The sequence below is a fragment of the Colius striatus genome, chromosome 6 (genome assembly GCF_028858725.1).
Source record: "Colius striatus isolate bColStr4 chromosome 6, bColStr4.1.hap1, whole genome shotgun sequence".
NCBI lineage: Eukaryota > Metazoa > Chordata > Aves > Coliiformes > Coliidae > Colius > Colius striatus.
This window is the reverse complement of record NC_084764.1, coordinates 24352573-24490965: the sequence shown is the minus strand read 5'-3', so window position 1 is coordinate 24490965 and position 138393 is coordinate 24352573. Positions and strand designations below refer to the sequence as shown.

At 49.0% G+C, this 138393-nt stretch overlaps 7 protein-coding genes across 16 annotated transcripts; 4 read left to right on the top strand and 3 right to left on the bottom strand.

Annotated features, from left to right (window-relative positions):
- Positions 1-25400: 25400 nt before the first annotated feature.
- On the bottom strand, positions 25401-28186 carry FOS (Fos proto-oncogene, AP-1 transcription factor subunit). The gene is made up of 4 exons (XM_061997927.1): positions 27899-28186; positions 27180-27425; positions 26920-27027; positions 25401-26795 (listed from the first exon to the last, which is right to left on the bottom strand). Exons 1-4 carry the CDS (start codon positions 28037-28039, stop codon positions 26187-26189), a joined length of 1104 nt encoding a protein of 367 aa, XP_061853911.1. The 5' UTR covers positions 28040-28186; the 3' UTR covers positions 25401-26186.
- Positions 28187-50253: 22067 nt separating this feature from the next.
- On the top strand, positions 50254-66515 carry TMED10 (transmembrane p24 trafficking protein 10). Its single transcript, XM_061997728.1, has 5 exons — positions 50254-50545; positions 54563-54683; positions 59618-59691; positions 63640-63766; positions 64237-66515. The coding sequence occupies exons 1-5, from the start codon at positions 50297-50299 to the stop codon at positions 64356-64358; spliced, it is 693 nt and encodes a 230-aa protein (XP_061853712.1). The 5' UTR covers positions 50254-50296; the 3' UTR covers positions 64359-66515.
- Positions 66516-71864: 5349 nt separating this feature from the next.
- NEK9 (NIMA related kinase 9) lies at positions 71865-95367 on the top strand. Of its 5 annotated transcripts, none has more exons than XM_061998016.1 (22): positions 71865-72154; positions 73341-73518; positions 77006-77061; positions 77928-77998; positions 79877-79982; positions 82876-83007; positions 83977-84087; positions 84682-84746; positions 85671-85721; positions 86777-86969; positions 88198-88342; positions 89269-89469; positions 89883-89929; positions 90757-90912; positions 91252-91360; positions 91889-92050; positions 92427-92597; positions 92813-92872; positions 93417-93607; positions 93828-93992; positions 94553-94765; positions 95152-95367. In XM_061998016.1, exons 1-22 carry the CDS (start codon positions 71966-71968, stop codon positions 95272-95274), a joined length of 2895 nt encoding a protein of 964 aa, XP_061854000.1. In that variant the 5' UTR covers positions 71865-71965; the 3' UTR covers positions 95275-95367. The 5 variants fall into 5 exon arrangements, with proteins under 5 accessions (XP_061854000.1, XP_061854001.1, XP_061854003.1 ...); XM_061998020.1 differs by lacking the exon at positions 71865-72154 and adding an exon at positions 72590-72605; XM_061998017.1 differs by lacking the exon at positions 91889-92050.
- Positions 95368-98820: 3453 nt separating this feature from the next.
- Positions 98821-101604, bottom strand: ZC2HC1C (zinc finger C2HC-type containing 1C). Of its 2 annotated transcripts, none has more exons than XM_061998260.1 (3): positions 101352-101604; positions 99849-101061; positions 98821-99237 (listed from the first exon to the last, which is right to left on the bottom strand). In XM_061998260.1, exons 2-3 carry the CDS (start codon positions 101052-101054, stop codon positions 98971-98973), a joined length of 1473 nt encoding a protein of 490 aa, XP_061854244.1. In that variant the 5' UTR covers positions 101055-101061; positions 101352-101604; the 3' UTR covers positions 98821-98970. The 2 variants fall into 2 exon arrangements, with proteins under 2 accessions (XP_061854244.1, XP_061854245.1); XM_061998261.1 differs by having other exon boundaries at positions 101519-101593.
- A 202-nt stretch (positions 101605-101806) lies between these two features.
- ACYP1 (acylphosphatase 1) lies at positions 101807-102972 on the top strand. The gene is made up of 2 exons (XM_061998293.1): positions 101807-101929; positions 102347-102972. The coding sequence occupies exons 1-2, from the start codon at positions 101846-101848 to the stop codon at positions 102560-102562; spliced, it is 300 nt and encodes a 99-aa protein (XP_061854277.1). The 5' UTR covers positions 101807-101845; the 3' UTR covers positions 102563-102972.
- A 458-nt stretch (positions 102973-103430) lies between these two features.
- Positions 103431-123132, top strand: MLH3 (mutL homolog 3). 5 transcript variants are annotated; one of them, XM_061997615.1, is made up of 12 exons: positions 103431-103678; positions 104043-107410; positions 111476-111546; positions 112542-112646; positions 114658-114730; positions 115342-115425; positions 116414-116522; positions 119944-120103; positions 120312-120335; positions 120533-120614; positions 121891-122042; positions 122676-123132. In XM_061997615.1, exons 2-12 carry the CDS (start codon positions 104116-104118, stop codon positions 122745-122747), a joined length of 4227 nt encoding a protein of 1408 aa, XP_061853599.1. In that variant the 5' UTR covers positions 103431-103678; positions 104043-104115; the 3' UTR covers positions 122748-123132. The 5 variants fall into 5 exon arrangements, 3 of the variants coding, with proteins under 3 accessions (XP_061853599.1, XP_061853600.1, XP_061853601.1); XM_061997616.1 differs by having other exon boundaries at positions 121965-122042; positions 122676-122761; XR_009818875.1 differs by lacking the exons at positions 120533-120614; positions 122676-123132 and having other exon boundaries at positions 119944-120214; positions 121891-121936.
- Positions 123133-123628: 496 nt separating this feature from the next.
- EIF2B2 (eukaryotic translation initiation factor 2B subunit beta) lies at positions 123629-129532 on the bottom strand. The gene is made up of 8 exons (XM_061997618.1): positions 129318-129532; positions 128688-128808; positions 128009-128157; positions 127597-127760; positions 127255-127350; positions 126310-126447; positions 125461-125527; positions 123629-124559 (listed from the first exon to the last, which is right to left on the bottom strand). Exons 1-8 carry the CDS (start codon positions 129514-129516, stop codon positions 124402-124404), a joined length of 1092 nt encoding a protein of 363 aa, XP_061853602.1. The 5' UTR covers positions 129517-129532; the 3' UTR covers positions 123629-124401.
- Between the last annotated feature and the right edge of the window lie 8861 nt (positions 129533-138393).

Here is a 138393-nt window from a genome sequence, read left to right as displayed (position 1 = left end):
GCTTGCTACCAAGCTGATGCTTACAAGCATAAACAAATTGTCACAGTCCTTTTTCAGCCAGTCTGCAGACAAGTCTCCTCACTGGAACAGATGAATCCAGGACATGAGGTTTTGTGAAAGCCGAAGGGAAAGGTTGATATCTGCTCTGCCCCGTCCTCCAATTGCCCACAACATCAGCTCTTTTGCAAGCAGGAGGGCGGGAGCTCCGCACAGAGCTCATCCATCACAGATGGCAGAAGGCAGACCAGCCCGTGCTCCCGAGCACTAGGGAAGGGGGAAAGCAAACTTCTGCACTTTTGCCAGGAGTAACTGGCTAAAACAGAAAGCTCCCCCTGTCAAAGGAGCTTAACAGGCCCTACTGTCAGTAGGCCAGTACGACACACCAGCCTTGTCAGTCTTCAGGTCTTGTTGCATGAAGCTCTAGGGGGAAATATTTCACACATGCTCTCCACATTTTGGTCTGAGAAAAAGCACAAAGATAATTGCCTAATTCAAGCAGTCGCTTGCTGACATCATTCTTCTCACTCCTTGTGCTGTGCGGGGTATTGCTCACTAAATGCACATATTAACTGGCTCCAGTTTTGGGCTTCTCCTTCCCACCCTCCTCAGGATCCTGTGACAGTGGGTGGAACATGTTAAAAAAGCAGAGCTGAGAGAAACTAAGCTATCTCTGCATGGTATTGCTCCCCACTTCCAGAAAAAAAGATGCTTTCTTAAGCAGGAGGAGATGTACTGTGCTGGCCACAGCCACAATGACCAGGGAAGGCCTTGCAGTCAAGCAGGCCTTCAGCGCAGGGCTCGGCTCCCACAGGGGCCGGTGGTCATGCAGGGCAGCTGCAGGGTACAGAGAGCTGCAGAGAGAGAGCAGCCACAAAGCAGAAGTGCCATGGGAGAGCTCCTGCAGAACTTAAACTCTTTTTTGCGTACTCTGTGACAGCACTGAAAGCACCATTGCTTGTTTATCTCTTCTGGAAGTGGATTAAGCAAAGCTACAGGATGGTATGCAGAGTTCAGCGCCCTCACAGGGAACTCATGCAGAAGAGCCACTGCTCTCACACTCCCTGCCCTCAGCACTCTCCGCTACACGTTGCAGAAAAAATGGCAGCAGCAAGAGGAAGAAAAAAAGAGAAAGAACCATCCCTTTTGATGCCTGGTGGTGACTGAAAGCCATTTCCAAGCAGAGCAATGGGGATGGGAAGAGGGAGAATTAATTCCTCTCCTTTACAGATTTGGAAAGGACTTGTGAACGTTTCCTCTCCTGCGTTCTGCCGTTAGCAGTTCTGCAGGGTGATATCATCGGGGCCTTTTCCAAACTTAGACTGTCTCAGACATTACAACACTAGGTTTTGGCTGCCTGTACATATCACCAGCTACACCCACTCCAGCCCCCTCCCTGCAACACCCCCAGAGGGACCAGTGAAACTCCCACTGATGGACTCACCAGAGCTCTGCTCAGCATCTCAGCAATCATAATCCCCCAAGATGTCATCCCTGGACACTGTATCTGCTCTCAAAAGCAGCTCAGCTAAAAATAGACTCTGAGTCTGAGCCCCACAGTGAGCCCCATTGTTTTTGAGGCCAAGAGAGCAAGTGGCTCATGATGTCAGGCAGCAGGATGCTGATGGGTGGGTTTGAAAGTAGAAGAAAGGAGGAGAGCAGGTGCCTCTGAAGAATTTCTCCAAACATGCCACGGTCAATGCAAAGGTCTGTCTCCCTAGTGCTGTAGAGCAAGAACTGGGGAAATGAACAGCCCCTAGCTGAGAACCTGCTTTTGTTAAAGCCACTTTGTGAGCCAAAGCAAGGAGAGCTGTTCTCTCTAGTCCCCAGAAGTTATGTGCTCACGTTCTGCACTCCAGCAAGTTCACCTCTGTTGCACCTCTGCTAGCTGCAGCAGGGAAGAGTTGCAGCTCCCCTTTACATGTGGTGGGGGCTCACGTCCAAAGTAGCTCTGGGCCAGAGTAAAGAGGAAATGTCTACACTGACATTAATTAAACTACTCCAGAGTGTCAAGTTAGGCCAAGTGAGAGCACAATTAGAGTACGTTGATATGTTGGAGATTTGCAACCACAGAGCAGCCTACCAGCACAACAGACAAAAACAGAGTGTCAGAGAAGAGGTTTTAGTTTCAATTTGTCCAAGAATCGTAAAAAATGTAACAGTTATTTAAAAAATGCCTGAATTGGGTTCCTCAAAATAGTGGGAGTTTCGTTTAGTGCTTACCCTGAGCAGTGTGTTAGCAACGCACGCAGGACGCCTTCTGTAAAGAGTAAAAGTGCCAAAGGCAGAAGAAAAATAAACAAACCAAATGCCTGGGCTGTTCCACTGGCCAGCCCAGATGTCAGATTTGCTGTTAATAGTGCCAATGATCTGACCTGCTTCCCCGCCTGCAATCATGTCCAGAAAGGTATGAGGAGCCCCAGAGATGCAGACAGCATGTGCATGGAGTGTGAGATGGTCCCCCCATGGGCTTGCATGACAGCCTGGCAGCACTCCTCTACAGATGTGCTCTGTCAATATAAAACCTCTCAGCGCTGTCAGCCTGCTGCCAGCAGCCTCATCCACTCCCCCTTATGCTTAGGGATCACAGAACTGCAAGGCTCTCTTCTGTTTACTGTAAGGAGATGTTGCCTGGATCCTTTTTGGATGGAAACTCTCCGCTACTTTGCTCTCTAGCAACCTTGGTCAAGGTTCCCCAGAGCTTTTCCAGCCCACCGGACAGTTTAGTTCCTCCAAAACAGGTCTGGTTTGGTTCAAATCCAGTATTTGATCCAATGGCTCAGCTGCATTCCTGCTAGGATATTGCCCTCAGTATCAGCACTCTGCCTGTTTAGCAAGCAGTCCACGGATGAGAAAGGCAAGTACATGCCAGTGGTTACTGGGTTCACCAAAGCAAACTAACCACAAAGGTCCAGAGCTGGCAGCCTGTAGTCAGGAAGAGATCTACTCTGAAGGCTTTGCTCTGCCATTGCTCTGCCAGATTTCTGCTGCTATTGTTTCCCCTCTCTCTCTTCAGAGATTTATTTTGGTACTGACAGGGACTCTGCAAGGACCTTTCTATCCTTTCTCCATTCTAAAGCACTTTCTTTTCTTTTTCTCCCACCCTCTGTGTAGACAAGAGAGCCCATTTCCCTGCAGTGATTAATTGCTTTTGGCCCTTGCAACTCAGGAAAGATTTGCTGTTACTGCTGGTTTTGTTCCTCTCTGATTCAACATGCACCTTGCATCACATAAAATGGCTCCAAGCACTTCCCTTTGGAAACATGGGTTAAAATCCAGTCTGAGTCCCCACAGTAGGCACTCAGAGAAGGACACGGTGTGTGTAAAGGAAGGTACGTGACACCAGTGTACACATTACTTCCCTGATTTAAAAGGGATGGAGGAGGAAGAGAGACTCCAAGGTCTGAGCGCTGTCCCACAGACAGCTCAGCCTCTTTAGCCTCTCAAACAGAAAAAAAAGGGCCTTTATCTCATTGTACTTCCAGGGAGTAAACACAGGGCACTCAAAAAATCCTGAAGAAGGGACGAATGAGAGCCACAGCTGGACACCATAAACAGGCAATTTCTGATTAGAAATAAACCACTGTTTTGTAGAGTGTCTCTGATCAACCCATGGCCATGATAGATTCCATGTCTCCATTTGATTCTGCACTGAGGCTGGTAAACTTCGCAAAAGCACTGCTGGCAAGCACGTATTATTGGACGTGGGACAGGGGCAACTACATGAAATGAAGGGGCCAGTCTTATACAAGAGGTGAGGCTGGATGATTGCCTGTCAAACCTGAGAAGCCTGTGAATTACCAGAGTTCTTGTTTTGCCCGTGGCATTTCTGTAAACCTGCCACTGGTGCTGGTTCAGTTCTGGCACGTGTCCTGGAAGCACACCTTCTCCAAGCTGTTCCTTGTTCCAAGTCTGCTGGAGACTGAATTTGCTCCCCCGCCTCTAGCAAGAAAGTTTCAGCTTTCCTTGTATAACCTTGCAGAAGCAGGGGGCATGGCGACAGTGGGGGGGCTGGCTGTACCTGCCAGCCACAGTCAAGAGGCCACCTGCTCCTGGTTCAAAGGGCTAGTGAAGGTGACCCAATAGTCACAGAGCACACGGCCCACCCAGCAAATCAATCCAGATGAGAAGCGCTGCATTATGGCACCAGTGAAGGAGGAACCCCCAGGGTGTACAATTAATCACGAGGATTGACTGTAGCAAAACAGAGCTACAGCCCTTCCTGAGTAATGTGGAAAGACACTCCATCAGGCAAAAACTATGGTTCCTGCTTGGGATGAGGTTGTTTATGCCAAAAAAAATCCCCAGTAAGACTGCGGGCCTGGGAACTTTCTGCATAGGCAGTACCCAAGGAAAACTTCACCTGCCATGTAGCACCCTCATAGCTTTTGTTGTCCCATCCATGTGAGGCAAGGTGACAAGCATATACAGACCAGGCAGCAAGGACTTCCCAAGAAAAGAAGCAATGCCACTTTGGAAATTTGCCAACAGCTGGTAGGTTGCACCTAAATTCCCGCAAAGTCCCTCAGGATGGAGTTGCTACTTTCAAGCTTCAGACCTGGTTAAAGAGGAGCTTAGGATGCAGCCGATCAAGTGAGTTTCACACTCTGCATGAAAACTACAGAAGTGTATTTAAATCTTCACTCATAAGCATAAAATGGCCAGATTTCTCTCCAGAAGATGCACAAGCTGGTCTGGATAAAGATCTTAAACCAGAAGAAAACAGCGGGTGAGCCAGTTTCCACACTGGTGTCCTTTACCTTTGAGTGGCTCTCTGGCACTGTACTAATCCTGGCTTTCTCTTCACATCTCTTCCCATCCCCTGCTCTGGCTAGTCCTGCTGTATGTGTGTGCTGGCTGCCATACCAAGACGTGCAGCCTGCGCATACAGGTCCGGCTGCACTGCCCATGCCTCTCCCATGGCACGGCACTGAATTGGGCTCAATTCTCCCAACCACCCCTAGAGTATCACAACACCTGGAGAAATGGAACAATCTTGGAAATTTCTGCTCTTCTCTCAAATTTGATTGAAACTATCCAGGCTGCTCAAAAGTTCCCAGAAGGGCTCCATGGTAAACAGCAGGATTACATAGACTTTGTCACCTTAGGAAACTGGCCAGAAACAGCTGAGAGGCCCATCACTACATCCACAGCCCTACAGGCATCTTGCTGTAACAGGGCATGGTGAGGAGGTGCCCAATCTGCAAGGAACACAGGCAGCTGCTTACCAGAGGTACTTTGCTGCCTCTGCTGCTTGCCTGCACATTGTAACTTCCACAAGAAATAAACTGCTTGTTAAGTACCGACCACAGCTTTGTCTGGTGGTGTTGATGGTGGCTGTCCATCCTCACTAAGATAACTCATGACTTGACACTATTTTCTGTGCGTCCCTTCTGTCTCCAGCCAGAGTGCCCGATATCCTTGGCTCCCAGCCAGGGTGCAGGCCAAGTATCTCTCACTTGTTTATAGCAGGGCTGGGGGATGTTTATACGAGGGTGGTGATGGGAATCTTGGGAATTTCACAGCAGACATAACTACAGCTATAATCCTCCCTGCAGCCAACAAGCTCCACTCAGGGCAGAGTATAGAAAATTCTTTATCTAAAGACAAATCCATTGACCAGTTACTTCTGGAAATGAAGGCGCTCTCAGGGATCAGAAGAGTTGCAAAGCAAATGTAAAAACCATAATCAGTCATGGCCTGATCTCTTAAAAGGCAACAGGAAAAACTGTGCGTGCAGCTGCATGCTTAGTTGACACATGCAGCTACCATGATTGCCTGCACAAAGGAACACTTTGATAGGAGAGAGAGAGAGAAAGAGCCTGGCCCAGCCTCTGTGGCAAAAGCCCTTTGGAAAAGCAGGTCCGTGCCAAACCATGCAGACTTGGCAGGGATGGTGTCAGAGTACAACTCCTGCTTTAAAATAAAAAATCCTCCAGTCATTCATTTAGTGAGGAAGCACTACAGATTATTACTAAAGCCAAAAGAATTTATTTAGATCCATGCTGTGTTTCACTGCAAATGTTTATTTTCTTTCACCACTTCATTCAGCTTGGACAATGACACACAGCTAATTAGTTTCATATTTATCCATACTTTTAAGCATTTCTTTGCAGGATTACATGGCTGCAGTACCTTATGAACAAAGGTACATTTGGGGCCTTTTGGAGATCTTTATTGATTTGAGATCTTTATTTGATCTTTATTTTTGATCATCAAGTGATTCCAATAAGTTTGCTACTAGCTAAAGCTGACACTGGAGGCTCAAAGCTGATTCTCTTTCCTTCCTTCCAAAAGAAATACTAATGATGCCTAGCTTAGAAGACTGAAAAGCTTGAAAGCAGAAAAGTTCCTGCAATCAGAGGAAAAGGAATCAACTCTGACATGTTACAAATTTTTTTTGTAATGCCTTTTTTTGTAATGCCAGTGGTATACTTGATACTTGGAAGGACACCAAATGCCAAGACCCAGCAACACCACTCCTATCTAAGTTTCCAGTTCAAAATAACAAAACACATTCAGGCCTCTGAAGGACTGCCTGTTAATGATCCTTTTCAAAACAGCATTTGGACTCCTTACAGGACACTCTCAAATACAGGAGTTTGGGGAAAATCTGAACAAACAATGCACTGGAGTGCCTGAAGCTCATTTGGCATGGGCAATTCTGTCTGAAAGTGCAGCTAAGCACTGATTCAGTACCACGCTGCTCATTTTCTAGGGATGCAGCATCAAGGGTGGAAGGCCTGGATCCATCACTGGCCATGGGTGCCTCACATAGCATCAGTTAAGAAAAGATATAACCTGAAAGGCAGAAGGAACTGGGCAGTAGCATGCTCTAATTCTGCTGTGTGTGTTCCCTATGCTGGCATAGCCCCACTACTAGTGGGAGCAGTGGCACAGCAGTATGGGTGCTGAACTCCGGGCCACTGCCCAGGATCTTGGGCTCACCTTGCCAGGGACCTATCATTGCTGGGGAATGTCTGGAACAGAGCTGGGCTCCAGCTACCACGCAGCACCCAAAAAAGTGACAACATAGATCAGGCTTAGCCCAAGTAAATCCACAGGACAATAATGTTCTCAGCTACCTGCTCCTTCCTAGACCCTCACCAAAGGGGTGTGCTCCCAATAAAGGCCAATGTCACACTTTTCCTACCCTCCTTCAATTATCCTGTACCAATTTTATTTTCTCTTCTCTGCTTTTTTCACACATTCTGCGTCAGATTCCATGTCTCATCTTCAATAATTTCTACTGATGAGACAGTCCTGTTACCCATCAATGCCAACATTTTGAAGACTAAAAACCCCACATAAGTGTATCACAAACAACCAGAGATCCTACATTGCATACATGCAAAAGCTAGGGATGCAGAAATTGCTGCTGTCATTACACACATCACAAGAGCTGATCCATGCACAGCCACCTGCCTGCGTATCAGCATGCTGGGCACTACCACTGCTATTGCTTCACTGCAATGCCTCCTGCCACAGTTCTGGCCAAATCACTCGGCTCAACAGGTCACTCGCAACAGCAGTACGGTGTCACAGTGATAGGCTGCATGAGGCGGCATGGGTCTGGGTAAATTTGTAACAGCTGAGACTGGGGCTAAGTTGGAAACAAGCCCTAACTTGAATGTCACAGTGGTGACAACTCTGCTGAAGCTCTAGAAAAAAAGGGTCCTGATGATTTGTCTGAAACCCCCTAATCTTCCTCCTCTGCTGAAGGCTAAAATAAAGAAGAATAGGAAAGTAGGTTCCCTATAGCAGAGAGCAAGAGGCAAAATTCCCCCTAGAAAAAAGTGCAGTATTTTCCACACTGGTGGCTGTCTCATCATGGAAAGACATCTGAGACACTTCATTAGTCACCGCCTGCAGCTTGCCTCCTCAGAGATGTCCCCAAAGTAGTATAGACCAAAAACACAATGAGAAAAGAGGAATCTCTGTCTCTCCTCATAAATGTGGCAGTTTAGATGCCAGCCAAACAATTTTCTTTGTCTATTTTACAGGTCAAGCTCTGATTCTCCAGTGCTATTTTAATTTGTAAATAGCTCCTCCAGAACAGGGGCCAGGTCCAGAACTGCACTACCAAAAAAACCCTAGAAGTCATTTTTTTTCAAACAAGTGTCTTCACTAGTAAGGCTAAATCCTGCAAATAATTGGAAGCTGCCAGTTCTCACTGGAGCTTCTCTCACAAGTTTGGAGATGTGCTGGTAAAGAAGCCCACATGCTGAAAGCTTTACTGGATGTGAATACTGAAAGCCCTGCTAAATGTCCCCTTTAGGGGGGCTGCAAGGCTTACTGCAGGGTCATCGGAGACCACTGGGAGGAGACAGCAGAATGGAGAAAGCAGAAGGGATGGAAGAAGCTACTGTGGTGACTAAAGGAGTTTTATTAAATTAACAACCAGTAAGATACGGGACAGACACCCGCCTCTCTAATCTGCCTAGTGTGCAAACACAGCATCAGCCCATCCATGAGTAAACAAAAACGCCAAGTGAAGTATGGAAAATGGCTCAGTATTTTTTTTTCTGCTCTGAAAAAAAGGTAAAATCAGGATGCCAGAATCTCCCAAGCTCCCTGGCATGCTGTGGTTCTTATCTGCCATGCACTCACCACTTCAAAATAAAGCAATACAATTAGACTTGTTTTTCCAGCTCTGCAAAGACTGCATGCGCTGCTGCTGTCCTGGGAAGGGGTCTCCGGAGCACGCCAGGCCTGCCAGAGCAGCCAGATGACGTGGCAAGGGGGAAGAGAGACCCTGGTTTCTACGGCAGCTTAACTTATCTGTCCTGGCCACGGAGCCAGGATCGGCCCTTGCCTGGGCGTCCCTCCCTGCGACTGGGTTTTTCCCCGGGCGAGGCGGGCGCCACGGCGCGGGCGGACGGCCGCGTACCGCTAACGCCGAGGCGCTGTGGAGGCGCGGGGCAGCGCGGCCGGAGCGCAGCGCAGCGGGCCGTGACTCGCCGTGCGCCGCGGCCGCCGGGAGCAGCGCAGGCCCGTCCGGCTGCTCCCCCTACCGGCCGCGCCGCCGCCGGACACCGCGGCCCCGCCGCCCGCCCCGCCGCGGCCCGGAACCCCGGCACGGCGCTGCCAACGCGCAGCAGGGGTAAAGCGGCATGAAGGGTGCCGCACGTCGGACACCGCGAGTGGAGCCGCGTCCCGGGCACAGCACGCCAAAGCTGACAACTCCTCCGGTCCGGTCTCCCCACCGCCATCTCGTTTCCCTCGGGGCCAGGAGCCCTCCCGTAGGCAGGCGATTTTGCCTGCATTCCCCATCTAGAAGAGCAGCAGTCCCAGCTGTATGGGAGCAATGACACCGCTTTTGTTCCCACAGCCGCTGCAGGCTCTTAGCTTTTGTCACCAAATATTCATTGCAGAGTACTCATCAAGCACAAAACCAGTGGGACTTGCTAAACCACAAGGCCTGGGGCTCACTTAAGGAGCAAACATCCTACCATCACACCAAGTGGATTCATTTTGGTACCACAGCCTTCACCAGTACAAAGGGTACACCTCTGCTTAGGCACCTACAATGCCCTCAGTGCTCTGTAGCCTCAGAACAGGATCCAAGGAGCTTCCAGAAAGGAAATCACAACAAATATTTCAAAGAGGGAAAAGTAAACAGCAAGGGCAAGGAAATAGTGAGGAATCTTTTTCCTGGTGAGCTAACACCTGTTATTTGATCAGCTCCAACTTTCTGGGGTGATGGAGCACCATACAGGTGCACAGCACTCCCCACAGTTGGCAAGCCACAGCCACTGCGGGGCAACATGCAGCGATACACACATTACCAATCCCAGCACAAAAAGATTTGCCTTTTTTCTCATACCCCATTTCCCACAGGGCTGCTCGCAATTCCCAGATGCAGCTGACAGCAGAGTCAGTTATCTGGAAATGACTGGTTGCAGTTTCAGGCTATGATAGATGGCACTCACTGGTAATCCTTCCCTCCCTGTCTCCATTAATACTCCTCCTTCCTCCAGTTACCAGAAAATGCATCAGTGCTCCCTTCTGCCCGCCCCTCTCTCCTCCCTCCAGGCTACTCCTTTGGAGAGTTGGCTCCACAGCTGGATTGTAAAATAATCCAGCTGTTCCTATGACAACGTGCTGGCAGTGGGCAGAGGTGACGCCAGCACACAGAGTTGGCCCATTGACTACCAACACCCAACTCTGTTTGTTTTGGTTTGGGATGCATTTGTTTTTCTATGTGGGCAGCTCTGCCAGAGTACATTTCTGCAGGCCGGAGGGGCAGGAGGAGCCACAATCCCAGAGACGCCAAGAAAGTTGCTGGCTCTGTGATTTACCTTTTTTTTTTCTTTTTCTTTTGCCCCAGCTCCATCTGATGTGAGGATAAAAACCCCTCCAGCAGTCTTGTAGCTGCACCCAGTCTTTGCAAGACTTGCTCCCGAGCCTGAGTTGAAAGGCACGGTGCAAGACCTTGCGTGTAAGGATGCCACAGGAAAGAAAAAAAAAAAAAAGAAAAAGCCCTGGGTAGAACCAATAAGGGCCTGAGGGCCATGCGTGCAGCTTTTATTTTAACATCTTGCCTGGCAGCAGAAGGATAATTGCAGTGCAGAGGGAAGCAAAGGAAAAACTTGCTCCTTGTGAAGCACTAGCCAAACACCTGGTTGGACTCAGCCAGCCTTTTCAGCTTTGCTGGGAGCTACCAGCTCATGTCCCGAGAGGTCAGCAGGAATAGAAGGACCTTACTGTCAGGCTCAGCAAAAGGAGGAGGCTCCTTGGGTATTGCAGCTATTAGATTTCCTCAGCAAAGCCCACTCCTGCGTAGTTGAGATCATTCTGCAGACAATATCTACAACTCTGCGATTCCAATGGCAGGGCTCCCAAAGGGAAAGGTGGGAATATGCTTGACAGTCCTCAGGAGAGGAAGACAATTTCACTGGGACTAACACCCTTTGCTCTCAAGGAAACTCACTGCAGCAAAATGCCCCTGCCCCCAACGTCAACAAGATGAGAGACAGTGTTTGTTGCTGCCTGTACATTTCACTGTGTCTTCATTTTCATTCTGAAGGCCTTGAGAACAGAGTAGAACTTGTAAGACAGGCAAGACTCTGCAGTTGTAGAACTGCAAATGGTTTCCTTTCAAACCCAGGAAATAAACCATCATTACAAACACAACAGTGGCCATTTCTATTGCATGGCTGACCACAATGACCAGGGCTCCTACTGTTCTGCCTTCAACATGCTGAATGTCAGCAGATAAGGGTGAAAAAAGAAGGTCCTCAGTGAGAAATAAAAATAATGAAATTAGTTATGTTGTTTTTGAAGAGAGGCCTCCATGGGCCACTCAGGAGACAGGACACAAATGGCCAACTAACCCAAGCAAGTGCCATGAAGGGAATGTATCTCAGCCTACACAGGACTGGTTCTCTGATCTGACATAAGGAGAGCTGGATATAGCATAGAAATCCAGACACCAGATTAGCTTAAACCTATAGATGCTTATTCAATGAGAGCAATGAAAGAAAAACAACTGGAAGCATCCATGACTTGTTTCTGGAAATGCCTTAGAATCTGCAGATCCAACAAAGCACTGTAGCACCTACCATACACAGTGGTCAACTGGGTTTGGGCAGACCTTTCCAGGCTCAGGAAGCTGCCCTTGTAACACTGCATGTGGCGTGTCTGTAATGCTGCTGCTTTAGGGGCCTCCCCTCCTCAGTTCTCCACAACCACTTCTGAGTTTCCCTCAGCATCTGTCCTCAATTCAACCACGTGAAAGTCCTGGTCATCAGAGATAGCAGCAGCTGCAACAGGTCAGCCTTGGGTTAAGAAGCTTTCTAACTTGCCTTTCCTTTTCCACTGTGCAAGGACTGAAGACAAGCTAACTTCTGAGAACTGTATGCTTTGCCTAAACTCTTATCCAAGTCTTATTCCCAACTTCCCTTCTCACCCCACAGGGATAAATGTCCTGAGCCACATGTAGATGGGACTTTTTTCTTGTTATCCATTTTGCAAGGACACAAGTAACTTGATAGCAGTGCAGGGAGTTTTGAGGCACTTTCCACCTGCACTGTATTTTACTACTTTTTTTACTTACTTTAGAAGCCACCCCCAACTTACACATACAGCACAATATTTGAATCCAACAAGTTCTACAGCCACCTCTATATCCAAAGAGCCCTTCAGCCTGTGGGAGTCCAAGCTCCTTGCATGCCCTGCTTCAGTCTTACGCACTTTTCACATGTGCCAGATCCCAGCCCCACAGCCTCTGCCAGATTCCAGCCCACAGCCTCTCTCCAACGTTTTACTATTTCCTAGGGCAAAATCTGATAAGAGGTTGCCAGGCCCCTGGTCTGCATGGTGTTTACAGGAACAGACCACTCTATCCAAAGCTTCATTAGGTAAACTAGACTCAATATCAGCACATGTACATATTTGAGAGGATTAAGAATGAGATTTCATCAAAAGGTATTTCAGTTATCAGACTGCACAGCAGATGCACAGCAAGGGAAAGGACTCAGAGCAAGTCTAGCCATGTATCACCGTGGAAAGTCTACCTGCCTACCTGGTCCTGCCCCAGGAAGCATCCTCCTGAGGCTCTGCAGTCATCAGAAAGCAGATGGGCAACAGCAAGGAGGGTAGCCTGAGTGCAGTGCCAGTGCAGATGGGAGATGGGATCAGGTGAGTAACTGGTGCAGAGGGTTTGTGGAGAAGACTAGAGGGTCTATCTGGGGCTACTGGCAAAGGAGGCTGCTGCATGGGGGGAGTGGAGCTTCAGCTGTTTGCTTGTGAGCCAGGAATTTACTTTAGTGAGCCTCCAAATGCCACATCTCCTAGTAACCTTAAAGACAAAGTAGTGAGATAGTCACTGGATACATGAATAATGAGATGGGTTGAAAACTGGCTGGACCACCAAGTACAAAGCTGATCAGCAGCACAAAGTCTAAGTGTTAACTGAGAGAGTTAATCGGCATCTCTCAGGGATCAATACTCTGCGATGCCTTTATTTATGCCCAGAATGCTGTGACAAAGCATACGGTCAGCAAATTCATACACAGTACCAACTCAGGGGTAGTGGCTGCCACTTAGAGGAATCCCATTAGGCTGGATAAATGGCTGATAGGAACCTCATGAAATTTAAAAAGTCCCCCACCTGGGAAGGAGTAACTCCACGCCAGAGTACAAGGTGTCACCTGGCTGAGGAGCTGCTCTGCTGAAAAGGTGTCTGGAATTTGTAAAAAAAGTTTTGGAAGGCAATGGGGAAATACTAACTCTTCAGAGCGTGCCCCCAAGACCTTGCTTGTTTACTGTGGTAAAACGCTGACCAGGCTGCCCAGAAAAATGCAGAACCTTCACTCCTAGGGACATTCAAAATCCAACAGGACACCGGAGTGAGCAACACACTCTTGTTGGACTTGTTTTGCACCAGAGGCTTGAGTAACGACTCGGGTCAATACTCTTCAAGTAGAACTAGTGTCTTCTGCTGCTCTCTCCTAGCGCTCAGCTTCCTGCAGACCAGCAAGGAGCGGCGAAAGGCACGGAATGAAGGGCTCACCCACCGCACCTGCACATTCCTGCAGTGCCGTGAGAACACGCCGGGACCGCCCGGGGCTGCCGTTAGGAGGGGGGCGGCCCGACAGCCACCGGCCAACAGAGGGCACTGCTGGGCGCGCCGACCGCGCCGGGGCCGCGGGGAGCTGACGCGGGCAGACGGAGACACGAACCGCGCCGGCAGCGGCGGGAACACAGGGAGCTGGCGGCCGCCGGAGAGTGTGAGCTGCAGGAGCGGACGTGTGCGGGGCACCTGGCTGAGGCACAGAGGAGGCTACCAGCCCACGGGTGCCAGATCCGCAGCGACTCCCGAGATCAGCAGTAACTCTCGAGATCAGCTCGGTATTGCTGCTGTAAGCATTGAGCGTTGCTTGTTGCTTCAAGCATCTTAGGGCTACAGAGTTCATATTGCCCAACTGCTCCTTGATCTCTAAATGTAAACACATGCTTAACAAAACCCAGAATTTAAATTCTTACATAACCACATGACTCCAGGCACTGGGATGACAAAATCCCAAGTAGTACCAAGACTCTTCCACTGACACGGTACCTGGAAGGGACTGCCAGAAGCCAGGAGACACAGAGCTCTGTGCCCCTGTACCGGATGGCTTTGCTGCAGCTCAGAAATGCACTCATATCCATCATGCTGCTGAAGACCAATGCCACAGACACACCAGCACGCTTCTGCCAGTTACAGTGAAAACTAGAGCACATAGGTTTAAGATGCAGCATTTTATCCACAGACAAGTATAGACAATCAGACATGGGTGAAAGAAACCCCAGTGAGTAGGTGTCTCGGGACCCCAAAGACCTGGGATTAAAGGTGGCTGAGCCTAAAAACACTGCCTCAGGGGTGTGATGATACAACTGTCTGAGGTGGTTTCAGGCATTGACCATGCTGGTCTCTCCACCCTGCTCTCCTGGCTGGGTTAACACCCCCGTCACAAGTTCTGTGAGAGACAGAAAGGAATGGGAACATCAGCTTGTGTCACTGGGCACGAGGGAAGCTCTACACAATCCCCTTTCCTTAGTTGCTTGGTTACCTAACAGCACTGGGGATGGGGAGGGGGGCGGATGGTACACACATACTCTGTCACCTGCGAGAGCTATCAACCCACTATAGACAGCAAAGATGGTATTTTAAAATGCTAGTTAGATCTGTCAGAGCACGTCATCCAGATCTTAGAGATTCTCATGCATATACATAGAGACAATATGTACATCTGGAGTAATTTCTTGCCACAAACTGTGCGTGTTACTACTCGGCTGCTTTCATACACACCACCAGCGTCTTACTCCTCTACTCCCTCACCCAACTGATCACACTGATCATAGACCCGATGTGTCATGTAGGTTGGAAGGGGTCTCTGGAGGCCACCTAGCCCAACCCTGCCCAAAGCAAGGCTAGTTACAACAGGCTGTTCAGCTCCTTGGCCAGCCAAGTTTTGACCACAACCTCTCTGGGCAACCTGCTCCAGTGTTTCACCACCTTCATGGTAAAACATTAGGATTTTAGCGTGGGCTCTGAAGAGTCCAAACTGAATTTAAGCAAGTCACCTTTTCAATATGCTGTTCCACAGGAGTTTTTACAGCCCTGGCAACTACAGGGTCTGTGTCTTCCATTGCTCTGGTATCAGCATTTGACCAGTCCTGCAGTAACTTGGCCAGGGACTCAGCTGGAACTTAACCCACTCACTTAAACACATTTTCTGTGCCAGTGTAACTTGCTGAACCATTTCATTGCAAGGTCAGACAAGTAACTGTGTAGAAGCTAGAAAAGAAACAGAAACACATGGATGGGAGTAGAGAAGATGGCAGAATCACCTATGTAAATTGACTGAAGTTATCCTGCAACTGTAGCTTCAGCACCTCAGTTTACCTGGCTATTAAAATAGGATCACACTCTTCACCCACTTCATATGGTTCTGGGGACAGCTAATTGAGTCACCTTCAAAACACTCAGTGGCCTGGTAGCAGCATATCAGAAAAAAAAAAAGTCTCCTGAAACATGAAGACAGACTGTAGGTAACAACTCTGACCCTCTGGCACAAGAATATTCTGCAATAATGTAATGGTTGCCTGTGCAAGAGACCCCATTTTCCAAGGACCTGTCCAAATTTGGAGAATGAGCTCCCTAGTGGCTAAGGACCCTTCAGCATCTGCCCATCTAGGCTGGAAGCTATTCTGCTTTTCCCTGTAATGCAAACATACTGCAACACAACATCTGATGGGAAGAGGGGAGGGAACAAACCACACATTGCTTATTAGTCACATTTGAGGTTAATGGGAAAGTTCTCAAATGATGCTCTGAGCAGCTCATGGTAAGCTGCAGAAAAGACCAGGACACTGCAATCATTAGTGCCCCTAAGGAGCTCTGAGATCCTCAGGTGGAAATCATTATCTAATAAATACTTTGTCCCCATAAACACAGATGATTATTTCAGTGCATAATGTATCTTAAAAGGAAATACAAACCTTTGGTTAAGAGTCAGAGCTGGTCTTTACCACACTCTGTGCCTGATCACCTGCAGGGCACAATCTGTAATGCAATATCCAGTAATTAAGCTATATTTATGACAAGATTGGAAGCTGTGAGGTCATTCCCTGTGCAACTACACGTGCCTTAAATTAACTATGATAATTATTCTCACATGCATGCAACAGTTCAGGCTTTTGGCAGCAGCCAATGTCTGATGTTATAACAGCAAGTGACAATGTGGTATAGACAGGAAAAATATTGCAGACTTTGGTCACAGAGTAGTTTGGAAAAAGGAGATTTTGCTGGAGTTTGACTACCTGGAGTTATGCCCAATTCCACATAACCATCAAGTGGAATTGCTTGTCATTTTGGTTACAAACACATCCTTATTAATATCTAATCAGCAAATAAGCTGCATTTATTTTTGGCATGAAAATACTTGCATAGTGAAATCTTTCTCAAATTGTGGGTTCCAAAAATTATGAAACAAAATTTAAACATTTCAGTTCTGAAGTGCTAAAGCCCTCTTGGCAAAGATGACTTCTGTTTACATTTTATGACAGGTTTATCAAGAAGCCACACTAACTCTGCTCTGGCATAACCAGCAAGTGTTTGGCACTCCTGCAGTACCTTTCTGCAGCAAGGACTAAAGCTACAGCAGAAGTTTCATCAGGAAAGCAATTACGAGTTCAGGTGGCAACTAATCTGCTGGGACTAAGAGCCAGAAGCTATACCCAGGGAAGCATTTGCCCTCAGTAGGGTACCTAGGAATGTAGAGTACGCATAAAACTTCTCAAATAAACGTTCCTCACCAGAAATGCCCCCTCTAGGGGAAGTAGCTTGTATGAGTATCCTTTGCAGTTTGAAAAGCTGTGGAAACGGTCCCATCAGCTTACCATGCCCCTCAGCTCAGCTCAGCTCACAGACTGAAAGTGAGATCTCAAAGATGAACAACCAGGTAGAGTAACATGTTTCCGTGTTATTTTGCTGTATTTGTCTCAAATTACAGCTACGCATAGTTTACCTAACACTGCAGTCACCAGAATTCTTTTTGGAGCAGTGAATACTCTACACAATGCCTGCAGTGAGGTAAATCCTCTAAGATGCCAGAGCTCATTTATAGAGTGGTGACAGAGGCAGCGTCTACACCACCAAATGAAGCAGGGCCAGGAACTGTTGTGTGGCAGAAGGGCCAGGCGGTACATTTACTACATCCACACTGCACAGCACTGGTCCCACAGTCACCTCCGAACTACATCTGGCGTCCCTGTAACCCTCAGGCATAAGTACTATTTGAGGGGTTGTCATGATTTAAGCCCAGCTGGCAACAAAGCACCATGCAGCCACTTTCTCAGTCCCCACACACACACTCCCACCACCCAAAGGATGGTGGAGGCCCCAGCGAGACGGGAGGAGAAAAGATAACCAAGGGCCTTGTGGGTCAGGACAAGGGCTGGGAGGGCTCACTACCAGTTGTGGTTCTGGGCAAAACAGACTCAACTTGGGGAAGAAAAGAACAGTTTCCTTTACTACTAGAGGAACTAGAAACAGAAAAGACAGAAAGCAAAAAATAGAGCAGGATTATGAGAAAAATACAACCAGCACCTTAAGATCTTTCCCACTCCTCTCTTCTTCCCAGGTTCAGCTCCCTGCTCCCCATATCTCTACCTCCTCCCCCTCCGCAGCATCAAGGGGCAGGGGATGGGGGATGTGGTCAGTCCCTCATAGATGATATTTGCTACTTCTTTCCTCTCAGAGGACAACTCCTTCCATTCCCCTGCTCCAACGTGGGATCCCTCCCACAGGATACAGTCCCTAACAAACCTCTCTTTAACAAATCCCTAAGTCCTTCCCAAGGCCTGTAGCTTCTCACAAACTCCTCCAGTGTGGGACTCCTCTATGGCTGGCAGATTTCCAGGTACATTCTGCTGCAACACCACCCCCCACAAAGTCAGAGCCCCCTCAGGCACAGTCACTACCATTGGTGTGGGGTCCTCCACAACCTGCCAACAAACCTCAGCTTCACCACTGCCCCGCCAGAGGGACAGCTGCCATCTCTCCTCCACCACACCTCCTCCTCTCTTCCCTTGCTAACCTTGGGATCTGCATGGTTGCTTCTTTCTCATCCCACTCCTTCCACCACTGACTAGAAAACAACTCTCCTCTTCTGGCTCCTTCTTCTTAAAAAGTGATCAGAGAGGGCCCAACTGGCTCAGCCCTAGTGGTGGGTCTGACATAGAGACAAGGAAAATTTCAAGCAACTTCTCACAGGAGCCACCATTGCGGCCCCTTCCGTTACCAGAAATGTCTCCGCACAAACCTGTGACAGAGATGTGACTTCAAACATACAGAATTGAAGAAAAGAGGGCTACGCTGTAGCCCAGTGGGGCAATCTGCAGCACAAAGCTAAAGGACTTGTCATATGCCAAAGCTGAGAGACGTTTGACAGTATGAACTCTGCTACGGTATTACTGAGTGACCCAGTAGAGGGTTTCATGCAGTCTTGCACACTGTTGATCAAACACCCACTACTCTCCAAACTTCACCCAAACACTGTCTAGTTGACACAGGCCAAGACTGTTCCAGGGACCAATTACTACTGTGTAGTAGAGCATGGTGGAAAATAAGCAGTCCGGTGCTCAAACTTGCTGACTACCTTCTTTGATTTATCAACACGGGCATAGACAAGGATCCCAGGCTTGTGGCACCTGGAACTTACTGACAAACAGTGGGGTAAAAAAAAGAGATGGGAAAATCTGAAACTCCCGTGGATAGTCAAAGTTGTGAAGAGCTGAATTCTTTGAAAGTTTGAGTGAAATGCTTATCTGTGATGAAACTCCATTCTTAGCTTTGCACTCAACTCTTATGTAATGACAGCAAATTACCTTGGTTTATCTTCCTTGGTGTCCTGGAGGTTAGTGACACATCACCATTAGGTTACGTTACTATTTTAGCTCAATTGCCATACCAGACAATTCATGCTGTAACAGAGCTTGTCCTTCCAGCTACCATGCACTACCGGCAACTGCCATTTCTCCTACAATCACAGTTCAAATGCTTTGCACCAGGAATTGCATCACTCTCTTGCTGAAGCACTCACTCTACTTCACAGAAGCATATTTTAAAGTCCCAATAACCTGGTAGGGGCTGAACCCTGTGTGTTTCAGATTACATGCTTTAAGACTGGCACTGCTCCTCTACTTTATGACCTTCGCAATACATATGCAAACCAAATATTTAGCTTTGCAAACCAACCCAGACACTGTATTATGAGTTGGTTGCACTTCCCTTATTCTCTAGCATGAGGAGATTGAAGATGGGCTATTTAAAAAGAGCTAAATCCTTACCAAATGGAAGATGCAATGCAATCAGAATGAAAATGACTCTTTTAACATTGCAGCTGGTTGCCTTTAGCCAACAGGATCAAGTTAGAAAACATTTGTACAAAAACAGAGCTCAAAGATAATCAGTGAACAGGAGATGAAAATCTGTTGTTCTGCAGACTAAAGATGTGGGGGAGCCAATAGAACAAGAGCTCCATAATTGGAAATAACAAAGATATTTTGTCCATGTGCTAGTTATGACTTTCTTTTGTTTTCCCATGATATCCTGTTGATATAATATCCAGGTCCCTGAGGGACATCCGCTGTTTCCAAAGGAGAATGAGTGTTGTTGGTTTCGCTTCAGCAGCTCCCAGGTCAGCAGCCTACCTGCCACGCCTGGGAAGCCCGCCGGAAGCAGTGGCAAACAACAGCCTTATCAGCAGAGCATCTGAGCGGATGAGGAGAACAGACAAATGAGATCACATGTTCTGGTAGCTTAAACAAATTCCAAGCACCATTACAATAAGGAGGCACGGAATAAGAGCAAAAGTTCAGCTAAATACCTACAAACCCACATAGGGATAGTCACAGTCAATCAGATCGACTGTTCACTTCTCTCTGCTGTCAGCTACAGTCTTCTGACAGCAAACACCCAAAGGAGGTTGTAAGGACAAAGTAAAGGTACAGTGCTGTGTCCCCACAGTACCCCCCAAAGCCCCAGAAACTGACAGGACTTCCACAATTAAAGAGGATGTTTTTCTATTTAATAGTCCTCATTAGCTTTTTCTTCTGTTTGTTTTCTGGACTTTTCAGTTCAAAAAACCAAACCAAACCAAAAAACTCTTGTAGTATCCACAAAATCATGCAACAAAGGTTTCCACAAGTAATCACAATAGAGAATGAGCAGCCTTGTCAAGTTCAGTTTTATCCCCCATTTTTCCCCAGGTTTCACTTGATGCACATCATTGTGTTGAAAATTCCCCTCACCCATGTCTAAGTCTGAAGAGTCCTTGTTAATTTATTTTGTTTCTCACCCAGAAGTTGTTCCACACCTCAGAACACCAATTTATTTCTCTGCACCTCTTAAGAGTGCTCTATGTCCTTCTGAAGATGAGAACTGTGCAGAGCACATTCAGCACTGGCACACCAGGGATTTAATCTGGGCCTTAACGATGCTGTTTTGTTCTCTAGCTCTTCTCTACCTCCTAACATTTGATTTGCTCATTTCCCAAGCCTTGAGCTGAGATTTTCACAGAACTGTTATTACACCAAGATCTTGTTTGTGACAAATCAGCTTCTTGGCTGTTCCTGTATATTTGAAACTGAGGTTGTTTATCTCCCATTTAAAACATTTTACCTTTATGTCCATCAAATCACATTACCAGCTCACTCTGTATGGTGACATTTTACTAAAGTTCCTCTCAGACCACATGGTCCAATTCAGATCCTTGTGAACTTCACATATTGACTCCTTCCACTGAGAAAGTATTTTCACTCTGTCTTACACCAACTTGTCTTTAACCCAGTGTCATCTACTCATGTGAAAATTTCTCTTATTCCATAGTTTCTTCATCAACTTCTGTTGTAGATTTCATTTAATGTTTTTCAGTAACCCAAGAAGATATCAAATAAATCTCTTGTCCATGTGCTTTGCTGACTCCTCACAGGTGTCCAAACGTGTCAGGCCAGGGCTTCTCTTTAGAAAAACTCTGCCAGCTCTCCTGGTACACCATTTTCTCCCTGGGCCTACTAGTTTACCTTTTCAAACATTTTTCATTAATTTGCCTGGTACAGATAACAGGCTCATTGCTCAGGAGCTCTCCAGAACTTTTCTAGCCACATATTTTTTTTAATTGGCATATTAACTAGCTTCCCATTCTCTGTTATTGAAGTGCTTCTAAATGTGATGTTACACAAAACCATTAGTGAGCGGCTCAGCTATTTAAATCTTGACTTCTCTTAGAGCTCTTGGATTAATATCATGCAGTCCAACTGTTCAGTGCTTTTTAATTTAGTAATTTGTCTCATAACCTTTTCTACAGACACTTCATCTTGAAACATATCCTCCAATGAGTCTTTCACAAACGAGTATAAGCACGGGAAACTTCTTAAGTTCCTTTACAGTAAGCAGAGAATAAAATACTAGGGTTTTTTTCTAGAACTTTATCTCCTCTGAACAATCCATTTTTTTTTGCCTGTCCACTGGCTCTGACAACTTTTTTGGCAGGCTTCCTGTTCTATTTTGATCAAAAGCATAAGAGTCAGATTTATTGGCAAAGTAACAACAAAATGAGGCAAACAAGTGTTCAAGGATAGCAGAGCCAGGTCACCTGCCACACTGAGATCAGGTTCCAGAGGGTAACCCTTGTACTGAAAAGGCAGTAAAAAAAACCAAACCAAAAGTAGTTATTTTATTTTGCCTAATTCTATATTGAGATAAAGGCTAGTTCTTATCATGTGGGGTTTTCTGTTAAGCTGAATTATATCACCTTTGATATTCCACCATCATAGGTCAATTCTTCCAGCTAAAAGCTGATCATGGATACGAGCAAAGCAGTGCTAGGGAAGCCTGGGTAAGGGCAGTGAGAGCTACAAGCTATTATGTGTGAAGACAGACGGGACTCAGTAGTCAGCACTCCAGGGAAGCTCCCATTCCTCCTCCTGGCACCTCACACCCTCCGAGCGGGCCCAGAGTGCTGGTGGAGGGTAACACGGCCCACGCAGCTCTACCGGCCCATCCCAGGCGCCCACTCACGCGGGACCTCACACGGTGCCCTTCAGCGCCTTCTTCAGCCCTGGCCAAGACGCCGAGCAGCAGCCCCGGCTGTGGGGGGGCTGCCGACGCCGTACCAGTGCCGTGCCCGGGCCCGCTGAGAAAGATGGCTGCGGCTCGCGCCGGCTGTGAGGGCCACGGCCCGGCCCTCGCGCCTCCCGCTGGAGCCCTCCCGCCCCGCGGCCACGCGCGCCAGCCCGCGCGCACCGCGGGAAACAGGGCGCCGCCGCTTGGCCATATATGGGCACGGCCGGAAGCGCTGGCGTCACGGCGTTGGCTCGCAGCGTCCCCGCGGGGAGCGGCACGTCACGTCCCTGACGCGCCCGCCGCGCGCCGCCCCGGCAACCAAACAGTAAACAACTGCGGCGGCCGCGCGGGCGCGGCGGCGGCCGAGCGGCGCCCCAAAGCGCCCCGCAGCCCCAGTGCGCCCCGCAGCCCCCAAAGCGCCCCAAAGCGCCCCAAAGCGCCCCAAAGCGCCCCGCACCCCCAAAGCGCCCCTCAGCGCCCCAAAGCGCCCCGCAGCGCCCCGCAGCCCCAATGCGCCCCTCAGCACCCCGCAGCCCCCAAAGCGCCCTGCAGCCCCAATGCGCCCCTCAGCGCCCCAAAGTGCTCCGCAGCCCCAATGCGCCTCTCAGCGCCCCAAAGCGCCCCGCAGCCCCCAAAGCGCCCCTCAGCGCCCCAAAGCGCCCCGCAGCCCCCAAAGCGCCCCTCAGCGCCCCAAAGCGCCCCGCAGCGCCCCGCAGCCCCAATGCGCCCCTCAGCACCCCGCAGCCCCCAAAGCGCCCTGCAGCCCCAATGCGCCTCTCAGCGCCCCAAAGCGCCCCGCAGCCCCCAAAGCGCCCCGCAGCCCCCAAAGCACCCCTCAGCATCCCGCAGCCCACAAAGCGCGCCTCAGCGCCCCAGAGCGCTCTGCAGTCTCCAACGCGCCGCAAAGCGCCCCAGAGCTCCCCAAAGCGCCCCGCAGCGCACCCCCGACCACGCTGGGAAGGACGGCAAGGCCCAGGCCATACACCGCATGTCTGATGGGAGGCTGTGCCCGGCCTCCCAGAGCCCCAGCGTAGGGTCCCGGTGAGGGTCCGCCTCGGTCCCGCTCCGGGCCTTGCCGCTGCTCACCCGGCTCCCCGAGGGAGTCCTGCAGGGCCGCGCTGAGGCTGCCTCACGCCGGGAATCTCCGCGGGAATTGCAGATATCGGCAGTGGTGCCAGCTCGGGCCCCTACACTCGGTACTCGGGTCCGTGAGGGAGCCGGAGCACTGAGGGAGAGTGTCGGGGCTGCGGCTGCTGTCTGCATTGAAGGCCGAGATCCACAGCACCCGCCTGTATCTGGGGTTGCTTTGCTGTTCGGCCCTTCTTGATCTTGCTACCAACTTGCTTAAGGCTCTTCACGTTGTTTTACAGCTCTTCTTTTTGTAATTCACAGTAACAATTCCACCGTTGCTTATTTTGTGCTGTGCTTTGTACTCTCATTTCCAAGAATTAATTACACTGCTGCCTTCAGTGGGATCAGGAGCACGGGAGGCGTCAGAAAGAGTGGGAGTATTACCTGCTTGCCTTATCTCCTTCCATTGTTTTGGTTCGAAAAGCTGTGTGCTGGTATCTATGTGATGGATCAGATACAGCTTATAATTGAAGCACATGCATGTAATCCATTCCTAGAACAGATTGCTGCATTATTCCCTCTCATAGCTCCCTCAAAGTTAGTGGCAAGATTCCTACTGGTTTAAATGAGATTTCACTACAGAGTTTTCAAATGCTAGGAAGCAGAAAAATCATACTCATGGCACGCTATGAATTTTATATAGCACATCCTCAATTCTGGGTCTTCTCTGGCTGAAGGCAAGGAGTAGGGCTGGAGCCTGGGGTTGAACATAATGTGTCTCATGTAGTGGCAGCCCTGAGTTTAACATTGTGTAACAAAGGCAGAAGCTGACAGGCTTGGCACTTGCTGTCACTGCTATTAGAAAAGCCTCATTTAGGCTGCAATATTGCTGTCTCTCAGAATTCAGCACTAGATTTTGCCTTAATCTGTCTAGTGATCATGAGAGATGATGGCCAGGTTCACTCCACCTGCTTTGAGAGGACTGTGATGTTTTGGGACTCTACAGATACCTGTGCCTTCCTGCTTCTCTGCTGAACGTCTGGTGATTTCAACAGCATGCGTGGGCTTTCTTAGATCTCTGAATTCTCCAGCTCTGAACCCAATGGTCTTTCAGCAGAAGGATTTACTGACTTCAGTAAACTTGTCACGTCTCACTCTCCTGCAGCTACACCTACGCGACTGCTTCAGGGGTCAGCGCCACTGTGCATTTGCCACGCCTGGGTGTTGCCCTTGTAAACTCGAGTGGTGATGTGAAAGTAGCTCCTTCTCAGTGGGTGGCATCTCAGTAGCAACTGGGGTCATTCTTTGTCAGTTGTCAGCGCTGCCTCCAGCTCAATGTTGAAAGACGGGAAGCCGAACGTGTAATATTTGCTTTTGCAGAGGGCAGGCCTTGTTGAGCAAGCTGTGAAGCTGCAATACACACTGTGAGATACATCCTGTGCGTGTTCTGATTAGGGAAGGGGTCACAAAAGGAGAGCCTGCTGCAGCGACCAGGAAACATGGAGTTACACAAACTTTGCCCCAAATGCCAGTTTGCAGAGATTTCCAGAGAGGTCACGGTGGCCTTCAGCCAGACTCATGCACCCGTGCAGGTGGTGTATTTGCCTCCACCTTGAGAAGGGAGTTCTCAAGAGCTGCAGTGACAGAGGCCACTGGGGAGCCTCAGGGCTCTTGTGGGACTTGTGTGTGTGTGTGAGCAGAGGGAGGGAGGAGCAGAATAATGGTCTGCATACAGGAGTAACCTGCCTCAGCTGCTGTCCTGGCAGCAGGGCACATCTTTCACTGCACAAGCAGCAGGATTGACAGAGTAGCAGTCTCTCTAAACTGACTCTGGCAGGAAAGGCAATATTACACAGACCCCAGGGAGGGAGCACATTCTCAGAAAGCGCAGGCTCTTTGCCATAACTCATTCTTTCAAGGACAGGGCTTGCTTTAAAAGAAACTGAGGGACAGGGAAGGCCTCCAGCTTGTCATTGAAAGGCCACAGCACATTACAGGAGCGAGCCAGACGCAGGCAGAGGTGGGATGGGGAAGGCCTAAAGGACTGGGTAGGAAGGGCCTAGCCAGCCAGCCCCCACAAACACCAGGGTAAGGACAGGTCTGTCATTGATGGTATTCCCACCCCACAAACCCCATACCTCAGACAGCTAGCAGCAGCCTAAATTAAAGGCTCAGGAACCCCTTCAGGGTCACAGAGAGAAATGCACAAGGACAGCACTAGCAGTCAACTTAAATGCTTTTATTGACAATGTCTCTGAACAATAATAAGCAAACAATGCTTAAGTTTCATCCAAATTCACTTTCCACATGTCAAAAAAGACCTCAAGGTAGAAAAAAATAAAATAAAAATATAAATATCTGAGAATCCATCTTAATAAATAAATTAAAAACACAATAAAAACGTTTTCATGGAAAACTTATGTCAGAACATTCAGACCACCTCAACAATGCATGATCAGTAAAGTTACAATGAACATCAATGTAGAACTACAGTACATGGATATAGCTATTGATCTAACTACTAGAAAATAAAATAGAGTCTCTTTTCCCCCACATAAGATGGGTCACTGATAAGTCATCAGAACACAATATTGCCAGAAACACAGTAGTTATTGTTAATCAGCTGCACTAGATACGAGTTGGAGATACCCAGCACCAGGTTAAATTCCAATTAGTTAAAACCAAGAGCTTAATTAGTTAATGCTAGTGATACTAAGGAAGGGAGGGAGTCACCTACCCAGCCATGTGGGACATGCTACAGACTACCAGCTCTCATGGATGGGCCATTGGGGACGAGACAAACTCCATGCGATTTGCTACATCTCTGGAAGAGGTACGAGGCCTCGGTACAGGGCACTCTGCCAGGCCCCAGGCCAGACAGGGGGGTGGCAGCGGTGGCAGGGCTCTCCCCAGGCCCGGGGAGCCCCATGGGGCGCAGCAGTGAGTCCGTGGGGGTGGACGGGCAGGAGAGGGGGCCCGGCAGGTCAGTCAATGCTGGAGCCCCTCACAAGGCCAGGAGAGTGGGGGAGCTGAGGGAGTCAGATGAGGGCTCATTGCTGCTGCTGCCCTTCCGGTGCGCGGCAGCGCAGCTGGGGAAGGCATCCGCCTCAGGGTAGGTGAAGACGAAGGTGGAGGTGTAGGTGCTGGGGCAGGGGGTGCAGGTCACCACGGGGGTGCAGAGGGGCTCCAGCTCACCGCTGGTCCCGGCGCCCAGCGACTCCCAGTCCGAGGCATAGAAGGAGGTAGCCCCAGGCAGGTCCATGTCGGGCACGGAGCGGGAGGCCTCTCGTGGCCCCGTGGAGAAGAGCAGCTCGTCAAAGGGCTCAGCCTTGAGCTCCAGCCCACCGCCGCCGCTTTCCTTGGGCGGCACAGCCGGCGGCGCCTCAGGCATCAGCGGCAGGGTGAAGGCAGCCTCCTCGGTCATGACGGGGCTGGGGGTGCCCAGGTCCAGCGCCGTGGCAGCTGCCAGCTCCTCTGAGAAGCGCAACTCCTCGGGCATCTTGCAGGCAGGACGGTGAGCTGCCAGGATGAACTCCAGCTTCTCCTTTTCCTTCAGCAGGTTAGCGATCTCTGCTTGCAGTGCAGACTTCTCCTCTTCCAGCTGGTCAGTCTCCTATGGAAAAAGCAAGGCAGGGCTGTCAGCCAGGGCCGGTATCACCCCCAGATAAGAGTGTGTCCCTCCCCTTCTTGCCACCTCCACGCCCCCGGGCAACCCCCTTCCCCTAGGCAGCACTTACCGCCTGGAGAGTGTCGGTGAGCTCCCGCCGCCGGTTGCGGCACTTGGCCGCTGCCATCTTGTTCCTTTCCCGGCGGATCCTTCTCTTTTCCTCCTCCTCCGGGGACAGCTGCAAGCAGAGAGAGGCCGTTCAGTCCCACCGCCAGCCCAGTGCCCCTACCCTGGCCGCAGAAGGTCCTGGGCCGAGCCTGCCGCCTGCCCCACATTTCCCACCCCGCCATTCCCCCCGTACCCCTCAAATAACCCCAGTCCCCCGCTCACCTGCTCGACTTTGCCCCTACGTCCGATGCTCTGCCCGCGGCCGCCCGGCGTCTTCAGCACTGCGGGGCGGGAGTAGGCGGCGGGGGCGGGCGCCGACACGCCGTAGGGGTGCCCACGGCTCTGGGAGGGGGCAACCGAAGAGATGAGGGTGGGCTGCACCAGCCACTGCAGGTTGGGGCTGGTGGAGATGGCTGTCACAGTGGGCACGAAGCTGGCGCTGGAGACGGCCAGATCGGTGCAGAAGTCCTGCGGGACAGAGAAAGGGGGGGGGGGGGGGGCTGCCGTCAGTGGGGCGGCCGGATCGCTGCCCGCCGCCCCCGGGGCCGCGCCGGCCACGGCGCCGCGCTGCCAGCGCCGGCTCCACACGAGAGCGGCCTGTTATAAATATCTCTGACGTCCGCGCTGACGCAGACGCTGCTCCGGAGTCTCCTCAATGAACTCGCGTTTTATCAATGAAGCCGCTTTACACACCCGCCGCAGAGCGCGGCCCCGGCCACGGCTCCCCCCCGCCCGCCTCACCGCGGCACAGGGGCCGCTCCCCGTGCCCAGCCCCAGTTGGGGGACAGCCCGCCGCGGCTAGCCCTCCTCTGCGGGCACTGCCGGGCTCCGCGCCGCCGGCGCTCCCGTCCCGCAGTCCCGTCCCGTCCCGCAGTCCCGTCCCGTCCCTGGAGTGCTCCCGCCTCGTGGCGAGGGCGCAGCCGGTGGTCCCGGCGCCTCACCTGCGGGTTGACGGGCGAGCCCATGCTGGAGAAGGAGTCTGCCGGGGAGGGGTAGTAGGTGAGGCTGTCCCCGGCCGGGGAAGCGCTGCTGCAGCGAGAGGAAGGTGCCTCGTACTCTCCGGTGAAACCCTGGTACATCATGTCGGCTCGGTGCGCAAAAGCCAGCGGTGCGGAGTGATCGGGGCGATGCGGTGGCGACGAAGCGCCCTTGGGGAAGAGGCGAGGAGGGGGCAGGCTGCGTGCGTCCCTCTGTCCGGTACGCGCCGCGCGTCTCTCGCCGCCGGGACTGCCTCTGCTGCTGGAGTACCGCGCCGCCCCTCGTTTTTATACCCTCCCGCCGAGCCCGCGGGGACGTCACTGGGGACGCGCCATCCGAGCCCGCGGGGGTGCCGTCTGCTTCGCGCCCGCCCCGCGCCGCCCCCGGGGCAGCCCCGCGCCCCCCCCCCGCCGCTGCCTCCCGCGGAAGAGAGCGGCGGCGAGGGGCAGGAGGCGGCCCCCGCGGCGGGAGGAGCCCCACGGGCGGCGCGGGAGGGGACGGTGGCGGGGTTCCCCCCCCCGTGCAGAGTGGTACGGCCGAGCTCGGGAACCCACTGACGCAGATATCCTTATATGGGATACATCCTGTCCGAGGGGGCGTGACTGACGGGAAGCGCTCCAGGCTGCAGCCAAGTGCGGCGGGCGGCGCGCGGGACAGGGCGGGACGGGACGCGGCGCGGCAGCCCCCAGCCCCCTCCCCCACACTCGTGGCGAGACCCCGGCGAAGGACCCGCACCAGCGTTGCCCCCGCGGGTTCCGTCCTGCCGCAGGGGACCCCCTCCAGGGAAGGGGGGCGGGGGCGGCTCGGCGGGGCCCGGGGTGCTCAGAGGGAGGCGGCACGACAGGGCCGGGGGCCGAGGGCCGCAGCGAGGCGGCCGGGTGGGCAGGAGTGCGCTTGGCACTGCGAGTAAAACCCCCAGAGCGAGATCTGCCCGGAGCCGGGCGCGGGACACGACGGCTCTACGTGCGGAAAGCCGGACCTGCCCTCTCCCTGCAGTTAGGAACGTGTTTAGTTCATGTGGCACTGTTATTCGTTATTAATATATGCATATTTGTTATTAATATATGCAGAGTAATAGTTGTGAGCGAGGGTAACGGCACAGGGCACTAGGGAGCCGTGCCAGGGAAGGCTAGGGGTCCACAGCCCCTCGGGAAGGTCGGAAGAACTCGGGAACAGCAGTCAGCACTGCTGGGACATCAGCCAAAGGCATAGCCAAAGGCAAGGGCAGGGGACCACCAGGAAACTGCCGATGAGGGGTGAGGCACGTCCTTTCCTCTAGTTAGGGTTTTGTTTTGATCCTTGTTGCAGTGATGCCCAGAGACACCCACCCACGACGGGGATGTCAGGCAGCCCTGGCTCAGGTCAGGCTAAGCTGGGAGCCAGACCGCAGACTTGCCTTGCACGGGAGCCAAGAGATCTCGGCTATAGATAGTAACAGGGAAGCTGCAGCAGTGAGCGTGTTTACAGCAACAAACAGAGCCTGCAGCGCAGTCTCCAAGCGGGAGCGTCACCCAGCCAGGCTGGGATCCTGCTGGCAGCCTCTCCTGCTGTTTGAGCTCATGGGCTAAATGCAGCTCCTGATGTTGCTGCTGTGCTGTTGCTGTTGCTGTGCGAGCAACCTCCGTTCTTAGAGATCTGGGCCACGGGGGCGGGAGAACTGGGCCAGCTGCTATTTCTGAGCTGCCCGTCAGAGCAGAGGGGATAGCCAAGGACTGCCAAAGCTCAGGGCCTGCACTGCTCCCAGGGAAAGTGCCTCTCAAGGCAAGTATCAGCCACCCTATGCTGATGGAGGAGGGGGAGGGTGAATCTCTTCGCCCTGGCTGACATTTGCTCCATGCCAGCAGTGGGCTAAGTGTGGTCTCTTCAGCAGCCCCAGGAAAGGAGGTCTCCCCTCAGCAAAGTTAAGAGGAGAGACATGCCAGCAAACCTATGACCCTGCTGTCCCTGTCAGTGACCGAGCGGTGGGCCAGACCTCTGTGGCCATGTCCCCAGCAAAGTCTGGGCTGACGCACTGGTGCTTAGCACAGGCAAGAGTCTCCAACACAGGGTCAAGTCCCAGATATTTGCCAGGCACATTTCAGAAAATCCCTGCTTAGCCCTACCACTGTCCACAAACTGTCCCAGGGTTCCTTTAGCCAAACTGCACGCCAGAAAGAAATGTGTGCAAATCAGGGAGGGGGATGTGCTTCCCTAAAGGACAAAATATTTTTGTGGTGCCCATGCAAACCGTCTATTGCCATCTCCACTGGCGACCAAGCGTGCTGTGTTTGTACCAGATGGAAAGTGGACAGACACCGCACATTTCTAACACGTGGAAGCAAGGAAACAGAGAAAGCGAAAACACATGACGTGGGTTTGTTGTTTGCTCCAAACACAGGGTGCACACGGTTTTACCGCAGCGTGTGTGAGAAAAAAAAGAGGAAGCAAGTGGTACCGCAGGGACAAAACAGAGTCAAAGCATGAACTCTCCTGCTTGGGTGATAGGGTTGCCCTTGCCAGTGTGCTGACAGGGCCTGACAAAGGCTCTTTGCCCCCCGTGCCAGCTGGGAACAGGCAGAGGGTCCTTCCAAAATAGTGCAATCTGAGGAACAGATCATGAATCCACTGAGAACTACAACTTTACTACACCTGTTCAACCAGGGCCTGTGGGGTTTTGCCGGGTTCCAGTGGTGCTCGGCTGGGGTGCAGCTGTATGGATGCACCACTGTAGGGACTGGGATTCTCCCCAGCCCAGGGGTAGGGAGCAGGGAACTCACTGGCCACAGAGCGCAGCATTGGAACTTGGCTCTGCTTCCACACACTCATCCTTCAGCTCAGCTTGTGACTGAGCCTGGGCTTGGAAAACCACAGCAGAGAAGTGCCCAAGGTGTGGGCCAGTACAACTGGCACAGTCAAAACCCATTTCAGGGGCAGGAGATGGCTGTGCCTAGATTTGGCTGCTCACCGGAGGAAAGTTTATGCCAGGAGCAGGGCCCTTTGGCAGCCTCATGACAGCCCCAACCCACTCTGTCAGCTACACTGACCACAGTGTGGTTCCACATTCCCTTTCCAGGCATACACTGTGACGGACATCTGCCCCCAGCTGACCAGGGTCTGCTGGAATGGGTGGGAAGGACATCAGAGCAGGGCTGGCATGCAGGGAACACTGCTGTGAGCACCAAAAAATCACTCCTTGTCGTAAAATACCCCTCTGCACTGAGAAACCATTGCTGCCTGTCCAGGAGCCCTGCCCATACTGTCAGAGGATCCACACAGTAGCCTGGACATGCATTGTGGTACAGCCTTTGTGGGAAGGCTAATGGGACATTAGTGCAATTCCCCCTGCACAACCCCTATTTCTACTGTTCCCCACCATGTGCACTTCTGGCACAGTATAAGGGATCCGCTCCATCTGTTTGGCCCTGGGGTGGCTCACAGACCATAGCAGGGGCTGCAGGGCTCTAGAGCAAACAGGATGAAAATGCAGAAAAGGGGATGCTAAATGAGTGGTGGCAGCCTGCCCTCTCTCTTGATGTGGCTGGGTAGCAGGAGGCGAGGAAAGGACCTCAGCATGTTATATCCAGGGAGGCCTGAGCTCCCCACAAGACACACTTCAGCTATTGCCCTCCCACCTAGCCTGGGAGCCTCCAGGAGGGCAGAATTCCCACCTCTGCTGGTCTTGAAAATGCAGTGCATACCCAAAGCAAAGTATAAATAGTAATTAATAATCACAGCAGCTGGGTGTGTGACAGGGACATCCTAAAGAATAAACACTGCGAGTGGAGACATCCCGGCATCTCGTGGTTGTGCAGCCGCATGCCACATGCCACCAATTACCACAGATGACACTGTCAAGCCCTCCCACCAGTCCTCATCACCACTCTGCCTGCTGCTTTCGCCTGCACCATGGTTATTTCCAGCTGGCCAGGCATGGCTGGACCTCACTCCACACACTGACAAAACCGTGTGCCACTCACAGCTGACAAGCCCAAAAGGCAGCTTTGACCATTGCCCCAGGGCAAGGCTGGCAGCCATCGCTCCCACAAGAGAGGGTTCATAACCCAGAGCAATTTGAGCACAAAGTTCTCCAGCCACAGCTCCTGCTGCTGCCGTCGCGACGGAGCCGGAGCACCGCAGCCAAGCTGGCCTCTTATCTCCCTGCTGGCTCCAGCACCCCAGGCCCATCCCAGGGCGTTGTGGGTGCTCATGGTTATAGTCCTAGGGCACCAAGCTGCAAGAAAGATAAAACCACCCAAAACAAAATGACCTGCACATTTCTGGAACCGCCTGGGATTTAGAAGTGAAATCCCAGGAATGAAAGGCAATAAGTTCACACTCAGGGAGAAGCAGCCTGTTCAAACTCAGGGTCAGACAGGCAGGTATTTTCTGATCACCAAACAAGATCCAAATGAGGCAAACACAGCTGCATTTTCCTCACTGGAACCCCACAAAGAGCCTGCAACAAACCCCCACACAGCTGAGAGAAAGCTTGTCTTCTCTTTGCATCCAAGAGTATTATGGAGGCGGCAGCCAGCCTGTCCTGTTGCACAGGCTGCCTTTTCCCTGTGGAACTGGACAGCCACAGCAATGCCTATGCCTAAGCCATGGGCTGGGGGCCGATTAAAGGGTAAAAGGGTCCTGCTCCTCCAAGTGCAGTGGCTCTTGAAGAAAATGGGCCAAAGGTAGCAAAGGAGGAAGTGCTGTGATGAAGGAGGAAAAGGCCACAGTGCTTAGCTACAGAATTTTTGTTGTGAGTAGAGAACAAAGCAGCCGAAGTGAAGAGAAGGGACGGGATGTTGAAGACTATTTAGCTCAGGACAGAAGGAAACCTTTTAATTGTCTGTGACTGGAGGGGACTCAGGACAAACAAAGGATCAAGAAGCTGAAGACAGTCTGGGAAGGAGTTGGACAGCTTTGCCACTGCCTGGAGAAACAGTCCTGCTTGCCTGGAGGCAGTCTCCAGATCACCTTCCTCCTGTGCCATTCCCTGTCAGAGACCAGCACACCAGGCAGGCTGCCTCGGAGGACAGCCATTAACACAAGCAAGGTCTCTTTTTTTTTTTTGAGTCCTGGACTGTCAAAGCAATGGGGCTGTTGCCCACAGAGACTGACCCCACCCTGGCCCAGGGGCAGTCACAGTTAGTTGCTGCTGCAGAAAGAAAATGGTGAGATTTGAAAGTGAGGAGTTTGCTCCCTGCTCTGTCCAAGCTGAACCTCGGGCTGGACAGTCAGGGCTGCATGCAAGACAGAGCCACGGAAGCCAGCAGCTTTGTGGAAAGACGCTGCCACTACAGGAATATGCACCCCAGTAACATAGCAAGAGAACAAACGACGAGGCATGGCTATGTGGAAAGTTGGCCTTCTCTGCCCTAGGAACAAATTTTGGGAATACCCCAGTAAACTGAGGTTCCGTAGATGGTATTTAAGAAGTGTAATAAACATGAAATTCAGTACCATTAAATGGTCTGGGGTTAACAGTGCTGTGAATATACATACATGTAACTAGCGTGAAGTGCTGCCAGCCCAGCCCTGAGGCTTTGATCCTCCCCAAAGATCCAGATCTGACAAGCAGTTTGGTTTGGCTGAGGGGTATCTGCTGGGAAGGGGAAACATCTTTTGTGTTAACTCATCCCTAAGTGCGCAATTGTAACAAGAGCTGAGCATATGCTTTAGCAGAGAGACCTGGGAATAGCATGAGATTTGCAGATTGCCTGGCATGCTCAGCTCCTCAGTGGACAGGGCCTGGACAGGTCTCTGTCACTTGCTGCTACCAACCCACAGCTCTTTCCAAGTCAAGGAAAGCACTTGTCATTACCCAGGCCCATACCAGCACCTAAGAGATCTGCCATTTCCTTCCCCGTTGAGGTCACGTGGAAAACATGTAGACAATAAACAGGCCAGAGAATATGCACCTGGGAACTCCAGTGCATGCTCCCCTAGAACAGACACAGAGATCCACTTTGGGACTGAGTTTGACTGGTGATTACACACAGAGGGCCTGTGCTTCTCTGTATTCCCCTCCTGGGAGCCTGTCCGCCTGGGGCACGGCTGCCAAACCAGTGGGGAGTTTGTGTTCTCTCTGCTTGCCTTAGGACCTTAATGGACCTCAGCAAGCCACAAAATCAACACCTCTTGCCTGCGTGCACTACCCCAGGGCCACGCCAGTGCAGGTGTGGACAGGCACTAGATGTGGGCAGGCACCGGTGCAGAGAAAAGGTGCCCCTGTGCTCACCCACAAAGTGCCTCAGTCGGCCCTCCTGGAGAGCTGCCCACCTCCAGTTCCCGTAAACTGGGATTCCCCCCTGCTTCCCCCTGGCAAACCCTGCATCTCCTGCAGGCTGGAGACTGCCTGGAGAGAGCGGTGCAGCTCGTTCCTCGTGAGGAAGTGGAGGATAGAGCAGTGGGCTCGGGCTCATGCAGCTGATACCAAGTGCCAAGGCACTGAAGGGGCTGTGTCTGGTCTCCTCAGGCACATGCCATCCCCCTCCTGCGCAGCGCCGGGCCGACCGTGAGCCCCCGGCCCACTCGCGCTGGCCACTGCGGGTTTGGGGCGCTCGCTGAGGCCAGCAGCCCAGCCAGGCCCTCGACACACCTCGCCCATTCGGGTGGGGGGCTCCGGGGCCCGGCGGCTGCTCAGGCACGTGGGCTGGGCGGCCGGGCGCCGCGCGGGGCCGCCGCACCCCGGGCCCTAAGCGCGGTGGCCCCACAAGCCGGCCCCACCGATACGAGCCGCGGGGCCGTCCCGAGCCCCCGCCCGCCGCGGGACGGGGCGGCGCCGCGCAGGCTCCGCCCCCTGCGCCTCCCGGCCAATGCCGGCGCTGTTGCCGGGGCCGGTCCGGCCGCCTGACGTTGCCCGGGAGACGGCGGAACGTGGAAAACACACAAACCCGCTGACGTGGGTGCGTGGTTCCCGTGGAAACGGGCCGGCGACGTCAGCGCCCTCCCCCTCCCGCGTCTCTCCGCCGGAGCTCGCGGGCGACGCAGGCGGCGGCGTCAGCCGCGGCGGGGGGGGGCGGAGCCCCGTCGCCATGGTGTCGGCGGGGGGCGGGGCCCGGTCGCCGCGGCGACGGGAGCGGCTGTTGTTTGTTTGGGAGGCGGCGGCGGCCGGCAAGGGCGGATGGGACACGGCCCCGGCCCTGGCTGCGGCCCCCCCGCGGCGTCCTGCCCGCGCGGCCCGGGGGGGCCCTCAGCCCGGGCGCCCGGCCGTGTGGGAGCCGCCGCGGGTGGAGGGCAGCGATCCCGGCCCAGAGCTCGCAGGGCTTCCTTCTGAGTCGACCGGTGGCAGCCGGGCACCCCTGAACGGCGCGCCGGGAGGCCAGAGTCCGGTCACTTCGAGGAGGGAAACGGGCCCAGAGTTAAAAATTAACCCCGCTGAAAGGGCGCACCGCATTTTAACCCAGATCAGCTGCTCTGCCCACTGCGCTGGCCCGATGGAAGAAGAGCCTGAGGTTGGGGATGGATGGAGAGATGCAGGGATGGATAGCCACAGAAGGTCATGCAGCAGGCGCTGCTCTGATCAGGAGGAGCTGGCGTGAGCTCTTGCCCTGCTGCAGAAGTACGTGCTGCCAGTCTGCTGTGCTCATCACCTGGGGTGCCAAGTGGGGCATGTGAAGCAGACATCCAGGCAAACCTCAGAAATGTGGTCTCGAAGTAAAAATGAAAGAACCTAAAAAGTGAACCACAGATGTTGCAGCATTTTCTGGTCTGTCTCTTGAGGAGCAGCTGAGACCATCGCCTCCCGGCGGCACCCTCTGCAAAGCCTGCTCTGCCATAACTGCCAGGCAGACATTGCCCTCTGCCAGTGCGTGCCAGTGGTGCCCAGGGGAGGCCAGACAGACCAAACACTCCTCCCTGTGCTGGGGAGGCATGGACTGCTCTGGAAAGCTCCACTTCTGGCACCTTGCCACCTCCGCTGCTGCTGGCCGTTGGGTGTGCTTAGGGTGTCTTTCCCTCTGACATCAGCTTCCTCTCCCACAAGGCACAGTGGCCAAAGCCCTCCTTGGTGAAACACCCATGGAGGAGAGATGGCTGGTGGGGAGACCCACCCACTGGCATTTCCCTCACCATGCCAGGGCCAGGTGGGTGGGTGACACCAGCCAGGGAGCTCCCCTGAAACCTCAAACGCCATCTCCGCATCAGGGGTTGCACAAGCACCACTGGCAGATAGGAGCAGAGGGAACCTCGGGGCTGTCCCTGCCTTGGCTACGCATCGGGCGCCTGCGGGATGGGAACTCCCAGTGCCTGTTCCCGCTGCCGCCATCTGCTGAGGCCAGCAAACTGGAAACCAGCTGCTTGCCCAACCCTCGCCAGCAGCCAGGCTGTTGTCATTGCTGTTTGCTTTACATCAGCTCTGTTTGGTTTGGCAGGCTGAGGCCAGCAGGTTCAGTCCGGGAGATTTTACGAGGGCTGGTTCCTGTCCCACACCCCTCGTCGGTGAACACAGCATACGTTGAGGATACCCTCACCCCGCAGCCGTGGGGCAGGAAAGGGCGCGGCTGAAATTAGTGTTTGCTTCTCAAGGGCAGCCTCAAGTGCCGGTGTTTGGGATGGTAATCACCAGGCGTGAGAAAAGGCCTTCTGCGTGGTCACGGCAGCTCCCCGCGTGCCCAGTCACCTCTACCTGGGGACTGCCAGCCGCGTGGGAAACTGTGGGTAGGTGGCCGAAGGCAGGGATCGTGCTGGGGTCTGGCCAGCTGCCATGCAGAACATGTCCAAAGTCACGTGCCAGGCCTACTGAGGCCAGTGGGAGAGGTGGCCCAGAGCCTTTGCCCCAGGCAGCACTTGCTACTGCTATAGTGTCCCGCGCTTGGAGGGTGCTCCGTTTCCATATGAGAGACACCTTGTCCAGGCAACTGGTGCCTGTGGTAAGGGGGGAGGTTTCTCCTCCACCTTTCACACTGAAGGGAGAAAGGAAAAACATCACTAGTTATTCCTGCTGCTCTTCTTTTCCCAAGACAGGCTGTCTGCCCTCCAGCCTCATCTTATGCCAGAGTGCAGGCAGCAGGGCTGCCAGCATGGCTGCTCACAATCCCCGGGGCTGCCTGGAGCCACAGAGGCCCATTAGGCCAGTGTCCTCCTCCCGCCTTACCTTAGTCAGCTGGGCAGCCCTGCTACCCTGTCCTTCCAGTTCTGTGACCACCCCAGGGCTGGGATGCCCCCCTGTTTGCTGCAGGACCTCACCCACAGGGAAGGAGCAGTGGAGCGGAGGACTGAAGGAGCAGCAGGGCAGAGGACAGAGCTCAACGTGTGGCAGCAGGTCAAGTTGTCTCCGCCCTCGACTCTGCCTCGACTGCTTCTTCCCAAACCCGTCCTGCCCCATGGCTCATGGGCACAGGTGAGCAATGGCATGAGGCAAGAGCAAGGGGATGGAGATTTCAGGGGGACTTGCCACATAGCCCTGTGTCACTCCCGATTCCTTCCTGCCTGAGCTACATGTTTCTTTCTCTTGTGCTGGCCATAGGAGCATACAGCAAGTCAGTTCAGAGAGCTGACCTGGCTGGAGCTGGAGCACTTTATTTCAACAGGTTGGAGGTCATCTTAGGCGACTTGCTGCTGCCAGGATCCTCTCCCCACTTTCCTTGCCAGGTCCAGCTTTGATCCCTGGCATCACCCTCTTTGCTACCCCAGCAGAAAACCCTTTGCTGCCATTTGTCAACCAGTCCTCTGACAGTTTAGCAAGGTGAAATGGCTGGGAGCAAAGTCAGGAGTCAGCAACTGGTGCAGGGAGAAGGCTGGGTCCCGTGCCAGGCAAATTGGGCACGGCCATCCAAGGGCAGCTCTCTTCGGACTGCAGCAGTGCTGCAAGGTGGGCGACCAGGCGCCTGATGTGGGGCCCAGCTCCCTCTGTTATCAGTTGATCCAGATCTGGGAGGAACATCCAGCACCTCCTGAGCTTAGCTGCGGTGCACTGTGCCTTGTGGTGAGCTATGCTGGCAGACAACCAACTCCTGGAAAACAAAAGATGATAGCTTCTCTGCCAGAACCACTCCCAGATCTGTTCTGCCAAGCAGTTGCATATAGCATTGCGCTGGCATGACAGACAGGAGGTGAGTGCAGAGAAGTTGGGATTGCTCAGACTGCTTTGAACTGCCCTGGCACCAAAAAGGTGTAACCGTGGCCACGCAGATGGCCCTGTGCTAATTGTACTCCAGCTATCTGCAGGGCCTTGGTGGTCCAAACCTAGGACAAGTCTTTGCTGAACTGCTTCAGTAGGACAGGCTTTAATGAGTGCTGGAGCTGAGCTCTAGCAGGAGAGCTTGGGAGGTCACCTGTCCTTTTACACAGTATTTGAATGCATTTGCGTTTTCCTGCAGGGCAGTTGGCTGCACTCCCATTCCAGTTTATCCCCAGTCCGTAGTATTTTCAGTCCTTGAAGCATCTTAGTTTCTTTGTCCATTTCTTGGTTGCTGTGGTGCCAGTTTTGGCAGTTTCAGTGGTCTCTGCCCTCGGGCAGCATTCACAGTGAGGTACATCCACAGCAGCATTGCAGGGTACCACATAACAGCATCACTCCTCTCCTGGTCCCTCAGCCCAAATGTGCGCTGCCTGGCCAGCACTACAGGGGCTTACTACAGGAGAGCTGCTGTGCTCTTCACACAAATCCTCTGTCTCTACACACACTCAGTCCATCTTTGGGATGCTCCTGCATATCCCAGGCTGGGCTACATTCATCCTCTCAGCATTGGTTGTCTTTTCCCTCCTTGGCAGGCAGGATCACTCGCTGTGATCGTGACTGGTGAGAAACAGTTTAATTTCCTACAGGAGCGTCAACCCCTGCTTGTCAGCCTGTGCCTGGTGCTCACAACGCCTCCAGCACTCACAGCCCTGCTTCCTTCTCCCTGACGTGCGCACATGCACGCTCCTGCACACACGCACCCTGTCCCTCCTCCTCCAGCCTGCCTTCTGTGCCCAACATGTTCCCAGTGGCCTGTCTCAGGGAATGTGCTGGCAAAGAGGATGTGGTGGCATGCTGGGGGGGGCACAGGGAATGCGTGAGGAAGATGAATATGGGTCCTGAGAGGAAGACCCCCAAGGAGGCAGCTCAGCCACCCCAGCCAGCAACTCCTTGGGTAGGTGGTAATTGTAGATGGCCACAGCCCCCTTGCCCCATGGGTTATCCCACATTCAGCAGTGCCTCTTTGGGAGCGGCTGGGTAGCAGGCACAAGCTGTCAGGCAGGCACATGCCTGCGGGGGGGGGGATGTCGGATGCTGCTGCTGCCACGGAGGCTCGGCAGGGTTCCCAGGAGGTGACTCTTTAGGAAGTGGGTGCGCCTCGCGGGTGCTGCGTGGGAGCGGGCAGAGCCAGGGAGCGGGCTGGGTCCTGGCTTGACCCCTGGCCATCAGGGAGAAGGAGGCTTTGCCATGAGTCAAGAGTGGAGCCAGGCACAGGGTGGACAGGATTCAGAGAGTGGAGGAGCAGGGAGGTGCCAGTCGGCACGGTGACACGTCCTATTTACTTTAGCTTCCCAATCCATATTGTGCTATTGAATTTGCTTGCTTGCACGAGAAACAAGAGGAAGAGGCATTCCCCAAAACTCCCTGCAGGCATTGGGCTCCAGTGCTTAGCTCAGATGTTGGCAAACCCTGCCCGTGCCAGACAGAGAAAGGAGTCCCAGTCACACTGCTTCTTACTAAAAATTCCCAAACCAGCAAGTCCATGGCTTGCTGACCTGCCTCACCAGCCTAGGACCAGACACCAGAGCACTGCTGATGGAGTCATTGCCTGAGATGACCAGGCATGACAAACCACAGTCCCTGTGGGTAGGAGCCCCGCATAATGCCCCTGCTCCTAACAGTTGGGAAATAGCTATTGCGTGGAGTCTGGGCACTGTGATGAGCTAGCACGGGACAGAATTGCTGCCAGCCACTCACCATGTCGTGCCTTACATGCAGGAGGTCACCCCAAGGAGCAACCCCTGGGATCTCACAGGGGCTTGGGTGGTGTCAGACCACAATACCCCAGACCGCCAGGAAGCACAGGCAGCAAGGGCAGGAGCCCCTAACGTCACACCATGTGTGCCCCAGTGTGCTGCTTGGCTTCTAGCCCAGCTGCTGGACTGGCCCTGCCAAGCTCATCTGTGGTCCCATTGGCCTTTTGCGCACCGGCAGAGGTCCTACCAGGAAAGCAGCTTTCCTGCTCCTGCTGCTTGTGCTGCTGCTGCTTGTGCTGCTGCTGCCATGGCTGTGGCTGTGGCTGCTGCCACCTAACGGAGCCACTCCCTTGGCCTGAGTGAGATGAGAGCAGCAGTGCTCAGCACAGCAGGCCTATGCTTGCCCACTGCGGTCAGTTTGCTGCCCAGCTGTACCCCTGCCTGTGCTGGCAAGGAATATGAGTGATGTGCAGGCACTGGAGCGGGTGAAACTCCTAAGTGCATGTCACACTGCACATGGTGAGGAGGAGACAGTCTCCCGCTATAGCTGGTTGCCCTTGAATGTGGTTGCCATGCTCTCTCAGTACATGCGCACGTTTGGCACTCCTGTCTCATGCAGCCGCCGCACACGTGCAGCTCCTGGCTGCCGGCAGTGAGCGGCCGAGACATCGGTTCCTATGGCGGAGATGGGGAAAGCAGCTCCCGAGTGATGCAGGTCATGGCAGAATGCTTTATATAACCCACAGCCACAGAGAAAACCAAAATAGCTGCCTCCCTGCTGCTCAGTTCGTCTCTTCCATCAAGCATGGATAAAATTAGAGCAGGCGGTGACGCGCAGCTACGTCTGCGCAGGGACTCCAGGGAGACAGAGGGATCCGGATCAGGGCTCTGCCATTAGTGGCACAGCCTGCCAGAGCTTTCAAGTAAAATCCATCGGTGAAGCTGGTGTGTGGCCGCGGGGGACAGATGTGTGGAAGAGGAGGCAGCAGCAGGAGGGGGCACAGCTACAGAAGGCACTCAGGGACTGCTCCACACCTCGTCACTGCCTTTTGGGAACAAAAGCTGAGCACTCATACGCAAGCTGGGCTTTGGTGCTGGGCTTCTCCTCGCCCTCCTGGAATTCTCTGAAAGCTGAGCTCAGGACTGAGGTATCTCAGAGGGCTGAGCCCCCGATCAAGGGAGTGCTGGAGTGGGAATGATTCTGACAGAGTGTTCGAGCAAACAAGCCTCTCCAGACTGAGACCCGGAGCTGCTGCTGTCCCCTGGGAGGTGACCCACAGAGCTGGCAACATCCCCTCCATCTCTGCTGACTATGCAACCTGGTGGAGCCTCAGCCTATATAGTACTGGAGGGTAACAAAAAGCTGAGTCAGAAAACACTGCATAGACCCCTTTAAGAAAAAAAAAATGAAGAGGGAGAAAGAGCCAGGACAAAAGCTTAGGCTAGAAGCTGCAAAACAGTCACCTACATCCCTGTAGAGACACTCAGACAAGTCTGAGCCTTTCCCTGATGACATGAGAAATTGTAATTTCTCAAAGCCTCTGAACACTAGGTAAAAACAGTAGTGTCATTGTCCAAAGCACATACAGATGGGGGTGTCTAACTTTGTCTCTCTCTCTTAGATGTGTTGGCTTTGATTGTTATTGTCTGGTCTACTGGTCTGAACAAAGAGTGCCACAAATGTGGTTGTCTGCTATGCAGTGACACCGGCCTGATCTGTGACCTTGGGCACATCTTTCCCTGATGTGTGCGTGGATGCTTTGGTGTCCCACCTTCTTCTCTGGGGCTAATGTTCTCGATTCTCATTCAGCTGATAAGGTAAGGATTCGGAAAGGTGAGTGAGTTAATATTTGTCAAATATTGAAGGTGCCTGGGAGAAAAATCTCAGCATTAATACTTATTTATGGAACAGAAACCAGGGGAAAAAAAGGGACAAAAATTGTAAATCTCTTTTCATGTTCTGAGACACATGCCCACTCGTAAAAAGGCAATTTATGTCACATCTGCTGGAGCTCTGCCACTTTCCCCCTCCTCCTCTGCCACACAATAGTGCTGGTTACTTCTACTCTTGGAGATGTGGCTCAGGTCCCAGCAAGCTCCTGGAATCAGGAATCACAGACATGTGGCACCATGGCAAGAGGTAAGCTAGGCAGCCACAGCAGCAGCTCCTCACACTGAGACTGAAAAAAAGCTGAAACAACACAGAGCAAATGAAATCTGTCCAGCTCCCCCATGAGTTCCTGGACTTGAACAGTTCAAAAGGAGAGAAGTGGCCAGATGAGAGAAGAGCTACTTCTGTCACGCTGTGGGGTGCCTCCTCGCTCAGTCCTGCCATCAGCCTGCTGACACCACCTGGAAATTTCTTTCAGTTTCCTTGGGGACATTGTTTGCTGAGTATCTATTGCTGCTCACCAATTTATGAGGAATTGCCCTGTAATACAAATGTCAACCATACAGTGCAGAACAACTGGCATGTCCCTTCCTCCTCTATTATCTTTTTCTCCTTTGGCCTGTAACAAAAGCGTGGGACATGTGTGCACAATCAGCACACTGGAACGCCTGAAGTCACACAGGTTGGTTTTGCTTATTGAGTGAGGCAGTTCAGAAGGGGTGTTTGGGAATCAAAGGGCTTCGTATGACTGTACAGCAAAATTCTGCTGCTCTGGGTTGGTGCCAAAGTTTGTGTGTTTCCTCCTGGCCACAAACAACTACATCTGCCTGAATCGGTGCAGCATCATGCCCTCATGATGCTGCTGTGAGCAGGTTCCTGCCTGGTGCTGCCCATACCACCAACAGCATACACACAGAGCTCCTGGTGCTGCCTGACAGCTGGGCAAGGCGCATTCATCCTCTAGCTGCCCAGGTTTCTTCATTTCACTAAAATCGCTAGTTTGGTAGTAGCAGAAAGCCTCTGAGAGAGCAGAGAAGACAGGTGGAGGGGACCAGCTGGGCTGGGACAGGCCAGAAGGGCCCACAAAATATCTTCTTTTCCCACAAATCACCTCTTCTCAGATCATACCGGCTCTTGCTGAAGAGTCGGGAGGCACCAAAGGCAGATGAGGCAGTGATGGACCAGATGATAGGAAAGCAAAAAGAAGGTCACACAGCTTAATGGCATGGAATATGGGGAGACTCTGGTGCTTCCACTACACTCACACGTTACTCATGCCCTTTCCTGCACACCAGATCTTGAGTGATGGAAGAAGTAGCACGTGAACATTGAGTATCAGGCATGTTTGTTGCAGGCAAGGGCAGGAGAGCACTAGATACTGTCTGAGATTCCCCTGGGGTCATTGGCAGATTGGCTTTTACTAGCGGGATTTCTGCTGGGATGAGATGAATGGGGATTAATTTGCAATCCCTCTTACGTCACTTGATGGAAGATTTAATGACTGGGATTTCCCTCCAGTTATCCTGGGGGAATTGGAGCTCATTTTACAAGCTCTCACCCAGCGCCAGGAAAAGAGCCATTCTCAAGGCTGTGGGAGTCTTTAGAAGGCATCCTTTCCCTTGAGGAGTAGCAAGGAGCAGCCTGGCACAACTGTGTTCTGAAAAGGGTACTTTAAACAGGAGCATCTTTTTTCTTTTTTTTTTCCCCTCAAACCCTCAGCACGTTGCTCTTTCATAACTATTCTGTAGCCCAAAATATCATGTCCTGGCAGCTGGTGTTACTTGCACAAAGAGGAAGCTGAGGCCCTCAATGAGGTCAAAGGGAAGAGCACCCTGTCTAGACTAACATCCCTGGGGATTTCAGCCCAAGCCTTCTGGAAACCCCCCTGGACCAGAATTGCCTTGGTGAGTCAGAGCCACTTGCACAAAGGCAGAACCAAGACAAACTCCAGAGCTATCCCATTACTCTGACACCTCTACCATAACCTGCTCCTCTTGGGAAGGCTTCTGAAGGGTAAAGGAAATTTCCATGTTGCTCTTACAACTTGATCTGTATCAGCTTTTCCTAGCCATGCAGCCACGTCTTTGGTAGTCACTAAGACTGGTGCACCAGCAAGGCTCATGAGGCCCACTGATCTTTGGTAAGGTGCTTAGAGTGACTTCTTGACTGTGGCCAGCAGTGAGAAAAACAGTATTCCTGAGGGTTTTGAGGTGCTTCCTGCACCCTCATGCAGCCCAGCAGCCCAGTTTGCCCTTCCAGAAGGAACTCCACAATGTGGAAGTTGCCCATCTGCACCAAGTGGCCATAGAGGCTGTGGTTTGGGTGAGCCATCCTGCCCCAGCAGAAGTCTTGCTGTAGGGGAGTTATTAATATTCCCGTTGTCCACGTGCCATGCTGACTAGCTTCCAGGGATAAGTGCTTTCCTCATGTGCCTGTGGAGAGAGGGGACTTCCCAGGCCTAATTCAGTGCTTCCCATTCCTGCTTTCTTATACACCAGTCTCTGAGGCTATGAATATGTCCTGCTGAATCAGTGTTCATCCAGCCAACTTCCCCTTTTCACAAGGGGGAATATTTATAATCTAAGACTGAAGGAACCACACAGTGCAGCTGGTGGAAGACGTCCAATAAACATCCCATCTAACTGCTGCCTTTTGCTGCCAAGGCTCCTCCCAAGCCTTAGCAACTTGAGTAGCATTCAGCCTGCTGTTGTTATTCTCTGTGAGGTAATATTCATTAAGCCCTTTGTTAGATGCTGACCACTCTGATGAGTTGCATGAAGCAATGTGCTTCATGTAAATCTTCCAATGATCATATGGCATCAGTCGGGAAGGATTTGTTAAGAGTTTGCCTTCAGTGGAAAACCTGGCTTGGTACTCTTCATTGCATCTAGCATGGAGATATCCTTTCAATACATAGTGTCCCTGTGCATGAATGCTCTCTGTTTATTATTATCAGGCGATATGAGAATAATATCTTCAGAAATAGTGGCTCCATAGCTACAGCTGAGAATAATTGTGTGTTTAAAATAGCAATTTGAGCTCCTTCTTGTCTCAGTGTTCCCAGTGTTCTTGTACTTACTTGCTATGTATAAGAAGGAAAGGTCTGAGAACAGACAGATAGAAATGTTAAATAGCTAGGAAGTTAAAAATAATCACAATTAGCCTTTGAAATACAGCCTCTAGTAACAAACCTTTTTGACGTTTAGTCATCATCATAGTAGAATAATAAAAAGACTTCAGGCTTCCTACACAGTAAAAGCTTACTGCTATCATGTGCAAAGCCTACACAAGAATATTTTCTGTTTTCTAATTCCTGGGTATTTTTCACATTACTTTTGACATGTGAAAGTCTCTCGAGATGGTTAGTTTAAGAATTTAGTTCAGAATTTTTAAAATTTTAAAAAATGTGACTGAAGTCACAACTCGTCTTCACCGGGGATCATTTGGAGGAGTTGCATTCATACACATGCCTTTCCTCATACTTTCTCCTGTATTTCTCTTAGTCTCCATCTCCCCACACCTTGGACAGCCATCTTCCTTGAGAGCAGGCTCAGCTACGTTCCCATCAGGTACCACAGGAGGACAAGTTGTGTGACAAATAAGCTTTCAGTTATGAAAAACTGAAATTAACTTAGCCAAATACCATCACAGACATTGGACAGCGAGTCTGGAAAGCATTTAATTCAAGAATTCAGCAATACTAAAAAGCACTGACATTTATATGGCTGGTAGGAACGCCCAGATTTTTACAAGTCGATGTATGTTTTAAAAAAGATAGCAAATCTTCTGCTGAGATCCTCTGGCTAGTTCTAACTACTAAAGATTTGACTTTGAAGTAAATATGGCCTATCTTTCTGCTGCTGGACTTCTCCATTCTCCTGTATCATGTCCATCACTAGCCGTTATCAGAGAGAGGACATTGGAAGAGCTGATCTAGGGGGTCTGGGAGCTGACCTGGGGGTCTCCAGATGTTGATGGGGGTGAGGTTAGTGAGAATGCCACCTGATCTCCAAGGAGGTGAACACAGCATGGCCAAACACTAATTCTATGACTCTGCGACTCTGAGCATATGACACCGTGACTCCATGATTCTGTGATTTAAGGTGCTGTTCATTATAAATTTGCTTTATCTCTCCATTTCACTCGTTTGTTTCATGGGTGAAAAGATTGCTCAGTCAGACTTGTACAGAGCAGCAATACACAACATAACTGCTTATTAGGCCAAAATTTCAGCATAAATTCAGTTGGAAGAAACCTGGGGTGCAATTTACCTCTGCAGATTTAGATGTCTGATTCAGGATGAAATTATTTTCTCTCTAGAATACCTCTTTCCCTTTATTGCTTGGAAAGGGGACACAGCCCTCACATCCCATCAGGTGCAGGGATGTGAGTCCAGTCAGAAAGATCATAGCTCCAGTTTTTTAAGGAAAGGTAACCATAAAGTTATACCCTAAACCTTGAAACATTCTCTCTTTTGTGCTGTCCTGAGCCTCACTCTGATTGGCAAATGAAAGAAAAGTAACAGTATAACTTAATATTGGAGAATTTGCCTGTTAAGACAATATGGCTTTTTTGGGGTTTTTTTTTTGAAGCTGTAGCTCAAGTAACAAAATTGCACGCAATTTTTTGTAGAGCTTCTTGAAAGCCTACATAAACAGCAGTCCCTCCCTGAGCAGAAGTATGTTTATCACAGAGGTCAGAGGAGGACAGGATGGGAGCTGGGGGTTGAGAGGAGGTAACAAGCCAGCTACTTCTTACAGAGAGCGGAGGTTTCTAGCTGGACTCTTTATTGGTGTTTGCTGGAGAAGTTTGTCCTGATGGAGCTGCTGGCTGGGGACTGGGACCATGGGAGAAGCAGGGCATCAGTTGCAGTTGCCAGTTGGGAACGGAAAGGGCTCCATTTATGCTCCAGAAGGGCAGTAGGTGAAAGGTGTTGGGGAGCCAAGTGGGAGATTTCCTCATCAAGCTAGGGGGAAGCCCGGCGAGCCTTCCAGGCTATTGTTGAAAGATGAAAACCTGCCTGGCAGCTGGGGAGAGATGAGAGAAGTATTGCTCACTTCCTCAAAGTGTGTGATTGAGCCTGGAATATCTTTGAAGAAGGATGTTTCGTTTCCCTAAAGGAACTAATGTTTAGATCAAGCCCCATGCAGTTGATTTCAGGTAAAACCAATTTGCATTTATGCAGGATTTTAAATTACTTTAAGTGGGAATAACTTCAGTCACTGGATGAAATGGAAACTTTTTTATAAATATACTATAACAATAGTTTGCCTCCCCAAAGGAATTGCCTTTTATGCTTCTTGTTATTTAAAGCTTATTTAGTTCCATGCCTCTAATCCAAGCACTACATATTTTAGTTATATGGGCAGCACACAGTATCAGGGGTCTCTGGGGCAGATTACAGGGGACGCAGAGCATTGTGATGCTGTTTTGTGGCTGCTTAGTTGCTGATTTATTTTTAGTTGATTGAATAATGTCCCTGTCTGGATTGTGATCACAATGGTGACTTCGATCATTATATGCCAGCAATGAGTTCACATATAGCCCCTTAAAAGAAGAGGCCTTGCACCTTCCAGAAGTGGGTGAATAATTTTGCATGATTAGTAAAAGCAGAGATTAGCATCGTAAAGCACGTAGAAGTTTCTCAATATCTTGTAGTGGATTGCCAGGTGCAAGGCAGGATGCAAAAGGATTAGAGCGTAAAAGTAAGTCTAGAATAGTTTTTAAGGAGAAAATTGTTTCAACTTTTTATTGTCTAAAGGAGGAAAATGCAGAAATGCCACAGCAGCTGACGCAGAAACATTTAAAAAAAAGTCTAATTACAACATCCACACACATTCATACACATTGTTTCATGGAGACTGGAAATTACTGTTGTTCTCTGCAATTCACCATAAAGATACACTTTTGTTATGGTAAAAAATTGACTACTGCCAACACTCTGTGAACTGCTTTGTCATTTGGGAAAAAATAAGAAATTTGGTGGGAAAGGACATCTTTTCCTCAGCTGCCATTGCCGCAAACTTCAGAGCTACTCAAAGGTTTCCAGCGCTCCTTTGTCGACACAGGGCTAACAATTCGTTGCTCTCTTCATCATTTTCAAGACAGTGATGAAACTGCATTAGAGGTATTTGGAAATATAAAAGGTACACACAAATAAAATGGCTTAAATTTTGTCAATGCGTAGTGACTGGCAGATTACAAGGTAGTATTTACTTTGGGGATACACCCATTTGTCTATGGATTAGCAGCAGTGAGAATAAATGCCTGCTTTGAGTTAATTGCTGAGCTCCCACAATGCTTAACACAGCAGATAGTCTAAAATAGGTCATCGCTTCATCTAGAAGCTTGTGTAACAAGTTATCAATCTCTCCTCCTCTGTTAAGTGTTTCAGAATTACAGGAAGCATTTCATTTTGCCAGCCTCCATTATGTGGAAACCTTACGACATGTCCCTGCAAGACTGATATTTCTAAACCTGCAGCTGAAAGGATCTTAAAATGCCTTCCCTCTGCTAGAAGTTACTTTGCACACTCAAGGAAGATTGCCCTGTTGCATGTTTACAGTGAAAAGCTGGGGACTGAAGAGACTCTCAGTCACTCTGTACTATTTTCTTTCACAACACATTAAAGCACTAAAGCATCTCTGATGGGGTTTTATAATTAGATCAAAACTTGCCTGGGCAGCAGTTTCTAGCATAATGCATCCACACGAGAGAAGGCTACAACAGAAACTGGGGGATCAATTTATCAGTCATAAATGTAACTCATCTAAAAATGTACCGTGACAAAATGGTCACAATTTGAAGGGATTAGAGTCAGTTATATACTCGCTCTCCAATGGTTGACATCACACTTTGATTTTACAAAATGAGTCTATCTTAACATGAATGAGCCACTTTGTCTGATATTTGCCCCAAAAAATAAGGCATTATTGGACATTATAAACATGTTAGAAGGCTGGGTATGGATCATTGGTATGAGGAATGTTCTGCACAGAGAGATTTTTGTTCTGTGCATGTTTCGTCAGGAATTTTATGGTACAACATTACAACATTTCATATCTTCAGATTCTAGAAATCTGTGTTTCTTAAAGCTTGTGAAATAATAGCTATTTCTGCCTTAAGTGCTGCAATGGAAAGAATGTTTTCATTGTGCAAATACATTTTGACATATTGCAGAAAGAGCTCAATATTTATTTTGTTAAGGTTAAGTTTCCAAATAATTTAATTGTCCAAGTAAGGAAAGGTTTATGAGTCAACAAGAAAAGAGAGGCATGTTGAAATGTGCAACAAGTGACCATAAATCCCATTTCGAACAATAAACTGGAGCTTAAAGTGAAGTAATGGGACTGAATATTTGAGCACAGTTGACTTTCACTTGAAAGATACACGCTTTGCTAAGGAAAATTGCATTTCCCTAAAATACCATTTGAATTAAGAGTAAAGGTCTAGTGTTAGGAGGGTTTTTTTGGTGAGACGTCTCTTTATTCTTCTCCAAGCAAGTAGATCACTCCATACCTGGACAGCTGGGCTTGCTTTCTGTTCCATACTACGGCAAGTTTCATTATATTGTCCCAGTAAATACGAGCTCAAGGATGTGAAGGCATAGAGCTGTTCTTTGGAATGCACTGGCTGGAGCATGGCCTGTCTTTGTCTGCACATGAACATCTATGCATTGTGTGCAACTTTAAGCCTCTTAATGTTGAAGTTTGTGTCGATTTCTGGTTAACTGCTTCCCATTACTGATAGGTTTTGCCCAGAGAGAGAGGATCAGTGATGTTCAAGAAAGTGTAACGATGCTGTAGCCATTTTTAACTCGAAGTACAAAAGTTGTTTTTGGTTTTTTTTTAACTTTCTGACACTGTTACTGTCCACTCCTTTCTTCCAGCCTTTCCTTGTATCTCGGCATACCTGAATATTTGCAGTCAATCCCGGGAGCTGACTGTAGCTGCGGTGATCATAACCACAGGGCTGGGAAACCTTCCTGCTCTTCCCTGTGTCCCGTGCGGTGCAGGTCACGCTGCAGAGCGAGCTGCCTCCGCCACTCCTGCACGTTGTCCGCAGCCCAGGTGCTCCCCGCGAGGATGAGACAGGAGGCTGGTGGTGCGGTGCCAGGGGACGCAGCAGCCCAAAGCTGGTCCTCGAGTTATTTAATGCTCTGGTCCCAAAGAGTAAAATAAACCGTGAGGGGAAAAAAACCTATTAAGTAGATCTGAGCACGTGTTGGAAAGGGAGGGAAAAAAGCAAGCCTCTGAGTGCCTTTAAAAGTCACTGTAATTTTATTTGATGCCAAACTCGCTTGCACACCGCGGCCACTATCGTATGGTCGTTACAAGGGTGCTGATGTGAAGAGAGATATCCGAGAGCAGTAAAATTCCTCGCCTGAGGCAGTCAGGAGGGAAAATACCCAGAAACGAAGCGCTAATGAGGAAGCGCATGCCCCCGTGACGGCCGCGGCTGCGTGGCGGCCCGCTCTGCGCGGCCCCGGCCCGCTGCGGCGCGGCAGTGACCGAGCCGCCCGCCGCGCCCGCGCCGCCCCGCCCCCGCCGTGACGCTGCCGCGCTGCTGGTCACGTGTGGCGGAGGCGGAGGCCCGTCCCGCCGCTCCCGCAGCCGCCGCCATGCCGGTCCCGCTCCCACTGCCCCTGCCGCGGCCCGGCCGCCCCCGCCTCGGGCACGCCCCGCTGCCGGCGCTGCTGCTCCTGCTGCTGCTGCTGCTGGTGGGCCCGGCGCGGCCCATCTCCTTCCAGCTGCCGGGCAAGGCGCGGAAGTGCCTTCGGGAGGAGATCCACCGCGACACGCTGGTCACGGGCGAGTACGAGATCGGCGCCCCGCCGGGCTCCTCCACCGGACCCTCCGCCAACCTCAAGGTGCGGCCGCGGCGGCCGGGCCCCGGCAGCTGCGGGGGGTAGGCCGGGGCGGGCGGCGTGGCCCCGCCTCCCGGGCCGTGCGGGGCGGGGCGCGGGGACCGTGACGTCTCCCACGCGTGACACGCACCCGCGCGTGGGACCGCGGCGGTCGCGGCCTGTGGTGCTTCGGGGGAGGGCTGGGGCAGCGCTCCCGCTGTGTCAGGGGCTACGGGGGCTCTCGAGCAGCGAGAGAATGGAGCAGGGTTTTGTCCTGAGCCGAATCCAGGCTTTTTCCCCCCAAAGATGTGGCCGCAGCGGTCCGCCTGCCAGCCGCCGCCTGAACCACGCAATGGAAGGCTTTAGGCGTGCGGATTAGGTGGCGTCTGGTGGGCCGGGCCGGGCCGCGGCGATAAGGTGGGAAGAGTTAGGGTGACGTGGCTTTGCGAGGGCTCCCTCCCCGACTGGCCTGGCGGGATGAAATGGGATGAAGCAGTAGGCCGCGGGGAATGGGCATGGCGGGAGCTCATGGACCAGGCTTTGGCACACAAAGCGGCTACTTCTGTCCCTCACTCTCGTGGCTCACATAGATTTTAAGGAGGCAAGTGTTTGCTCCAGAAACTAATCCTGAAATGATCCTAGAGGATCTTTAGGGAGGATAGGGGTAGGATCAGCAGTATGTGTGTCACTAATACACTTGTGGACAAGCAGCTGTTAAAGCTCGAATGGCTTCACTTTAATTCTGTCCCCATTTTGCCTTCCCTAGGCTTCAAACTTCCCACCTAGCTGAGTAAGGTCTATTGCTGCAGCATCAGTTTGTAACAGCGGTCTGTCTTTTATTTGTGTCTAAGCTCCCAAAGGCTTCAGAAGTAAGCATACAGACAGACAGACACGTACAGCAGTCCGCTCAGGAGTCTCTGAACTCAGTGTTATTGAGTGAACGTTGGAGATTTGAAATCGAGTTGCCCTTCTAGCATTGGTTGACAGACACCGGAGGGCCTCGAGCTATCGGCACTTGTGCTTGGTTATGGCTAGAGCAAGCTGCTTCTGGGGTTTTTCTTTTTTAAAACACCCTGTTCTGCTGTTCTTGCATCATTTGTAAGAGGCAGCTTGTCTGTGTACAGATAGAGGCGAGTAGCTTTAAAACGGTGTGGTAGTATTTGCCTGATAGAGTACGTGTGTTTCAGGTGGAGTGCCACATTCCTACTTGTCTCTCACTGCTTATTGATCAAGCCTCCTGGTTCCCTGGTTGCCCATGCTTAGGCCAACTGACCTGACAGTCTCTTCCCAAACTCACATTTATGACAGAGGACTTGCCAAGGGAGATGGTAAAGCAATGAATCCCGTGCTTACTCTGGCTGTGCTGCTGAAGCCAGTATTCAGATAGTTCTGCTCATGGAAGTTCTGTTTTATTCTAACTGTGAAGTAAAAATGAAAAAGAAATAAAAAGCTCCAAAGGAGAGATAATTTACACTTTTGTTCCTTTTCCTCTTTACTGTTCAGGTATGCTGAGGTCTCCCCGTGTGCCGGGCCTGTTGTAAGTGCCATAACTCCTCTGCTAGTGTGTACTTTCTTTTTGTGTAGAAAGGTTAGTTCAGGACGTTGTGTGTGGAGCTGGTCTCTCTCCTGCACTGGGTGTCCTACTTGGTCCCCAGGATCGAGCCAGCGACCGTGGGAGGTTGTAGTTTAATTCTAGCCAGACTGCACTTGGTTCCTGCTAGTGGACTGAGCTTTGTGTGCGTGATAGCCCAGTGCTGGCTGTGGCACTCCGTGCTTTGGAGGAATCCTTGGGCTCTGCCAGCAGCTCTGAGAGGAGACTGAAGCCTTCCTCAGGCCCAGCCACGTGTCTCTGCCCCATTGTCAGGGCTGTGGAACTGCTGGGCTGTTTGTCAAGGGCAGACAATGCCCGGTTTGTAGGGGATTGCGTTACCGTAAATATCGTTAGAATAGCGTGAAAAATCTCTTTCAGGTCAACTCCCCCACAAGTGTTCTGGCTGCACCATGAGCAGTTTCTGCCACCCCCGCACGCCTGACTGAATGGGCAGAGTGTTTGGCCAATTTGGGTAATGCTATTCAGTTTTGATGAAAGCAGATCGCAGAGCTTTTGCTGTCCAGAATCCTGTTGATGAGCTGGCTATAGCTAGGGCTGCAAAGGGCAAAAATGGATCAAGATGCATAATATCCTCTAGCTGAAAATTAGCTCGGGTGTCTACAAAGCCCTATGGGAATAGTGCTCAAAATAGTAGGGACATTTGAAAGCTTTCTTTACTGTCTCCTTGTCACCACATGTTGGGATGGAGAGCCCTCTGTGCAGATGGCAGGATGAGCCTGGTGAGCCTAACCTCTTGGCTAATCAGGGCCACTCCATTGAGAAGTGTGTGCTGTATGGTGGCCACATACAGGGCTTGAACACCCTAAGGGGTCAGTCAGGTGCCCAGGCGAGCCCTCCAGCAGGGCCTGCTGACCTGAGCTGGCAGCTTCCAATGGTCTGGTGGCTTACAGGCAGGAAGTGACTTGGGTTGGTATGTTGTGGGAGGAGGGTGGCAAGGCTGCTGCTTGTGCCTGGCTGCAGAGAGTATGCTTTCATCTGCTCACCGTTTGAACACAGGCAGAGCTCTGAGCAGGAACTGCAGCTCCTGAGGGGAATGGTGCTCCTCAGTCTTCTCAGATGCTGACGAGTACCACATGGTGCTGGGGCAGCTACAACAGTCTTGTAAGAGACAATTACAGGATAATCAGTTTGTAGAGGTACCTTCTTCCTAAAGTCTTGGCCTACTATGTTCTATACCCCGAGGCACAAGGATTTATGTACTTTATTACTTTTCCTGTGTAACACAGCAGCTCTCATTATCCATGTGAAGGTTCACACCTCTTCTGAGTCCAGGAGGCTACAAAATTGGTGGTGTCCCATGGCAGGAAGTTAATTAGGTGTTCTAATAAAAATATTAAAGAGTTTTTCCTTAGAATATTTTTTGTATGTAGCCCTCTTGTATGGCCTTTGTAGAGGGAAACAAAGCTGCTTTTCTGTTGTAAGATGGAGTAAAGAAGAGTGTCTTGACTTCTCCATACCGTATATCGTTTTGTGTACTTCTATCTTGCATGCCTTTAAAATGATTCCCAAACTTTTTAATCCCTTCACCTCTAAGACTTTCAAAGACCCCGGTAACTTTAGCACCCATGATTTTTCAAACATGCCTGTTGAAGGATACAGTTGAGGGAAACTAAGAGGCATTACAGTAGAACATGCACTGTTGATTCTCATGCAGTGTTGTAATGCCATCAGTTTTTTTCATCTGTCTCCATGGTCAGAGTATTTCAACTGGATGATTCTCAAATCTATGTCATGAAGTGTGTGGGTTTTTTTGTTTCTTTTTTTACTCTTTGTTGAAGCATTTTTGTAGACCTTCTACAGTTTTTGCCTATTCCTAATAATTTCTTAGAGCTAGCACAAAGCAGTCATTATTCTGTCTGTGGAGTCTGAATCGTCCTCTGAAGTGGCTACTTTTACGGATCTTGGCTCCCAAACCTTGTATAACTCAGGGCCACACTGATGGTTCATTTCCAGAGGAATACATGTGCCCTGTTTCATCTTCTGGGGAATTAGACTTTTTTTTCCCCATAAGGCTTCTCTGTATCTCTGTTGCTATGGGAATTTATGAATTTTGACTTGCAAAAAGAAGGCAGTGGATAACAGTTTGGCTAAGCTAGAGTTCCTAAATGTGGTGTATATTCAGAGGTTATAGGTGGAAGAGGAATTGGTGGGGTTTTGGGGTTGGTTGGTTGATTGGTTTTTTGTGGGGTTCTTTTTTGTGTAATCTAAGAGTCAGTAATTACCTTAAGGTACTCTAACTTTGTCAAGTCCTGGAGCAGGGATGAAGAAGAGAGGACTTTGTACAGTTGTGAGGAAGGAGGGAAGCTGTTGAAAGGAGAACGCAACAACTCCAAAAGAGATGCTCCGAGAACTCTTGCTGTGTAGCACAGGCAGCATGAGACCATGACAGTGAAGCACTGTGTTCCTCAACCTCCTTGTCTCTTTTACAGATAACTGACTCGGCTGGGCACATCCTGTATGCCAAGGAGGATGCAACTAAGGGCAAGTTTGCCTTCACCACTGAAGATTACGATATGTTTGAGGCCTGCTTTGAGAGCAAGCTTCCTGTGGGTAAGTGAAGTGAAAAACCTACTGGCTGCTTCTGAACAAGTTCCTGTAGCTGTGTGGATTAGGGGTATGGGTAAAGTGATCCTGAGTATGGTCCACAGAACGTTGTTTGACTTCTGAAACTGACTTTTGAAGGAGAACAGATGTTTTTCAGCAGAACACTTGCAGTTGATGTTTCATTTGAAGTTAAGTAATCCTCTGTGGCTGTCCCGTAGAGCGCTTGGGTTTCCTCTGAGAGGGGCATTGCACGTTCCTCCCATGGAGGTCACGCAGTTGCAGGAATGGCAGTACCGAGGAGCAAACCGCACCTCTTTTGTCCTTTTCATGCATCTCCTCATCTTGCAGTTGATCCAGGACAGAGCAGAGTGCCATTATCTCTAGGACCCAGCCTTTCTCCCCAGCTGACCATCTCTCCCCACTTGGTGGAACAGCATCTCTTCACAGTGTGAAGGAATCCTACGTTAGGTTAGCAAGCGTTTTCTGACCTTTGGAGGTGGAGGCGTATAGAGAACATGGCCTTGGTTTTCACCCACAGCTGCTCTCGAGGTGGTCAATAAAGGGAAGGGGAAATGAGCCGGACGTCAGCCTGGCATTTGTGCTACGGGGATGGGGATGGTTGCCTAACGAGCCTCACTGTTCGTTTCCTGTGAGCATGACGCATGTGCTGCTCTGAGTGGCTGGGCTCAACTTCAGGACAGTGCGCTGAAAGCAGCCAACCTGTGGGCTCTGGTCTCACTTGCGGTGATGGGAGCGCATGCAAGGTTTTAGGTTCTCACATCTTGTTATGGTCACTGTCACAATTCTGTTTCCTGGACCTGCTGCTTCTTAGGTTTTACTCTAAAAGATCTTAGAGCATTTCCCAAAGCAGCCACTAGCAGCGTTTCTCATATATCTTTAAAGGCAGCTTCTGTCTTGCTGTTCTGCTCTGCTTATACAAGTAGTTTGCAAGTTGAAGAGAGCTTTTGAGAAAGAGAAGCCTTCTTTGTTGGAATTGACATGGATCTGTCTTGTAACACCTCTTCTGTAGTATTTTACAGATAAGACAGTGACTCCAAATGCTCAGGATTTTGATTTTATTTCACTCCCAAGGTAGGGCTTCCAAACACTCCTTAACGCATCGAGACATGCAGACACTAGTGACTCATCTGGGAATCATTCATGCTATTTACTGTCCCACACCTGAGGATTTGGGAGGTCCTTTCATAGATTTTATGTGATCACATACTGTAGTGGGAAAGGCTTCTTTCTTTAGATGTGTCTAGTCTCTTATTTTAGTGCTTGTAACCAGAGGCTTCTTGCCTATATCAAACCCCTCTAGCTCTTGCAGTGGCAAATGTGTGTTCCCTGGTTTGCTTGTATTGCTGCAAATTTGTTTTAAAGCCTTCAGTGTTGATAAAATATGTCAAAGTGCAGCTTCTACTTGGTGACCAATTGGGCACTGAGGTAGCAAAATCTAGAGCTGCTGAATCCTCATCTGGAGGATTTCTCTTTGGGGGCCTCCACGCTGCCGTTTTCTTTTTCTATACAGATGTCCCAAATTCCTTGCTAAAGATTGCTGCTGCTTGATGAGTATCTCCATGTTTCCCATACCTGTGCTGGAAATCAAGGAAATACTAAAGTAAGGGAGGTGGCACTGTCAGGCTCGATCATCTGCAGGACTTGATTAAAGTACTGTGGAAGAAGTAACCACATCACAAGGAAGTGCCTTGTTTCCTCTTTAAGGTCAGCACGGGAAGGGGGGAACTTGCCAAGTGCTGGTTTATCTTTAAAGGTTTGGGGTCATTTTTTTCAGTCTCATCAAGTAAGTGGTCAGGACTTGCAGTGCAGCAGAGCAAAAGAGGATGTCGTTGGAGTGCTGGAGGAGGAAAAACTGTTGGTAGAGGAAGCTCAGAGCCGTTGGGACCTTGAGAGGTCTAAGCAACTGTGATTTCCCAATCCATAACCACAGAAATGAGGAAGAGGAAGTGAGAAAGAGATCCTATTTAGAAGGTCCACTGTGTCGGAGTGGAGGAGCTCTTAGGGTGCTTCTTGGAGCTATGGGTGTTTATATGACAGGCTTTTTTCCCTCTTCCAGGGTGGAAGGGTCCTGTTTTCCTGACCAGTGCTCTATTCCCAGGCACCCTTGCTCTCGCATTGCATGCTTATCTTTGAGAAGAACAGCTCTTCCTGCGTGCCAGTCTTTACCTTTCTGTAGTATTTCTCTTCCCAAACTTTACTGAGAGTGTTATGGCTCATTTTTTTTCTGAAATTCCTGTGGGAATTTTTTTTTACATCCTGTTCACCCATCCTGTTTTTCCAGTGACTTTGCAAATTAGGAGTTCCCCTAATCTCCCAGGAAACAGTTCTGTGCTCATGAGATGACCTCTTGAAGACCTCCTGAGGGATGTAGGTATCAGTTTAGGTCAAGATCTCTGGGATTGAACTGTTTTTCCTCTTTGCTGCTGATCCAGTCTGCTGTGGTGAGTTTTTCCAGGCCTCTTCCTGACGTTAACCTCTTCAGGAATGTCTGCTTTCCATCCTTTTGCACCCAGCAGCTCTTAAGTTTTCTGCTTTCTTACTGGCTCTTGGCAGCTTTCCCTTCCAGCCTGACAATCCTTCCAGTTCTGTTCTCCTTTTCACTGGCCTTTCATCTTTCTCATCTCTTCCTGGAAGCTTCAGCTCTCTATACAAGTTGTTTTAATTTAAACAACATTAAAAAACCTCTCACTGAACTGTGTGCTTTGAATTTTCTTCTACAGCTACTGTTAACTGTCGTACTTGCCAGTTGCCAGGCATGCTGGTATATGTAAGGCATAAATGGCCAAAACTTGTGGTTGGAGAAAGGAGCACTGGATGATTGTATACAGCCTGACTGTTAAAGAACAGTGCTGGGGGTGGAGTTTGTTTTTACAGTAACTGGTCTTGTATAAGAAAACCAAAAAATTCCATCCAGGTTTAACCATTGGGCTCTTACATAGCTAGGTTTGAGTTTTAAGCTCCTGTATCCCTCTGGAAATGCAAGAATCAGTTTGTAGTTGATAGGACCATCTTGTCAGTAGGTTATTCCATGTTCTGTGAGCAGTACAAGGTGGAGGTGATTCTACTCTGGTGTTGAAGAACTGTTCCGTGGATAGAGAGAAAATTTGGGGATGTTGTACTGAAGATCTGGAGTACGTTTCCAGCTCCAGCAGGGTGACCCACTGTAACTTGTATGTTGAATTTGTCCACCTGTCAGCCTCCTAAGGCAAAGTGGGAGTACTGGACATGCTTCTGGATAAAGACTCTGAAATTCGTAGTATAAATTAATTCAGACCTTTTTGTTTTGCTGGCATTCAGCTGAGGACAACTGTATGCCCCAAAGTGCTGCAGTTGGGGAATGTGTTATGTGCCAACATTTCCTTGGTGGGTGGTACGTGGAATGTGATACTTGGGTCAGCTGATGTGCTGCATTTTTCAGGGTATCTTATATGCCTATTCTATTCCTCTTGTGAATGGTCTCAGATGTGATAGTTTGTAGCAGTTAAAAAAAGCTATTAGCCATAGGTGTCTAGCTTGAGGGCTACAGTTTTAAAAGATACCTGCTGTGCTGTTGACTCTGGCCTTACCTTACTCACTGTTTCATGGAATCACTGAGTGTTAGGGCTTGGAAGGGACCTTTAGAGATACCTAGTCCAACCCCCATGCCAAAGCAGGTCCACCATCAAGTCACACAGGAATGTGTCCAGGTAGGTTTTGAAGCCCTCCAGAGGAGATTCCACACCCTCCCTGGGCAGCCTGTGCCAGGGCTCCCTCACCTGAACAGTGAAATTGTTTTTCCTGATGTTTAAATGGAACTTTTTGTGTTCCAGCTTCATCCCATTACCCCTTGTCCTGCCACCAGATACAACAGAAAAAAGGGATGTCCCAACCTCCTGACACGCACCATTTAGATATTTGTAAATATTAATGAGATCCCCCCTGAGTCTCCTCTTCTCCAGACTAAACAGCCCCAGTTCCCACAGCCTTTCCTCATAAGGAAGATGTGCCAATCCCCTGATCGTCTTGGTGGCCCTGCGCTGGACTTTCTCCAGCAGTTCCCTGTGCCTCGAGCTGGGGAGCCTAGAACTGGACACAAGACTCTAGATGAGGCCTCATCAGGGCAGAGTAGAGCTGGAAGAGAATCTCCCTTGACCTGCTGACCACACTCTTCTTGATGCATCCCAGGATGCATCTTGGCCACGAGGGCACATTGCTGGCTCGTGGTTACTTTGTTATCAACCAGGACTCCCAGGTCTCTCTCTGAAGAGCTGCTCTCTGTTTGCGTGGCCCCAGCTGGCAGTTCTCTGAAGTGAAGTGTTCCCAGCTTCAGAAGCCTCCTGCCATCTTGGGGGTTTCATTAACAGTGTGGGTCTTGGACATCTGAGCTATTCTTTCCCTGAAACAGATATGTTGGTAAAGGGCTTGCCTTTGTTTCTTCAGATACCACAGCACCGAAGGATCACTAGTGCTTGTATGCCATGTCCCTCAATTAGAGCAGTTTACCTTCTTGCTCTTTTGAAGGTAAAATCATTTACAACCCCAGTAACCTTGGCAAGTTGCTGGCACATTCCCTGCTAGGAGGAACGTGGGCTTCCCGGTTGAACATTTGTCCTTCTGATGACTTGTCTTTCACCAGGCTGTCACATAGCAGCTGGTATTCATTTTCTAGCCCTCTGCAGTTTTTACAGCAATTTGCATCCTACACACACTTAGCGCTTTTAGTTACAGCTTGTTCTCATTATCTTTGGGAGGCTCTCCTTCAGCCAGGATTTATTGTGAAGTCTCTGTATTTTTAGGCTGGACTGTGCTGCCTCCGCAGTTAGCTGCAGACATGGAGAGAGGGAGTGATGTTGTGAGTTCTTCCTCAGCAGTGGGGGGAGCTGGTGATTTCCTGGCAGGCTGAACATTTCACACAATGAATCCTTTCATTGTGCTTCCAGGAACTGGGAGGATGCCGGACCAGCTCGTGATTCTGGATATGAAGCATGGAGTTGAAGCAAAGAACTACGAGGAGGTATGTTCCCTGGCTGCCTGCACTGCAGGCTCCCCTTTCCCAGCACTCACGTGATGCCATTTGTAGATCTGGGGCTCATGATGGGAAGCTGATTTCCCAGTGGTGATGAAAGGCTGTCTGCAGTCTACAATTCCAAGTGAAGCGTTGTGTGTTAGAGGGGGAAAAAAAAGACAAATATCAACTAAAATGAATTCTTTACTCTGGGAACTGGAGCCTAATGTGTGAATGTCTTTTCTGGGACAGTGTGACCCAGCTTCTGGGCATAGGCATTAGAGGCAACAAGAGACTGAGATGCTGTCATGATCTAAGCCCAGCTGGCAACAAAGTACCAGGTAGCTGCTCACTCACCTCACACCCCCTCACACACCTCCCAAAGGATGGTGGAGATGGGAGGAGGAGAAAAGATAACCAAGGGCCTTGTGGGTCAGGACAAGGGCAGGGAGGGCTCACTACCAGTTGTGGTTCTGGGCAAAACAGACTCAGATACTTGACTTAGGGAAGAAAAGAAGAACAATTTAATCTCCTAATAAATGGAAATAGAAGACACAGAGTGCAAAAATGGAGCAGGATGAAGAGAAAAATGCAACTAGCACCTTAAAATCTCCTTCCCTCACCCCTCCCTTCTACCTGGGCTCAACTCCCTGCTCCTCAACTCTCTACCTCCTCTCCATCAGCAGCGCAAGGGGGCAGGGGATGGGAATGTGGCCAGTCCCTTGCAGATAATCTCTGATGCTTGTTTCTTCTCAGAGGAGAAAGACTCCTTGCAGAGAAGGGCAGATCTCAACTCCACCATTCCCCTCCATGGGTTGCAGGGGGACTCACTAGAACTGGGATCATTTGGCCCCTAGCACAGTGCCTGTGCCTTAAAAAATGGAGAGTTGTTGGTGGAGAAAGATTCCTGCAAACAATTGCTGTGTCCAGTGCACACAACAGTGTGGGAGGTACCTTAGGGAGGAGAGAGGGTGGCAGAGGATGTATGGTGCCAGTTAGAAAACAAATTTCTGAGATGGGCATGCTGGGTTTTATGATCTTTCAAGCTTTGGGCTAGCTGGTCCCCCGTGGCTTAAGTCAGTCTAGAGTACATCTTATGTGGAGAGTAAGAAGGTGCTTGGTGTCAGGGAATGACAGAGCTATCATTGCTTAAGTTAGTCTAGAACACATCCTACATGGATAGTAAAAAAGTGTTTAGGGTCGGGAAAGAGTAGAGCAATCGTTGGGACAACTGTCTGGCAACCAGCTCCTGAAGGATTACAAGATATTGAAGTTTTACCACAAAGGGTGTAGCTGGGAGGATTACAGTGACATTTACAGAATCTCTTTTAAATACAACCCTGCAGCATACTCTGAGTATGTGTTACTGTAGTGCCACTTAGAAGCATTGTCTCTGTGCAGAAAGGTTCTTTTAAGTCTATATGTCTGTGTCCTCACTGATTGTACTGACACAACTGTCTTGAAATAAAAGTAGGTATTCGTTATGTTAGTGTAGTTACGTTGATGGAACAGAACCATGGACAAACATGGAAAAAGAAGAGTTTTAGACTTGCAGTCCCACCTGCTACCAAATGCAGATCTTGGCAGCATGACAAGCATCCTTTACTGGTGAGGACCTCTCAGAGTGCCAGGCTGTGGTTTACTGTTTGTACAGCTGCTACGGATGTTTAGCCACAGTGCTTTACAGTGTTTTCTTTTTTTCATCCTCTCTTTGCCCAGGTTGCTGTAGTATTTGTGGGGTTTGACTTGACAGGTTGCTGTTAAGGCTTCAGAGGGGAGAACTTGCTCAGATTTCTCTCCTGGAATTGCTGCCTTTTTGAGCCTTTTGCTTGTGATTATCTGCCATAAGGTACCGGTGACCTGTCTTTCCCCACGGTTCTTGTTGAATTGCTGCGGGGAGTTGAATGAAGGTCACTGGTGCTGTCATGCTTGTGCATGGGTATATGCAGTGAGAAGAGGGTTGATGTCCAAGTCTGGCTTTGTAACCTTTTGTAGGTCCAGACATCTTGGAGCAAAGCAACCAGGAGAGTGAGCTGGCTTAGAGAACTTAACTGTATGGCAGCATCATACCATCCATTTTCTGGGGGAAAAACTTTCTCCCTTCAATAAATAGAAATAAAGATGGCAAAAAAAAAGGCTTTTTATAGAGCACTGAGGCTTGGTGATCTGGGTTCCTTTCCATGTCAGCTAGTCCTTACCAGTTCTTGGCTATAGTGTATCTTTCTGTGTTGGGAACAGAGTGGAGCTTTGCCATTCTTTGAGTGGCCCCTGAGAAGTTCAGTAGAGTTGTTGTCTCCATTGTTTTGGTGGTCCAGATATTCCTTCTAGGATGAAGGTGTTCCACCATCACAGATGCATGGTGAGCTTTTTACAAAATCCTTTGGAGCAACTGTGTGTATTGACTTCACTGGGGATGAAAGATATTCCAGGATGTGCATCTTGGAGTACATGCATGAGTAGAAGTAGCTATTGGATATTTCTAGCTGTATGTATTAAGAGCAGGTGAAGGGGATGCAGGATAGAGCAGACAAGCTCTCCAAATTGTCTGCTGTGCTGGCAGAGATGTAATATACACCTTGCTCCAGCATAAAAATCCAGAGATGACTGCTTGATGGCCTGTGGCTACACAGGATACATGTGTCATGTGAGGCTCCTTCAGTGGAATGGCTGATTAGCACTGGCCTGTTCATGGGCATCTCTTCAGATGGGCTCTGATGCCCAGACAACCACCCCTAGAAGAACATTTTGGGATTGCCCTCACCCCAGGTGCTTTGTTGCCTGCCTGTGGGCCCTTGGACCGCTGAAGGCTACCATCCTTCCTGCAGCTTATGTCTGAGCAATCCTGTGTGGTAGAGACACCAGTGGTGAGCTGCAGGTGCTGCATGATTCCTGTGGTACATCTTCCTTCTGCCGCGCTGCTCAGGGCATGTGGCATCTTGCCTTCACGGTGAGTAGCCCCTCGCTCAGTGGGAACTAAGCAAGGCCTAGAGTTACCCATACCCCACGCTATAGCTGTGGCAGGAGTTGCAGGTAGCTTCCTTTGAGTAATGCCCTTGTGTCACAGATTTTACATAATGTGTGGCTGGGTTACAGCCAGGACTGGGGCCGGGATGTGTGTTTCCACGTTTGACTTGCTGTTGTGGACTGTGCTTTCTAATTGAATTTGCTGTGGATTTTTTATATTTGGATACAAGTCTGTGACTTGTAGGGCTGTGGATTGCATGTTCTGCACAAACATGATGTCCTGGAAACCTAGCTTTTGTGAGGGAAGCGTATTTTGAGTTCTGACTGGCTCAAGGACAGCTGTCCCGTAAGCGTTCCAGCAGCGTCCCCTGGTGGCTTCAGGACGATGGAGTACTTGGTAGCCACCTGCTCCCTAATAAGGGCGTTGCTGCCCTTGAGGTTGTCAGCCTGATAGACAGCCTAAACGATAAAAGTCCTGAGCTCTTGTGGGTGTAATGAAACCACTCCTGCAGGGAATCGGGCTGCCTGGGCTGTCTAAGGTATGTGGCAACAGTTAGCAAAGTGAGTCTGGGTGCTGATACACCGTGTGCCTGCAGAACAGTATCGTACGCCTGTGTAAGTTAGTCACCTGAACCTGAGTCTGTGACTTCTGTTCATTGGAGGTTTAGTCATGTGGCAAGCTCTTCTACCCACTCCTCAGAAGCCAACTGTGAACAAGTTAATGTTAGGCCGAATAAGGAAGAAATGTGCTTGTATGCACAGTGTGCTCCTCCGTTGTGTAGGAGGGGGAGAAGGAAAGTGTTTCAGAGAATAGGTGGGAGAAGTGATAGTGTTTTATGCAGTGGTAGTTTCTGGCTTGTAGAGGTGTTTCCCTAGGGGAATGATGCTCCAGATCTGTAGTATGTGAGGAGGAGTGGTTCAAACTGGCAGTAAAAACCCATGTGGGAGCTTTTGGGTTTGGCTCAGTGATTGCCTGACTCTTCTGTTTTCTAGATTGCAAAAGTGGAGAAGTTGAAGCCTCTGGAAGTAGAATTGAGGCGCCTGGAAGATCTTTCAGAGTCCATCGTTAATGACTTTGCCTATATGAAGAAACGAGAAGAGGAGATGAGGGACACAAATGGTAAGAGACTATGTGCTTGTTCAGAGGGGTGGAACTCTAAGACCCCTTAAGTCTGCTGAATGTGTTACTAACATTTTGAGTTCAGGCAGTTATGGTCTATGCCTGATCTGTTCCTAGTAAGGGGAACCTGTTGATATTTCTCACCCTCTGAAGCAGTCACTGAATCTTTGTGTCCTATCTATAGAACTCATTTTTTCTGTCTCCATTCCTAATGTGAATTACTCGGTACCATTTAATGTTGCCTGTTAAGCCATAGTTTTGCCTTGTTCCCCAACACTGTCACTCTTGTGGTTCCCTCTGCGTTTATTCTCAAGTGCTGCTTGTGCTCAGATGCTCTTGCCTTCATGCCGCATGATACCTCGGCTTTGAAGTTTGGCAAGGGTGGGGAGAGAAAATCCTGGGACCTTTTTCCTCCTGAGGCAAATGTGGTGATGTCAGACTCCCATGCAATGGTTCATTGTCTGTTTCAGAGTCAACAAACACCCGGGTTCTGTACTTCAGCATCTTCTCCATGTGCTGTCTCATTGGACTGGCCACCTGGCAGGTTTTCTACCTGCGTCGCTTCTTCAAGGCCAAGAAACTGATAGAGTAAAGGAGCAAGTCCTCCTCCTCCCCCTCCTCTCAGACCCAGCTGGACATCGCTGGGACCCAGCCGTGGCTCCCTGGAACCATCCCACAGATGTCACCCACTGACGGAAGCTTTTCTGCAGGAACTTGGACCCTAAAGGAGGAGGGGAGCCTAAACATTGGAGGCAAATGGGGGACTTGTGAGAACCTCTTGGATGTTGAGGGTGGGGGAGGTTGTGATGGGTTTGGGGTTCCTGGGGCAGCGATTAAATAAAAAAAGATGTTTCCATGACAGCTGCAGCAAGTTTTTGCGCTGTCTGTTCTCCTTTTATAATCTTGGCTTGATGATGTCTCCCATCTATCTGTGACTGTAGTGTTACTCTGAGCCACTTGACCCTGCTGAGCTCTGTAAGTGACAGGCAGCCAGCACCGGGGCCAAGCGGGGGATTCGCTGTTCCGACCAGCTGGGAGCTAAGCCAGCAGGAGCAAACGGAGGCAAGTGCAAAGCAATAGGATTCATCATTCCAGCAGGGCCTGAGGATCAAGGGAGGTCCAAGGTTTGGTCCCTGTCGTGGACCTCTGTGTTTCTCCCTGTGGGGGCTGGTGTCTTTGTGCTGATAGGTGAGGGCACTTGAGATATTGTGGTTCAGCCTGGAGAAGGGGGAGCCTTGGAAGGAGGGCTTCCATGGGAGCTTGGAAAGGAGAAGCCTGCTTTGCTCACATTGGCTGTCCGGCCTTCGTCCCACCCTTGCTCCACGTGCTTGTCTTGGATTTACCTCTCTTGTTCTGAAATGATGCAGCAGTTTTCCTGAAAGCCTTGGTCAGAGACAGCCGTTTGTTCAGATAAGAGGCTTCAGTCAGATACAGTCACAGAGCAAATAGGAGCAGGTTATACTTGGAACCTCAGATTGAGCAGGAGACTTATCTCATTTGACAGTGTAGTGTTTATCCAGCAGGCAGCTGGTTGAATCTCATTTTCTGAGACCTCAAAGCAGGGTGGGCTGCTGCTCATGTGAAGCATGAGGGCCTGTGCCCTGCATTGAGGTCTGAGGATGCAAGAGGTGCTTTGTAGATTGGTAGAAGAATTGTTGGAAGAATGTGGATGAACTCAGCAAATCAGTACAGTGTAGGAACTGGCTAATTTTATGTCTAGGGGGAGTCTGAACTGTGCTCTCAATAGAACTGAGGTATACTTATGTGGTATTACAGCGAGAGTGAGCAGCTTCTCCTGGTTTCTCAGTCAGCCAGGTGGCATAAGCTAGGCTGGGAAAAAAATAGGCAGGTTAACTCCATGGACTTAATTGCTGCAGTTTTTAGGCAATTATTAAAATTCTTCCATCTTCTCTGCATTCCTTCAGAACAAATGGTTCAGCAGCACAGCATTCTGGTGTCCTGTGCCCAGACACTTCTAGCTGGGAAAGGGGTTGACACAGCCCTGGGCCTGGGCTACCATCTTAAAAAAAACCCAAAAAAACCAAAGCATGGTTTTGTAACTTCTGACCTGAATTTGATCTATGGCTGGGACAGAGAAAGTTGTTCAGGGTGAGGCAATGGGAAAGAGGATGAAAAGGTGACCTATTGTCATCTAAATACATCAGTGCTTTGCCTTCCCTTTGCCATTGCCAAGTTCCTGGACTTGTTAGTTCCACTGGCAAGTGCATAGATTGCTTTGAATTTGTTTCATTTTTTGATAAAGCCATATTAAGAACCCAAATCTCTCCTCTGCCCTTGCATCTATTTTATCCTTGTACGTTTTTGAAAGCTGCTACAGTGCAGAACAGCAGTGATGCCACAGGACTGACTTACAGAAATCATTTGAAGGCAGTTTTAGATCATACAGTTTGAAGCCTGTAGATCTGTTAAGGTTTTGCTTTTGTTTTTATATGACTTGAAAAGACAGTACAAGAAAGGGGTTTTTCCAGTTTTGTCTGTTTTTATGTCTTCTCCCCATCCTTACCTGAGTACAAAGACATCTTTATCTTAGAAATGGTGGTGAGGCCTTCAGTTCCCCAGGTGACTGTTATGCTGTCATCGTTCTGGTGGTGTGTTTTGCTCTTCGCTGTATTGGTACAATTACTGGGGAGCAGGTGTGGGGAACTGCTATGGATTTACCTGTAATGACTGGCTGGGGGGGGGTGTTTGTCAACTTTCTAAAATAAATTTTCTTTGAGGAAAAAACCCACCTCAGTTGTCCCTGCGAGTCTTGTGCTCTCTGTGTCCGTTCCTACCAACTGCTGTTTCCTGCGAGTCGGCTTGTTGCCGGAAGCAGCAAGTACACAGATTCACAGAATCTTAAGGGTTGGAAGGGACCTTGATCATCATCTAGTCCAACCGCCATGCCAGAGCAGGGCCACCTACAGTAGGTCACACTGGAACTCATCCACATGTTTTTTTTAATGTCTCCACCTCCTGCAAGCCTTTGGGTTTCTGTAGTAACAGTTAATTTCTAAAGAATTTGAGATTTCTGGTCTTGGGATAGGTACCAGCTTGCACAGGCTTCCCTACAGAGTGAGACCTGAACAGCAAGCGAGATGTCTCTAATACAGGTTACCATTTGTTGCCTTTCTTCTTCCACTTCCTAATTATGTTCCTCTGTGGAGGAATTTTGAGGCTGACAGTGGAACAGGGCTGGTGCTCTAGAGTACAAGATCCAGCCTTTCACCATTGACTCCCATGTAAAATTTAGTTTATTAAGACAAATGGAATTACTTTCAGGTTTGTGCTTTACAGGAAGTTTTAACTTGCTGCAAAGATGAGTTGGTCCTTTGAGTGACAGGTGTTTACTGAAGAGAGTGGTCAGGTGTTTACTGAACTGCTGTTGGATCTCCTCTGCTGAGCCTGTGAGCCTTTTGTCACGCTGTAGCCAAGTGAGGTAGGCCACGTAGCAGGGCTGGGGGTGCGTAAGTGCTACATAGCTTGTTAGTATTACCAGAGAGAATTTCAAGAGGGTAGATTCCCAGATCTTTGGATAAGGATTAGCGTCTGCAAGTTCTTGCCCAGATGAATATTTGAGTATGTGAAATCGTACAGCTGTTCTCATGCGGTAGGTTGGTGGTGGGTCTGGGCTGTTTCAGAGTACTGCAGGTGCCGAGCTGGTATCCTCATTCCATTTTACTTCTGGGAAATGGGCTAAAGTTGAGCCCTTGCAGATACTTGGGTCTGAGCCCATCTTTGTGTGTTACAGATGCATCGCTGTAAACCTGCAATTGCCTGTGGCAAACTGCATCAGACGTTTCCAGCCTCTTCCACCCACTTGTCAATGTGACTAACGAATTAATTATGCCAGTACTTAGCACAGCTCGTGAGCATTGCTAAGCAGGGTGTATCTTCCTGCTTTCCCCCTCCTGCAGTGCCAACAGTAAGCTGCCCCTGTGCAGAGTGCCTGCTGCAGCTGCTGGGCTCCTGCGTGCGTAAGGGGCTGAGCGTTTAACACACTGTTGCTCGTTTCTTGCAAGCTGCTCGGGTGTATTAGAAATAACCCAAGTGCATGATACCTGTGTTGTCTCCTAACTGGCAGATCAAGGACTTTCGACTCAAACTAGTTTGGCAACTGGTTTGGGAGACCATTTGGGGATTCCTTCCTGCCTGTACATTTCTCAGGGCCCTGTGGCAGAGGATGGGAAAGTAGTGTGGCCTCTCTTCACCCCTGACCATTCATGTGATTTGTTTCTGTCTCATATCTTTAGTTGTGTCCCTCCACTGTACCTGTCTTTCAGATGCCTTGCCCTTAGTGTCTTAGAGTCTCTGGGAAACAAACTTCCTGTACGTTCAAGGTGGCTCGTTGGGCAGGACAGAGGCAAACCTGAAATGGGTACATCATTCATAGGAGAAAAGAGTTGTGTCTGGTGAAGACTGAAGCAGTTCAGGTAGTTTGATCTGCTCCCTTTTGTCACCTGAAATATTTGTGCTTGTTCTGCTGGCAGTGGTGTGGTGGCACTGGCAGACCTGTGTTTCTCTAAGGAAGGTGGAAGGAGCAGAGGATTTAGAAAAACTGCTTGTTGGCATTTCTTGGACCTTTTTGTAAATCTGTAAAAAGATGAGCCTAAGCTTTTGCTACAGCACTAAAATTCTTTCATTTGCTCAGTCGTGTTTGTAGAATCCTGTTTTGCTTTGCACTGGAAGTCCTGTGTTAGCAGAAGTTGGGAGTTGCTTTGTTTCAGCTACAGCTGAAGTGACTTAAACTTTCTGCAAAATGGTGGTACAGATGCCTGACTGCTGCTTCTGCTGCCAGAGGCCCATGTGGTTTGTCACCTTAAACTTAATGCATTACATTCTGCCCTTCCAGCTTGCTAACTCTGCCTGCCAGAGGACCTGTGGTCTCCAGGTGTCCATCCCACTGATACCACCATTAGGATCATTTGTTTAGCTCATGTTTGGAGGAAGCTGCTATGTCCTGAAGGACGCACCTCTCTTGTTGTATTTCCTTTTTTTGCAATAAAAAGTACATATTGAATAACTTCCTTTGGGGACACATTACTTAAAAAAAGCAACGCCAGGACCGTGCTCACGCTGGTCTGTCTCACTTCTGCGGTTTCCTGTCACTTAATTTCCTTTCATAGCTGATACTCCTGAGGTATCTGAGCTTTTGAATTGCACAAGCTGCACCAAGAGGTTCTGTTGGAATTGTAATGAGATGAACTTGTTTTTCCTTGGTTCTATGGGGATGCTGTTCCTCCAGCTGTCACACAGCCAGAGTGGAGAGCATGCTTTTGTTTTCCAGCTACATCTCATTGCAGCTCTGGTCTGATCTGCTGCAGAGCTTTACATTCCAGGGTTTTCTCACCCATACCAGCTGCTCCATATTTTATTTCCCCCAAATATACTTTATTTGGATAATCTCCCAGGTGTAAGGCATTTGCTATACCTAAAGTAACTGGAATCTTACGGTGTTGTCTTAGTTATTATTAACCATGTAGATGCCTTGCCATTTCTTCCTGCTCAGTGTGGGCTGCTCTTCCTTTATCTTACTAACATAATCAATGTACCGTCTTGACTCTGAAAACCTTGAATGAGATCTTTGAACTAAGGCAGATACTTGCTATGATTTGGTTTAAATGATGATGTTCCTACCCTTACTCAAATTCATTGTGCAGTAACAATTTTGCAAGAGGCAGAATGACACATTGCCTCTAGGTGGTGTGACTTCTTTAAATGCTTGAGTAAAAAAATCAGTGTATATTCTTCAGTCATATTCCGATAAGCTTTAGTGGGCAGAAGCTGTTACTTGCCACAGGGGCATCCTCCTGTGAGAATGACTGCCCTGCTTAAGAGAGGTAAAGGTAATGCTGTGAGGTGGCTAAACTTGATTATAACTACTATTGTGATCATTTTATGAAACAATTTGTATGATACTATAGATAATAATGGGCAAGATAACTCTTCTTTTAAAAATGGAAAAATGAAGATTGGCTTTTTCTGTTAGTCTTCTGTTTTTTGTACCAGATTTTGTTCCAGATTCCTTAATCCCATTAATTATTATTTGCCACATACTTCTCTTGCAGTGGAGGGAGAGAATCACAGAATCATAGAACTGTTTGGGTGGAAAAGGCCTTCAAGATCATTGAGTTGACCCACTAACCTCACACTGCCAAGCCCAGCACTGAACCATGTCCCTCAGCACCTCATCTACCTGTCTTTTAAATACCTCTCATGATGGCGACTCCACCACCTCCCTGGGCAGTCTGTTCCAGTGCTTAACAACCTGCTTAGTGAAAAAGTTCTTCCTAATCTCCAATCTAAACCTCCTGTGATGTAACTCAAGGTTATTTCCTAATGTCCTATCATTCATTACTTGGGAGAAGACACTGACCCCACCTCTACAACCTCTTTTCAGGGAGAGAGTGATCATGTCTCCCCTGGGCCTCTTCTCCAGGCTAAACAACCTGAGTTCCCTCAGCATATCTTCCCTTGGCTGCTCCTCATACGACTTGTGCTCCAGACACTACACCAGCTTTGTTGGCTGTCTCTGGACACATTTCAGCACCTCAGTGTCTCTCCTGTAGTGAGTGGCCCAAAACTGAAGACAGTATTCAAGGTGTGGCCTCACCAATGCCAAGTACAGGGGGCACAATCGCTTCCTTGATCCTGCTTGTCACACTATGATACAAGCCAGGATGCCATTGGCCTAGTTGGCCACCTGGGCACACTGCTGGCTCATGTTCAGCTGCTGTTCATAAGCACCCCCAGGTCCTTTTCCAATGGACAGTTTTCCAATCACTCATCGCCAACCCTGTACCATTGCCTGGGGTTGGTGTGGCCCAAGTGTAGGACATGGCCCTTGGTTTTCTTAAACCTCATACAACCAGGGCATCGCTCCAGCCTGTCCAGGTCCCTCTGAAGAGCCTTCCTACCCTCATGCAGATCTACACTCCCACCCGGCTTCCTGTCATCTGCAAACTTACTGTGTGTGCACTTTATCCCCTCATCCAGATCATTGTTAAAGATGTTAAACGAAACAGGCCCCAGCAGTGAGCCCCGGGGAACACAGTGATCCTTTGCAGAGTGTGTCTGTGCTTTTTCATGTGTTCCTGCAAGCTCCTATATTCTAAAGCCGATGCGCTGTCTTTGTTGTTTGGAACGACAACATCTTTGTATGGAAATAGCTAACAATGCATAGCAAATAAGATGGGGAAGTTATTACCTTTTAAAACAGTTGTCTATAGTGCTGAATATATCTTTAACTCTCATCACACTGCATGGAGCCCCTCTTGTGATTTTAACTCTTAAGATTCTGTGATTTCATGCTCTGAGCAAAAAAGTACCTTCCTGAGGTAGTGGATAGGAGCTAACCAGGCCTTGTTATACCTAGTGTTAGGGATTTGTGCGTCAGCTCCTGAAATCTCTTCTAAGTGTAGGATCACCTGTCCTGAAATTAACATTAACTCCACTTTCCCATCTGTGCTTGACTCCTGAACTTTGAAAACAAAGTTTTTAAAAAAAATAAACCAGCCTAAGGTTAAGGCTGCTAATACCTCCTTACGACAGAGGTGTTACTGCAGCTCCAGATCTAAAGTGTCATTGATGAAGCTTTCGGGTTACTCCGTCTTGGCTAAAGGCAATGCACAGTATGGGACACTGCTGCATTTTATTCCTGGTGTGCCATGTGTATCCAGAGGAGATGCCTCACCTTTCCCGCAGATCGCTGAGCTTGGGCTACAGTTGCCATCTTCTCCCTTGCAGCAGTTGTTTTCAACAATGTCTGTATAGTACAGTTAAGAAAAACGCAAGCGTCTGTGAGGTACGAAACAGCAATGACCTTTTCATATACATGAGTTTGTTCCCACAGCTTTTTATTGCCAAAATATAAACTGAAAGCTTTTTAGGAAAATAGCCTTAGACTCCTGACTTCTCGGGAAGCAAAGCGGCTTCTCCAAGACGTGAACCGGGCGAGGCCAAGACGCAGAAGGTGGCTTCGGCCGCCCGCGCTCCCAACCCTCACACAGCCCGAAGCGCTGCTCGTAACGCGCTCTAAAGCCTTTCTCTGGGAGGCGGCGGGGCCGGGGCCGGGGCCCGGGGGCGGAGGCAGCGGGAGGAAACGGTTCCGGGTCGCCGTCGGGAGCCAACATGGAGCCCGCCGGGCTGGCGGGGCCTCGCTGAGCGAGAGCCGGGCCGCAGCGGGGTCGTGCCGCCACCATGTCGTTGGGCGAGTACGAGCGGCACTGCGACTCCATCAGCTCCGACTTCGGCAGCGAGTCCTCGGGCAGGGGCGGCTCCCGCGGCGGCGGCGGCGTTCCCGGCGAGCAGGAGGAGCTGCACTACATCCCCATCCGCACCCTGGGCCGCGGCGCCTTCGGCGAGGCCACCCTCTACCGCCGCACCGAGGTAGGCCGCCCGGCGGCGGGAAGGCCGGGCCAGGCCCCACCGGGCAGCGGCGGCCGGGCCCTGCGGCCCCTGCCCCGAGGAAAGCGGCCCCGCGGCTGCTCCCCGCAGGGCCGAGGGCCGCTGTCAGGGCGAGCGGGGCGGTTTCCGGAGGCTGGGTGCCCGGAGGCCTCGTCTCCTAAAGAGTCGCAGCAGGGTTCGCCCCCTCCCCGAGAGCACTGACAGGCAGCTCCCTGACAGGCAGCAGCCCCCCGACGCTGCTCCGGCAACAGCCCAAGGTTTGGGCCCTTGATGTTGAGAGGTGCAGAGTTTGGGTTTCAGCAAGTGTGAGCACTGCCAGTCTCTGTCCCCTAAAGTTTTGTAGGGAGATATGCAGGCCCTTCTAATGCTAATAGATTCCTCATTTTTCTATGTTTTATTCCAGTTACAGAGGACATGGGGACATCTCATACAGGTAACTCTCACACAATCAGCGTTTCAGCATTTTCAGGGGGAACTTGCTGAAAAGCCAGTCCTCCCATTGCTCCTAAGTCATTTAGTCCCATCCAGTTCCATCATAGTTGTGCTTTTTCACAGCTGTCAAAGAGAAGAGCTTGACTTGGTTTCCAAGGGAAGTTCTTCAGGTTTTTTTTCTGGAGGAAGGCCACCCTGAGGTGTCACATCTCAGTCGTAGGTGAATGCTGTTCACTTAACAGATCCTTCGGAGCCTGTCTGACAACATGAGTGGACCTAACTAGGGCAAAATAAATTTGTTTTCATTTTCTTGATTTTCATTTTTTTCTAATAGCTGAGTATTTGTAATGGCTTACAGTCCTGTACAGTAGCTTACAGTTATGGCACTGGAAACACACTGTTCTCTTTTTATCAAACCAGAGTATTTTTACTCTTTATTGAAACAAAGCAAACCCCGTGTCTTTCACTGGAAACTTTCTAGTAGGGTTTTTTGGGATTGTGTTGTTTTTTAAAAGCGAGTGCTGGCCAGCTAGAAAGATGGCAGCAGGCCATCACTGTTCCTATCAACAAACAGAAAGCCTCGAAACTTATTGTTGTGAAGAATCTTTGTCTGAAATCTCCAAGAGGCAGGAAAGTCCTTTTACCTTTCCTGAATTTTTAATTTCCTGCTGTAAAGGGACATACTGTTCTCTTCGTAGTAGTGTGTTTTTAATTAAAATGTGTTTTTCTCTTTCAGGATGACTCGCTTGTAGTGTGGAAGGAGGTGGACCTGACCCGGCTGTCAGAAAAAGAGCGTCGTGATGCTTTGAACGAAATTGTTATCCTTGCGCTGCTGCAGCATGAGAACATCATTGCGTACTACAATCACTTCATGGATAACACCACGCTGCTGATTGAGCTGGAGTACTGTAATGGTGAGATCCGTACTCCCAGTTACGAACAGGCGGCTGCCACGGTGCTCAGTCACCCTCCTGCAGAACCTGCAGGGAGTGTTCCTGGGGTGTCCTCAGGGGAGAGGAGGAGCGGAGGTGAATTCTACTGGTTGGCCCCTGGAAAAGAGATTTCTGATTGATTTGTGTCTCAGGTGTCAAAGGAAGAAGCTACGCAGGCAGTTCAGGCAGTAGATGATTTCTTGAGTCTGCAAAACTCAAGAAATGAGTTTGGTGAGGTGGAATAAGTGGGTTATTGGTAATCTACGCTTCTGATGCACCTTACTGTGCTCTTTTAGAAAGACAGTGGGAAAAGACCATGAGGATGTTCATGCCTCTGTGTTAGTACAGAGTGGGAGTGTTTTACAGTAGTATCACTTAAATAGACCCCTACATTTGTCAGTCATAAATCAAAGCTTAAATATCTGCTGGCACACTGCAGTACTACTGCTTCCCTCCTTGTGCTGTCAGCTTCTGTGCTTGCTATCTAAAAAAAAATAAATAAAATCCAGTCCTTCTGGAGGCGGACAAAACTTGAAAATTCCATCCAAGAGTAGAACAGATGGTATTGGTTGGTTGCAGGGAAAACAGTCTCAGCTGGGATGGCGCAGCTTAGGGAGCTGGGGATGTGTAGCCTAGGAGGCTGAGGGGAGACGTGATCACTCTACAACTACCTAAAGGGAGTTGTAGTGAGGTGGGTGTTGATCTCTCCAGTAATGAATGATAGGATAAGAGGAAATGGGCTCAAGTTGTACAATGGGAGGTTTAGACTGGACATTAGGAAGAATTGTTTTACTGAGAGGGTTGTTAAGCACTGGAACAGGCTGCCCAGGGAGGTGGTGGAGTCACTATCCCTGGAGATATTCAAAAGATGCATAGATGAGGTGCTGAGGGATATGGTTTAGTGCCAAAGCAGGTCCACCTAGGTCAGGTCACTCAGGAACATGTCCAGGTGGGTTTTGAAGACCTCCAGAGAAGGAGACTCGACACTCTCTCTGGGCAGCCTGTGCCAGGGCTCCCTCACCTGAACAGTGAAATAGTTTTTCAACTATTGGAATGATTCTATAATTTTGTGATTCTGTGAGAGGTTGCAGGATTTGATACAACAGGCTGAGTTGCAGCTGCAATTAAGACAGATGGAGAAGATCATATCCAGTTAACACTGCTGGAGCAGGATGCCTACTTAGAACTGCAGTATCATACCTATTTGGTCAAGTGAGACAGCTCCCCTGGCTGGACATTCTGTGTGTATATAGGGGTTACATTAAGCCTTGGCTTATCAGCAGAAACTTGGGTTTTTTTGGTGGAAAAGGCTGTCATCATGTTGTTACCATCTTAGATTGCTTTCACTGGCACAGGTTGGGGAGGACAACAGAGTTGTGCAAAGGATTTTTTAAAGGTGTCAAACACCCTGCTTGGCAGGTTGGCCAAAGCTGGCCGTGCTTCTCTGCTTTTTGTTTTTATGCAGGATGGAGTCCAGTGCAAGAATAGGGGAACATTAACTCTTTGATACACTATTTATTTTAGGAGTACTCTGTGTGAGTTATTGAGCTGCCCCAAAAAGACTGCATGCTTGGAGCCATTAGAAATTCATTGGAGAGCACAGAGAGAAGCTGCACAGTACTGAGGTCTGTGCCTGTTTGTTAACATCTCTAAACTGTTTTACTTTGGAACAGTAACCAAGACATGAATATATAGCCTGCGTTGCCTCAGTATATCACAGTGGTACACAGCTACGGACATGAGAAACACAGAATCTAATTTAGACTTACAGGCACTGATTTTGCCAATGTGTTAATAGTTGTTTCTGTGGCTTTTTTTTACAGTGTACAAGTCCAAGATAATTTGTGAGTAATTTTTGAAGTAAGGCTGTATTAGTCACCAACAGACATGCCTGAGAATCAAAAGTTTTTGCTGTTTAATTGGCACGTCTCTGCTGGACATCCAGGGAGGACTTTCAAATTTGAGTAAACATTATCCACGTTTTACAGGGAGGAAGCCAAGTTATTGATTTATTTGGCTACAATTCTGTATGGATATCATAGTACCATAAAACTTGGAGTTATCATAGGATAACATTAGTGAATATGTCTGAAAGAGTTGGGAAGAAACATCATGTAAAACATACCTATTGAAGAGGGAAAAGAGTGTCAGAAGGTTAGATGTGGTTAAATGAAACAAACAAGAAAGTAACTTGTTTTTCCTTTTAGTATGTGTGCATATAGGTATTGGTTGTCTAAGTCGAGAGCTGATTTGTCTCCTTGTGTAGGATTTTGGCAGTGTACTATCATGAAGCTCATTGGTTCAGAAAAGCCGCCAAAAAGATGGTAAAAAATCAGAAATGGAGAACAGAATTCACCAAAAGTCTGTATAGTCTGAATCACTGGGAAAAGGATTCACAGGAAGAGGCAGAAGTGAATACTTTGGTGAAATTGTGAGTGTCAAGAGTGATTTGGAGATAATTTGCAAATGTGAACATAAGGCAGAAAAAAGGAAATGTTGAGAGGTTACAGCAAGGTTGAAGGAGAGGAAATTAAACAAAAGGAATCTTAATTACAATACCAGAAAAATCTTCTAAACATGGAATTTTGAAATAAGTTCCTTAAGGAAGCAAAGGAGACATTGTGACCCGCTTTAAATAGCTACAACTTGACAGGCCCATGGAAGTGATACAGCAGAAAGCTGCCTTGCAGCATACGCATGGGAACGGGGAAGGGCCTGGTGTTCCGTTACCACTAGGATGTAATGTATGATAATTGGGAAATGGAATAGCAGCAGGGTGCGATCAGAGATTTGGGATTTACTGGTAGGATGCTAGTCTGATGCGGAGTGTCACTGACTGCAGCCCTCAGTATCACTTCTTACAGCTCTCCTTGATTTTCAGTCTGCCGTCTTGAAGCTCTGAGATGCCCTGCAGAATCTGCTGGTTTCTGGCTCCTCTTGGAGGTGCTGCTGTTGGCAACACTTTGTGACTTCTGCATCCATGTATTTAGCATGGCAGGTGAAGGAGAGAGTCAGGTCAGAGCTGGATATAACTTGTGTACCCTGACCTTATAATTCCTTTCTTTCTCTTTTTTTTTAATGTTTTATTTATTTATAAGTATTGCTGAGCAGGGCAATCTCATGTGATTTGATATACAGGCTACAAATATTTGTGTAGCCCAAGGAACATTTGCAGGTAAGAAAAACTGCTAGCCTTTCTTACTCATTCACTTTTCAGAGAATTTTGAACAGTGGTATTATAAAAGGAATCACCTCTGCTTAAGCTTAGATATGCTTAGATGGAAAGAAGTTCTTAGATGGAGAAGGAACTTAATTTTGTGAGCACCTGACCAGTTTAAGTGGAGCGTGCTGAGAAAAAGATGTAGTGATTCAGCAGATCTCTTAGGGAATTTGAGTATTCCCAGCAGTAGCTGAGCAGAGTAACTGCTGCCACTAAGATGAACTTCTTTTGTCTTTCTCATTCATATAGGAGGGAACCTCTACGATAAGATTCTGCGACAGAAAGACAAGTTATTTGAAGAAGAGGTAATTTGGACTTATTTGAGGGAGCACTGGGCCTGGCCTAATGTTTTGAGGAACCTGTCTAGTTGTCTGAGTATTTATACAACATTTTTTTCCATAGTACTGTTGAGGGCTTTCTGTGTGTATCTGGGGACTGACATCCTTCTGCTTATCTTGAATATTACAAGCATTTATGGACTATCAGAAACTTCTCCTTTATGTCTGTCTATAAGCAGTAGAAACTTAGAAGGGAGGAATAATGAAAGAGAGTGCTTAACTGATTTTGGTCACCCTATCATCTTAGCTAACATTTAGCTTTAGAACCTCTTTGTTTTTTCCTTCCTGATTAGTATTCAGTTTTTCTCTCTTCTTAATCATTTTGTAGGTTTTTTATGGAGTAATTACCTTGAATTGGTCTCACCATAGATTTTTTTTCCTTGATCCTTTCTCTTTCTTTCTTTCTTTTTTTTTTTAAACTTATTTTCTGCTGTCTGCTTCCACCTTATACTGAGCTGGTTAATAATTACACTTATTTATCTTGTATAATGACTTTCAAGGCCTTTCAACTCATGGTGGACAATTAATCGCCACAGTTCATTCTCCAGAGAGCCCAATTGTAGAGCTCTCCCAGGTGTCCATTAGCTGTCATTCCTAAGGCTTTTCACTGATTGAATTCTGTGACACTTGACAGGACAGACACTGTGAGCAGCACTAGAACAGTCTACCTCTTTGAATGTGTTTTCAGAGATTTCCAAACCAGGAAATTCTAAATTTTCATAGCCCTGAAAGATCTAAATGGTGCAGTCAGGCCCTGTTGCTGTGCCTCTGTGTGACAGGGATTCAGGGTGGCGTTTGAGCCTCACATAAGACTTTTATTCCTACATTTTCAGATGGTGGTTTGGTATCTCTTCCAAATTGCATCAGCTGTGAGCTGCATTCATCGAGCAGGAATTCTTCACAGGTAAGCATGGCTAGGTCGTAAAGCTGAGGTAACCAGTGTGGTTCATAGATGTGAGTGCAGAACTCCTTTCAGGAGCCTTTGCTTCTGTGTTTAAGGAAAGCAACGAGCTGCTCTCCAAAGTGTGACTGGACTGCCTAGATGTTAACTGTCACTTCTGTAAAGAATTTTTATTGGGGTAGAAACTATCTTCTGATAAATGTCCAAGAAATGTAGTGTGTGAAAATGGAATTACTGTCTTTGATGTTGCAGTTTTGTGAACAAAGAGTTAATCCGTGTAGGAAGGAAGTAAATAGCCACTTTATTGCTATAGCACATAAGTGATATTTACTAAAGGGAGTATGAAGAGCAGCTACCATAGGCCAAAGGTGCTTCCTACTCACTCCACAGTTACTAGCTTCAAGCCAAGATGTATGTCCCTTGCCAGCTGCTGGAGGCTGACAGCAGTGAAGGTGTTGCACTGGGGCCTTGCTGTCATATAACCTGTGCAAAGATTTGTCCCGCCTTTGGTTGAGTCTCATTTCTTCAGCCTGTTATTTAAGGAAGCAATATTGTTCGCTGTTTGGTGATGGTGATGATTTTGAGATTGACTGGGATTTTAATGAGTAGCTAATTACCTTTTTCTGTTGCCCTTTTCTGTTTGGGAGGGGCGCGTTTCATGGCTTCTGTGTGCTTCAAGGAGGCTGTGATGTTCTGGGGAGTTCCATGCACGTGGACAACTGTTTCCAGCATGGTTGGATCATGTGCTGCGCAACATCCTTATCTAACTGATGAGCATAGCTGCGTGAGGATGTTTTCTGTGGGATAGCATCCTGGCTGCTGCCATTCTAAATCTTTGGTAATCAGCAAGCCTTGCTAATGAAGGGTTGGTACCCTACCCCTCAACAAAGGGGTGTCTAAGTCTTTGGCCTTAAGCAGATGTCATGTCTGTCCTGCTTTGCAGTGATTTCCTGCTTACCACCTCTGTTGCCCATCTTCACAGCAGGGTTCATAGTCTAGGAACATGTGTGGCCCCAAATCCTTCCATAATAATGAATTCAACAGTTATTTAAATGTTTGCAGTGATTTCCTTCTGCTGCAGACATTGTCAGAGTGACCCAGGACTTTGCGATGCCCCAAGAGGATGATTGCAAAGTGCTGCTTTACTTGGTGTTGTCCTGATCTACACTGGGAAGTTGTTGATGGTACGTTAGGAAAAAGGGGTATTATGAAGTGTTGGCCATGGGAAGCGTGTCACGCTGTGGGGTGCTGTATTTACAGCCTCTTATAGTGATCTGTGAAAGTACATATAAATTATTCTGTCTGCATGAAAGTGTTTTCAATGTGTTTTCAGCGTTTTTGTGGTCATCAGCCTTTTGATCTTCTGGGCACAGGACATTATGTTATAAAGAGTTGTCCTTGAGTTGTAAGGTAGAGGGATGTTACATTTAAGTTCTTGAGTGGCATCTGTTTGACACCCTCTGTGTATGTGTTTATATTTGCATACATATATATTCGTGCATACATTTATGTTTTTAGTGAGCTCAGTGTGTCCTGGCTTGGGTCTATTTATAAAACCAGGAAAACTAAGCCCTGCTCAATCACCCTCACACGAGAAGAGACTGAGAAGGGGGAAAGAACTATGTTTGATCGCTGGTGTTTACATAGGTGTCTGAGCTTTTTAGACAGTGTTGTGTTTGTGTGGGGATGTGATAAAACATGGATAACATGGCAGCTACCGCCCCAGTACTGGGGGTCAAATTGCCTTTGGAGAGCTTTGTGTGTGTGAGAGTGCTGGCAGGGTAGCAAGTACCTCATTTTGGGAGGGAGATGTAGCAGTCTGTGGAAAACATTAACGCAATAAACATATTTGAGTGTCTGCATTTCTTTTTCTCCTTTCAGAGATATCAAGACATTAAATATCTTTCTAACCAAGGCAAACCTGATTAAATTGGGAGACTATGGATTGGCAAAGAAGCTGAATTCCGAGTACTCTATGGCTGAGACTGTGAGTATCTGCCACCTTTGTATGCAAACTGAGTTGTGTTTTTAATTTTATCTCTTCATGCCTTGCAGAAGACCAGGGATGCTATACTTTCTTGCTGCTTGTTTTCTGTTTGTCCTTTCCCTTTCCCCTTAATTTCCTTCAGTGTTATCTCACTAATATTTGGCAGAGTTGCTGGCGTGTTAGTTATCCTTGCTCCCAGGTTACTTTTCAGATGTGTCTTTCTATGCAAAGCAGCAGTAGACTAAAGATAGGTGCCACTGTGGGCCTGGAATTGTACCAGAGCCTGTATAGCTCTTCTTTGCCTGGTACCTGGGCATGGTACTTCCAAAGGTGAATATACATAACAGAACAGCGGTGCTGTCTGAAGGTCCATTTGCCTCAGCTGGAACTGAGATAGCTTGGATATGCTTACCTGCCATTTCACTTAACCATAATTGTGTCTTCCATCTCTTTAGTACTTAGACTCTGAACTGAATTACAAAGAAGCAAGATAGGTACCTGGGCTTCCTATGGTAGCCAGATGTGTGGTTTATTGGGAATGCTCATTTGAGAAGGACAAAGCTTTGTAGGACAGATTAATTCTACCAGAAAGCTGTCAAGCTTGGCATTCTTCCAGACTCTTCCAGAAAGCAGTTTTGCAGCTGGAGCTGTTACAATACATAAGCTATATTGCAGGCACCCAAAAGGCTCAGCTCGGATTTCCCCACTCCATTAATTTCTGTGGTGAGCACTAGGCTTGGAAAAGGAGCTGTTGTCTAGAGCTCCTATCTGCAAAAGGCCTTTATTATAGCTTGGGATGCAAGCCAGCTACTCTTCCCTTACCATATAATTAGATTTAATGCAGGCTGTTGGTGTTCTGCTGGATGTGTAGTTACATACTTGCCAACCTCCTTCCAGAACATGAGTACTGTGTTGCAGCTGCACAGTAAATGGAACTGAAGGCTACTGCATAAAACCCTTACTAAACTGGTGTCCTGGTTTGGGCTAGGATAGAGTTAATTCCTATGAGGAATTAGGAAGGGGTACAGCCTAGGCAGCTGATCCAGACTGGCCAGCCGGTGTTCCATGCCATCCTGAGGTCATGCCCAGTACGTAGGTGAGGAGCTAGGTGGATGGAGCTCTCTTCCAGGATTGTGGTTTTCAGCTGCCAGTCAGGAGCAGTCGGTCAGGTTGGGTCCCAGGTGGTGAGCAACTGTCACATACCAGTCCTTTTTGTATATTCCCTCATTTCTTGTTATAACTATTCCTTCTTAACTTTTGTTCTGGTAAACTGTTCTTATTTGAACCTTCATGGGCCCTTTTTCCTTTTCTCCGATCCCCTCCCTGTTCTGCCGAGAGGGTGAGGAGTCATGGGATTTTTTTTCCTTTTCCCAGCTGGGCAGAACCATGACAGCTGGGCTGCAGCTTCTGCTTTGTCACATTTTCAGTGACCTTCTGACTTTCAGAGAAAGTGCAGTCTGTGCTCTGAGTTTCCAGGTTTGTTTTTGCCTGTGTTATGTGTGCTCATCTACACCTGCAAGCTTTTTTTTTTCCTTTTTCACATCTGAGAAATTTTGAACTATGTACCTTCAACGTTATTTCATTTGGATGTGCTGGCTGTGCTCTGGACTAGTTGCTCAATTTGCAGTCTAATTACCAGTGGTTATCTGGAAGTCATTTTTTTTGTGAAATGAGCGCAAAACATGTTAGTGTCAGTGCTTGTGATTGGACAAGTCAAATTATGGGTTTGTGAAATATTTCCGTCTTGCTTACTCAATGCTGATTTCTTCATTTATTGTTCTTTCTCCCATTTAACAATGAAGATATAGAAAATATATCACTCTTACAGAAAGCTTGCGTTATCCTTTGCTTAAAAAAGATTTCGATGCAGTGTCCTAGTTCTCCCTATGATACTAGACGAGCTTCTAAACCTTCCCGTGGCAAAGACTCACAGGGCTCTGTAACTGTCAAGCTCTGTAATGGGAAATGGAAGTGAGAGATTCTGAATGTGCCCATTAGGTATCTAGTGTACTAGCAGAGCCCGATGAAAGGCAGTAGTCCTTGTAGCTTTGCTGAGGGAGTTGAAGAGGGCAACTATAAATATTTCTCCTTCTTCCCAATTCTGTCCTTTTCAGTTTATTTTGCTGTCTAGTTCCTTGCTAAGGAATGAACTCTATTCATCTGGAAGTATTATTCTTACACCTTTTATCATATTTGTTCTGTGTCTTCTTGTGCCTTTGAGCTGTGCCACTATTTCTCTTGTAGCTGAGAGGGCTCCTGTATTTAAATGAAATGCTGAGATCTTGGAATTTGTGTGTTTGTTTTAAACCAATTGTTCAGGAAAGCCCATTTCTGAAGTGAAAGCCTTTCAGATGGGATTTATGCCAGCTTTCTACTTACTGACCCAAAAGTAACCCCTCTTCTATTGGAGACAGAGTAGCCTTTGTCCTGGCAGTACCTTGTGATCAGACAGAATGACTCCATAGCCATGGGCTGGCATCCATGTGTAGAAGCTTTGCTAGAGCCCTTTTCCCGCAGCCTGTCAGGAGGGTTTCCATATGCTTGGTCAATATGTAAGCCTCTCATTACCTCTAAATATAGTATATTTAAGAGAGAGACAAGTCCTTGCTGCGTTCTTACGACTACTGCTGTATCAAGAAGTATATACCACATCAGGATCTGAGCAGAGACGTCTCAGATCTTCTAGGAAACACAAGCACAGGCTTGTGGATGAGAAGGGAAGAAACGTGCTTGTTCCCATTCCTTAAGCACATTCGTGACATGTATCATCTGTGTTGCTTCAGTGCTGTGTCTAGTTCTGATGCTTACGGGCCTGTGTGAATGCAATGAATGCAGAGCTCCTGAATTGAAGGCTTCTGGATCATTTCTGATTTTTAAATATTATTTTTTGTAGCTGGTGGGAACTCCATATTACATGTCTCCAGAGCTCTGCCAAGGTGTGAAGTACAACTTCAAGTCAGATATTTGGGCTGTAGGCTGTGTCATCTTTGAGCTGCTTACTCTGAAGAGGACATTTGATGCTACTGTAAGTCTACGAGCCAGGATGGACTGAATAACCTTACATTTTATCCTGAGATTCACACTTGGCTCATAGCTTTCTTATTTTTTTTTTCCTTTCATTGTTGTTTAAATCAGCTAAGAAAAGAGTGGCATAGGAGTGCCAACTGTAGCCGGAGAAAATGTCTACATGACCTTCCCTACCCTACACTGCAGATGTCTCACTGGCTTCTGCCAAAAACCTACCCTTGTCTGCAGCCCACGGTTTACCAGATGCAGAATATAAGCTCTGCTAATTTATTATGTGTTATGGTTATGAGTGAAACATCTTTTTCTCTGCAAGGAGGAAGTACATGATTATCTAGTCTTTTTGGGTTTTGTTGGTGTTACTAGCTGTGAATTTTCTGTGCAGCACTCTGTAGAGAAAACTTCCAGTCTTCAGTTTCATAGGATTTAATCCTATTAGCCTTTCTCAAAGTGTGTGTGCAAGAGAACCGTGGCCAAGGTGGCATGGAGAGTGTGAAAAGGAGAGTTGCTGGCTGGCATATGTGATTTGCCAGCTCGTGCCATGACGTGAGAAAGACTGCTCGCTGCCATCATGTAAGATTTTGTAACTCTTAAAGAGCCAAGGTGAAAATACCATCCTTTCCTGTCTTCCTCTCATCATGGCTACCAAGTCCCCAGTAACTTTGCTGCTGTGCTGTGTTTCAATGGCAATATTCTATGGAGGAGGTTCCACACAGAGAGAAGTCCATCCTCTCTCTGCTGCTAGGGAATTTGACAAAAAGCTGGATGTTGTCACCGAGTCCTAGCTACCAGAGGTATAGTTTCTACAGGAGTTATTCTTAGTTTTCTGGAGAACCTGCTAGTCAGGGAAGATGGATATGTCCCGATAAGAGGAGCAGGGAAAAAAATAATGGTGACCTCTAGCATCTCTCTGCATTGGACATGTTGTCCAGTTCAGTTCTCTCACAGCTGATTTTTCGTTTCTGCCTAGAATCCCTTGAACCTTTGTGTGAAGATTGTACAGGGAAATCGTGCCATGGAGGTTGATTCCACTGTTTACTCCTGGGAGCTGATCCAGATGGTGAATTCCTGCCTTGATCAGGTTGGCAAAATACTTTTTTAACTTTTGGGACACTCCTTCCCAGCTACCTGAGCCATGGAATTCAGGGGTGAAGGGCAATGACTTGCCCATTTCAGCATAAGGGTTGTCGATGCAGAGTTATTTCTGAGACCTGGGTTATCACTAAGGCTGAGCTTCCTCCAGTCCTCTGGAAGCATTGTCTCAAGATGGCATTCAGTCCTGCAGGCTCTGGAGGGGTGCTGGGTATACTCTGACAACAATTATTTAATGGGCTGGCAGAAGCAATTATTTTCTAATACAGCACTGTGGAGGTGAGAGCCTTGTCTCAGTACAGTCTTTTAAGGATCTGGCTTTCTGACTGTGACTCTGGCTTTCTATAGGGGATTAATTTATTGAAAGTAAACATAGTATTGATACCTCAGAACACTGGAGTCTCTCCTGCCTATCTCTGGCATTTATCCCTATTCATTCCAAGTATTTGAATTAATTCCTTTCCCTTCTGAAGGGAGTCAGGCAAGGAAGTCCATGCAGGCTTGAAGGAGGTCTGCTGGCACAAGATTTCATTGTAGATGATGAGCATTTCCCAGAGAATGACTTGTTGCTCACTTCTTTCAGGATCCAGAGAAGAGACCCACTGCAGATGAATTGCTGGAACATCCCCTTCTCAGCAAACGCAGGAGGTAATCAGATGATCTTGCCTGAAACCCGGACAGGTGTCAAAACAGAAGGATCTGTGTAGACTAGTGGTGTTTATGCTTTTGTAGTGAAGTCCTTAAGTTAATTTGGCCTGATGTGAGGCAGCTGTTAAAGTACACTTCATCCTCTTCAGGAGAGAAGTGCATTCTTGATGTCTTCCAATCAGTTCCTGTTGGTGCATAAGTATGGTTAGAAAGGTCTCTGACTCCTTTCTCTTACAAGCTGTTACATTGAAAACCTTGAGGCATCTCCTTCTGAGGGTCCTCTGAGGAATGCTGGTTCCTGCTTTTCAAATCACTGTGAATGAAAGATCACAGAGATCCTCCTATGGTCACTGGAAAAGGCCTTTCAAAAGACACCCTTACTTTCTCCCTTTATTGCCTCTCTCTGGAGAGAGCTGCATTGAAAGTGTCTCATTTTAGCTTAGTTTGACCATCAGCCTGCACACACTATCCTTTTCTGAAAGGTGAATGATAATTTTGGCCCGTTTGGATCCCACATTGGTTGCTTTGGGGACAGCAGACTTAGTTGTTTATGCCAAAATTCTTTTACTTGGTGGTCAGTAAAGTTTGAGTTTTGTCTTGGTGTATGTACTGGTAAAAACCCCAATCCTGATAATATTTAGTCATTTAAGGTCATTCTTGTGCAGTATGGGTATTGGTTAGACACATTCTGGTATATACAGTCTGTTTGTTGTCCTCAGCTTTCCTGGCAGTTTGTTAGCTCTATGGTATGTTGCTCCTGCCCTACTTACTGTGTAGTGCTGGGAACTGGTAAACAGCTGCTGCATTGGCTCCAAGAGCAAGCAGCATTTTATTGGAAAGGAAAGCAGTCTGTGTGTGCTGCTCATCAGTAAATTGCTTTGGGTGATGTTACTGTTTCCTGACATGCTTTTTCTCCTTTGGCAGGGAGATGGAAGAGAAAGTCACACTGCTTAATGGGCCAAATAAACGACCGAGGTAATTATTTGGGCATGTGTTTGAAAGGAGATCTGGAGAGAACAGCTCTCCAGAGAAGAGCTTTGGCTGAGAGTGTTAGTCTGTGACAGCCTTAATGGAATAGTATAGTTTAGAAGATCCCAAAATACTGACATAGTTCTTACATGGTTATTGTCCCATGTTTTACTCTGCCTTTTATATCCTGCTTATATATCTAGTTGGAGCTTTACCTCAGCATGTCGCATACAGCTGTGATTTGCCCTGTTGAAGATGTAGTCTTTACAGCCTGTGCATCCAAGGATTCCTCCTTTCACACAGGTTCCCTTGAGCAGGAAAAATGTGACTAAATATTGACTATAAATAAATGCAAATATCTTTCATAAAACTGAATGTGTGTAGAGGGTCTCTACAGTCCCCAGGAAGTGTCTTAAGTAGAGTTGCTCCATGGAACAGGGAGCTTCTGTGACGCTTAGCTGCTTTTCTTTTCATTTGTCAGATAGAATTTGACCTTTTCTTCCTCATAAGCTTGGAAGTACTAAGCACTTTATGTGAAGTTGTTCCAATTCATGGGTTGCCCACAAACATTTTGCTTTGATTACAAATTTTGTTTTGCAATCTGCTTGTGAATTGATTCTTACCTACATCGAAGAACTGTATTTTTGCCAGGAGATGGAAACCTCTAATTGAAATAAAGAAGGAAGTTAGAAGCCTTTGGATGCTGTATTTTGAGCAAGATTTTGTGACTGTAAGGCTTTCATTTTTCACAAATGAGAACAGCTCCCTGGCCATTCAGTGAATGCCCACTCTTTTTAAATGGCATAGAATAGGATTGTAGGCTTTTTAAAATGCTTCCTGGAGGCTACTTTCTCTGTAGCTCTGAGACAGGTTTGATCCCTAGTCTCTGTGTAGCAGCTGGGGCTTCACAACCACTGAACAAAGAGAATAGTTTGTGAAAATAAAAACCATGAATGGTTGTGAAGGGGAAACTGATAGTCAGCAGTAGGAAAATGAGTGATGACAGTGAACGCAAACTCATTATTAAAAGCCTGTGTATTTTTGGGGGGGTTCCTGTGCAGGTCAAGTACCATGAATGAGGCTCCCATTGCAGTGGTGACTTCGCGCACTAGTGATGTGTATGTGTGGGGGGGTGGGAAGTCCACCCCCCAGAAGCTGGATGCCATCAAAAGTGGTTGCAGTGCACGCCAGGTGTGTGCTGGTAACACTCACTTTGCTGTGGTCACAGTGGAGAAGGAGCTCTACACCTGGGTGGTAAGTGAGAGAAACTGCAGGAGGGTGGAAGGGCAGAGTTCAGATCCACTGCTGACTGGCCATGAGCTTGGTAGAATCACATGAGTAAGCAGCTTGGGAAAGGAGAAGTCTGATTGCAGTGTGCTCTGTGAGGCCACGTGCTCCAGGGCTGAGCCAGGTCTCCCAAGGCAAATGTGGTTTAAGGAGAAGTTTTCCATCATGATAGGAACTGTGCTGAAGATGTGCTGTGCACTTGAGGATTGTAGGGGGTGGGCTTATAGGCCCAGACATTGAGTCAAACATATCTTCCTCTCCTTCCTGACTATGAGAAATGAGCTGGAGGCTTTGTGGTGTTCCGTTGGCTTCTGTATTTTTGATAAAGGTTTTCTGAGCTTGGAGTGGGTGGAATGAGTGACCTCATTGCAATACAGGTGTAATCTGTGAGACAAATTGTGGGTGAAAGCAGAGATGGCTTGTACTGAACAAGTCAGCTTTTTATGAGTGGAAATTCTGTAATAGTTTGATTTTTTTTTTAAATGGCATATAATGCATTTAAAACCATTGACTCCAGTCTTTTAGGGCTTAGATGATCACTGACATGGAGGTATTCTGCATCTCCAGGCTTCCACAGGCTCTTGTAGTGATGATACAGACTCTGTTAAGATAGATTAGAAAATACTTGTAAGTGAGTGAAAAAAGAAAGAGATCCAAATGGGAGGAAAGCACCTTGAAATTGCTGCATGTTACTCTGAGTATGGCCACTGAAAACTTCCAGTTGACTATTAATATTTTAGTTTTAGCTTCAACACTTCTCAGAGCTGCTGTTTTTCCTGTAGGATTGGTAGATCTGTCCACTTCAGTGACATTTGCTTCACGTTATGGGTTGCTGAGCAGCCATTGGGACTTAGAAAAGTAGGTCAAAAAGCGGAAGGATGAATTTCAGTGCTGCAACAGTGAGTGGGTTCTGAGGGCTGGCAGGTGAGAGAGGAGCAGAGATTCCTCACCAGCTGGTGGCCAGAGACCACACTCTACCTCATTAGCTTGTGGCTGCTGAAAGCCCGTGCTGCCATTTAGAACAACTTTGCTGCAGTTATTCCACACAGCAGAAAGCAGTCTCTTCCCTAGGGTGGTTAACATTGCTTTCTCTTGCTCTTTCCTGTCTTCTGTTGCTCATTGGAGTTGCTGTTACTGTTGGGTCCATCTCAGGAGCTGTATGTCCACAGCCTTACCTGATGTTTTTGTCTTGTAGAATATGCAGGGGGGCACCAAGTTGCACGGGCAGCTGGGACATGGCGACAGGGCCTCCTACCGACAGCCGAAGCATGTTGAGAAGCTTCAGGGAAAAGCCATTCGCCAGGTGTCCTGTGGAGATGACTTCACAGTGTGTATCACAGGTGGGAGCTGGAAGGGCACCGTCGTCCCCTCGCTTTGCTGTGCTGCAGAGATGTTGGCCTTCACAAGATTAGCAGAGCAGCTTTGTGCATGCAAGACAAAGTGCCATATATTACTCACCCCTCACTTTTGAGGATAGTAGGTGCAGTAGTGTAGATAGATTGACATTATTATACAGAAGATACGAGTCCCAAGAAGGCTGGGTGTTTTGCTGAAGCTGTGCTGTTTTTCGGTGATAAAGCTGGGTGTTGAGCACAGCTCCTCATGGCTGTGCAGAGTCCCCGCTCTTACCAGTGTATATATTGCCTCTGTACATGCCCATATTAAAGACAAAGAAGCCTGAAGTCAAGAATACAAAAGTGTTCAAAACTCTTTTTGGACTGTATGGGGAAAAAGTGATAAAAGAAGATGGGTATCTGAGATCTGCTGTTTCATTCTGAAAGCTTCAGATCTGGTAGCTGTCTCTAGTTCTAACCCTACTTGTACTTTTAAAGATGTGTTAACTGCGGCGTTGTCTGTAACGGAACAATTTAAATCTCACTTTATTCATGAAGTCTCTCAACAAGGTAGTTTCCAGCTTATTTTGCCATGGCTGGAAAAACAGGTCTGACAGATACAAGCTCAGTGTGCTGAAGGAGGTGACTTTGGGAGTCACAAGATCAATTTGTGGGCTTCTGTAATAAAAAGTGGCAGGTTCAACCCAAGATTTTTTTGGCGTCGGTGGCCTGGAACAGCTGCAGCTTTTGGTGTAAGGTCATTGATCTTAGTGTGAACAAGGAGGGACTCCATGTTCTTTTGGTGACATTCTTCTACACTAAAGAGGAGGATGATTACAGAAAAGCAGTTGCTCTGGGTTGTGTCCTGAGAGGTTGATAGGCAGCTTAGTACAAGCTCTGCAGGCTGACTGAGCTTCCCTTGTGTCCTTCAGATGAGGGCCAGGTTTATGCCTTTGGCTCGGACTATTACGGATGCGTTGGCGTTGACAAGACTTATGGGTCTGAAGTGCTTGAGCCCCTGCAGCTGGATTTCTTTCTTACCAATCCTGTGGAGCAGGTCTCATGTGGAGATAACCACGTGGCAGTGTTGACCAGGAACAGAGACGTTTACACATGGGGCTGTGGAGAGTATGGTAGGTAGAGTCTCCCTGGAACCTAAAGGCACAAGGCCATGCTCATGCCGGAATGTGCCTTGGCACAGGTGTGTAAAGCAGGGCTGGGTAAGGGATGACTAGTATGTCCTGGGGGCAAAAACCATTGTTTCTTTGGACTTTTCTTTCCTTGTAAGAGTGGGGAGATGGGGACTAATCCCATGGGAACTTTACTTACCTTACGGGAGCTCTGTGGTGCTGCTTGGCTTCCTTGTGGATAGGGCAGGTGCTTTGGGCATGGGACTACCTTGAGGATTATAAGGCAATGATTTGTGTTGGGGAACAGGTTTCTAATCCTGTAGAGAGATTCCTCTGGGACTATGGAGAGTCAATACCATTTCTTAGGGCTTCAGGTTGTGAAGCCATTTCTAACTGCAGTGTTTTCACCAATGCAGGACGCTTGGGCTTGGATTCAGAAGAAGATCACTACACCCCTCAGAAGGTAGGGTTGTACTGCTTCTCAAAACCTGCATGGGCATAAATCCAAATTAATTGCTGTTTGGAAATATTAACTGAGACTCCAGTGAAAGTTTTTTGAGATATCATAAGAGTTTTAACTTCCTCACTTTGTTTTGCTTTGCTTGTCTGTAGAGATTATGGCAAAGGGATGTGTCTCCCGAACCAGCCAGCATCATGACTGAGAGCTTCATTACTCTGATTTCCAGGCTGGAACTGGAAATGCCAAACTTAACATTGTAGAAATCATAGTAGGAAATGACAAATTTCATACCTCAGGACTGGAGAGGAAACTCACAGCAGTACAAACAACTGTGAGTCTTTGAGTTTGACATAATGAGTTAAAGATGAGTTGAAAGTAAAATCCTCTTGAAATGTAGTGCTAGGAGTAATTAAGGTAATTTAACCCACTGGGGATTAGAGTGCAACAAGGATGTGTCTGGAAGCCAAATATCTGTGATTGTATATCACACCTGCACAACATGGCCCCAGCCCTGCTCAGCTAACTGGACTGACTGTTTGTGGACACCAGCTGGCCAGGATGTCTGTGCACCACATTTCTGGGTCCTGTGCTGCCTCCCTGGGGTCTGCACACGTCTAGAGTGTCTTGACTTTCCACATTGTGACCAGAGCTTTGGTATGCTGTAGAGTTTATGATATTCTTGCAAGTTCATTCAAAGTAACTGCATTGGGTATTGTTGGTGCTCAGGCTAGCTGAACCACTGCTCTAACCCCATATGTTTTCCACACGCCAGCTTCCATGTAGTACATGTTGGGATTTTGATTTTCTTGGGGTATATTTCTTCTACGTAGGTGGATGTTCCAAAGACCTTAAACATTGTGTCTGTTCACTGTGGCTGTGATGGGACTTTCCTGCTCACCCAGACAGGCAAAGTGTTGGCATGTGGACTCAACGAATTCAACAAGCTGGGACTGAATCAGTGTACATCAGGGATTATCAACCATGACGTAAGTGCATTTGTGTTTCTGGATGTGGGGCAAGGGAGGTCCATTAGCTTTGTGCCAATTTGTTAGTTCCAATCCAAGACAATGGATTGTGGCAAGAGGCAATTTGTTCCTGGGTTTCCTACCTTCTCTATGGGTTTAAGTCAGATATAAAGCAGTGAAACAGGCAGTGAGCCGCTCCGGGATGGCTTAGCCAGTGGCTTGGATCCTGGTAGTTCTTTACCATACTGTAGCTGGCACTGTCTAGGTTAATGTTGTGGTATGCCAAGGCCTGCTTGAGCAGGTCTCAGCTAACAAACGTGTGAGTTTTCACTCTATGCTTACCTACATGTCTGTTCTCAGACATACTGTGAGGTCCCATACGCCACTTCCCTTACCTTGGCCAAGCAGCTGTCCTTCTACAAGATCCGCACCATTTCTCCAGGGAAGACACACACAGCTTCCATTGATGGTGAGCCCTATATGTTAAATAAATACTTGTTGCTGGATTACTTTACTTTAGCTTTGCCCTTTCAGCCTGGCCTTTGACAGTGAGATTGTTCTCTTGGTGGCAGGGCTTGTGCCTGCTCCAGGAACTCGGGTTTCGTGTTCCTCAGCAGTATTGCCTCCTGGTCAGCTGAAGCAGCAACATCAGCTTCTGGGCCAGATTTCTTTTTTTCTAAAGGGGGAAGAATCATGCTTTGGATTAGCAAAGGGATCATTTATAACCAAGTTAACACTTTGCCCAAGTGACACCAATTAAAGGGCTGTGAGGAGTCCCAAAGCTCAGTATCAGATGAAAGGAGCAACTGGAGAAGGAACTGGCGAGGTGCTTCCAGGCTGAAGCTATTCCTCTTGTCTGGCACTGTCCCCTCCCATCCTGGCTGCCTTCTCTGCAGAGTCCTTACTGGTCCTGGGCTGTTGCTGCTGGCTCTCTGCATGCGTGGCTGCTGCCAGAGTGGGGCCCTGGCTGTGACTGTCCTCTCGTTCCTCCTCTCAGAGCGAGGCCGCCTGCTGACCTTCGGCTCCAACAAGTGCGGACAGCTTGGTGTTGGGGACTATAAGAAGCGCCTGGGAATTAACCTGCTTGTAGGCCCCTTGGGGGGTAAGCAGGTGATCAGGGTTTCATGTGGAGATGAATTCACCATAGCTGCTACTGACGGTGAGTGGGTCTTTGCCAAGTTGTGGTGGGTTCCTTTGAACTAGATCTGCAGGGTGATTATATGTCTCACACTGATCATTTTCTAGACCACCCCCGCAGCACTGAAAGAAAGAAATCCTCCTAGACTGGTTCTCTCTGGCCTTGTTAGTTGTCTTAGTGCAGCACGAAGGATTCACTGTCCCTGGGGCTGCAGTGTCAGCTTGGTGGCTGCCTGCTAGATTGGTTATTGGATTGTTCTCCTACTGCCAAAGTGGAGCTGATGGGTTAGACACTTTGGGATAGCAGTTACAGCAGAAAGGCTGTGATTCTTGTAACAATTATAGGCTGGGAGGGAGAGAGGGAGTGGATGAAGGCTCCTGAATCTCTCTTTCCTCAGACAACCATATCTTTGCCTGGGGTAACGGCGGGAATGGGCGTCTGGCAATGACATCAACTGAGAGAGCTCATGGCTCAGATATTTGTACCTCATGGCCTCGGCCAATATTTGGATCATTGCATCACGTTTCAGACCTGTCGTGCCGTGGCTGGCACACCATCATTATTGTTGGTAAGTGTAAACTTAGGATGAAATTTGGGAATCTTGGTTATGATGATGCTTGCCAAGACCTAGACTGAAAATCCTGCCTGAGAACAGGCCAGGTTGCTGGGGGGAAATGTGGCAAGTAACCCTGGGCTCTAGACCTGCAACATTGGCTTTATTGTGTGTCTTTGTATTGCTTTCCATGTGGCACTCTAACTGAAAGCATGATTCTGTCCTTGCAGAAAAGGTGTTGAACTCTAAAACAATCCGGTCCAACAGCAGTGGCCTGTCTATTGGTACTGGTGAGTAACTTGTCCTGTGGAGCTGCAGTTCTAAGTCCATTCAGTAGTTGGTTTGAGTGGGTTCTCTTTGGTCCTGCAGCATGGTTTTTGTGTTTTTGGAAGGCTTCAGGGAAGAAGTCAGAGGGAGAAAATCTAGTTGGTGCCATGCACGAGAGGGGATGGCCCAAACAACTGAAACAGAGGAGGACGAACGTGGATGCAGCAAGGCCTTTGTAGCTTCAATTTGACAAGGAAAAACTGAGAGGAGTGCATTGAAGTGAGCTGAAAGTGGGGCTGTGAGGCTGCTACTAGAGAGATGTAGTCCAGTTTCTTGGACCTTGGGAGGGCTAAGGCCAAGAAGATGCAAAAGACTGCTGCACACAAACTCTTTTGGGGAGGCCTGCAGGGAGTATTAAGAGATAAGCTCTTGAGGGAGGTGCTGCTGGCATGTATCATCACTGTGGCCATACAGCCCAAATTTCTGCATCTTCTCTGCTCCAGCAGGGGTTTGACAACTGAAAGAGCAGAGGTGGGGAAAGTAGAAAGTTTTGCTTTTATTTACTAGTGGCTCAGAGCTGTGCAACTGGAGGAGGAGAGGAAGAAGATAATGAACAGGAAGCAGAGACCCCCAATCCCAGTGGAGGCTTTCGGGGAACCATGGAAGCAGATCGTGAGCTGGGGGGCTGGATCAGCACCACAGAAGCTAAGGGAGGCAACAGTGCAGACAGCAGCTCTTGCCCTGGCTGGCTGCAGAAGGTAATGTGGTGTCCCAGAAATGCCTTAAAGTGGGAATTGCCACTGGGGAAAAGTGAGTGGCCCCTTCTACCTTTAAGGAATGTTCTGAAAGATTCTGGGAGCTATGTTGTGCGGGAAGCCCCTTAGGCCTTGCTGCTGCTTTTACCACAAGAGGGTGTGGGTGCATCGGTTGAGGAGATGAAGGCAGGCAGACCTGACAGCACTGCTTTTGTGTATCCAGGAGCTGGAGAACGCAGAGTTCATCCCCATGCCTGACAGCCCCTTTCCTCTGAGCATGGCATCTTCAGAGCCTGAGAAGGAGACTCTCCCTTACCAGAAACTTCAAGGACTCAAAGTGACCTCTGAGGATCCTGTTGGATTAGACAAGCCCATAATGGAGCCGTGGGTAATGTTGTCCAAGTGAATGCTTGTCCAAGACTCTTGAGGCCCATAAATGGCAATGTTTGAGATACAAGGACAGCTGAGAAGAGGGTGTTGTATAGGCCTAGTTCATCTGGATGAGGAAAAATCAGAGATGATGCCATAAATAAAACAATTCACAGGGATCTAGATCCCAAAGCTGGGGCTTGGTCAGATTGAAAATGAGATCTGTTCTGTGCAAAAATGCAGTTAATGCAATTGGAAAAAAAAGAGAAGCTGAGGGCTGTGAAGCCTAGCATAAGATAGAAGTGTGGAGGGCAGGAATTGCCGTGCGACAGGAAGAAGGACTGATACAGGCAATCACTGAGAAATTCCAACCTGTGAGACGACCATATTGCAGAAGTGTTCTGTCCCAAGAGGAGGCAGAACTTGTATGAAGGTGTAATGACTAGTAGCATGCTGGCCTTGGCTGCTGGAAGCTTGGGAAGCAGGGAAATGGGCTGGGGTGACGCTTTACGTGCATCATTTCTTCATGTGACAAATACAGCTCCTGATCTTGCACTCAATCCCTCCATGTCTCTGCAGCCTCCTTGCCTGAGCCCAGCCTCGCCGTGCGGGGAAGGGCCGGCCGCGTCTCCTGCTGCGGGCTGCACGTGCAGCGCTCTGCGGGCAGAGGTGACACACCTCCGGGGCCTGGTCCTACAGTGTCTGGATGATCAGAAGAAGCTGCAGCAGGAAACAGTTCGTCTGAGCGCCCGACTCCAGCAGTTCTGCCAGGGGAAGGAGGCGATGCAGCAGGTGAGGAACCCGGGTGCACATCCATGCTCCAGGCTCGCTATGCTGACGCTGGCTCCTGCGTGGCTGGTGGAGACTGCACAGAAGGAAGCAGCCCTTGGAGCAGAATGGGGGTCTGAGCGTGATGCTTGTCTCTTGTTTGAGCCGCTGATGCAGGCTCTGGTAGTAGCAACAGGAATGAAGCCGAGAAGATGGCTTCCTGTGAGAACAGCCCAGTCCTTGAGGGACCTGGGCTTTCTCTTTATTTCTCCTGGTGAGAAGGGGTGGGCAGTCAAATATTGTGCGGAGTCCCAAATGGCTGTGAAGAAAGAGAGCATGCCCTGTGCAGCTCCCAGCTCCTCTGCAGCTGGTCCTAGAGCTGTTTGGATTACTGCTGTGTGTTTTGGCAGGTGGAAGTTCATTCCAAAGGGACACAGACAGCCAAAGAAGAGATGGAAGTGGATCCGAAACCTGACTTGGATTCAGATTCCTGGTGCCTCCTGGGAACGGACTCGTGCCGCTCCAGCCTCTAGTCTCCTGAGCCCACTGGGATCCGTCTTAACTTCACAGCACACTAACCGAACGCAGAGAGCGGCTTTCCTGGCTTCGGGTCACTCGCAGACAAGAAGCGAGGCCGGAGGCTCCAGAGCAGCACCCATGTACGTTTGATATGAACTAGGAGTGAGTTTAAGAGGGGAAGGGCCCCTGAGCTCTAAGCCAGCTCAGTGATTGAAGCAACAGCAGCTCCTCTTTGTACCTTACCTGTCAATTCTGCACGTGAGGCAGAACAGCCCCATTACGGCGATGGCTCCGGTAGCAGCTTGTGGCCCTTTCGTTGTTTCACTGCTTCTTGGGAGCTGCATTTGGGACCTCAGTATTCATCACTGCATCTCTAGATGAGAGGAGGAGACGTGTTTTGTACTGAAGCTGGCTGAAACCTAAGACTAGCCACCTTCACTTCAGAGGGGTGAAGGACTGTGATCCTCTCCCTACCACATGGTAAGGCCCAGCCAGCGGGGCTGCTTCCCTCTGTTCAGGCACAGAGGGGGCAGAGAACATCTCATTCTGGAGGCAGTAGAGATGTTCCTGTTAGGGAGACAATGGCAGACAGCATGTCCCTTGCCTCGAGACACAGCTTCTGGCCACGTATCCATGTCCAGTGGCCTGTGTAGAGAGTTTCAAGGCATTTTTCTGGGTGCCTAGAGCTTTCCATCTTCCAGGCAGTGCACCAAGATGAGTGACTCAAGTGGTGTTTCCAATAGCAGTAGCGAGGACTGTCTGAGACGGGATCTCTGGTTCTCTGTTTCAGACCACCTGCTTCCCCACCAGATGACAAGTGTCTGGGCCTCAGACTAAGTCATCCCATTTCTTGCTCCAGCTGTTCAACTTGGTTTGGGTGCCAGAGCTGCTGGTTTCTTGGCATAAGCCTGTAGCTGCTCCCTGCTTGGCTTCTGTTCTGCGCAGCCCCTGGTGCCCACGTTTTGTGTGGGTGTGGGAAGAATTAGTGTTTTTCCACTCAGTGTTTTGATGAAGCTGGAACGCAGTTTCCTTCCCAGAATAGGTCATTAATGCCATGGTCACAGGATGCAGCCTTCCCCAGTGACCGTGAATGATCAAGTCTCTGTCTGGAATTCACCTTCCTAGACGTGAATGGCTTTCCCAAACAGATTGGAGATGGGAAGAGGCATGGTCTGATGCTCAAGATTTCCTCATTTCCTATTAGAGAATGAGGTTAATTTTATTCCTTTTAAATTTATTAGCAAACTTGACTTTGAACTGAGCTTTTGGGATTGGCAGAATCCCTGGGAGCAGGTAGCCTCCCCTGCCTCACGTGAAGCCTCTAAGGAGTTCCGAGCCTCTCTCACCTTTTCTGTGAGAGTGGGGTTGTGATTTCGTGAGGCTTAAACCATGCCCATCAGTGGCATGTCACTAGAATTGCCTTAGGCCTATCAAAGTTAGATGTCCTATCTCCTCTCCTAGACTGCTTCTTTTGAGAGACTGTTCTGAGGGAGTCAGCATTCCCCGTTTGTCTCTAGAAGTGGATGCCAAACCATTCTGTTTGTAACTTGTGCTCCTTAACTCCTTCTTTGGTGCCTACTGCTAGTATCTTGGAACTGTATCAAGTGCAGTCTCTCCAGCACAGCGTCCAGGGCAAGGATGGTACCCGTGTGCCTGGCCATGGCACTGGCAGCAGGCTGAGACAGTCCTCCTGGGAGGCGGTGAGCACTGGGCACCCTGGCATGGCCACCTCGCTGGGCTGCCTTGTGCCTGCCCTCCTTTCCCCCGGATGCGTCGGAGCCGGTTCTTAGGTCAGAGTCCCAGCTGGAGGGCTGGTGTTGCGGCTGGAAGCGATTGGGTTGGTGACGCTGCGGCAGTGCCTTTGGGGAGGGAGGAGTCGAGCCTGAGCCGTGTCCAAGAAGCAAGCCCCAAGTGACGGGAGTCGCTCTCCTGCAGTGCACTGCTATCCTCATTTCTCCATGCTCTGTGGCTGGGAAGCTAGGTGCACAGACTGGGTTCCCCTTGGATCTAGTGGAGGATTAGGGTCTCTGACAGAGGGTGCCCTGTGCTCCACCATCTCATATGTGCCTTAGAGGATTCACGCTATCCAGGTTGTGCCTGTTACAGACCACAGATTTCACACCAGCCAACTATGCACCTGAAAAAGCAGTTTAAAGCCAGCACCTTCGTCTTGGGCTGAAAATAGAAGGGCAAGTGGGCAGAAGTGTCTTTGAGCAGTTTCGAACCCTTTTTACTTCTCCCCCCCTTGCAGTGCTAGCTCTGTATGTGTTGGTCTCCTGCTAGTATTGCTACCGAGTTGTTATAGTGGAACACAACTTACGCCTGCTGACACTCTGGCTGAAAACTAGTTTGTCATTGTCTTTTTTTGAAAGGTTAAAGGGTGTAGTGGTTTGGAGTTTCTGTTTAAATAAATGTTTAAACTCGTTCTCTTGTGTTTGGAGTCTTTTTTTTTTTCCCAAGGAAGGAACGAGAAATTTATGTCTCTTCAGCTGCTTTCATGGCATTCTCTTGTTTGGGGTTTTTTTACTTATAGAAAGAGGGTCAAGGGGCTTGCAGGTTCTTTGCTATGGGGAAAAAAAATGTCAGGTTCTATGTCCTTTAAAAAAACCCAAACAAATAACAAAATAACGCTTTTCTCTGGCTTCTGCATTCTCCCCTCCTGACGTCAGGGGGCGTTTGCTTGTGTGTTTATTTCAACAGTTTAAGTGTCAAGTGAGAAATGAGTAAAGGGAAGAGAGAGGCTCGAAGTTCTTCTCTCAGAACAGCATCAGCTGCCTGTTAAGGCCTCGAGAAGGGCCTGACACCTGCTCCACCCACTGTTCCTGCACACTCGGTGTCTGGCACTCCTAACTATTTATCAGGATTTTAGCAAGTTGGGAGATGTTTGGAGAAACAGAGCTGGGTTAAAGACTTAGCATCACCAGAGACCTGGATACCACAAATGCCACGTGTCTCTGAGAGGCGGGTTATACTGCAGTAGCAGATGAGGAAGCTGAGTTGGCGTGAGTAATGTAGCCTGAGTCGTGCCAGGGTAACACTAACTGTGATCGCAGAGGAGCAGAGTAAGTCTCTGCTCTGAGCCTTATGCTTAGTTTAGCCAAAGCTTTACACCAGTTACCAGAGACTTTCTGGATACTGCTGTCTGTCTGGACCTGCAGCAATAGCTCAGCAAAGAGGGGTGAACTGCCCATGGTTAGCTCTGAAATAAGGATGGCAAATGAAGCTTGATGGTTGAATCTCAATGACCTTTGTTTAATCTATAGTTTCAGTCTTGGCATTAGCTGTTTGCCTGTCACTTAAGGGAAGTTCCCAAGAGATGGATTTATTTACGGTACCAAACACTTTTCTACGTGCCTCTACCCCAGTCACCACTGACACTCTGGTGACTTTTAGGGTCCACTAAACACAGTCAATAAAACACAGTGCAAGGAAAACTGAGTTAATATTACAGGAGAGGTGGTAGTACTGAATTTCTCAGCTACTCTTTGTTTAATTCAGTTACACCTTTTATTAATTCAAGGAGACTGGCATAAAGGTTCCAGTTTACTCATTTCCTGCTGTTTATACATCCTAAGCTACCCACTTGCTGTGCATACAAGCTGAATGCTCACAACCAGTGTGGAGACCAGGGAAAGCACAAGTGTCTGTGGCTGGAAAGCTGGCAGAAAACAGGCAGGGGATCCTAGCAGCAGGAAGGGCTGGAGACCGCCTCAGCAGAGCCGCCTCTGTGGTGGAGGTGAGGGCCTGCTCCTGATGGTTTTGCATTTGGGAATATGTCTCTCAGCTACTTGAGGAGCAAATTGGCGTCTGCAGTAGGGGCAGGGAACATAGTCTGGGTTTTCAACAGGAGGCAATGGGGGCAAGTCAGAGGCCTTTGCTCCCTTGGAGACCAACTGCTGCACCTGGCGGGCCTGACACAGGTTCTGGATTAAAAGCTTGTGCTTCTCTTTCCAGTTGTTCTTCATAGGTGTTTTATTCTGCAGAAGGAAAAGGCAGTCACAGCAAATGGCACCACCCTCAGCGTTCTTTCTCACTCGTGTGCTCAGGATCCAACTCAGGTCACCCACCCCTGGGCACTCCCTCATCATTGAGAAGCCAAGTCTCACAAAGGGGATCAAAACCACCATCACCAAGAAGGATTTGAAGGAGGTACCAATGGAAAAATCAATAATTAAGAATTGCTTGAGAATAACGAGAATAGCAAGGCCAAGGAGTGTTGCTGTAGCTGCTCTGCAGGAACAGAGCGGTGTGTTTCCACTGTCTTCATTTTAACAGTCTGTGTTCTTACCTGGGTTTTCTGTCAGTCCTCTGCAGCCTCTAATGTGACAGAACTCTACTACAGCAGAGTGAGCTTTCTCCAGGAGTACACCCTCCACCCGTTACAAAGATAAGTCAGTTAGGAACCTTGCACCCCATTTATTGTATTTTTAATGGATCTATTTATCCATTTGGCCAGGAGTTTTTAGAGGCAATAGCTGGATTGTATCCCTTAGCCTCATGTAGACGTGAAGGCACATCTCAGATGTTGAGGTGGAAGGAACATGAGCAAAGGATGTGAATCAAGGGAGGCAAAGGGACTGCATTTTACCTGAGGGTTCTCTGGCCTCTTCCACTGCTGATACTGTTCCAGGTCTGTGCCCCTTGCTCTGGCTTTGCTGGAGTCAAATACTTTCCTCTTGGAGCCTTGGCTCTTGCCACAGATACTCAAATGCTTCTCAAGCCTCATGAGGAGAAACTTACGTCCACAGAAACTGCACTGTCCGATCTCCTCCTGCTCCACAGCACTGTCAGCCTGCACATACAGCACCTCTGTGGATGGGAGGTCACTAGACTCTCGATCTGAGAGGGCAGAGGGAGGAGGGCTACGTTTTGGGGTCAGCTTGGAACAAGAAGCTGAACTCTCCACAGGCATCTGTTCTCTCATCTTGCTGTTGCTGGCCACTAAACGCTCCTTGAGTTTCTCCATAGACAGCTCTTGAGGGTGGAGGGTGGTGCCAGGCTTAGGGACAGTGGCCTCAGCAGACTGTGGCGCACCAAAAGCCTCCTCACCTGGCCCAACTGCAACTCTGGGAGTTTCCTTTTCAGGGTGCTTTGCAGCCTTTTGCTCATGGGTCCTCTCTGCTTCTCTGTTTCTATTCTTCTCTTTGCCAAGCTCCTTTTCTCTTTGAATCCTACTAAGCACCTCGTTTGTTCTCATCAGGTTCTCAATAAGGAGTGCCTCTTTCTTTCTAATTTCCTCTTTCAGGCTCAGTCCTTCTGCCTCCAACTTTAGGATATAGTCCTGCTCTCTCCTGTGTAGATGGAAAGCTGACTGTTTAGGCTCTGCTGACCAAGGATAAAGCACTGCAGCTAGCTGAGACCTCCCTGCTGGAGGCTTGCCTTTGCTCTTTGAGCTAGACCTATGGTTTGGTGCTTCCTCCATGTCTGGGCAACTTCCAAGCTGTGCCGCATTGACCACTGGAACATTTACAACCTTGTGGTGAAAAATTGGTTCCAGGGGATGGGCACGGTCCACTCCTTTCTGCTTTGCTACTGATATAGGTGGCAGAGTCTTGGTCTGGCTGGTGAGATACTTGCTCCGCAGTCCAGCTCTCTGCCTGGAGCTATGCTGACTGCTTTTTGCAGTAGGAGAACACAAATATCTTTGTCTCTCTTGGGCACAGAGATCCTTTAAACTTTCCTCTTTGGCAGGTATGAGTTCATACTGAAAGTTCTGCTTCTGGTGTCCCAGACAGGAACTGGGAACAAACCTAGTGGCTGTTACCACAGAACCCAGCGATGGAAATAAAGGCATTCAGAACCTGAGAAAGAGCCTGAAGTTAGAAGTAAAGTCATTACAGACTATCTGGTCTCAAACTGGACAATTTTCTCCTAACAGTCTATACCTGGAGCCTGATGAAAGGCTATAATAAATATCAGCAAAGGTTTTGGAACTATTCTGGGTTCAGTACATCTTTACGTTCCTTCCATCTGGAGAGCTCCTGTGCTGCCTCTTCCACCCCCAATCGTTTATGCAGCACAAAAAAAGATTTGCTTTCCTTTGCTCCCTGCCTGAGCCCCATCTCATCCGTACTACCAGGGAAGCTCTTACACTCCCTCGGAGCGTTTCCCACAGCGTGTCCCGTCAGGTGCGGCAGCGCAGGTCCGCCGGGGTGGCACACGGCTCTGACGGGCTTTCCCTGGCTGCTCCTACCGCGTCCCCCGAAGCACGGCGGGCGCCCGGGCCGCAGGCCGGCAGCGCGGGGCGAGCGACGTTACCTGCGGGGCCGCGGCTGCCGCTCCGCACGGCCTCCTCGGCAAGCTGCGTGGCCGCCGGATCGGCTGTGGGTCTCCTGCCGCGCGAGGCTCCCGGCACCTCCTCGTCTGTCGCGCCGCGCCGCCGCCGCCCGGGCCCGGCCGCCCCGCTGACGGCTGTCGCCTGGAGACGCGCACGCGACCGCTCGCTGGTTCCCCCGCCCCGAGGCGCGCGCTTGCCCCGCCCCACCCGCTGGCCGGGCTCCTCATTGGCCCAGGGCCGGGCACGGCCCCGCCCCCAGCGCGAGCTGCGCCGCGCCGGCGCCGCGGGGTGTGCGGAGCGGCGGGGCCATGGCGGCGGCCGCGGGGCTGGTCTCCGTGGACTACGAGGTGTCCGGCAAGGTGCAAGGAGTGTTCTTCCGCAAGTACACCCAGGTGCGTGGCCTGGCGGCGCGGGGCGGGCCTCGGAGCGGCGGGCAGCCTGCTGCGGTGTGCGCGGCTCTGTGTCAGCACTGCCGGGGCTGCGGCTGCTCCTGTGCGCACCTCCGTGGGGCCGGGCCGCGGTCACGGATCCCTCTGCTCTGAATGGGGGCTGCCGTGTCTCGGTGCTGCTGGCAGCCTGTGCGGCGTTATGTAAGCGTGGCCGAAAAATGCCTTTCAGACCCAGTGTTTCACATGAAAGGATATAATGAGCAGTCGGGTGAACCCTCGGCTGCTTCCCCGCGGCCCGAGCCGTAGGAACTTCCTTGGAGGTCCGCGTCTTGCCTATAAAACTGACTCCTGTGTGCCAATGGTGCTCTGTAGCTCTCACAGTTTGGATTAATCTCCTTTTGCTCTGCATTGTCTTCTCAGGGGGAGGCGAAGAGACTGGGACTCGTCGGTTGGGTCCAAAACACTAGTCACGGCACCGTGCAAGGACAAATCCAGGGCCCGGCAGACAGGGTGCGGGAGCTGCAGGAATGGCTCAGGAAAGTGGGAAGTCCGCAGTCCCGCATCAGCCGAGCTGATTTCAGCAACGAGAGGAAGATCACGGCGCTGGAGCACAAGGACTTCCAGATTTTGAAATAACTTTGTCCAGGAAGAAGCGGAATGTGGAGCGTAAGCTGCCCCGGTAGAGCATTCCCCTGGTCGTTCAGTCAGCCAATATTCAGCTCTAGAGAACGTTATTTAATTACATTTCAAATGTATTGGTTTGTTGTACTTTTAAGCCTTGACAGCCTTTCACAAAATGTTGCTGGGTGGTGGAAGAGCTGTGCAGCCTTTGCTGAAGGGGCTCGTTTGGACTCGGCCTCTCCCTGAATGTGTGCAGAGCGGGCTTGGGGTAAAACGTGTAACCAGGCCGACGGGAAGGAACTCACGGCATCAATGCCAGCGCAAAAAATCGCTAAACCCGTTATTTCTGTGGTCTGCATGCCCCAAAACAGCGGTTTAGTCCTAGAACTTTATTTTTCTTTCAGAATAAAGGTGCTTGGAGCTTGCTGCTTGTGTGAAATGAACGTGTCCTACGCGGGGTGAGCGGCCGCCAGCCCTGGGAGGCTGCTGCTGTTGGTGATGCCTGATGCGTGGCGTTTGGAGCAGCCGCGGTGCTGCTGAGGGACGCAGCCCGGCGCGGGAGGGCTCAGTGCTTCCCGCGGCCCGGGGCGGGCCGCCCGTGTGCTTCCCGCGGCTGCTCCTCGCTCTGCTCCCGCCGCCGCAAGCCTGGCTGCCACCCGCCGCAGGCCGGGAACTACGGCTCCCGGCGTGCCCTGCCCGCGCCGCCGGGCCTGCTGGGAGTCGTAGTTCCCCTGCCCGCGCCGCTTCCGCACACTCAGATGCGCATGCGCACTGTCCACACCGCCCGCGCCGCCGCTCAGCGCGTAGGCCTGCGCTGGCCGTTGCCCTGCTGGAGGAACCGCGCGCGGGTCCGGCAGCCCGCGGCCGCTGGTCCCGCGCCGCGCCGTGCCGTGCCGTGCCGTGCCGTGCCGTGCCGTGCCGTGCCGTGCCAGGCCGGCGGGTACCACGGGCGCCTGTGTGGAGGAGCGGGCTCAGGGCAGGGCAGGGCGCGCGGCGTGGGCGGCCTGTGGCGACGAGGCTGGGCGCAGGTCTCGGCTGCCCTCCTCCGGCCCTGGTGCCGGGCAGCCCGTCACGAAAGGAGGCCAGAATCGTGAACCGGTGTGAGGAGGCAGAGCTGAAAACCAGAGGAAGGTAGCTCCGTGGCAGCTTCATGGTGATTCTGTCGGTAGATTTTTGGTACAAACGTCGGCAGAAGTATTGTGCGGGCAAGTCATTTGAGTTCAGCCTTGTCGAGTTTGGGTGTCGATTTAGGACTGTTAAGTTTGCAGATCACGTAGGTGGTTAGAGAAGAGTGTAGCCTCAGACTCTGCCCATTTACCCTGAAGACACCAGTGATGCCTAGTAAAAGCGTGAGCTGGAAAGTAATTACAAAAGAAGCCTCCGAGCACCAGGAAAGCTAACAGAAGCGTATTTATGAGTGTGAGTCCAATAAATGAAAGGGTTTTTTCCAGGCCTTTAATTTGGGGTTTGTTTATTTGTTTATCTCTCCACCCAGGGAGCTGTTGGAAGGAACATGGAGGAGTGAGCTCCCTGCAGGTTCTTGAGTTTCTCATCTATCAGATTTTGACATGATCAGATGTTTGGAGGAAGATGTGCGAGCCAGGCTACGTTCTGGAGTCACTATCAACTCCTTGGGGCAGTGTGTTGAGGAGCTTATCCTCAACAGCATTGATGCCAAAGCAACATGTGTAGCTATCAGGGTGGATTTGGAAGCTTTTAAGATCCAGGTGGTGGACAACGGCTCCGGGATGGGGAGAGAGGACTTAAATGCGATGGGAAAGCGGTACTTCACCAGCAAGTGCAGCTCAGTGGGAGATTTGGAGAACCCGATGTTCTATGGCTTTCGAGGAGAGGCTGTGGCAAGCATAGCCAACTTGGCCAGTGTAGTGGAAGTTTCATCTAAGATCAACAGGACAGCAAAGACATTTGTGAAACTGTTTCACAATGGGCAAGCGCTGGAAGTCTGTGAAGCTGAGCTGAACAGACCAAGTGGTGGAACTACAGTGACCGTGTGTAATCTGTTCCATCAGTTACCGGTGAGGAGGAAGTGTATGGATCCTGTGTTGGAATTCGAGAGGGTGAGACAGAAAGTAGAGGCTGTTTCGCTGATGCATCCCTCCATTTCACTTTCTTTAAGGAACAATGCTTCTTGTTCCATGGTGCTTCAGCTCCCCAAGACAAGAGATGTACACTCCCGGTTTTGTCAAATTTACGGACTGGGCAGGTCGCAGAAGTTACGAGAAATAAATCATAAGTCTGGGGGATTTGAGCTAAGTGGTTATATCAGTATTGAAGGACATTACAACAAGAATATGCAGTTCTTGTACGTGAATAGAAGGCTTGTTTTAAAGACGAGAATACATAAACTAATTGATTTTTTGTTAAGAAAAGAAAGTGTCATTTGCAAGGCAAAAAGTGGGCCTGCGAGCAGACAGGCCAGTTCAAGTCCTGGTCGTCATCGCTGTGGCCCAGAGTCATATGGGATCTTTGTTCTCAACGTGATCTGTGCGTACAGTGACTATGATGTGTGTCTGGAACCTGCAAAAACTCTAATTGAGTTCCAGAACTGGGATGTTGTTCTAGCTTGCGTAGAGGAAGGAGTGAAAACATTTCTAAAACGTGAACATTTATTTATTGAACCGTGTAATGAGGATGTCAGAGAATGTCATGAAGATAATGACTTTTGTTTGTATAATGCTCCAGTTCTGAAGCCCTCAGTCCCTGATGAGAAGAGTATCCAAGACAACTTCAAGAAAGCATGTGATGTAATTGCAGATTCCTATGAAATGTGTAACTTGCAATCAAAAGACGTCAAAAGGAAATCCAGTACTGGGCAAAAACCTTCAAGTCTTACAGAGTCAAGTAGTAATTTACAGGAAACCAAAACTGCCACAAGTGAGAAGAATGCTGAACCATCAGGTCCATGGAGAAACACTAAAGCAGAGATTCCACTGCTCAGCAAAGATGACACAGCTTCTGATTTCATTGTATCAAATATCTCGGAGCAGGAGCCAAAAGGCACTAACAATTCCCCAAAAGCATCCAATAATCATCTGAAACCTTCCGAAAATCTTGATTCTTCTTTCAGTAGGGTGACCAGATCAGAAATAAGGAAAACAGACAGTTGTAGTGACTTGCAGCATTGTGCAGAGAACAACAGAAAAGACATGGGAAGCAGGCAAGATAAAGTGGTGCAGAAAAGCAGTACAGCCCGTACCTTAGATAATGTTATTCAGTTGCCATGTGAGAGAGAAGACCCTACTGAAACAGCAGTAGAACCCAATACTGTCTCTGGAATTTCATTGATGAGACTGTGTAATGCAAGAAGAGAGAGAGAAACAGCTGAGGTGACAGATGATGCTGGAAGAAGGGCTGATAGTTCAATACCATTAAAATTGTGCTCTGCAAGCCTCACAGCATGCGTTAGGCAAAGTGAGCCCCCACATGAGTGTGAGCAAACAGAAACAAGTCTTGCATTAAACACAAAGTGTAGAGCTGGCCCTGCCAGTGCCAAGGATGCTTTTGGCCAGAAAGTAAATTTTCCAATTCAGCCTTTAAATGCTACAGCTATTTCCAGTACTACAAATAAAGAATATACACCTCACACTGGAGAAATATCCGTGGCTGATGGTAGTGAGAGGTTAGAGAACAAAACTTTGTCAAATCAGCTGAATGAGAAGATAGCTGTGCCGATTGCCACCAGTAAAAGACAGTATGAGACATTGAAAGTTACAGGATTGCCGCTGGCAACTTCTTCAGGTATTCCTCACAATAAAGTTATAAAAAGCACTAGAAGACAAATAGCTTTGCCAAGACCTCAGCCCTCTAAGAAGCTGAGCTTGTCCACACAGATGGGTTCCTTAGAAAAGTTCAAGAGATACTATGGGAGAGTCAAGTACACACTAGCGACACCGTTGTCAGAGCTGAGTGAATGTCATCTAACTGCTTTTAATTCACAGGCTAAGTGTGACTTTTCGAAGAATAAGAATGAAAATCACAGTAACTTGAGCACTTGTGAAATTCCAACTATGAAAGAAACAATTTCTAATAATAGTAGACAGATTTCTGCTTCTTTGGAAGGGACTTCATGCTGTGGTGGAGAAACTTCACAGGACAAAGGAGCCCTTTGTCAGAGTCCTTTGTCACTGTCTGATTACTCTCAGATTAGTAAAAAAAATATGAGCTGTAAAATGTCTCCAGGATCATTATCATCCAAACTGTCCAGGAAGAAAAGTGACCACGAAGTAGAACAACCTGATGAACAATTCCAAACAGCTTCAAGTGGAAAAGATGACCACTTCTTTGATCTTGAATCTTCAAATAAAGATTTCTTGGATAATGTTTGTCAGAATTCCAAATCCTCAGTGGGAACCCTGGGGGAGTGTAATTACAATGTTTCTAAGGAGGATACATGCTGGCAATCAAGTGGTAGGAGAGCGGAGTCCATGAGAGGTCCTGTCAGCCCATCACCACTCAGCAGCATAGAAGGGAAGTACGCAGTCCCTTCAAGCAGTGTTTTATCATTACCTGCTGTAAAGGACTGTACTGACATCAGCTGTAAAGATAAGAGTACAATCCTCAGAGATCAATCCTCAGAACAAAGTTTGAAAGATACTGAGAGTCCCCATATGACTTTCCCAAGGAACTCTGAATTTGCTGCAGACAACACGGGCACAGGTGATACCAGGAACAATTGGCAGAGTTCTGACTGGCTGCAAGATTTTGATGTTTCATCGGGTAAGACAATATACATCAATAAAGCAACTGGACTGAGCACCTACAGCACTCCCCCTACTGAAAGATTTCAAGCTCCCTGCGTCCAAGATACAACAACAATGGCTGTGAATGTTGTCTTGGAGAATGGTAAGAGGGCAGGGGCTGGTTGGTGGTGTACAAATGGGATCAGGAAAAAAGGTTTGGTTCTGCTAAGTACAGAAAATATCTTGCTGGCAGCACCTGACCATTTATACTGAAATACCCACTGCCTTACTTGTAATAGCTGTGTGGTAAACAGGAAAGTGTTGGGAGACTGTAGAGATGGTAAAACATTAACATCTGAGATACCAGAAGGTAGTTGTTAGTAAGACAGTAAAAAGGAAATGCCAGTGCTTTGTCATTTAACAGGCAGCTGCCTGAGCATTGTGCCATTTGCTGTGATCACAGTTATGTATAAGTGTTGTTATGTAAAAAGTGAGGGACACACTTTAAAGGAAGTATACTAGAAAAAAAAAGTGGTTTTTAGCATTTTGTCTTAACTGCATACAAAATTTGAAACAACCCTTGAAAAGTGAACAAAACTCTTAATTCTTCATTGGGGATGGTTGGTCTCCTTTCTGCAGATTTTGGAAGGCTGCTCCTTCACACTTAGCTTTGTAGGAGATGTTGTACAGCACTGTTGGTAGTTTGATGGCGGAGCTTTTACAGGGGTTATGGGACACTACATTGTATTGGTTTTTCAGCAGTATGGCATTCATGAGCTTTCACCAATCTGTCTGCTGGGCTTGGCTTTCTGTGGTGTCTCATCTGTCTTTGTTCAAAGTTATTCTCCATTCTGTCTTTAGGCAGGTTTTGTGAGCAAAGGTGCAGCCATTCCACAGGTAGATCATATTTGCTACTGCAGAATTTGGTTGGAAAAAGTAGTTTGGACTTCTTTCTAGATAATACTCCCCTGAAATATTTGTCCAGTCAGTTGTGATAGCCTCTGGTTTGTTCCATTTTTGTCTGTTAATTCCTTCTTTATCGCCAGTCATAGGAACACTGGTGCAACAGGTGTTTTAGTCATTGAACTATTCTCTTTAATAATTGATGCCAATAATTTTTTATACTTAACTGTCTTCCATTGAAGTGTTTTATCCATCTTGGTTGTTCACAGTGCTGTATGGTAGCCAAACAGCATTGCTGTGAAGCTTGATCATCTGCCCAAAACATTGGGATAGTGCATTCATGTTCAGAGAGAGAACGCCTCATGTACTCTTATGCCTTTAGATTATAATCTGGAGTCACTGAAGACATACATTGTGTTACATCTTTTAACCTCCAATGGCATTGCTCACTCTTAGCCTTATTGTTACTGTTGTTATCAAAAGTACCACTCTTTCTTATCTCTCTGAATGGTATCATTCTTTGGTGAGATGTCTACTGCAGCATTTTAGCTTTTCTTAGGTTGAAGATTAGACCTCTCAAACCTTCACAAGATGTTTGAACTCTGGCTAGACCCTATAAATCTTAGATTTGCAAAGTTCAACAGACAGGTTCTTTCACATGTTTTTCAAGCAAAGGATATTCATAGTCATAAGAAACAGCATTCAGGTTTCTTGGAGTTGAGCACTGTTTTGGACTGATGTTAAGACGCAGGACGGGAATAATTCCTTCACTTGTCATGTGTGCTTTCATTTTGCTTTTGGGAGTAATGTCAGTAACCCCACAGTGTTGACTTATTAAGAGCAGCATTTCATACACACATTTAGGGAAATTACACTGATTGGTGACAGGTGGAAGGGGGTAAAAGTGATCCATCTCCTCTTTTCCTTGACAGCAGTAGCCACTTACTCTCTTTTTTCCAGCCGCGTGCCATGTGCTCAGCAGAAATGCCAGATTTTGTAGGCTAGACTCAGGCATTTTTGTACTGATTAAGCTGATTGCTACAGGAAATTTATCGAGATTCATTTCACCATCAGACACCTTTTTGAGTAATCTAATGGTAGACATTTGTAATAGATTAACATCCCAGTTCACCTTGGTCTTCGTTGTTCTGCCAGCCATGTTGGCATTTTTTGTTCCTTTCACTACCTTGCTGACCAACACATAATTACATTGCTGTGTTTTACTGATCTAATTTAGGCAAGTGAAAATGAATACTCAAGTATGGTAGTTGTATGTAGTTTGCATGTATAAAGTAGACACATCGCTGTCCTCAGCACCTTTTCTGATGTTACTTGTCAGAAAAATCTTACTAATAATATCTCTGCCAACTCTGACTTCTCCCTGGGCTTTGGGCAAGGAAGCCCCAGCTTTGTGGATAATATATATCCTGAATGAGAATTTTCTCTGCAACAAGAAGCAGGGAGGTGACTCTGTTACCATTTATAAAATTCTGGGCTTCTGTTCATATAGATGATAGATGCTCCTATCTATCATGGGAGACAGATGGGAGGTAGATGGGAGACTGTATGACAATACTATCATGACAATAGCCGTGAAAGTTCTGTCAAAGGGTGAATTAGGCAGCATTCTTCAATTTGCCAGTTTACCAGGAATCACGCTTCTGTGCTGGGCTGCCAGTTTGGATTCATGAAACGGTTCTCAGTCCCCAGGGTAGGACCATCACTGGTCCTTGCTGTAGTGGAGCCAACAGCCAGGAGCCTAGGAGCTGGCCTCGGGTCTCCTAGAGCCTTTTCATACTGAGCTTATCAGCATGCAGCTGGTTTTCTTTGGTGTTATCACTCTGCCACTTTTCCTGAATGCACACCCTTAATTTCTCAGTAGAAAGGAACTTTATTAATTCATTATTATTTCACAAAGAAGAGAAGTCAGAATTGTACCAAAGGAAGGGTGAAATGTTTACCACTGTGCTGGAAATCTGAGCCACTTTTCTTAATAATCTTGATAACAGTGCTGGTTTGTAATATCATTAAATCATTCCTGACTGGGAAGGAACATGTTGTTAGGCTAACTCTGATATCTCATGTGATCTCACCGACTTGTAGTTTTCAGCTTTACAGGTTCCTGATAACTGTAGTAAGTATTGATAAGAGTGGTGATAGACAGACAGTTTTGTCACAGCTTAACAGAGGGAAGTAAAAAATATTTTGATATCTGACAGACTTTACTATGTGCCTCCTCTTTTCATTGAGGGTAGTACTTATGATTGCATAAATGCTGGAAAGAGTTCTTCCGTGATTAAAGCAGCAGCGATTTTTTAAGGACAGTCTTGCAAAAGCTACAGTAATATTTTGAAATAATACATTTCCTGATGCAGGTGTGTCTGATAATTCATAACCTTTTCTCTCTGTGTGCTGTTATTCTTAATGTTAGATTGCAAAATCTTCAGGGTACTTTAATTTGTAAAGGGCGAAGCACACGCTTGTTTACAGGAATAATTGTGTAGCTGTTAGTAATTTTGCACACTGTTGAATCTGCAGCACTAAATTTATATTGTGTTTAGGGATTTGGTTCAGGTGCCATCCCTTTAGAAGTGAGATTGTGCTACCCTTCCTTCCTAAACCTCAAAAAGAGAAGACTGTATCAAGCCAGGATCTGAGAGGTAGGGGCAGCTTTCCAGGACACAATGTTCTGTGCTTAACAACAAAAAAAAATTGAAAAAAAAATCAAAGAATTCTCCCAGATGTCCCAACAGGAACCCAGAATTACTCAAGGTCTGTTAACAATGGGGCTGTGTGAGTCATCTCAAATCTAGAACTAGAAAAAAAAGCTTTTAGGGTTGAAGGCAGGTTAGGGGATACTTATTTACAGGATGAAATACCCAGTTCTTTGTTGAATTATGTCAGTAGTTTAAAGAATAATTACTTACTCCCTTCTTTGTACTCGTTCCAGCCTTGGAATGTGAAAAATAGCTTCAGTCCTCCTTTTTTTTTTTCAGTAGAAAGGATGAAATAATCTTTTTGGTATGTGGCTTTGTCCAGAGGGAGTGGGTAGCTCAACAGGTCTTTCTTTCCGTCACCCCCCACCCCCCTGCCCAGTTTCCAGGGCTGTTGAGTTGTGCTGCAGCATGTTTAGGGGTCGGAAAGCTGCACACTGTCCTTCCCAGCTAAAGCACTCAGTAGAGAAGCACATTCCATTATTTCTTTCTGTGTTCTCCCCTTTTTATGATGGAAAAAAAGTCCTTGTGTGAGGGAGAGGTACCCCCCAATACACCTCCAGTGCACTGCAGGGTGGTGGGCCCTGTATTATCTCTGAGTTCTTTCCTAGGTGATGCAGGGGAGTCTCTCCAGTCGTTGCTTTCAGAATGGGATAATCCTGTTTTTGTTCCCTGTCCAGAGGTAAGCATTGTCTTGCATCTCATGCTAAAATAGGAGTCAGTTTAGCCTTCTGTTCTTTTCTGACTTAGGGACCAAAATTGAAAATATTGTGGCTGTTGCATAGAAGTTGTTCAGTGATTAAATTATAGATCTGGCAGTTATGTGTTTGTATAGACTTTTTTTATGTATAAGCCATTGTTGCGGTTTTATTGAAAGTCAGAGAAGCAGGTGTCAGGCTGAACTTTTGCCAGCTCTCGTTTCCACCCCAAAACATTATTGTAAGTTGCCTTTCCCTCTACAGAGATGGCCATCTTAAAATCAGAAGTTAAAGTATGGCAAAATTGGGATATGGTGTTTGTCTTCTTTGTGGACAGAGTTAACTCAGCTTTCTCCTCTGGGATGCAATGGGTCTTAGAAGTGTATAGTTGTTTTTGTAACCTGGTTGGATTGTAGCATGTCAGAGGGAAACAATGTTGGAGCTTTTAGGAAAACTTCCTTTGTTGTCATGAGGTGGCATTATCTTTTATGATCCTGTGTGTGTGCAAACACGTGTATGTAGCCATTTCCACCTGCAAACAATAGGGAGGGAGTAGCAAACCACCTGCTGGTGAGTTTCTGAAGGAACATTTCTGGTCAGTTGCTGTGAGTGCACCCTGACTCATTTCAGAGTAATACGTCTCTTGTAATGCAGTCCACTGAGAGCTCCTGTAGGCTGATCATCAGCTTCTGGTTTTATGATAGATACTTCAAGTATGCAATGCAACTGAATGCATTGAAGTTACAGGTGATAGCTGCATGGGAAAGTGTATGGGGATGGAAGCAGAGGGATTGCCAGGTGGTATTTTTAACTAGTTCTCTTGTGTAGAAAGCTTGGAGTGTCAAAATACAGAGTTATTTCCTTTTTTTTCCCCTTAAAGCTAGTTTATTTGTGGTATTTTGTGTGTGTCTGTTTTTTGGTGGGGTTCTTTTTGCCATATCCTTTTTATCCTGCTCAATCTGTAATTCTGTTTTTACAGATTGCTGTTGATGTGACCAGCGGTCAGGCTGACAATCTGGCTGTGAAAATTCACAATATCTTATATCCTTACCGTTTCACCAAAGACATGGTTCATTCAATGCAGGTACAATATGTTCTAGTACTAGTTTTGCCCCCAAATTCCTGCTCAGATGATGAGTTTTGGTGATGTTCCTGCCTGGTGGTAAAGAGGAATCCAGGGAAATAATTCGTACTCCTAATTTTCCCAAGGTTGCTGTGTGATACCTACAGGCACAGAGGACATAACAGGTCTTAGTATCCTCTCATGGTTCATCAGCTATCTGCAAATGGCTCTAAGATTCCTTGATTGTGTAGTTAAGTCAAAGCAAGAGGCAGCTCTGTTACTACTGCTTAGAAGCACCTATAACTAAATGATATTTCAATGGACAGTCTCTTATATTTATCACAGGTATTTACTTAGTTTATATTCCTCTGAAATCTGTGTCCTAGATCTTCCATTGTTGACTTTAGGAATTGAGTTCATCAGCAGAGCAGTTTCAAAAGCAAATCATAGATTTCACAGAAAGACTTGAAATTTCAATGTAAGATTTATATCTGCCCTGAAAAGTGATTCTTAAAAATGTCATCATAGCGTCAAGTTTAACTGGTTTTAGCACAGCTTTATCAAGTTTTTTGAGTGTTATCTTGAAAGCTAATGTAAATGTATGGCTTCAATTTACGTTCTTTGATGGTCTGCTTGGATAGAAATGTCAAAGTGGATTTTCTCCCTCTCTTGCACACATATGACAAAGGCTTCCAGGCCAGGTTAGCATTGTTGTTGTGCAACCAGGTTGCTGACTTTGCAGGTTGTAGGTTCTGACTGTGTGGAGTATGGTGATGTTGATCACTAGGGTGGACAAGGATCCAAGTGATTTTCTGACTTATGCTGTGTGTGCAAGAATAACAAGAGCAAATAATGTTATTACAGTAAACAGATTAAAAGACAGGAGGGAAAAGCTGGAAAATGGAAGGTACCATTTTTCTGTTCACTTATTTTAAGAACTGTTCTTTAAAACTTACTGAGTGGTTCTGTGCTTAACTTTAGCTGTGTAATGCTTTCCTTTGTATGTTTTTAAGAGGTAAACTAGAAGAGATTACCACTTCCCATCTTAGAAGCAGATAAATACTGCCTTCTGTACCCTACAGCAACTTTGAGAACCTCTGTAGAAAAGACCAAATGCACAAAATGTTGCATCATGGCACAGGAAAAGAATCGTGTCTTGCACCCCTACAAAGAAATAAAATCATGTATTTGTTTTTACCTAAGAGATGAACAATGCACATGTGAGACTGAGGATTCAGAGAGAGCTCTGTCTGCGTGACTTGGGGAGAAATTCCTCCCTAACACCACTTCTGTTAATTTAAATCTAACGATAAGATACTGAAAGCGTTGGGAATCCCTGCTCAGTATTCCCTGTAGGACTGGTTGATTTGTGATTCTTGAGGGGAAGGTGGAATCGAGTCACAGAGGCAAATTCTACTTCAGAAAAGGAGAGGAAAATAATGCTTTCTTGCTCCCACGGGCGATCAGCACAAGTCCTTAAACACAGGTCAGGTTAAAAAAGGTTGTTTCCTTTCTCTTTTAGTGGTATGAGCAAATCAAATGCTCAAGAGTCACTGTGCACAGCTTTAATTCCCAGCTCAAGGAGACTTCTACATGAGCATTTAATCCATCCTCTAAATTTCCAGCCCCACCTTAGAACAAGAGCTCTTAACCTTATGACTCTTTTTGAAAAAAATTATCCAAAACTATTTTCTTGGGTATTTTGAAACTTTCTTGTAGCTCCAGACAAAACTATTTCATCAATGATTTTGGGTCATTTATCTTCTGCCAGTATTGTCTTTTAGCTTAAATAATTACTGCCTTCTTTTCCATAGTTAGTCCCCACACTGTGTTTATAAAAAATAAAGCTTCTCAGCATCAGTTTTGTAGGCCCAATTCTTTGAGCCTTTGGGATCAGAAAAGATGTTGTTTCCACTTCCCTGATCAGCCTGTTTGCTGCACTGTATCCATTTCGATTGTTGTCTTCTTTTGTTTCCCTTCATTTTAAAAATAGTTTTATCATTGGGTAATGATTTTTCTGAGTATCTTACAGGTTCTTCAGCAAGTGGACAATAAGTTTATCGCTTGTTTAATCAACACTAGGAATGAAATGGATAAAAAGGAAGGTAAGAGTGGTTATTAACGTGAAGTTAAGAGCAGTTCGACTGCAGAGGGAACACTGTCCTGTTTGTATTCTTGTCTTGCTTTGGGATAATATTATGAGTAGAGGAAAATGTTAGTCTTCATTTGAAATTTCCTGGATCATCTTTATCTTTGTTTTGGACGTTGTTGTATGTTCCTACTGCTTTCAGATTAGTGTTATAAAAATAGATTATTCTCAAATTACTGATATCTTTCAGACTGTGTTCACAGTGTCTGGACATATTCATTGCTGAAGCTTGAGGAAGCTGTACAAAACAGGCATTCAGACCCAGTAGTTTTTGTAACACTTTTAAAGATTATGTTAAACAGAACAGTTTGTGAGTGACCTCAGCTGTCGTTCTGAAGTTAGATGAAGATGTTAACAAACAAGAGTTTCTGACTCAATCTGATAAATTTAAATGCCAGTTTGGATTTCTGTAGTGACTTTATGTTCTGCCAGTAACAGCCTCCTCCTCACTTTATTTCTGTAAATTGGGCTGATTGTTATCTTCTAAATGTGGCCTCTAGAGAGTGGCCATTCTTCCCAACCTGTGCAATTGCCTGGTGCAAAGCTGCCTGTTTGTCATCTCTCGAGGTACATCTTTAAATGGAAACCTCTTGATTTTGGTGGACCAACATGCAGCTCATGAACGGATCCGCTTGGAGCAGCTTATTGCAGGTGGGGTTTCAGATGGTCTTAAGAAGAAGGAGAGTGCACAGAAGAGTAGAAACAACTTATCTAGAAGGGAAAACTTACTAACTAACCTATCATAAGGATAATGTGTGGAACTAATAGAGTATCCATTTGTCGTCTTTATTCTGATCGCTAGGCAAGTGTCTGTGGCATAGTATTGGCAGCTGAAAATTGTTAGAGCATTTCCAGAAATAGAAGATATACTCCCTAACCACAGCACCATCAAACTAAAATAGCACTGACATAATGAAAGAGCAGGAAGACTGATAGGAGAAACAATGAAGAGGAAATAGAACAACATCAATAAGATTGTGTGGTTATTCTGTGAAGAATAGGACATGGGATGCAGAGTAAAGAGCATAGTTCATTTGGTGCCTTTTTAGATAAATACTGTGCTTAAAGCCTAAAATTTCCAGGAGCTGAAGCTGTTTGCAGAGGGATAATGGTCTTCCCAGTAAGCTCATTAGCCATTGCTTTCAAGTGTTAAAAAACATAATAGCCATCCATCAAATACTTAAAAATCATTGACCTCTTTCATCAAGAAATACTGTGCAGTTCCTGCAGAGAAGGTTCCAGGAACTCTGCTCCTTTTGTTCAGGTACTGAAAAAAAGTTAAAGACTGAAGGGAAAACTCTTAATGAATAGTATTTTAATGCCATTTATATCAGACTTTTCAGTGGAAAAATTGCTCTCTGTGAATTGGACTAAATATATTGGTAGGGTTTTTATGCTATTTAGGGTGACTCTTTTTTGGAACTGGTGGGAAAAAAACAAAGTGGCATTAACCAGCCCTTCCCCAGAGACTAGGTGTCTGGTTTGTGACATTCTCAGTCCTCCCCAAGTTTCAGGAGAAGGCATTCTGTGGTCACTTTTTAATCCAAACAGAAGATTACATGCCAAACCATAGGGTCACTAAGGGTAATGCCTGCGTAAATATTCTGAGAGAGGATACTTCTACATGATTCATTCACAGATTCCTATGAGAAGGAAGCTGCGGCATGTGGCAAGAAGAAGTTGCTGTCGTCCTCTGTCTCTCCCCCTTTGGAGATTGAAGTTACAGAAGAACAAAGAAGATTGCTACGGTTAGTAATGGCAATAGCTGTAAACTTTTGGAGGCAGCTTTGCTGACAAGGAAGATCTCTGTGTATGACTAGGTTACCATGAAGCTCAGGAAAGCTGCTGTTGATTCTTTCCTAAGCCAAGACCAGTTGGCCTGTGCTCAGGCTTATCTGTGAAGAGCAAAATTGGTGTGTTTGTCAGACATGTCATTGCATCTCAAGACAAAACCTTGTGGTGTGCTATCTCGGTGCCTCTATAGTATGCTCTGGTTTCCCAGGGAAAGCAAGCCTTCTGGTAGGGGTCAGGAGAGCACCAAAGCAGTCTCCAAACACATCCAGGGCTTGGGAGTGCACACTGGAGTGCAGTCACCATAGTGTTGATCTAGTCACTGTTTTTGGACACTGTTTGAGAAGAGCAGGATGGGATACGGAAAGTTTGTATTATGAGTCCTTCAGAAATGCATTCCTTAATCCTAGGTGCCTGCCAAGGATAACTAATGAACACTGTTTCCCAAATGTTTCAGAATGGTGGCTTAGCTACTATTAGGATACTACTTTTGTACTCCAAGAGTGCAGATACAGATTTGTTGTTGAACTATTGCAGACCTATTGGACACTAAACAAACTTTTTTCTCCAAACTCACTGTCATCTGCCACATGTATTTGTGGTTTGTTTTTTTTTTCTCCCCCACTGTGTTCTTCATTTTCAGGTGAAGGTCTATCTTAACATTGACAGGACTATCTCATTGTTCTCAGACTCTCCTTTGTAATGCCTGTGGCAAACTCCACAGCTTTTAAGTCACTGCTTGTTAAGGTTATTGCCTGCTATAGGGCTACATTTGTATTTTGCATTTGCTTTTTGGGTGTATTCCAATCGTAACAATATTGCTGCTCTATCCATTTGGTAGCTCTTTCCTGTGACAATGGGCAATACCAGAAATTGCAAAGCACTAGTATGTTCGACCTCCTTAGGGAAAATGGGAGAATGTAACTGTTGGCTGTTCATGGCTAAGTAATATTTGGATGATGTTGTTCTTGCCAATTCTTAAAGATTTCTTACTAGCATTGCAATATTTATAATGCCTCTTGTTCAACTTTGAATTATTTTTGTGCTTACCTTTCACATAATCACCGAATGGTAGAGGCTGGAAGGGACCTTTAGAGATCATCTAGTCCAAACCCCCTGCCAAATCATGTCCAGCTAGATCAGATCACATAGGAATGCATCCAGGTGGGTTGTGAAGACTTCCAGAGAAGGAGACGCCACACCCTCCCTGGGCAGCCTGTGCCAAGGCTCCCTCACTTGAACAGTGAAATAGCTTTTCCTTACATCACTCTTTTCTGATATGTCTACTTTTGAGACTGAATGGTCAAATTTGAATACAATACACCAGGTGAGAGTGTGCCATCGATTTGTACAGTAGCCTTGCAGTCACACGCTTATCTTCTGTCTATTATACATATTTTTTGTCTGCTTTTTTGGCTGCTGCTGCTTGCAAGTACTGCTTGTTTATTGAATGCTCATGGCAATGAAACACAGAGTTGTGGGCTGTTTTTAAAAGTATTTTTTTCTGTTTATGTAGGAGCCAACAAAATGTACAAATAGATCAAATGATTCCTGACAATTTGAATGTGTTTGTCTTTGGGAGCAGTGAATTCAGTTTTTCTGTCCATTTTTCATGATACCTTTTTCATTCCTCATTTTTATGTTTAAGTTCTCATTGAGTTCAACGTTGTCTTTAGTCTCAGCTTACCTAAATAATTTAGTGTTTTCTACAAATTTGCCTGCTTGACCATGCCCTTGCTTTTCTTCCCGATTAATAACCAGTTAGGAAAATACAGACCAGGACTCGTGCCATGTTGGATGCTGACCATCAGTTGCCAGCACACCGTTTTTCCATAGTCTAAATCATGGCAAATGTTACTGCACTATCCATGGCAACTTTTTACATTTGCATTTCTAGACAGTTTTAAGAGATGGCATCAAAGGCTTTTGGAAGGACTGAGCAAATGCTGTGAACTACTTTTCTTCTTCAGCTGAATCACTAAACATACTACAAAAATTAGTAAAATAAATCAGAGAGGCATGGTTTTCTTTTAAGTACATTGGTTAAATTATTCAGCACAGGGAGATGCAAGCTGAGATTTTCAGTTCTCACTTAAAATAATGGATTCAAGAAGCTTATTGGTGCTGGCTTAGTGGTGCTTTCGTTGTGTTGCTCTTTAATTTATCGGTGTTTATTTGCAGTTCCTATCTTTTCAACCACTCTGTGAGACAATCCTTATTAAAATGTCACAAAGTATTGCATAAAAATCTAAATTCTGTTGTTGTTGCTGGCAGAGAACGGTGGTATTCTGTGGCAAGGTTTGATGTCATTAAATAAATTAACTTCCCTAAAAGATCTTTCCCTTCAGCTACACTTTAGGAGCTCAGCTGGACCTCTGGTTCACCTGCAGCTTAGAGTCTGTTATTTGTCTACTAATAATGCATTGTTCTGTTGACTCTCTTGAACTTCCTCTTCTTTTTTCTTCCTTAAAAAAAAAATAGGCCCGATTGACTTCAGTACCTGCTTGGATTTTGTCATTTCACCACAATGGGCTTTTTCTGTCTTTTTCTGCTCTTGCTGAAGGTTGTACATGTCTTTTTGGGTAGAATGACACAAGTCCTCTCCCTCCATATGGAGGCTAATAATTGTATTGTTCTCATGACTGATTTCAGTACATTTAGATTAGCTTCTTTTTTGTTCAAAGAATCTCTTTTCTGAAACTGACCTTCACCACCTTTGTTTTAAATGAATGTTCCCTGAGTTAATAAAATAAATTGTATCTTCTTACTGCTGTTTTGCTGTTGAAGACAAGTTCTCATCTGGCTGTCAAGTCCTGGGTTTGTGTGTGTTTTTCCATCCACAGGGTGACATATGTCACATGACCAAGAAGTTGTTCTTTTCTGGACTCTCCTTGCTTAATGTGATATAAAGTTCATTAGACCATCATAAATTTCTTCAAATATTGTTTCCATTGTAAGCATTTGCTATTTCCTGACAGTTGAAATTACTTTTTGGTTTTTTTTTTTTGCTTAGGCTTAAAGGAGTCTTTATGCTGTGTAATTTCAGTGTTTGGAGACTGTGTTGAAGCAGACACCTCATGCATCTTTAGAGAAGATAGGTTTATAAATTTCAACGTAAAGCTTCTCTCCACATAATACAGGAACGCTTGGGTGTCATGATTGTGGAACATGAAATATGCATTGTAGCCTGGAGTGCAACAATGTGGCTGAATGGAGGCTAAAAGGGCAAAGTTACTTGGAGTGTCAGGATGCATGGATTTTGGGATTGGAAGTTATTGCAGGACGAAACATACATGGGGACTACAGAATAGTTACATGTGCTGTAGAGACATAGGTACACAGCAGTTGATGTCTTATTTCTGGGTTTTTTTTCCTCAGATGCTGCTACAAAAATTTGGAGGACTTGGGTCTTGAATTGTCATTTCCTGAGACCAACAATTCCTTGATTCTAGTGAGGAAAGTGCCGCAGTGTTTTGTAGAAAGAGAAGCCAATGAATTACGACGGAAAAGACAACCTGTCACTAAGAGCATTGTGGAGGTCAGCTGTGGATATGGGTGAAACTGTGATACAGGGTCTCCTTCTGTATTAATGGCTCAGGGTATAGCAGAGTATCTCTGTTATAAAGGAGGCAATGAAGTCCCTTGGCAAGTGAGTTACAGTAAATAATACACAGTTGTGGACAAAGCAGGGTATGGGCAATGAAAGGGAGAAATGGCAACTGATGATACTACCTTTTTCTTTCCAGGAGCTTATTCAAGAACAAGTTGAGGTGAGTTTTTGTCTGCTCCTAAAGTTGACTATAATAATGCAAACATTTCTGAACGGACTAAAGGAGTGTGTTAAGCCTCAAATGAGAGAGGTGGACTAGATAATCCACTAGCTTTTCCTCATTTTTAGTTTCCTTAGAGTTCATCCTTTTTCTCATATTAATTAGAAAGTAAGTTGATGTTCCCTTACTAATTTTAGCTAGTGCAGACCACAGGAGGAGGAGCACGAGGAACGCTGCCTCTGACATTTCTGAAGGTGTTAGCTTCCCAGGCCTGCCATGGTGAGGAAACTCTGGTTTTCTTTCCTTTCATTCTTTCTTTTTATACATTGTTTTAACCCTTCTGTCTCTACAGCACATCCCCCTCCCTCCCCGGGTCACTAATTTCAGAATATGTTTGCAGGAATTCCAAGATTACAGTGTTTCACAGGGATGGAGGGAATAATGGTCCTTTCATGGACAGCAGTGTGAGGGACAAGCAATACTGCTCTGATTTATAGATGTGTGGGCCTAACGTACTTTCTAACCCTCACATGAAACACAGAATACAGTTCTGAGATGTGCTCATCCGAGCAGGTGCTGAACCATTCAAATAATTGCTCTGTCAAGGGGCAAGGGAAGGTGCTACAGTCTGCTTGAAAGCAAGCAGGGAAGAAGACTTGGACACACTTCCCAAAAGCATTTTTTATTTCATATAAGTATCCAAAATGCCAGTGTAAGTGCACCCAGGACTTCTCAAGTATTTTTGGAAGGAGTGCAGTAAGAATTTCCATCTTCTCAGGGGCTGTGGCTTTCCAGCACCTGGGAACAAGCAGACCTCACAGGTGTCGACTACAGTAGCTCCAGTCTCTTGTGGCATTTCCTGTGCCATACACAGTATTAACAAGGTTATACTGAAGGGGCAAACATGAACCAAAAGTGCCTGTGTCACAGAACATCACTGATTCTACAAATGGCAGGCAATAGATAATATCTTTATATCTAAAAAAGGCCCTTGGCTGAATGGCAGATTATAGATGGTCTTGTGCATCTGTGAAGTCTAAAGCTTGCAGACACCTCTGAAGTGACTGCCTAATGTTCTGCTTGGATTTCCTCTGGATGCCAATAAGTGCTCATTTAAGGACTTAGCAGCCTGGCTGGTATTTGGTCTTGGAATGAAGCCTGTCAGCAGCAGGCACAAAGACCTGATAAAGGCTGTGGAACTGTTAGCTGTCCCCTTGGTGTAATACTTTTTGATTTGTGAACTGGTTGCATCTGCAGCTGTCACACACACACACCAAATATTGTCCGTTTTCTTCTTGCAACATCACCTGAAAAGCCAAAACCTAATCATTTTACCATCCATCAGACTTAGGTTAAGTTTAAGCCATGGGGAGCAGGCTAGTTGAGCTAAGCCCTAAGTCTGCTGTACTGCAGCCTTTGGGCTGCCTTTGCAACCTCCAGCTCATCTCTGGGAGCTGCCTTGTTTTCTATGAAAACCACAGCTGTGGAGGGATGTCTGCAAAGTGATTTGGATCCCCTTTGGCAGCAAGTGCAAGAATGTGTGTCTTTTTTCCAGGAGCTATTAAGTTTAATGAGCATTTGACTTTGGAGGACAGCTACAGGTTAATTGAAGCTTTGTCATCTTGCCAGCTTCCCTTCCAGTGTGCTCATGGAAGACCCTCCATGATGCCTCTTGCAGACATAGACCATCTACAGCAAGAAAAGCAGGTACTGTGTGGGAAGACAGACATGTCTCTGATAATCTACACTCTGGATTGTCAGAGGTGTGTCATGGATATGTGTGTTAGCACTTGAACAGGCCACTTTGAAACCATCACCACCGTCTTTGTCTTACTTGAATTATTATATAGCTGTTACCAATAAAATAAAAACTTAGAATGTTAAACCTGTCCTGCAAACACTTTAGCAAGGATCTTGCCATATTTCATCTCAGTGGTCACACTGACTTACATGGAGTCTGCCTGTCCTTAAGCATATGCTTAAAATGTTTGAGGTTTTTAAGTGTAAAACTTGGAAAACATGTAAATTCTGATATTCTAGTAGTAGCAAACATGCTAATTAAACAAATGCCTAATTCCCCAAAGTCTAAGATGCTATAAAATGGTGAAAAAAGGCAAAGAAATAGCAACATTTAAATGGCAAAAAAATCTTACAAATCGTTCCTCCTTTCCTTTTGCCATTGCTGTACTGTATTAGTAAATTGTATTCTGTTGAAAGTCAGGTGGGACTTTGAATTAGTTATTAAACTTGGGAATGACTCTATTAGGGCAAAGAGTATGGAGGCACTGAAGTTCATTTACTTAGTTATGATTTAGTCCTCCTGAATTTTTCTCCCTGCAGCCTAAACCGAATTTGGTGAGACTGCGGAAGATGGCACGAGCATGGCACCTCTTTGGGAAAAAAAGACCCTGATCAAAACAAGTTCAGACTGTAAGCTGCAGCCACTGGAAGTGTTGGTATGATCCAGATCTTCCTGATGTTAAGACACCTGTTCCCTGTGTGGAGCCAATTTTCAGAGCCAGTGAGGTCACTGAAGTTCTGCAGTGAGTAGTAGTGACCCACGCAGCACAAAGCAGCCAGGAGAACGTGGCAGGAGGAGCCTCCCCTTGGACCCTGGGGAAGTGTCTTCAACGTCAAGGAATTACACTGTAAGCCCAGGCCGTGTGTCAGCACCTGACTATGGGAGGCTCTGCAAGCACAGCATGATTCTGTGTAAGGGAGAAGAGACTTTTAATTAATGTGTTTTACAGTACTTTGAAAATGAGCTATTTATTAATAAAATTAACACTGAAGTCTTTCCTTGGGTTCACAGCAGTGGTTGGAATGAGGACCAACCAGCTTCGTAGTGTATATACAGGCCAACTTAAGATCAAACCCTTTCTTTTTCTGTAACTAGGCAATGTGTGACACACCCAGCTGTTTTCTCCAGCTCCCAACAGTTTCCCTTCTTGAGTGAGAGATTTCTAAATCCTAGCATCGCCCCACGTTCTCAAGACACAGGCATTTAACCCCACAGAAACAACTAAACAGGCACTTTTTACAATAGGCAGAACTTTTTTTTACAGGTTCCAGCTCTATTTTGTGGCTCAGTCTAAGGTGGAGTGGAGTTTATTTCAGAATGGTAAAATAAGTCATTGTACTTGTTGAATCAAACATCCAACTTGAAACCGAATCAGAGATACTTACATCTGCTGAACCAAAGGCAAAACAAGAAGTGGAAACTACTCACATTTGATGTCTTAACTGTGCTGCAGCATTATTACCATACATTGATAAAAGGAACTACAGAGAAGTTATCGGACTGGCCCATTTTTAAGACAGTCCATGCTGCCCCTCACAAAAATCATGGACTTTCCAAATGAGATACATCCACCCAAGAAGAATAATCACTCAAGTGTAGTACAGGAGGGGAAAGACCCTTTGATTACAGTAAGTGAAGCAAGAGCTTGATCTCTGCCTTCTGACAGAGGTGGACAAGTTAGCTGATGGGACATTCTTTCATCAAGAATGGCATTTCTACGCCAGCATTCTACAAAAAGCTGGTTTTCATTTCAGCAACTCACCAAAAATAGAAAATTCTACCAAGAAACCCAAAATCCCCTTTTGAAGATGCCAGTGGATTCCTGTCACGTTCACATGTGAAAGCAAACCTTGGAGCCCGCATCATGGGTACAGGCAACTCTTCTTTCATGCTGGTAATATTCCCGCTACTTAAACAAAATAACTGAATATGGAAAACTGCTTAACAGTGACCTCACTGTAAACGGCCTTTATTGCAGCATACTTGGAAGGAACAGCTTAGCTGCCCCCGAGAGTGACACGTATGCCTTGCTGTGTCAGAATCCAAGTGGGTTAGCAGCTGCACGTGGTTGGTAACCCAGCACAGGGATCAATATCTGTACGAGAGCTCTGCCTGCGGTTGCTTTTGGGTAGGAAAGACTTGCTGAGCAAATTCCCCACCGATTCCCAACAGCAACACCTCTTTGTGACGTACACTTTAATTAGCTGCTGTGTCTTCCCAAAGGGAAAGATAGGAGGAGTCTGGAGAGTGACATGCCTCATGGTGTTAGAGTTCATAGTCATCTGGGTGGTAGAGCTCACTCATGAGGCGGTAGATGTAGGAAGGCGCGTTGCCCCCAATGTTAGAGATGAAGAGAGTAATGAGCTCTGGAGGGACATAGTCAAACACTGGGCAGTGAACGTTGATCTTTGCCAGGATCTCCCCTGGAAAATGAACAGCAGCAATGTTAGACAAAGCAACACAAAGAAAGTAAATTTAGCCTTCTGTACATCTCCCTAAACCCCCGAAGAAATTTGCTACACATGTGCCACCCTAAAATCAGTACTGAGACATCTGGAAGCCTTTGCTGGGACATCCAGCTTCCTCACTGATGTCAGACATCAGGTATACAGCAGTCTTGGGTGAATGGCAGCACCCTCTTTCGGTAGCTTTTACTGATAAAAACCCCTGATCCCTCCTGATGTAGATTTACTAAGGGCCAAACGTCTGCCAGTGTGTAGTTAGAATACAAGAATCCTGACACTGACAAAGTTATTATTTAAAGAAAAGCTCACAAGGCCGAAAAAACAATGCTAAACCTGCTATCTTCCTTTCATATTCTTTGTCACGTGGACATGGGGCTCTGAAGGAGACTTTGCCATCTGAAAAGCTGTCTTGGGAGCTGACACCTTTCTAAAGATGGTGCTTGTGTGGGACACCCATTGCAGAGGTAACGGGCTTCAACAAGTGGCTTGTGTAATGAAGTTTCAAGAAGTTAACATCAGTTGTAGGAAGGAAAGGAAGCTGCCCTCGGTGCTGGGCATCTGCTGTGTCTCATAGCAAACTGCTACCTGCCTGGCACCATTAGCACAGTCCTGTAATAATACAGTACTGATTATTTCAGAGCAGAAACAAAAATGTAAAGACAGTTTTCCAACGGAATCCTCTTTCTGTAATAGAAAGTTATGTACAAATTTGGATGGTTTCCAGCACTTTTTTCTGTGTAAGACAATAGGAAAGGTTCTTCTGTCTTGGGTTACAGGACAGTCATATGCTATTAAAAAAACAATCCTAAAATCATAATCTGAACCAGCTTGACCAGCCTGTATAAAGAAGAACCAGTACCTTCTGTGAATGGCAGCACTTCCTGTGGTGACACAAACTTGTGGAATGAATCTTCTTCATTAGGGAACTAAAGAAGAAAGAGTACAGAAAGGTCAGGAAACAAGACTGCCTCATTACCCTACTGCAAACAGATCCTGGGTGCTAAAACAGAGGGCTGTCTTGCCAGATGATACTACATCTGTTTACAGTAGTTTTGCATACTTCTCTGGAGGTTTTCAAAACCTGCCTGGACATGTTCCTGTGTGAGCTGATCTAGGTGGACCTGCAGAAGCAGGGGGGGTTGGACTGGTTAATATCTCTAAAGGTCCCTTCTAACCCCTACCATTCTAGGATCCTATGATACTGCCTGTGCCTAGAACCTCTGCAACGTCTATAGATGAAAGATTTTTCCTCAGAGCTTTTAGAGCCTTCTACGAGCTGGCTGCTCTTCTGCAAAGCCCAGGGAGCAGAGAAGTGACTTCCTCAGTCTGCATCTTCATCTGACAGTACTGAAAAGGTACTGAGCCTAAGGAACAGCTTTGAGCATCTCCATCTGCCTCCTCAGTCAGTACACAGGGTCTGTCAACACTAAAGACAGAAACCAAAATCTGCTGTGGGTGAAGAAAAGTAAGTGTGGTGACAGTAGCCTCCAGATCCTTACAGCCACTGCACCGCTTACTCAGCTCACGTGGCAAGAGGAGGCCACTTCAAGGAGCTCCTGAGGTGCGCCAGATCTGGGTAAGCATGTCCTGTCTGAAGTGACAGCGCAGGATGGCTCATTTACCACCCAGCTGCTGCTCTCCGCGCCAAGCTCCCCCCCATCTGCCTCTGCGCAGGGTGGGTGCAGCCCCGAGGAGCTGCTGTGCTCACCTGCGGCGAGAGCTTGAACATGGGGGCGCAGACGATGAGCGGCGTGGAGTGGTGTTTGGCTGCCAGGGCCAGCGTGTGCGTCCCACTCACCGCGATCAGAGCACCGTTGGCCAGGATCGTCTTTGTACCAATGATGACCTTAAAAGGCAAACCAGTGTTAGACTGCACGTTGCACACAAACTGGGGAAGGGATGCAGGAACGCTTCCTGGCTCAGCCCCTGCCGGATGAGCTGGAGGAGTTGGTCAGGACAGCCAAAGGCTGGAGTTACAGGGCAGCTGGAGGCCCGATCTGTTTCATCTGGCACTGGTTCTGCACTGACGTTCCTCCCTAACAAGAGCAGCACGGTGAGGCCAGCACAGACAACTGCAGAGGGCAAATATATGTTCTACTGCAGAGAACACCAAGCAGGAAATGGGCTGTGCTCCCTGCTGTTCTAGGAGTCTGCAAAGTAAGCTTTCCACAAGTCACTTGACTGCTGGCTGCAACAATTCCCTTGCTGTAAAATGGGAATAACATAAAGCTGCTTAAAATAGACAGGAAGTGGTATGGCTGGATTTTATTAGGTTACAAGTGCTTTTTTTAGTTTGGGGTGCCAAGTCTTCCCTTCTCTAAAAGTACAGAACAGGTCTGTTGAAAGGACACAGCTCAGTGATTCCCTTCATCATCCAGGTTGTGGTTTCCAGGCAAGGAGAGTTTCTCCCCCTTAAAAATGCTGCTTTTTGTTCCACAATCTTTAAAAAATTTGAGACTCTCCTGGCTTGGTTTCTTGTAACTGTTCTGCTACGAAAGCAGAAGAGTATGTCACCGTGCAGTTAGACACCATATTAACTTGGGGTTCAACACCAAACCTCCACCTCAGCTGTAGACAGGGACTATTCAGTGAAGAAATGCAGCCATTGCTGCTGGGGCGTGCTGAGCTCCCTCCTCCATGCAGCCCTCCTTACCTTGTTGACTCGAGACATGACAGCGAAGATAGCGGCGTCGCTCATGACCGTGGTCTCAATGTTCTCTTTAGATAGTCGGACGGCCATTTCATGACCCTGAAAAGAGAGGATCCAGACAGTCCCCTGGCACAAAGCTCCCACAGCGCTGCTGTCGAGAGACGAGCACTCAATTCCTGTCCCAATGACAAGAACATCAAGTGATGGAGCCCTCCGTCCAGAGGACACGGAGCAGGATAACGAGCAGCCTTCCACCTGTCAGCGGCAGAGGAACTTATCCAGCGCTCAGCTCAGCCCCAGAGCGCAGGGCTCAGTGGGAGTGTGTGGGGCAGGGCAGGGCCTCACCTGGCAGAAGGGCGCGCACTCGGCCACGATGAGCTGGAACTTGCGCTTGCGGGCAGCCTCCTTCAGGAAGGCCTCCACCGTGCGCGAGTACCCGATGGTCATGATCACCTCGTTGGAGTGGATGTGCTCCAGCGCCTGCATCGCAATGTTATCCGTGGTGCCCTCTGCAACAGAAGGAAGCTGTGGGTGGGAAAGCAGCACTTCCCAGGACACCAACAACCTAGGCCAATAGGCTCCCGTTCCATTCCCTCCACGCCGTTCCACCCATCTCTCTCCAAACCAAAGAGGACCTTGACTACATCATGTAAGTGGGACAAAATCTTCCTGTTTTCTTCCCATCTAGGAGGAGGGGGAAGCATCAGTCCTACCCTGTCAGAAGCTCTACTTTTGGGTGGTTAAGACCGATCCTTACCGAGCTCTATTAGCAGCTCGTTAATAGCTTCAATCACATTAGCTCTGAGAGGAGGATAAGGGGTGCTGAAATCCTCGCTCAGCCCCCCCGAGGTCAGGAGCCTGTGCAGGGATTCTTGCTGGTCGCTCTCCTCACTGCGCCCGTGTAGCCTGTGGAGAGAAGCTGCCCTTCAGCCTGAGGACAGCACAGGTGCAGGGCCAGGCTGAGCAGCGGCCCTGCCACACAGCTCGCACAGATGCGAGGGGAAGGAAAATCACACACTGGAGGTACCCCATGCCATGCCAAAGGGTTCCCTTATCTCTATCGGAATGACATGCAAAGCTGTGCCCAGAAAGACCTTCCTAAGTCGTGTGCTAACACTGCAGCCCACAGATAAGAAGTGGGCTCAGGGCTCCAGCAGGATGGGGCCTCTTGGGAACGCAAGGAGAGAACAGCCCAAGGGCACGGCACAGACTGTTCTCATGCACCCAACATGCATACACCAAGTGGAGTTTCACTACAGGAAATGTCATCAGCTACACTGAAAACTACAAGCTTCCTTTGAGGATAAACTCATTGAGTCCCTCTAAAAGACAGGCAGGAAAAGGGGGCAATGGAAACTAAAAGGGTCTCCAGCAGTGTGGGAGGGATGTTACAGGTTCCTAGGAGCGGCACAGGCAGTAAAAGAGTAGAGCTTCACCTGCCATACTCTTCCCGGATGACCTTCAGCACTCGTCGCACCATGTTGCCCACAGTCGTTTCAGAGGGCTGGGCTGCTGTCATCCTCTGGCCCTCTCTCCGGATCAACTCCATGAGCTCCCCTGAAAGAGAGGATGGTCTTGGCTGTCGCTGCCCAAAGTGGACCCATCCCCCGCAGCCCTACGGCCGGAGGACAGATTCGCTCCAGCCCTGGCAACGCAGCCCTGCGAAGGGCAGCAGCGAGACACGTCAGGGCGGGCGGCTCCAGTGGGGTTTCTGTAGCGCAAATCGCAGGGTCGCGACGCGCGTTCGAACATTACGGACGGCCGTAAGCTGCGAGTTCAGCGAGAGGAACGCGCCTGCGGCGGGGCCGGCGGCCGAGGCGGGGGTCCCGCGCTGCTCCCTCGCACCGACACCGGCTGCCGCAGCGGAGCGGAGCGAGGCGGCCAGGGCTGCGGCAGGACAGGCCCCGCCAGCACACACCCGCCGCCGGCTGCGGCCCACACGCCTGTCGCGCCGGGCCCGCGCAGCCTCCCTGCTCCGCCCGCGCCCCGCGGCCGCAGCCAGAGCGCCGGGCCCGGTGGCAGCGCGGCGCCGCGGCCCCGCCGCCCTCCCGCCGCCCGACCCTCACCGGCGCGGCTCCATCGCCCGTGCGCCACGATCTTCCGCAGCAGCGACAGCGTCTGCCGGGCCGTGTCCTCGGAGCGCGGCCTCTCGCCGCCGCCCCGCAGCTGCGCCACGAACGCCTCGATCTGCTCCGACAGCTCGGACCCACGCTCGGCGGCGCCCGGCATGGCTGCGGCGTCGTTTCCGCCCTCCCGCCTCCCCATTGGCCGAGCCTGCAGAATTGCTCCCGCCCCCCGGCGGCGACGCAACCAATCAGAAGAGCAGCCTGCCCGTGGGCCGGGGGACGGGTATCCCGTGACGCGGGCGCGGGCCGTGACCCCTGACCGCGCTCGCCGCGCCGGACCCTCCCGCCGCCCGCCGCCCGCTGCCCCCTGCCCGCTGCGCGGGGGCTAGTGGGGCGGCGGCAGCCGGCTGCGCGCCGGCCACGGCCCGGCACTGGCCAGCACGGCACGCCGTGGCAGTGGCCCACATGGCACTGCTCGACACGGCACGGCGCGACACAGCGAGGCTCCCCGGGGCCCGCCCGCAGCCGTGACGCCGCCGCGGGGGCAGCGCTGCGGGGCAGGGCCGGGCCCGCGTGCGGAAGGCGGGGCCGCGAGGAGCCGCGGGCAGAGCCCATCTGCGGGGATTTACTTTGGACCGTGCGGCGTTCGAGACGCGAAGAGCCAAAGCAAATGGGGTGGGAAGGGCGCAGTTCCTGGCAGCCGATTGTTCTTGCTGGCAGGGCCGGAGCCGGCCCTGGATAAGGCAGGAATGCAGCTCCTTTGTGTCTAGTTCCTGAAGCTCTGTGCCCAAGGAGCAGGCGGGAGCCACGGAATAATTCCTTGCTTTGTGGCTCTGCTCTGTGTCCTGTTGTTTTAGATTAGGAAACCAAAGCCAACTGGTTGATGCTGGCAGCTGTCAGCGGGTGCTTCCTGCAGGGGGCTGTAGGGCCTGGGGTGGCCATCGCATCTCTTGTATTCATCTGATGCTTCTAGACCTCATCCTACAGCCAGCTGCCACCCAGGGGCAGTTGGGTCACCAACAACATACTCACAGCTGGCTCTTCAGGACACATTGTAGGTGATTTGTCACTCCAAGTTTGCGGGGATTGAGAATCTTTCCACACCTCTCCTGCCTCTTACCCAAGTGCCCCTGTGTGCCTGGAAGCCAGGGTGCCTGCCAGCCTGTGGAAGGAACCCTGTGCATCCCTCAGACACCCGCAAAAGCCACGTGTCTGGGTTTGCCTGGATGTGCTCAGAGGGTGCTGTTGCCCTGGCTGGAAGGCAGTTTCCCTTCTTAATGAGCTTGTCTTACCCTTTGCCCCTGGAGAGAGGGTACCAGGGCTTGCCGTTGGCAGCGCCAAGCCCTACTGTGCTGGCCAGGCAGACCCTTACTCCCTTTTGCCTTTGTTCCCCCTTCTCTCCAGCTTTAGGGGTCAGTTTTCTTCCATCTTTCAGAAATCCAAGGTCCCTGCAGCAAGGGCTGCCCAGCTTTGCATTTGCCCCCACAGGCAGCTGCACTGCAGGCCAGGCAGGGGAGGGCTGCTGTGCCCCTGGGGCTGCCCCTGCACTCCCACGCCTGTGCCCCACAGCGGGCCATGCAGCCTGTGGGCCAGCAGAAAATAACAACCACTGCTCCGGAGCTTGCTTTTGTTTGTTTACTTATCTCACTAGTAAACAGAGCAGCTCTTGGAGATTAGGCAGGAGGGAGAAGAGGAAGGGAAACTGGACTCTGAGGTTATGACCTCTTTGTGGATGCTGGGCTGTTTACATTCCCTGCTCTGGTCCCAGTAACTACTGTGGGACAGTTGCTTCTCAGGCCCTTGCCAGGCTGCAGAGGTTTTTCCCTGCTCATGCTCTTCCTGCCCTGTTCCCTACAGACCTTTCTGCTGGGCGCTGCTGCCCCAGCAGCCAAAGAGGACTGGCAGTCCAGCTCCCTCGAGAGGCAGAGTCCTGTGCTTCGATTTCATGAATGAAAGCCTCTGAATGGAGAGTTTGGGAGCTGTTATCCCTGTGGAGCTGAGCCGAGCCAGAACCTGCAGCTCTCTGGAGAGCTGAAAGGCAAACCGCAGGCTGGGGCTGCTCAGAGGGACCATGGCTACGAGATATCTGGTTGTCATTTGCTAGCAGCTGCTGCCAGGACCCAAAGAGTTAAGCAAGGAGTGCCCAGGAAGACTGAAAAGGAGGGATCAGGGAAGAGGAATGACAGCGCAGGGACTGTGGAGCATGTCGGGAAGGCAGCTGGAGAGACATGTCTTGGTGTGCTTGGCTGAAGTCTCACTGCTTTGCGGGCTGTGCTGGCCAAGCCAGTGTGGTGAGGATACGTTTGTGCTTTTGGGCAGCTCAGAAGGTGACTCACCTGGTGGTCCACAGCTGCTGGCTGTTATGGAGCAGGGCCCCTCCTGCTGCAGCCACAGACAGCAGCCTCCTGCATAGCACACCCTCCTTCCTTTCCCTTCCTTGTCATATTTGGGTCCCCTGGGGCAGAGTTGGCCAGTGCGGCATCCCAGATGGTGTGTGGGCAAGCAAGGGGGCTGACAACACTGCAGACAGTGCTAGTGCTGTGGGCAAGAGAGCTGAGCAGGGGATGAGCTGAGCAGGGGATGAGCTGGCTGGCCGAGCAAAGCAGCACGTTCGCTGGGCCTGCAGAGGAGCTGAAATCTGGCTCATCTCGGAGAGCTGCCAGCCTGCCTGGGACAGCGTTGTGCCCTGTGCTGTCGGCTGGAGACGTTGCTTCCCTCCACTGAGGGAACTGTGCATCCCCGGGGGCTGAATGTCATCCCCTGAGCATGTGTGTGAGGGAGGAGAAGGCGGGACAGAGGCTGAATGGAGCCCAGGAGCACTTGGAACATCGTGTGCTGGGAGGCTGTTTGGATTAGAAACTCTCGGCAGCTAAGTGGGCTGGATGAAATGCCAGGGAGGGGAATCAGAGTTTGCTGAACTCTAGTAATTGGACTCGCCTGTGACAGCCGGGTAAGCAAAGCGAGCTGCTCACGCTCAGCACAGGCGAGGGGAAGGAGCCAGGAGCTGAGGGCCAGCAGGCACAGCCCAGCAGGAGCACCAGGACAGGCTGTCAGTGCAGCACCAGCGGCGAGGGCTGGGCGGGTGAACAGCGGCATAGGGCCATTGCCAGGTGCCTCAGGCACCTGCTGGGCACGAGTGGCCGTGCGACGGGTGGTGTGTGAGCACAGAGCACAGTCAGAGCAGGAAGATGCACTGAAGGTGTCTTTGGTGTGATGTTATTGCTCTTTGGAAAGTCCATGCTCAAAGGCCTGAGACAAAACCAGAGGGGACGAGTCAAGCCCAAAGCTCTGCTGAAGGAGGCAGCAGTCAATCTGCTGATGGGCTTATGGAGCCCAAAACAGTCTTTTGTGCATGCTGCAGGGGAGGAAGTAAATCACTTAGTGGATGGAAACAATGGCCAGGACTGAGTGCTGAACACACGTTTAAAACTCGAGCTTACAGGGAAAGACAGAAACCCCAAACAAACTGCTGGTGATCAAAAGCAGGTACACGAACAGCTGGGCAGCTCAGCTCTGTGTGTCTGCAGGCACACGCACACATAGCCTGAGTCATCGGCAGTTTCAGCACGCCTGAGATTCACGGCTGACACTGCAGGTACCAGGGCACGTGTTCTGCTGGTGACCCTTGGCAGCAGCTGTCCCCAGAACCAATCATCCTCAGGGCAGCGTGGCCACTGTAAGCGCCTGGGTGGTCCAGGAGAAACAGGCAGGGCCTGCCGGAGGAGCGGCTGGAGGGATCCAGCTCCTCAGCTCAGCAAGGGTTGGGTGCAGGTCCATGCTCAGCAGCCCGTGCGTACGTGCGCCTGCGTGTGCCTGGAATTGGGCTGCTGGCTCAGCCTCAACGTCGGTGCGGCACCTTGGCAGGCCCAGCCCGGCGCCAGGCCCTGGCGGTACCACCGGAGTCCGCAGTCCCAGTGGGAAACAAGTAGGTGGTTCTGAATCTGGCCCACGGACTCTCTCTCCTGCCAGCCAGCTCACCACTCCTGCCCTTCTCCTTTTTGGAGCCTTAAAAATAGAGCCTGAGGCTGGGAAGCGGGAGGGTTTTTCTAGGGCTTGCTGTGGAAGCAACCGAGGCCAGGCTGCCCCTCACCCTTCCCAGCCCCGGGGAGGGCCATGGGAAGCTGGCTTCCCCTTGGCAGAGCCTCACGCCTCAGCTCGCCCAGCTGTGGCTGTTGCCCGGGTCTCCTCTCGGGATGCAGGCAGCTGGAGACAGCGGTTCAAAGGCCGGGCTGCTCAGGAAGAGGTGAGGGAAGTGTGGGAAGTTGCTGCCTGTCATGTAGGAAAACAAGCACTGGTGAGGGACAAGGGAGTGCTGGGCTGGGCTGGGCAGGGCTGGGCGGGAGCGCTGACCCCAGCATGGCTAACGCTGCGCCAGCCCTTCGTGTGCCCAAAGGGCCTTGGCTTCGCTCTGGGACACCACAGGCACAAGCGCCTCAAGAGGTTTGGTGGCATGGCTCAGATGGTGGCCGCATCTCTGTCCTGGCGCAGAGGGCACGCAGTGGGCTGGGGAGGAGGGGGTGCCGGGGGCCTGTCTGCCCAGGCTGGCTTTGGAGAAGACCCCGAGCAAAGCTGGCGCGGCTGCAGGAAGCCAGGCCCTTGGGGTGAGACAAAGCACGGCCCATCCGCTTTGTGGCCACCGAGGGCTTGGTGACACCACCGGTCTGGGCTGCTTCCTGGTCACTGGCCAGCTCCCTGCAGTTCCCTGCTCAGGCTCCGGTGCTGCAGCTGGCCCGGGGCTTGCTGTGCTCATTGTCTGCTGTGGGTGATGGCAGCTATTCATTGCCTGCCAGGTTTCAAGGAAAGGGAGAGATGAGCCACTCCTCCGCCCACGTCCTGGGAAAACCTCCGGGACGAAGCCCTGCCGGCGCACACGTTCACTCCTCGATGGGGAGTGCGTGCTGCAGAGCCCGTGTCTCCTCTCTGCCACATCCCACAGCCTCCCCTTAGCAGCAGGAATGATGCAGGGGAGCAGAGCTTAGAAGCAGCCAGGGCTGCTGCCCCATCCCACACCACAGCGGAGCCTGCTGCTCCCCTCTCCTTGTCTATTTGCCTTCCAGACCCAGGCAGAGGCTAGCGTCACTATTATTTCACTTTGTGTCAATATTATGACAGCTAAAAGCAGGAGAACTGCATCCACATGATAAGCAGCCAGGAGCTCTGGGCTGGGCAGGGATCGGGTTCGAGTTTGGCAGGGGAGACAAGCGCCTGGCAGCCCCTGCCCACCAGCTGGCTGGGCTGGGAGAGCTGGGAGGCGAGGGGCAGTGGCCAAGCAATGGGCAGTTTGTGCTCTTGTGCACAATGCTCGCTGCCCTTTCCCCACAGGAGATGAAACACGATAGATGTGCAGAATATGCTGGGTTCTCCAGTGGAGAAGTAATCTCTGTCCCTTTGCAGGGTGTTGGGCTGCTGGGACTGTCCCGCCGCTCCTGGGGCTGCCATAGTGCATCCCTCCCGGCTGTGGGGAAACGGAGAGGTCCCGCCCGTCTCTGCAGTGACGGGGAGCCACGCACGCGCTGCTGCACCCGCCTGTCCTGGTAACAGCCTCTTTGGGCGTCTGCAAGCGCAGTGCTCCGCAGCTGCCAGGGGAAGGGAAATCCCTGCAAGCTTTCTGCACTTTGGTGCTCTGCTCCCACCAGGGCCTCATGAGAGGAGCTCAGGCAGAGTGGGGTGAGCTGCTTGTTGCTCTGGACTCATGTGAAGGGGCTGTTGTTTGGCACAGCAACCGCACACCGTGCCGTGGCTGCTGACACAATGCTTACCTGTAGACACCCACGTATGCTCGAGGCTGCGGTCCGGCTCCCCACGGCCTCACCCTGCTGCAGGGCTGCGCTCCCTGAAAACGTGTGTGCTCTCCCTCGCCTCTCTCTTGGGCACAGATGGCTGATGGCCGGGCTGCAAGATGGGTGGTTGGCATGAGCCCTCCTGCCTGCTGCCAGCGGCACTTAGCTGCCTGCCCACAGCTTTGCCTGGCTGGGAAGGCAACCTAGTCCCCTGCCCTGGGCTGAGCCTCAGCCTTTGGCCAGGTGGGCGCTGAAAGGCAAGGCATTAACGCTGAGCAGTGCTGGGTCCTGCTGTCTGCTGACCTGTTCTTGGGGCAGTGCCGGGCTGAGGGCTGTGGCTGCCCAGGGCTTGGGTCTGGCAGTCTCGGGGACCTCGTCCTCAGTGACATAGTCCCTGGCCCCCATGGGAGACTTAAGCTATGCCCAGGAGGAGCAGCCAGGCTTGCTGGGTTCCCCTCACCTGGGTATTCTGCCTTAAGCGCTTTTGGGCAGCCCAGGTGCCCATCCTGTTCCCCTTCAAAACCTGTGTCTGACCCAGGCTGGCCCCAGCCCCTGCAGCCCTCAGGCATTGAGGCATTGTAGGAAGAGACCCTGCTCTCCCCAGGCAGGGTGCGGGGCCATCAGGTGCCTGTGGCTTGGGCCGCAGGTCCCCTGGGAGGCTGAACCCCCCTCCTGAGGAATCAAAACAAACAGCAGAGTTCCTGCCACGTGCGGCCGGGGCTGACTAAGGCCGCTGCTTCCGTCTGCCGCGGGCAGCACGGCCGGAGCCGCCAGCCACCGCCGTCAGGCCGCACAGCACGGCCCATTTCCCCCTATTGTCAGCCTCCCCCTCAGCAAACACATCCCCCTGCGCACCTGGGCTGGGAGCAGGCACCGAGGCCGCGGGAACCAGAAGCTGGGGATGTGCTGCTGCCTGCAGCTCTTGGGGTCGGGGCTACCATCGCATGGCTCTGGGGAGTCCTTCATGGGCTGGGTGCCCAGGCAGGTTGCTTGCAGGTTGTCTTCTTGAAGATCAATGCAAACCATCCAGGAACCACTGGTGCGGCCCTGCTTGCCTGCAAAGGCACTGCAGAGCCTTGTGTTTCCCAGAAGAAATTGGCAGCGATCTCCTGGCAGAGACGCCTGGGATTCCCCATGCAGAGAGACTGATGCCAGGGCAGCCCCTGCCAGACCATGCCCGTCCCCATTCCTACTCTCATATACAACCATCCAGTCTCCAGCCCTCTGCCTTTTGCCTTCTGACCCCGCTGGGGAGACATTGGTTTCTCTCAGCATTAGCCATCAACCAAGTCCTCTGCACTCACTGGTAGAGGAGCTGAAGAGAGTCTAAGAGGTGGGTGGCAGGACTGGGGAAAGGAATTGAATGAAATACAGAGGATCAAACATGGGCACTCTGGGATGAAAGGTGGGTGAGTGTAGTCCAGCACCTTACTTCTTAGTGCTGTGTTGACCTTAGGAGTCCCATCATGGTGCAGGATGTGGGTGGGTGTTGGGGGACTCTTACCCCTGGACTGGGGCAGCAGCAGCAGCAGCAGGAGCCCAAGGCAATGGCTGTGCCAGGCGCTGGGGCATGGCAGGGCTGGCACTCTCCCCGGCGGAAGCCTCCAGCCCTGATCAGGCCCACTCCAGTGTCCTAAATAGCAGCAGGACAAAAATAATGTCCTGAGGATTTCAGGGATGTTCTCCAGGGACTTTGGGGATGACACAGGAGGTCCTGGCTACACGCAGCTTAAGAGCAATACCAAGATGGATTTCTGTTGGGCTTTTTCATCTGAAATATCAAAGGTAGGATTTTTCAGGGGAGAAGATGACCATGCGGAAAATTTGATGCTCAAATGGGAAAAGGGACTTAGAGGGAGCAGGGTGGGATGTTGTTGGGGAGAACGGCTGCCTACACTGGACTCCTTCAGTGCTCCCAGGCAGCCTGGGCCCCTGCCCCTCACCCAGAAGGTGTGAAGGCAGCGAGGTGAGCCCGTTCCCTGTGAGCTCCTAGCCAGGCACTGGGGAGGCCATCCTGTGGGGCTGCCAGGGCTCGCCTGCTGCAGGGATGTGCCGGGAGTGCCCCCTGCTCCCCTCGCTGGCAGGGCGATGGCACCTGCAGGCAGTGCCATATTTGAGGCAACGCTCTCAGCCCCGGCCCAACGTGGGGCTCACTGTGAGGGAGGCATCTGCCCTTTAAGGAAATGTCTCTGTTTTCTTTATGTCCCTTGAGCCCCCTCTGTCCCTTGTTCCCAAAGTATGTAGCTCTGCTCCCCAGAGCCTGGTGTGAGGCGGCATGAGGGACATGCCGGTGCATTTATAGCATCGACCTCCTGCCCTGTCCTGCAGCTGGGGAAGGGCAGGCCTGGCCCCTGGGGAAGGAGAGTGGCAGAGGGGAAAGCGGGCAGCCCTGGCCCCAGCCAGATGGATGTTACTCCCATTTGCAGGAGGATGTTGCTGGTCACAGGTTACCAGTGTCCAAATATTGTTTCTCTGCTCCTGTCTCTGCTCTGTGCTGCCTGGAAAGGGGATGCTCATCCCAGGAATGTAAACTCTGCCCAAGGCCTCTGAGGAAATAGCTTCAGACCAGGAACAGGATTGCACTCGGCAATTAAGGGCTGGTCTCCCCAGCCGCACAGCTCCTGGGGGAGAGCCCTTTGCTCCAGTGCCAGAGGCTGGCCTTGTGTCTGAGAGGTGGCCCCGAGAGACCTTCCTGCAAGGACAGGCGTGAGGCCCCGGGTGGTCACGGCCTTTGCAATAACAAGATTCTGTCAGTCCAGAGAGCTGGTAGCAGCTGCTGCTTGGGATGGCCTCTGCTCCGAGCTTTCGGGTGGAAGGAAACATTCCCTTCAACCTTCCATCTCAAAACCATTCCTGGGGAGGTGATGGGGGATCCTCTTGGCCCAAGAGGGTCCGTGGGGTGGCAGATGGAGAGCACAGGCATGCTCCAGCCATCGCAGTGCAGACGCTACTTGCCCCCGGCAGCCCAGGCAGGGGTGAGAGCCTGAAGAGGCAGCCCCTACCAGCCCCACTCTGTGCCGCTGAGTGATGAAGTGCAGCGCACCCGCCCCGCCCCGGCGGCCCGGCAGTTCTGGGCGCTTATCTCTACAGCATCTCCCTGCTAATTTGCCAGGCCCCGCTCCAGCAGCTTTCTCTCACACACAGCGGTACTAAATGCCTTGAAGCTGCAGCCAGAGCCCAGCTCCCGCTGTCGCCCGAGCCAGTGCCACCTGCGCAGGCTGGCGCGGCTGCGGGCAGGCGGCTGGTGCGTCCCACATCCTCTGGGGACAGACCCCGCCGCGCTGGGATCAGCTGCT

Bases quoted from the DNA above. Each gene is read 5' to 3' on its own strand.
- FOS (XM_061997927.1), bottom strand. From the start codon at position 28,039: ATGATGTACCAGGGTTTCACCGGAGAGTACGAGGCACCTTCCTCTCGC. The intron at 27,426-27,898 runs GTGAGGCGCCGG...TCTGTCCCGCAG, and splicing joins GCTCGCCCGTCAACCCGCAG to GACTTCTGCACCGATCTGGC. The intron at 27,028-27,179 runs GTGAGCGGGGGA...CTCTGCTTGCAG, and splicing joins GTAGGGGCAAAGTCGAGCAG to CTGTCCCCGGAGGAGGAGGA.
- TMED10 (XM_061997728.1), top strand. From the start codon at position 50,297: ATGCCGGTCCCGCTCCCACTGCCCCTGCCGCGGCCCGGCCGCCCCCGC. The intron at 59,692-63,639 runs GTATGTTCCCTG...TCTGTTTTCTAG, and splicing joins AAGCAAAGAACTACGAGGAG to ATTGCAAAAGTGGAGAAGTT. The intron at 63,767-64,236 runs GTAAGAGACTAT...TGTCTGTTTCAG, and splicing joins GGAGATGAGGGACACAAATG to AGTCAACAAACACCCGGGTT.
- NEK9 (XM_061998016.1), top strand. From the start codon at position 71,966: ATGTCGTTGGGCGAGTACGAGCGGCACTGCGACTCCATCAGCTCCGAC. The intron at 77,999-79,876 runs GTAAGCATGGCT...TTCTCCTTTCAG, and splicing joins CGAGCAGGAATTCTTCACAG to AGATATCAAGACATTAAATA. The intron at 93,608-93,827 runs GTAATGTGGTGT...TTGTGTATCCAG, and splicing joins GCCCTGGCTGGCTGCAGAAG to GAGCTGGAGAACGCAGAGTT.
- ZC2HC1C (XM_061998260.1), bottom strand. From the start codon at position 101,054: ATGCCTTTATTTCCATCGCTGGGTTCTGTGGTAACAGCCACTAGGTTT. The intron at 99,238-99,848 runs GTAAAATGCAGT...TTCCTTCTGCAG, and splicing joins AGAGGCCAGAGAACCCTCAG to AATAAAACACCTATGAAGAA.
- ACYP1 (XM_061998293.1), top strand. From the start codon at position 101,846: ATGGCGGCGGCCGCGGGGCTGGTCTCCGTGGACTACGAGGTGTCCGGC. The intron at 101,930-102,346 runs GTGCGTGGCCTG...TTGTCTTCTCAG, and splicing joins TCTTCCGCAAGTACACCCAG to GGGGAGGCGAAGAGACTGGG.
- MLH3 (XM_061997615.1), top strand. From the start codon at position 104,116: ATGATCAGATGTTTGGAGGAAGATGTGCGAGCCAGGCTACGTTCTGGA. The intron at 114,731-115,341 runs GTAAGAGTGGTT...TCATCTCTCGAG, and splicing joins TGAAATGGATAAAAAGGAAG to GTACATCTTTAAATGGAAAC. The intron at 120,104-120,311 runs GTCAGCTGTGGA...TTTTCTTTCCAG, and splicing joins TCACTAAGAGCATTGTGGAG to GAGCTTATTCAAGAACAAGT.
- EIF2B2 (XM_061997618.1), bottom strand. From the start codon at position 129,516: ATGGGGAGGCGGGAGGGCGGAAACGACGCCGCAGCCATGCCGGGCGCC. The intron at 128,809-129,317 runs GTGAGGGTCGGG...CCTCTCTTTCAG, and splicing joins CGGGCGATGGAGCCGCGCCG to GGGAGCTCATGGAGTTGATC. The intron at 127,761-128,008 runs GTAAGGATCGGT...CTTCTGTTGCAG, and splicing joins CGAGCTGCTAATAGAGCTCG to AGGGCACCACGGATAACATT.